Source organism: Anabrus simplex, chromosome 5, assembly GCF_040414725.1.
Source record: "Anabrus simplex isolate iqAnaSimp1 chromosome 5, ASM4041472v1, whole genome shotgun sequence".
Classification (NCBI taxonomy): domain Eukaryota; kingdom Metazoa; phylum Arthropoda; class Insecta; order Orthoptera; family Tettigoniidae; genus Anabrus; species Anabrus simplex.
In genome coordinates, this window is record NC_090269.1 from 119,723,346 (window position 1) to 119,867,524 (window position 144,179).

At 38.2% G+C, this 144,179-nt stretch overlaps 1 protein-coding gene across 1 annotated transcript; it reads left to right on the forward strand.

Annotated features, from left to right (window-relative positions):
• Positions 1-6,101: 6,101 nt before the first annotated feature.
• On the forward strand, positions 6,102-105,183 carry LOC136873837 (aldehyde dehydrogenase, dimeric NADP-preferring). Its single transcript, XM_067147106.2, has 12 exons — positions 6,102-6,317; positions 6,431-6,471; positions 19,397-19,540; positions 24,780-24,875; positions 31,096-31,317; positions 36,111-36,274; positions 56,936-57,166; positions 58,872-59,069; positions 77,827-77,942; positions 81,215-81,350; positions 86,988-87,144; positions 103,530-105,183. The coding sequence occupies exons 2-12, from the start codon at positions 6,454-6,456 to the stop codon at positions 103,581-103,583; spliced, it is 1,536 nt and encodes a 511-aa protein (XP_067003207.1). The 5' UTR covers positions 6,102-6,317; positions 6,431-6,453; the 3' UTR covers positions 103,584-105,183.
• Positions 105,184-144,179: the final 38,996 nt, after the last annotated feature.

Here is a 144,179-nt window from a genome sequence, read left to right on the forward strand (position 1 = left end):
ATTTATCCATTTCCGTATATACATTTCCATTTATATTTGAATTTAGCGCGATTTGTTCAGGTCAAGTCACTAGGAGCGCCATCGTCGAATTGTCTCCCATTTTAGTAAGGCGAAATCCGTAAGTGTCGCGTATTGTCTCTACTGTATTTGATATCGCATAGGAGCGGGGATCGGGTGATAGGTGTGTTATGGGCTTCTGTCCGTCACATCGCCACTGCTATCAACCATGCGTTAGTACTTCCTCATCTCATACTTCTGACTTAATTATACAGATAACAGAATTCTGGCATTTCATTCCCGTTTATCCTTGTAGGAAGACACTACAAGGCTGCTGTTATAGAAGCAATGTAGTTTTCTTTTTATTGGTAGATCTGCTAAAATGAAATGCAATCTTTCAGGTTTATTCTCTTTTGTTGGTTGCAATCGAATCCGTGATCATGGGTCGGACACCACCACTGATCTCCCGAGGAAGCTAATTAACCAGTGAAGGATGGGTACGGCCGCTGTAAAACTCAACATTTTTATTTAATAAATAATAATAATAATAATAATAATAATAATAATAATAATAATAATAATAATAATAATAATAATAATAATAATAATAATAATAATGGGGCGTGGCATCTGTATAGCCCTGGTAGTGACCTAATGAGGGTAAAATGAATGCCGAAGACGTTATAAACACCCAGTCCCCAAGCCAGGGGAAATACCAGTATGAGGTTGTTGATTCTGAAAACTGAACCACGGCCATCGGACTAAAGGCAAGCATTCTATCCATTTAGCCCACAAAGCCGGACTTTCATTTGCTAAACCTTAGGCTACCATCTCCACTGATCAGGGGTTGAGCATTGGCAGTAGCAGAGGCCAGGGCAGTAGCTTGTGCTGCAGTCTTGACAACACAGCAGGCTTCTCCGTTGGCTACTGGCTGCAGTTCGAAACGCTGATAGCTTCACGTTCACTAAACCAACCATCGAAAAGGGGCAACCTAAGTCTAGTGGTAACCCACGTCTTGATCCCAGCAAACGTCACTGTTTTGTGTCAGTTTCGATGTTAAACGTTGTTTATTGAAATACTCAAGATCAAGTACAGGAATTAAATAACAGACAATAGAGTGCATAATATAATGCACGTTGCTGGCAAGATTTACAGTATTACTTGTTTTACTTGAATGCCCGTGTGGCTCTTGAATTTTCTTAATGCTAGGTGTAGTAAACTAATACGGTATGTAGGAACTAGACTCTCGTAGCATTCGTACTATCCCATTCATCCGGGGGTTACACTTTGCTTTTACTCCGTCGACGGGCAGAAAACCTGGAGCTCTAATATGCGACCTATGATTGAGTATTCAATCAATTATGGAGCACCGACTTCTTCCCACCCTTCAAAAATCCGACTACCTCTGCCAGGTTTGAATCCACAGTCTTGGGATATGGAGACCGACACGGGCCGACTGTCTACAACTGATCTTCAAAGTGTTTTAGATTATCAAGTTCCGTAGGCCTACATAGCTCCATGTTAGCAAAGAGAATGAGTGCATGCTACGGTAGGTACGGTAGATATTGATAATTATTATGCTCAAGTATTTAAGAAACTTAAGAGTATTAAGTCATCTTTTTTATGTGTATGTGTATTATCTGAAGAGCCGGCCCCGTGGTCTAGGGGTAGCGTGCCTGCCTCTCGCCTGGAGGCCCCGGGTTCGATTCCTGGCCAGGTCAGGGATATTTTCTCTCGACCTGAGGGGGCTGGTTCGAGGTCCACTCAGCCTACGTGATTAGAATTGAGGGGCTATATGACGGTGAGATGACGGCCCCGGTCTCGAAAGCCCAGAATAACGACCGAGAGGATGCGTCGTGCTGACCACACAGCCCCTCATAATCTGCAGCCCTTCGGGCTGAGCAGCGGTCGCTGGGCAGGTCAGAGCTTTTTCAAGGGCGTTAAGTGCCGGGGGGGGGGAGGGGGAGGTATCTGAAGAGTCAATACAATTGTATGTAGCCAATTGAAGAATTAGTGAGACCGTTTAGCTTGGTATGGCGCACGAAAGTTTCTTGAAATCAAATATAACATCAGTTGGAACCGAAATGGTGTGTCTCAAGGCAGTGGGGGTCTTGTCAAGGATGTTCCATGTATGTTCCATACAATCACACTGCACTCTACCGACGTGTTCGTCAATTATTTTGTGTACTTTCCTGTTCATACCCTGACGAAGCGGTGTGGACAGGACGGCTGCGATCGCCGCGACATCTTTTTTATCTTCTGCTCTGTAATGGCGGTAAGGGACGTGACATTGAACAGCTGTTTTCTGGCCGTGTACTTTTAAAACTCATATGCCCTTGCTTTACACAACACATTATGATCTAAATTATGTACGCTTATCAAATTTTATATAAACCGTGTTCGGAAAACCTACAACCTGTTTTCCAGTCTTTGACCGGCTCAGGGATGTAATGGGGTCGCCATTTATTAATGACTGATAAATGCTATGAAATGATAATGGAGAGTGTTGCTGGAATGAAAGATGACAGGGAAAACCGGAGTATTCGGAGAAAAACCTGTCCCATCTCCGCTTTGTCCAACACAAATCTCACATGGCGTGACCGGGATTTGAACCACGGTATCCAGCGGTGATAGGCCGACGCGCTGCCGTCTGAGTCACGGGGTCTCCTCGGAATACGTAATTGTTCAAAATAAATTGTTTATACCTTGTTTTTAATTAGGCCTGTCGGTGTTGCACATATTTTGTGTGAGAAGATTAAGATAAATAGGACACAGCTATGTTACTCTCTTTGTACCAACAGAGTATTTAACAACATTAATTGAAATCAGCATACTGTACAGAAAAACGTCAATGTAAGCTATATGTACAGTGCCGGTATTAAATAACTTTCATTAAACTAAGAACACCGTACGGAAACACGTCCATGAAAGCTAGATGTACAGTATTTAATAATATAATTCATTGAAATAAATAAATAAATAAATAAATAAATAAATAAATAAATAAATAAATAAATAAATAAATAAATAAATAAATAAATAAATAAATAAATAAATGGCGCGTGGCCTCTGGAGAGGCCTGGTGCAGGTCTTCCGATCTGACATCTGGTAGGCGACCTGCGCGTCTGTGAGAATGAAACCCTACCTATCATGAATTCTAATGCTTAAGACGGCACACACACACACACACACACCCAGCCCCGAACCATCGGAATTAACCAATGAAGGTTAAAATCCCAACCCAATCGGGAATCGAACCCGGGACCCCTTGGACCAAAGGCCAGCACGCCAACCATTTAACCACGGAGCCGGACATTCATTGAAATCAGCACACTGTACAGAAACACGTCAATTTAAGCTGGACGTACGATGTTTAATAGCATTCATTGAAATAATGACACTGTGCAGGAAAATACCCCCTGTGGGTGGGGGCGGTAGAATTAACACCCACGGTATCTTCTGCCTCTCGTAAGAGGCAGATAAAAGGGCCACCAGTGGCTCTTAACTTGGGAGCCTGGGTTGGCGACCACGAGCTTCTTAGCCGAATCCTGATATTGCTTCCACCCACTTGTGCCAGGCTCCTCAGTTTTATCTATCGCACTTTTTTACAAGTTGCTTTACGTCGCACCGTCACAGATAGGTCTTGGTGGCGATGATGGGATAGGGAAGGGCTAGGATTGAGAAGGAAGCGGCCGTGGTCTTAATTAAGGTACAGCCCCATCATTTGTCTGGTGTGAAAATGGGAAACCACGCAAAACCATCTTTAGGGCTGCTGACAGTGGTGTTTGAACCCATTATCTCCCGAATACTGGATACTGGCCGCACTTAAGCGACTGCATCTGCCGAGCTCGGTCTGTATGGTAAATGACCCCCCTTGGTCAAGTCAAGTCTTTTTCAACCGGTACTGTGTTATGTTCGCGAAGCCTAGAAAGCCCTTAATGTTCCCGCCCTTCGTGGCCCGTGTCTTTTAGGACCGATAACTTCATTTTTCGAAGTGTCGGGTCCTTTTCATTTTTTTCACCTCTGATTAGTGTTAATAGAGGATAGTTGCCTAGTTGTACTTCCTCTTAAAACAACAACCACAACTACCACCTGTGCAGAGTAATTCCATTGTAGGCTATATGTACAGTACTGAATAACATTCATTAAAATCAGTGCGTCCGCCTCTGTGATGTACTGGTTAGTGTGATTAGCAGCTAATCATTAGCTGCCAACCCCGGAGGCCGGGTTCGACTCCCGACTCTGCCACGAAATTTGAAAAGTGGTACGAGGGCTGGAACGGGCCTCGTGATGTCATATGAGTAGAGGTGGGTTCGATTCCCACCTCAGCCATCCTCGAAGTGGTTTTCCGTGGCTTCTAATTTCTCCTCCAGGCAAATGCCGGGATAGTACCGAAATTAAGGCCACGGCCGCTTCCTTGTCTAACCCTTCCAATCTTCCCATCCCCCCGCAAGGCTTAGCACGTGAGGCCGCCTGGGCGAGGTACTTGTTATCCTCCCCAGTTTGTATCCCCCGACCCAGAGTCTGAAGCTCCAGGACACTGCCCTCGAGGGGGTAGAGGTGGGATCCCTCGCTGAGTCCGAGGGAAAAACCGACCCTGGAGGGTAAACAGATAAAGATGCAGAAGTAGAAGAAGAAATCAGTGCATTGTATTGAAAATGTCAATGTAGGCTATATGTACAGTATTTAATAACATTACCGAGCTCGATAGCTGCAGTCGTTTAAGTGCGGCCAGTATCCAGTAATCGAGAGATAGTGGGTTCGAGTCCCACTGTCGGCAGCCCTGAAGATGGTTTTCCGTGGTTTCCCATTTTCACACCAGGCAAATGCCGGGGCTGTACCTTAATTAAGGCCACGGTTGCTTCCTTCCACTTCCTAGGCCTCTCCTATCCCATTGTCGCCATAAGATCTATCTGTGTCGGTGCGACGTAAAACAAATAGCAAAAAAAAAAAAAATTAATAACATTAATGGAAATTAATACATTAATTCAAATCATCACACTGTACAGGAAATTATAAATGTAGTCTATCACAAATGAGTGGAAGCAATGCCAGCATTCGGCTGAGAGGCCCGTGATCACCAACCCAGGCTCCCAAGTTAAGAACCACTGGCGCTCCTTTTAGTGACTTCTTACGACAAGCAGGGGATACCGTGGGTGTTAATTCTACCTCGCCCACCCACAGGGGGTATTTTCCTGCAGAGTGTCATTATTTCAATGAATGTTATTAAACACCGTACATCCAGCTTAATTTGACGTGTTTCTGTACAGTGTGCTGATTTCATTGAATGTCCGGCTCCATGGTTAAATGGTTAGCAAGCTGGCCTTTGGTCCAAAGGGTCCCGGGGTTTAATTCCCGACCGGGTTGGGGATTTTAACTTTTATTGGTTAATTCCGATGGTTCGGGGTCTGGGTGTGTGTGTGTGTGTGTGCCGTCTTGAGTAATATAATTCATGATATGTAGGGCTCCATTCTAACATGCGCGCAGGTCGCCTATGAGACGTCAAATAGACAGACCTGCACCAGGCCTCTCCAGAGGCTACAAGCCATACATTATAGCCTACATTGATAATTTTCTGTACAGTATGTCAATTTCAATTAATGTTATTAAATACTCTATTGGTACAAAGAGAGTAACATTAGTTGTATCCTATTTATCCTAATCTACTCTTCTTACACAAAATATGTGCAGCACCGGTAGGCCTAACGGTATAAACAATATATTTTGTACAATTAAGTATTCCGAACACGAACATGATTACCATATATCATTTTGACCAATTTTGTTATATAAAGTAAGGACGTATGTTATTACACGTCTTAATCACGGTGAGTTTTATAATTTCACGGCTAGAAAACAGCTGATCATAGAAACGCCCCATTCCGGTTCCGCCATTGCACAGCAGAAGATCAAAAGATTCGCCGCAAGATATCGCGGTGATCGCAGCCCACACCAAAGAGGATAGAATAGAAGCCCACATCGCTTTGTCATGTCCTGCTATCAATCTTCCTTGTTTTACAACCAAACAGCTTATTACAGCCATTAGTCAAAAACCACGTGCTGGTGCTACTCGTGCTAGTACGGTATCTTCTTTGATGCTAGTCTTTGATCACGACTCTGAGAAAAAATGACGAATTTTCCATATTTAAAAAAAGCACTTGTTGATAAGCGTTTCCTTGAACTGATATCCTCCAGTCATCTAATAAATGAGAAGTGAATGCCTATCTCTGAGGTGTAGATAAAGACAGATTACATCCTGCTTTCCACCTCCTGTGATCGGTGCAACAGTATAATTCACCTGATCATTCAAATCCAGGAAGGTAAATAAACGAATGTACTTTACTAAATCATGTACCCTTGTAGGGGTTCCTTATTAAAGTAAACGAGTGATATTTCTAATAGCTATCCTTTCTTTACTCTTCTTTATTTTCAGATTGATTTCCCGGCTTTAAGAGAATGGCGAATTACGCTGATGTAAGTATTGTTACAGTAATGAAAGATGTGTCAAATTTTCGGTCGCATAGTTTACAGATTACTCTCCTGCTCCTTCAGAGACCTTGAATCCAGTATGACATTTTAAGCACTGGTTACCGGACGGAATTCATACTGAGGATTATTAAATAAATTGACCTTCCCGGAAACTTTTTTTTTTTTTGCATACCGGTACAGTATGTCTTGTTTTCTCGTAGCAGGGTTGACTGGGGGTAATTTGGGCATTAAAATACCAATTTTAAAGTTTAGAGACCCATATCTTGTTACCGTGATAATAGTTTGTAATCATCATCTAATGACAATGCAGTTTTGCAGTTTTTTCCGATTTTTAAATCAAAATCTTTAAATCTATTTTGATGTAGAGAAGATTGGAATGTAGGCCTATTATCAGTGAACTGTCCGGTTCTTTGATCCGCGAGTTCGATTCTCGGCCGAGTTGCAGATTTCAACTCTAAATGGTTCATTCCCGTAACTTGTGGACTGGGTGTTTATAGAGTTCCCAACATCCCTACAACTCTCACACCACACACGACACTGTCCTCTACTACAATAGCTCAGATTCCTACACACGGTATATGCCGCCCACCCTCGTTGGGGGGTCTGCCTTACAACGACTGTATCAGGCTAGAAATAGCAACACAAAGTTATTACTGTATTAACTTATATCAGTGCAGTTACAACCCTGGCTTTACCATTATCTATGTTTGTTCACAACTTAGTTATTTTCTGTTTTATATCTCCTCCCCCCCCTCCCCCCCCCAAATTCCTCCAGCTTCCTCTCTTCAGTTGAATTATTATGTCAGTTTGTCACATTAGGTACCTATAATAAGCAGATTTTTGGAATAGGAGTAATCACAGTTTAACTTTATTAAACATATAAGGCAGAAGCAATATTCCAGAAGTTTTATTAGTCGTTGAATATGCATACTGGTATCAATCAATCAGTCACCACTGATGTGCATTTAGGGCAGTCGCCAAGGTGGCAGATTCCCTATCTGTTGTTTTCCTAGCCTTTTCTTAAATGATTGCAAAGAAGTTGGAAATTTATTGAACATCTCCCTTGGTAAGTTATTCTAATCCCTAACCCCCCCTTCCTATAATCAAATATTTGCCCCAATTTGTCTTCTTGAATTCCAGCTTTATCTTCATGTTGTGATCTTTCCTGCTTTCAAAGACATCACTCAAACTTATCTGTCTACTAACGTCATTCCATACCACTTAGTCGAGCAGCTCGTCTCCTTTCACCAGCCCAAACTTTGCAACAGTTTTGGAACGCTGCTCTTTTGTCGTAAATCACCCAGAACAAATTGAGCTGCTTTTCTTTAGATTTTTTCCAGTTCTTGAATCAAGTAATCCTGGTGAAGGTCCCATACATTGGAACCATAGTCTAGTTGGGGTTTTACCAGAAACTTACATGCACTTTCCTTTACATCCTTACTACAACCTTTAAATACCATCATAACCACGTGCAGAAATCTGTACCCTTTATTTACAGTCCCATTTATGTTATTACCCCAATGAAGACCTTTTCTTAGATTAATAAGGTACTTACAGTGATTCCCAAAAGGAACTTTCACCCCATCATCAATGCAGTAATTAAAACCGAGAGGACTTTTCCTATTTATGAAATTCACAACCTGACTTTTAACCCCGTTTATCGTCATACGATTGCCTACTGTCCATCTCACAACATTATCAAGGTCATTTTGCAGTTTCTTACAATCGTGTAAGTTATTTATTAGGCCTACTCTATACAGAATAACATCATCTGCAAAAAGTCTTATCTCTGATTCCACTTCTTTACTCATATCATTTATATACATATTTAAGATAACATAAAGGTTCAGTAATACTGCATTGAGGAATTCCCCCTCTTAATTATTACAGATAAAGCTTTGCCTACTCTAATTCTCTTAGTGGGGCCTATATTAAACATCTATTCCCCTCTAAAACACATTGCACCATCACATATTAGGCAAACATAAAATTATCAAGACACCCTGTTCCAGACACGAACGCAGGATACAAAATGACCACAAGGCAGAACTTGCATCGTCGGTAAACAAGCAGATCTTATGTACAACATACAACAATTCAAACATTGACATGATGAATACAGTTGGCCATAGTAACCTTCCGTGTGGGTGGCCATGTAAATGCGGCCGCCGAGTTTTGGATAGGCGGTCTCCCCGCTCTGACTATAGGACTGAAAATCCCTACTAAAATGTTTAAATATTGGCTGTGTAATGCCTGATCTAATACCCTGTGCGTGCTTAAGTTACAAGGAAGAAATAATGACATTTCATCATGAATCAATCGAAATGTCTTTTGTTTAGAAACCCAGTCTCAGTGTAAAATAGTTTGCTGCCATGTCTTGCTTCACACAAAAAATAATCGTCTTCCTCTTCCTGAAGATGAGCTAAAAGGGCCTCAACCTGAGCTTGGGTGTGTCCCGTCACATAAATCTACTGCCCTCTTTGTAGTTTAGAAACTGCAAACGTCTTCACATATAGGCTAAAATTCCCATTCTCATTGCCTTTTTTGGCTTCAATTCTCGTTGCATATATACTCGTACTAGCTGATGTATCCTTGCTTCGCTACGGGATTCTAAGAAAGACTTTCTTTGTGGTTTTCCTAACTACAGTTAGTTAACTTAGGCCATTACAAAAACATCAGTAGGAATGTAGGGATTAAAAGCAATGTTACCATATAAAATACTCGCTCAAATGAAAGACCGCACATTTTCTCACTTTTAACGAACAGTACTACGATGCCGATCTAACAGTCCAAAGTTCCAGAGCTGGTATGACCAGACCATAGACAGCCGTGTCATTGCGCCGTTAAATATGCACACTGCCCATTCCAATCAGTGCCTCAGAGTAGGGATTGAATAGCTCTAAAGCTATGATGAACCAGTTTGTTATGTACCAGTAGTATCAGAAAATGTATGAACCAGAGGAATGGCATGCTTAAGAAGAAAGTTATCTAACTCCCCAGCTACTTTCCGCCAATATTCAGGCAGGCTTTTATTCTCGGTATGACCGGGCGAGTTAGCAACAAAAATCCAAATTCATGAGTATCCCTGTTATCATAGCCGGTACGGTAAAAATGTATACGACATAAATGATCGGAAATTTAATACTATATAATTTTAGTAATGTAGTATTTGTCGATAGGACCACTAATAACACAAATATTCGAGAATTAAATTTTAGGCATTCCCCTGAACTACCATTTCACTCAACGTGAATAAAATGATTTATTATTATTATAGCCTAGATGATAGCGACTTATTCCCCAAATTTGCATACTGATTTTCATTAAGATAGGACCACTAATAACATAAATATTTGAGAATTAAATTTTAGGGCTTCCCCTAAACTACCATTTTTCTCTCCGTGAGTAAAATTATTTATGGCCTAGATTGTAGCGACTTATTACCTGAATTTGCCTACCAATTTTCGTTAAAATACGATCATTGATAACATAAATATTTCAGAATTAAATTCAGGCCTTCCCCTAAACTACCATTTCACTCAGCATGAATACAATTATCTGTGATTTAAATTATAGCGACTTATTCTCCGACTTTCCATACCAATTTTCATTAAGATACGACCATTAATAGCATAAATGTTTGAGAATTAAATTTTAGGCCTTCCCCTAAACTACCATTTCATTCAGCGTGAATAAAATTATTTACATCCTAGATTGTAGCGACTTATTCCCTAACTTTGCATACCGATTTTCATTAAATTCTCTTTAGCCGTTTTCTCGTGATGCGTGTACAGACAGACAGACAGACAGACAGAAATTGCGGAAAATGGAAAAGTGCATTTCCTTGTTACTGTGGACACGACTGATACAGAAAAACCACCCTTTTTAAATTCTGAGCAATGTACAGACAAAACTCTTATTTTATATATATAGATTTAACTCGTTATTCTGCTCAGTTCACTGAGGCATCAAATATCATAACAGATCGCGTGGTGCACATCAAATCTCTTCCCACCAGAGTCCTGGCTTCAAAGCTTGCAACATCCCTGGATAACGTTATTTCTTTACTCAAAACGGCTTAATTCCTTCTTTACAGCTGATCTTTTTTTTGTATAGTTAGGTTAAAGGCTAATATATCCTACTTGTAGCACTTAATTCTTCCTGTAAAAATGATTTTACATGTAATCTCCTTACTGCTAGGGGGGGGGGGGGGGGGGGACGACGACTAAGTCTTGTTTGCCTGCAGAGCGAATGCCTTGCTATAAGGGTGAACATAACTTCTAACGTCGTTCTCAGATTTTCTTCACATATTTCATATTCTTATAATTATTATACCACTTAACAAACCCGCATACACTTTACATTCCAATTCCAATGTTCAAAACACGCTTGTAACATTGTAACATGTCCTTACAAAAGATCTTAAGTAAATCGCTGTACTGGTAATGTTTCCCTCCAAGCGTAAACATTACAATAACAACTCTATTAATACGAAGAGCTAAATATTCCCAGAAACTACAGCACTCACAATCCCAAAATTACGTTACATTATTCGAAAATATATTTGGTGTAATACGCAAAGAAAACAACTCCCATAAAATAACACAAATAAAAAACTACTGAGACTGCTCCTAACATTACATTTATGACCTACATTGTAGGCACATTTTAATCTAAACCCTTTCACTTACTGTTACAATAGTGATTAAAATTTTAATTCATCACGTGACATGCCCATGCAATAGAATGTGATTTTGTACTCAGCCTTCCCGTTTTGGTGTGTCTCCATTCCGTCTCCAGGAGGTCCATGTTGGATCTTAGCCATATCCTCCAAGTTGGCTTTCATGAAGTCCTAGGTCCAGCACCCGTTCATACCACGAAAGTCCATGGTTCTGGTTCCTTCAGTATCTACTCCTAATGCTGTGAAGAAACATATACACTTTTTTTTTTTTTTTTAACGTCACCATACAACTTGTACCTTCTGATACTGGGACTTCTCCCGACACACTGTTCTAAACTCAGGGACTTAGCTAAGAGTCTCATGCATTCTTACATGTTTCACTTCACTAAATTGTGTGGCTTGGTGTACTTACATTTATTCATTCTGTATTGCTCGCAGTTCACGATTTTGTCTATCTACTACCTTCTTCACAGTCGATTATTATCTATACTAATATATAAAAATGAAATTGTGTGTGTCTGTGTGTTACTCAATCATGCAAGAACTACTGGTCTGATATACACTACATGAAATTTTGCATCAATATAGCTTATTTACATGGTTAACATATAGGCTACCTTTGATCTTGATATTTTGCACTATTTAAATATGGCGACCATTTTAGTGACGTCACTACACCCTTTGGTTTCAAACTTTCATAATTCCATTTAAAATAAAAAGTTCGCTAAGAAATAGCAAACTTTTGATGGCATATACGAGGTTTAAAATTTAATTTCATATACAAAAGGTCCTTATTATTTTTTATGTATCTCCAACGTTTAGCAAGTAAAACCTAAATTTGTGCTATAAAACACGGGCTCCGTGCCGCACCTCCCCTATCCCCTCCTCGCGTACCTGCCAGTATGGTTGCTTCTTCGGAGGAACTAATTGCAAGGGTATTTCCAGTTGCTGACAAACATTCGTCTGGTGAATGGCTGTGTAAAAGAGCCATACTTGCTCCTAAGAATGACACCGTAAATACCATAAACAGTGAGATATTAATGGCTATTCCTGGCGAAGCAACAGAGTATCTGTCTATAGATACCGTTTTGGAAGAAGATGAAGCAGTCAGTATCTAGTAGAATTTCTAAACACTTTAGAGCTTCGAGGTGTCCCTCTCCACAAACTTCAGTTGAAAGTGGGAGTACCTATAATGTTGTTGAGAAATTTGGAAGCTCCACGACTCTGCAGTGGTACCAGACTCATAGTAAAAGTGTGAAACAAAACGTCGTAGAAACCGTCATTCTCACTGGATGTGCAAAAGGAGATACGGTTCTCATGTCGAGGATTCCTATCATCCCAACCAACTTACCGTTCACCTTTAAACGACTGCAGTTTCCACTTAAGCTGGCCTTTGCAATGACCATCAACAAAGCACAAGGCCAAACTCTTCAAGTCGCCGGCTTGCATTTACAACATCAATGTTTTTCCCACGGACAGCTTTAAGTGGCGTGTCCACGAGTATCGAGCAGCAAGAATTTGTATTATCGGCACACTTTATCTTGGTGCATTTACACTCTAGTACTGAATCGGTCGACCTCGGCAATCTTCGAGATTTGCACTGGCAACCTTTGAAACACAAACTATGAATCGCTTAAGCATCGTTGTGCGACATCTGACGTACACTTTACGTACTAGTACTGTTGTTGTTTACACAGCAAAGTCAAACTATAGAATTCATGCTAGGAACAAAATTCGCATCGAGAAATGTTATATAATGTGTATGTGACACAGTTATTGGCTTAAGATAATAACGGTTTAGAAACTTCATATCGATCATATTCTCGATTCAATTCAGATTTCATTTTCATTCAGTTGGCAGCACTATCGGAACTGGGACAGCTCCCTCCTTACTCCTCACCCCCGTACACAAATGCACCAAGATAAAGTGTGCTGATAATATATGTACATGCCAGAAAACAAAGCTGTAAATATTGTTTACAAAAACGTTTTGTGAAGTCATCACAGACTCTAGGTTAAGATAAAATGTAAATATCACTTTGTAAATATGTACATATATGGCCTCTATGTGTGCTGGCCTCCCTGTGCCAAGACTAAACAGCCATTTAATTCAAATTCATGACATGGTGGACTTACAGGCAATCACATACACATTATAGTTATTTTTAATCCAATCAGCCTTTTATTTTACTCTTCAGTATTATTTTAACTGTCACCTTCACATTGTGATTTATTTTTGTCCCATTGCGAAGCACGGGTACTTCAGCTAGTTATCAATAATAATAATAATAATAATAATAATAATAATAATAATAATAATAATAATAATAATAATAATAATAAACACTCAGACTGCTCCTAACATTACATTTGTGACCTACATTCTAGGCACATTTTAATCTAAACTCTTTCACTTACCATTACAATATTGATTAAAATTTTAATCAAATGTTTTTAGTCACCTTGAAAAGTTAGTCAAATATCTGTTTCATGCACACAGCTTCCTTACTGGGCACTAGTTAATGAATGTACAGTATATCATTAAAATGATATTTATTTCTCAAAATATTCATGAAGGAAAACGTTTCCAAGACATCCACATATGTTAGTCACGCTTGAGGTAAAATAGTCAGTTGTCTGCAGAAAGGCTGAGGTCCTTATATGACATTGGTGAAAAAATGGCATAACACTGGTCTATTCCCCCACCACGAATATGGATAACCCCTATCCACAGGGTGTTACGAATGAAATGGTGCAGTGATCAGGTATCCAATATTATTAGATGCAGATTTTTGTCTGTAAAGAATCCAATTGTAAATTACTGAATTATGAGCATAGCATCATTTTCTTCTCAAGGTAAACCCCCGGCCTGGAGTGGCTGTCAGACGATAGCCAGATGCCTTCACGAAAAGTTCCACTGTTATGTAACACACAAATACCTATTCTCATCATTTGTAGTACAAAAAGTAGGTCAATGGTCCTTATAAATTTATATATTAATATCCTGAATTTCTGACTTCATATCCCAGGTCGTAGTAATGAAATAATTGAAATGCAAGTAACAAAATCCCAGTTGGTTCTACTGTTTCACAATGGGATTGAAGAGGTCACCCACTAAAGATGATACACCCTCTTCGCTGTCTGAGGGCTTGTGGCTGGATTAAACCATGCCTTCTCCATAGGGGATCCCTGATTTGCTCCATTATTTCTTTTTCTTGATCTCAGAAATTGGTTGGGTGATGCTTGGTAACACCCCTTGCTTCAAATACTCAGGAATTTCCTTTGACAATGAAATAAACTCTTCCATATATCTTCTATTCTTTAGTTCATGCCCCTCATGCAGAATCCACGTAGAGTAAGGATAGGAAGAGTGAGGTGGAACAAGCCTCATGAATGGGAGAAAAGTGGGGAGGAGGAAGTAGATTCTGCAGCCATCAGGGTAGATAAGGGAGCTTAGGAGGGAAGGAGATCTTATGAGGTGGGTGAAACTATGGAGTTTGTATATTGGAAACTGGGAATGAGATTTGTAGATCCCAATGGGTAGTTAGGTCATAGGGATTTGTGCTCAGATGGCCTTTACCATTTGAACTGCAAGGGATTTTAAGGAGATACATTCAGGGAAGCATTGTGGACTAGGAAGCCGTGATGAGGATAGCAGGGAGCTAGAAGTCAAGTAAGGATGACATTACGTTGTTAATGTCAATGCAAACTGTAGAGGTATTGTAAGGAAAGGAATATAATGAAGTAATTTCATGGATAATTATTTACCAGATACGGTATTGTAATTAGAGTTGAATCTCGGCTAAGAAGTGTTGTTATTGATGCAGAAATTTTTCTCGGAACTGGAGTGTTAATAATAGAGACATTGTAGTTGTGATAGGAGGAGGAGAATTCATAATGGGGAAAGAAGAATTTGTAAGCTGTAAAAAAAGTTACAAAAAATCTTTGGCCCCAGCTACTATGTGCAGACATTTTAATTTGATGCCATCTGGCTCCCTGCTCGTCAATTTTTAATTGGTCTGTTTTACAGTGTGGTTACTAGATTGCAGAGTAAACTGACATAAGGATGAGAAATGTGAAATTTTAGGTGTAAAGTTCATCTCTAAAGGCAACATAATGTTTTCGGAGTGCGCAGACCTGGAAGGAGTGATGCTGATGCAGAATTATTTGGTAAGATAATCAGTTATGTGGGAAATAACACAGAAAGGAATATGATAGTAGCAGGTCATATCAATTTACCAAATGTTAACAGGGAAGCTAATAGAATAACAGAAAAACATGATCAACAAGTGATATATACCTAGGTTGATCTGGGGACAGCCGAATCAGAAAGTAATGGAATCAACTAGAGGGAAGAATATTCTAGACATGTTGCTGATAAAACCAGGTGAGCTTTATTGAGAAACTGAGTAGGTAGGTGGTATAAGTGGTCACAAAGCTGCTTTTGCCGTAGTTAAATGTGAATGTGATAGAAAGGAAGGTTCTAAAATGAGGAAAATTAGGTGGTAACGTGTGGTTGATAAGACTGGCATTAGGAAGTGTCTAAAAAATAATTATGATTGGTGGTAAAAGATGAACTACTAAACTAAGCGGGTTGTTTCGAGCTGTCAGTAGAGAGATGACGTGGCATGACATCGGTAGGCGAATAAGCTTGAGTGGAGCTTTTAAAGTTAGGGAAGATCATAGTATGAAAATAAAGTTGGAATTCAAGAAGACAAATTGGGGCAAATATTCATTTATAGAAAGAAGAATTAGGCTAGGTATTGGAATAACTTACTAAGTGAAACTCCTCTCCTGAAAAATCATGGATTCGTTCTCGGCCATCGATTTGAGAGTCTCAGTATCAGAATGTTCCAAAATAATTTCTACCGTGCGGTTAGGGGCGCGCAGCTGTGAGTTTGCATCTGAGAGATGGTGGCAGCCGTGAAGATGATTTTCTGTGATTTCCCATTTTCAGACCAGCAAATGTTGGTTGGGGCTGTACCTTACTTAAGGTTATGGTCACTTCCTTCCCAATCCTAGCCCTTTCCTATTCAGTAGTCGCTGTAAGACCTGTCTGTATCAGTGGGACGTAAAACAAATAGCAAAAAATAATGAAAATGAAGATCCACAGTCTGTTTCCAGACATTCAACTGGGTCAGGAATGGAATGAATGAAGGCCCCATCTAGCGGCGAGGATAGGAATTGTGCTGGCTGCCGAAGCCTGTCGCACTCCTCTGGGGCAATGATTAATGACTGACAGATGAAATGAAATGATATTGGAGAGTGTTGCTGGAAGGAATGATGACAGGGAAAACCGGAGTACCCGGAGAAAATCCTGTCCTGCCTCCTCTTTGTCCAGCACAAATTTCACATGGAGTGACCGGGATTTGAACCACGAAACCCAAGGGTGAGAGGCCAGCGTGCTGCAGCCTGAGCCACGAAGGCTCAGCAAAAAATAATAAAAATAATAAATGAAGGATTTGACAGTGAGAGGCCAGTTTGGGAAAAGTGGACACAGTATGATAACCAGTTCATAAAATACAAACACTAACTATGAAGAAAAGTCAACTTTATTGGCTTTATCAAGTTAAGTATATGCAAACTTAAACTTCATCTACTGGTAGGGAAACATGTGAACAATATTTCCATAAGAATAATATCTCACTTCCTGTCCTGAAGAAGGAAGTGGGCAGTAATTGTTTCACTTATTCATCAGGGAACTATGAAAACAATTAGAAACATATGAAGTGCGCATATACATATGAGAGAGGAAGAAGTACAAGACAAACAGGATACAAGAAAAATGCAGTGAATAAAGTGCCCTGCTTGAAAGCAAGAGGAATGTATTATTAACAAGAAACTAGTTACGCATTATTATGTTACTTACAATATAGGAAATGAACAAGTAAGATTCTATTGACTCAATGAAAGTGAAGCCCAGGTTCTTGTTTCCTCATATGAAAGCTTTTTACTAGATTATTTTGAAGAAGTCTTATTCTTGTAATAATATTTCTAGTTTGATGTAATTTTTCTAAAGCAAAATAATGTGCTTGGCAAAGTACTTCTCTGCCTGCCTGTCTATTAAACAGAAAGTAACGATATATCAAAAATATTTGAAAACAGGCCATCCACAGATGGACCATTCCTCTTTCAATGTTATGTTTCAGGACCTCCTGAAAATGATCCTGTACTTTTTTAAATTTCCTCTTGTCTCCTTTATTCTTTCCATCTTTCCCACTTTCATCCCTGGTACCACTACCCAATGGTCTCCATCAAATGCTTCTCATTATGTTATGTCCATGCTCAATAACCATACAATTTTCTTTTTTGACCAAAAAGTAATCAATTGTTGTCTTTATCTTTCACTCACCCCAGCCATATCTTGTAATCTTTCTACTAACCATGTGTTGCATCTATCAAGCCATTTCTTTCACAAAAATTTACCAATTTTTCTCCATTTTATTTTCCATATCTGTAAGGTATTGCCTGCTGCCATTTCATGATGGATACAGTACTTTTGTATCCATCTCTTGGCACAGGCCAGAGTGAAGTGTAGCTTCCACCAAAGTCCCAGTCTCATCCATGGCTGTGACAATATGGAAGCTGCTGGGGTATGGGTGGTGCTGAGTAATGACATTCAGAGCACGACTAGTGCGTCTGAGTGTTATGAAAGGTGTTGCTCATAGGGTCAGTCGTGCTGCAGTAGCACTTTCTGACCCAGTGAGAAAAGCAATGGCAAACTACCTCACTCCTCGTCTTGCCTAGTACGCCTCATTTTGGTGCTGCCATTGGATTTTGCGGTTTCGTTATAACTGCATAACCTTTGGTGGTGCTATTTGAGGATCCAACCAGCCTTTGGGCTGATGACCTAACAGACAGACATCTGTAAGGTCCAATTACTTCTTCCTTCCCTAGTCTTTCAGTTCCCACTTGTGCATTTAAGTCACCCTTCACTATCACCTTCAAACAATATTCAGAAATATTATTGTAACATTATTTCACTCTGGCGGTTATGCATGTTATATGTGATAATGACAAGAAGATTGAGGCTGTGAAGTGTGCTTCAGTAAAAGAGAACAGTGTTGCATGGGTAATTTTATTAGAACTTATTCTAATTGTGTCAGGTATTCCAAGCAGTTTTGTGTTTGAATCAATTGCTGCTTTCATTGTCATAGTTTAAATGAAAGGATGTGACCATAACCTTAATTAAGGTATAGCCCCAGCCAGCATTTGCCTGGTCTGAAAGGTATGCTGAAAACGATATAAGGAATTTCCTTTTATGAAGGTTGGAACTTTAATGGTGACAACTATTTACTTATAACTGATACAAAAGAGATACATGCTACCAAGTTTTATTTTTCCTTGGTCTAATTCATTTATTAACATTTTTAAACCAGTCGTCTGATAGGCAAGCAGGTATTGCTGCTTCAGGCCACTAGTCCGATCTTAAACCCCTGGCCAAATCCTAAATTGAGCCTGTGTGCCACCGACCCCACTGAAACTTGCAAAGGCGCATTGAACAGGAAGAAAATTTATTAATTAACTATCATCAATTCTAATGAAATCAGTTTAAATTTTAAATGATTAACCTTTGACTTCAACCAGTTGTCATTTTTTCACTTTAATCAGTTGACATTTTTCATTAATTTTCCCAACTCATCTGTACAGTCTTACTCTGTCAGTGATTCTCAGTCAAATACGCAAACAGTGGCACTAAACAATCAGTAGTGGACATTTATCAACATGGCCGATAATAAAATGTAACTTACATAAAATTGTAAAATTTAAAACAAAAATAACTTCATTTTTAAAATGTTGCATTTGTACAGTTCTTATTAATATATTTTTCTGCATATTCCACATTATTTCCTATACATAGGTGAAGTAAATTAAGTGTGTAAAAACCCAATCTTCATTGAACATTTTTATTTAACAGCATATGGTCATTGAACACCATTGTCTTTTAAGGTTCAAAATGAAGGACATCCAATATGTACTTCCATGATTCTCTACTGACAAATAGTGTTGTCGCCACGTCTAAATTCATCATCTCTTTGCATGAAATTATTGAATGCAGAATCTAATGCTCATTTTCTATGATTCAGTTTTTCGTCCACAAAGAATAGTTGGGTCTTTACAAATCACTATGACTTGTAAAACTACTCTTTCAGTGTGTTATGATGAGCATATTCGTACATTCTTCTCAGTTTTTGTTGAACTGAATTGCTTAATATATTATTTTTACAGATTGTGAACACTGCTCGTAATGCCTTCCAGACTGGTCGAACTAAACAACTGGACTTTCGTATGAAACAACTAAAGCAGCTTTACCAGCTGTATGAAGATAATGAAAATGCCATACTGTCTGCTTTGGCCACTGATCTTCATAAGGTTTTTATATTCAATTTTAAGAGCATGCAAATATTAATGTTACAAAACAAAAGGTGTATTTTATGCCTACAGTAATTGTTCCTCTCTTTATAGCCTCTTACATCATCTAGGGGGTACATATAATGTATCCGTTGACTCCACCACAGGGGAATTTAACCCTTACCCCTTGAATTAAAGTTCTCTGTGTTTTCTCTACTACTCATATTTTAAATGTGAATTTCTATCTTATATGACCTGTATTCATGTTTAATGATTTTGGAGATAGCTCTTGCTCTTAAATGATGTATTTAGACCTATAAACGTTACAGCAAGATGTACTGAAGGAAATAAAAAACAATATGTACAATTTAAGACATATTATTTTACATTTATTATTATTATTACTATTGTTATCGCATACCGATTAGTTTCATTAGTAATTTCACTGAACAAATTATCGGATTTTTTTTTTTAAAAATCTCTAATTCAGTCTCTGGTTTCATACCTTGCAGTGGTTTGTAGCCTGAAACGATTACGGTACAGAAGCCGACCATTGCCAGTTCACTTGTAGGCGCTATCAAATGCTATTAGATATATTCTAGGAAGGAGTAGAGGTGCAAAAATACTGGGGTTTTGTACAATTATCTGACATACAACAATGAACAGTACACCGTATATGACTAAGAGAGCATATGGCGACCACGTTTGTTTACTATCAGTCTTTCTTTTGTATGCGTGAGTGGACTGGACACAGCTGATGGCTACAGTGCAATCTAAACAATGGATTTTTGACTGACTGTCAAGTAGTATCTGCATTTTACAAAGTTACATGCTGAACCAAAGGATGATAGTACAGTATAGCATCGTGTATTTTGTCGTCTAGGAGACGGCAGGCAAAAATATCTCAAGGATAATTTAATAAAACCACCTATTCAATGCATACCACATTTACTGTGGTTTGAATCTACATGAATTTATATAAATTTATCAGGTACACGTTTGACCCTTTTTTGGGCATCTTCAGCCTGTAGACAATCTTCAGGTCAAGGTCCCGGACCTTATTTAACCATATATAATATGAAATATGAACGTTAATGTTACACAGTAATAACCTCTTAAAATTTTTTTTTTTTTTTTTTTTTTTTTTGCTAGGGGCTTTACGTCGCACCGACACAGATAGGTCTTATGGCGACGGTGGGATAGGAAAGGCCTAGGAGTTGGAAGGAATCGGCCGTGGCCTTAATTAAGGTACAGCCCCAGCATTTGCCTGGTGTGAAAATGGGAAACCACGGAAAACCATTTTCAGGGCTGCCGATAGTGGGATTCGAACCTACTATCTCCCGGATGCAAGCTCACAGCCGCACGCCTCTACGCGCACGGCCAACTCGCCCGGTCCTCTTAAAATTAACATGCCACAACAATATTTTAAAAAATGTGAACAGTACATAAATGTGAGTGACATAAATTAATGGTATTTTAACACAATTAAAACTTGTCAGTCCTATTCTAATTTTAAAAATATGTCCAAAATTAAAATGGATCTTCTTCATCTAACATGAGAACCATTACGATAACAATGGTCTTAGGTAAACAGTATATTCATCCGGGGGCTCATTTGACAATTAAGCAACAGCCCAAAATCAAGAAGCAGCCTAAGATTGTATTCTTCACAATTCATTCACAACACATTTGACAGGAAACCAAGATGCTTATATTTCCTTTCACAACAAAAATTTAATGTAGTTTTAAACAGTCTTATCCAGCCTACATAAAACAATTGGTTTTAAGTCTCCATTTGTGATTGACAACACATTTCAACATTGGTTTCGTCAAGATTATGTAAATGATATATGTGAGTCAAATGAGCCCCCAGATGAATATACTCTTTACCTAAGACCATTGTTATCCTCATGGTCCTCATGTTAGATGAAGGAGATCCAGTTTAGTTTTGGACATTTTAAAAAATTAGACAGAATGGGACTGACAAGTTTTAATTGTGTAAAAATACCATTAATTTGTCACTCACATTTATGCCTTGTTCACATTTAAAAAAATAATGTTGTGGCATGTTAATTTTAAGAGGTTATTACTGTGTAACATTACCGTTCATATTTCATACTATATATGGTTAAATAAGGTCCTGGACCTTGACCTTAAGGTTGTCTACAGGCTGAAGATGCCCAAGAAAGGATAAAACATGTACCTGATAAGTCAACATAAATTCATGTAGATTCAAACCACATTAAACGTGGTATGTATTGAATAGGTGATTTTATTAAATTATCCTTGAGAGATTTTTGCCTAACGTCATTTTCAATACGGAACAATTATAAGAGTTGTTACTTGTAAGAGACGGCAGACGAGCGGTGGACGATACAATGTTATGTCGGACCTTGCCCGACAAGCGACTGTAAAGGGAAAAATGTAGAGTTTGAGGGATGTTCCACCATTCAACACATTACAACAATTTATTCAATTATCAGAAGACCGGTTTCGACTCCACGGAGTCATCAGTTCTTGGTGAAAATTAAATTAAGGGGAAACTGATAACAATCGTCATAATGAAAAATCCATGCACCTATAGGTGGTTGCTTGGAAATACATCATTGAGTTGATAGATATTACCTAGAAATGTAACATACACTTGGCAAGGAGAACTTGGAGCTTAGAAAGTTCCCAGTTCTGGTTCTAACAGTCTTGTGTTCATAGAACACAGAACACTGGAATTACATGTACTGGATTGAAAATATATACAAAACACAATAAGGACACCAAAGTCCTTATTGTGTTTTAAAGTCCTTATTGTGTTTTGTATTTATTTTCAATCCAGTACGTGTAATTCCAGTGTTCCGTGTTCTATGAACACAAGACTGTTAGAGCCAGAACTGGGAACTTTCTAAGCCCCAAGTTCTCCTTGCCAAGTGTATGTTGCATTTCTAGGTAATATCTATCAACTCAATGATGTATTTCCAAGCAACCACTTATAGGTGCATGGATTTTTCATTATGAAATTGTTATCAGTTTCCCCTTAATTTAATTTTCACCAAGAACTGATGATGACTCCATGGAGTCGAAACCGATCTTCTTATAATTGAATAAATTGTTGTAATGTGTTGAATGGTGAACATCCCCCAAACTCTACAATATTGGTTAAACGTCAACACGGAAATGAAGATCATAACTTACGTAAAGGGAATATCGTAATATCGGGGCTCTCCCGACAGATGAGGGGTAAGGGTTAAGAGTTCCAATAATTAGTCATATGAATTAGTACATTTGCTTGTATCTGCATATGCCTATCTAATTTATACATTTGTCTGGTTCCATGGTCATTAAGTCATATGAATGAGTAGATTTGCTTATATATGCTGTATCTAATTTATACCTTTGCTTGGTTCCATGGTCATTTAGATTCATGAGCAAAAAATCATGTGAGTACATTTTCTCCACTACATGGAAAAGTATAGAATCATGGATATGTTTTTGAGCTTAGAAGATGTGAGGGCGAGTATAGATTCTTTGGTTGTGTGTTCGACAAAAAGAAAGACTCTTCCTGCTCTTCTTTACAAGCAGTTGCCATGTGACAAACGAGGAGAAAGGAATAGAAACCATAGTTCCAAAATTTGGAAACGTTAACACAGCTCGAATATTGCTTGGTTGTGTAAGTATCTGAAGGTGTTGGGGTCCTGGGTTCAATTCCCGGCAGGGTTGGGAATTTTAACTATAATTGGTTAATTTTGCTGGCACGGGGGCTGGGTGTATGTGTTCTCTTCATCATCATTTCATCCTCTTCACGACGTGCAGGTCGTCTATGGGCATCGAATCAAAAGACCTTGTCCTCGGATACTCCCAGCACTAAAAGCCATATGCCATTTCATTTCGGCGAAAACGCACAACCCAAAGCAGGTACAGCAGGCATTTGTTACACACTCTGTAGCTGCAGAAATGTCTTGAAGACCATTTATCTTCAACTTCTACTCCCAAACTGGTTAAACTTCAGGCACCGAGCTTGATAGCTGCAGTCGCTTAGTGCGGCCAGTATCCAATATTCGGGAGATAGTAGGTTCAATCCCCACTGTCGGCAGCCCTGAAGATGGTTTTCTGTGGTTTCCCATTTTCACACCAGGCAAATGCTGGGGCTGTACCTTAATTAAGGCCACGGTTGCTTCTTTCCCATTCCTAGGCCTTTCCTATCCCATCGTCGCCATAAGACCTATCTGGGTCGATGCAACGTACAGGAACTAGCAAAAAAAAAAAAAAAAAAAAAAAACTTCAGGCAAGAAAAATCTCTCTACTCGCTGAACACACTATAAGGAATTTCCTTTGGAACTTTAATAGTGGCAAAAGAGATATGTTACCAAATTTTACTGTCCTTCAGCATCGTGTACAAACTGTTTCCAGCAACGTGGAAGTCATAGGATACTTTTAGCAGCGCCTGTTGTGTTGATAGTTCAAATGGAGTGGTCTACTGTATGATGAATCTTTGGAACAGTTCCGAAGCGAATGCAGTTGAATATGCCAGAGGTGGTACAGCACGGCAGTGTCATCAAGGTCTTCAAGAGGCTTAATTATAAGCTATAAATTTCATTTTTGTTCCATATTGAAGTGCAATTATAAGAAATAAATTGACAAGAGGGTAATATTATTTGGCTTTTACTCACCGTACCATTGTTCTGTAAGGCAATGCAGATCCCCGCAACCCTCTTGAAGATATTGATGACACTCGTGCTGTACGACCTCTGCCTCATTCAGTTGCATTCGCTTCAGAACTGTTCTAGAGGTTCATCAGGCAGCTATCAACACAGGCACTGCTAAACGTATCCTATGATTTCCACATTGCGGCAATGGGTTGTACACAGTACTTGTGACTACTTTGAAGGACAGGTAAAACTCAGTAACATGGATCTCTTTTACATCAGTTGTAATTAAAAAGTTGCCACTATTAAAATTCCAACCTTTGTACCTAAAATATTGCACCATTTATGTTTCACTCTTCACTTTACAAGCCTCCTCTTTCCATCCTGCTTAGTAGACATTATTGTATTGGGATATTACTTTTCCCACCATATCTTCCCTTCTATTCCAAGTCTTGGCTGCCTGTTATCGAAATAATGTCTGTTAAATGTAGATTTCTATAAACCTATTAATAAATTGTGTGAATATATATTGTGTTAAAGTGAAGTTTGTAGATTGACTAATTTTTCTTTGTAGATATTTGTTTTTGTTAAGATTAATAAGAAAAGGCATCTTCTTTTCGTAGAACAAGTATGAATCTGTTCTGGCAGAGCTGCTGTTTTTGAAGAATGATGTGAAGACCTTTCTGATGCATTTGAAAGAATGGGCTGCTCCAGAGAAAGTAGGTACCATATTGATTTTTATTCATAGAAGAATATGATGAATAATACTTTGCAAAAATGAAAATCAGTGTATTCATAAAATATAATTACCTTCATGCTGTGTATTTTATTCTTTCCACTTGCAAGTTGAGAATTTTTATTTCAGCCCACTCGCATACATTTTTGGTATAATGATGTTACACTACAACCAAGCTGTATAGATCGATTGCCAAGAATTACCAAAATATCACTACCCCCGTATTTCTCTGAATCCAAGACAACGTTTTCTCTCAGAATCTCATGTGAAAAATCAAGGATCATCTTGTATTCGCGACCTAACAGTAATAAACACTACTAGCAGCTACCACGGTACCCATGCTGCTTCTTCCCCCTCCACGCAGACAGAACTCGTTGATTATCAACATCCACCTTTTTATTATACATCGCTGGCCACGGCAACTGGTTGTACAGTGCCTCTGTGTAATGTCACTGGATCTCAGGAAATAGTGAAGAGAGAATGACATTCTATTAGCCTGTACAAAAACGTTTCTCAAATCTGCTGAATGTTATCAAAAAATGCAAGCCTTCGAACTCTTAGAAAGGCCACGGCTACTCGGTAGCAGAGTTATAACGCATCTACTGTAGTTGATGCTTAGTAAAATTAAGTTTTATAGATAGTAGGAATATTTTTGTGTTGGATCGTCGTATTGTATAGATAGGTGGAACAGGTATTGCTGGCAAATTTTCAATGGATTCTCGTTGATATTATGATGCCAGTTTTAAGTTAATGGTTATTAACTTTTCAAGCGGTAATGACGGCATAAATCGTCATAGCCACATGGCTTCCTAAGTGGCCATGACGGAATATTCCATCATCGCATTGTAAATGCCTTTTGGCGATGGGTATGATGACTTATTCCGTTGTAGGATCCGAGATAGCTTTCTTTTGAGCGTGTATGTTAGTTTCAAGCTCTGTTTACAGCAGCATTCTCCTAAAACCACATGACCAGGCAAAATACTTTCGTTTCGTGCTCACGGCAGCCAGCTAGTACCGGCTGTCAGGCTGCTGAGAGTGGTAGATAGTGCATTATGGCAGGTGCAAGCGGAGCTTGGAAACGTCTGCGAGAAGAAGCACGGTTTGATTTATTACACTGTAACAATTCGGAGAGTGATGTGTCATCTGATAGTAAGACTAATGTTGAAATGTCAAGAGATTGCGAGTGCAATGGTGAAAGCGACTCAAGTGAATGTAAGTTACAGATGAGAAAGGTTCCACCTTATCAATACAAATTTATTTATACAAATATCTACAGTACCGGTTTCGACTCTTTACATGTAGTCATCCTCAGCTGTACACCGTTACCTTCACATAAATCAAATTAATTGATTTGCCTTGTCCATAATAATAGTCATAATGATAGGATATATCTTACTTCTAATTGAGCATACTGCAGGGTAAATTCGACTATGTACAATCTAAAATGGGTAGGTGAATCTTTTAGGCCTAAATTCATGTAAATGGGCTGTTATTAAAAGTACAATTACGTAAACACTTTTTTAAAAATATATGTGATACATGTAAAATGTTGTCTTAAAATATACAGTTCAAGTAAAATCCGTTATAATAAATATATAGGAAACATTTTGTTGGAATGAGTTTTTCGTCTTGCGTACGTTGATTTTCTTCAATATAATGTGAAAATCGTATAAATGGACTATTGTTAAAAGTACAGTTACATAAACACTCTTAAAAATATATATAGTACATGTAGAATGTCATCTTAAAATGTGCAGATTAATGTAAGATCCGTTACAATAAATAGGAAACAATTTTTTAGAGTAAGTTTCTGGTCTTGTATTTGTTGATTTTCTTCAATGTGATATGGAGAAAGTCTATGCTTTTTTGTAAGTGGTGCTCTTCTTTCTGTTGTATATTATGCTTATTCATTAGTTTATGGTTGACTTATCAATCATTAATAACAAGTCTGATGTGTTGTCTGAGGTAGATGTGTGCAGCTGCAGTTGAATATGGCTGGAGTATTGAATGTAATTTCTTTTCTGTGAGTGTCAAATGCAGGAGGGTGGGTCTTCTCCGGTCTATAAATGGCGATATGTGTCTGTAGACCGGAGAAGACCCACCTTCCTGCATAAATGGCAATATGTGTCTGTAGTCCGGAGAAGACCCACCTTCCTGCATTTGACACTCACAGAAAAGAAATTACATTCAATACTCCAGCCATATTCAACCACAGCTGCACACATCTACCTCAGACAACACATCAGACTTGTTATTAATGATTGATAAGTCAACCATAAACTAATGAATAAGCATAATATACAACAGAAAGAAGAGCACCACTTACAAAAAAGCATAGACTTTCTCCATATCACATTGAAGAAATCAACGAATACAAGACCGGAAACTTACTCTAAAAAATTGTTTCCTATTTATTGTAACGGATCTTACATTAATTTGCACATTTTAAGATGACATTCTACATGTACTATGTTACATAAACACTCTTAGTGTTTATGTAACTGTACTTTTAACAATAGTCCATTTATACGATTTTCACATTATATTGAAGAAAATCAACGTACGCAAGACGAAAAACTCATTCCAACAAAATGTTTCCTATATATTTATTATAACGGATTTTACTTGAACTGTATATTTTAAGACAACATTTTACACGTATCACATATATTTTTAAAAAAGTGTTTACGTAATTGTACTTTTAATAACAGCCCATTTACATGAATTTAGGCCTAAAAGATTCACCTACCCATTTTAAATTGTACATAGTCGAATTTACCCTGCAGTATGCTCAATTAGAAGTAAGATATATCCTATCATTATGACTATTATTATGGACAAGGCAAATCAACTAATTTGATTTATGTGAAGGTAACGGTGTACAGCAGAGGATGACTACATGTAAAGAGTCGAAACCGGTACTGTAGATATTTGTATAAATAAATTTGTATTGATAAGGTGGAACCTTTCTCGTCTGTAACTTACGATAACGGTCAATACGGAAAATGAAACTGATAAATCAAGATCAAGTGAATGTGACGGTAGCACTAGCGGCTGGTGACCTACCTGTTAGGCCCCTTTAAACGACAAACATCATCATCATCATCATCATCATCATCATCATCATCATCATCATCAAAAAGAGACTTTGGAATGCATCATTTGTTAGATGTACGTGGAAGTACGATTTTCATTTTTGGGCACAATGTCCACTGAACACAGTTTGTAGCCTTTTCAGTTTGTAAACAGGCTTCCCCGTGAGGAAAAATTGTCCATCCAGTTGGTGTACAATATAGTGACAATTTGGATGTAAAAGCGCTATTGTGTAACAGAAAACGTTCAAGATCTCGCAGTGGTCACCTGAACAACAGGAGCTGTTGACCACTACTTGCAGGAGCCGAGATGGCTCTGTACCTTCCTGACAGCAACTGGGAGGGTTGTATCTACTCAGTCATTCCAAAATTATCTCCATAATTCTGAGTCCCCTGGTGAGTATCCACATAAACCTCCCAACATAATGGCACTAGATGCAGATGGGTAAGGTAAAGCAAGGCATCATGGCATATTGTCTTCTTCACTGATGAGTGTAATATTTGACATCTAATAATCATTGGAAAAGAGCATGGAAAGAGTAAAGTAATGCCACAGGAATCAAATACACCATATCACACGTACATCAGGAAGGTGGATCTGTCATGCTCTGGGCCACCATTATTATGCATGTTGGATGCTACTCATCATCCTAAAGGGCACTATGACAAGTGTACGTTATTGAGACTGAATTCTCCAGCCCTTTGTCTGGCCATACCATCAACATATCAGACATACCCAAATAAATCAGATAGAATGGTGTGTGGTGTCTGCTGGCATGAATCCTATTAAACATGCCTGGGACCAGCTGAAACAAGCAATGTGAAGATAGGGGAACACACGTCTCACCCTGGACGACCTCCAGGAGGCTGTTGTCAAAGAGTGGGACAAGGTAATAGAACAGCGCCAACTACCAGGTGGGCAACTTGCCATGAATAATCGAAGCGTGCCTCGATGCACAAGGTTGTGCGACACCTTACTAAGGCGGAGGTTGTGATATCCTGGTTTGATAGATTGATGCAAATAATATGTTGTGTTTTTCATAGGTTTATGTATATTCCTCAAAGCAGTCATGTTATCCATTACAGAAAGTGTGTATGTTCCTTTCATACAGCTGTTTAGCATGTGGTATTTCGGAAAAGACCACCGAGCTCGATAGCTGCAGTCGCTTAAGTGCGGCCAGTATCCAGTATTCGGGAGATAGTAGGTTCGAACCCCACTGTCGGCAGCCCTGAAGATGGTTTTCCGTGGTTTCCCATTTTCACACCAGGCAAATGCTGGGGCTGTACCTTAATTAAGGCCACGGCCGTTTCCTTCCCAGTCCTAGCCCTTTCCTGTCCCATCGTCGCCATAAGACATATCTGTGTCGGTGCGACGTAAAGCAAAAAAAAAGACCAAGGTGTTCGAGGCATATTTTTTCACATCTCTTTCAGAAACCTATAACTTAGTCTGTAATAAAGGTTTCTTCAAGATTCTTTTTTTCAAAATCTTGAGAAAACAACCCTTTTTCTTATGACATGTAAACGGGGGCAGTGTGAGTAAAATTAATATTTTAAAATAAACAATATTTTATATATACACTAAATATGCTTTTTAAATGTTGAAATATCTGTAGCTTTGAAAGTAAGCAAAATTTATTCATTGCAAATGTGTTATTTATGTTACATACTTTATTTTCCGTATTATGACAAACATTTTGGAGTTCGGATTGAAATTAATTAACAAAATATTGTTATTGTCAACTTGATAAGTCTAAAAAACCAGCACAGCAGTAAGCACACATTGTTTGCCTACACTTTGTAGATACAAATTCAGAACCTCTGAATAACACCAATGTGGCCGATATGACCTTAGATATTAGGCCCCTTTAAACAACAATCATCATCATCATCATCATCATCATCATCACACCAGTACACACCTATAATATAACACACTGAAACTGGCCCAATAATGTTTTAAAATGTTTCCAGTTGTTTTCCACACTTACAAAACTTATTTACAAGTATGTTTTGCGATGTCCAGTTAGCATGGTCATCACTTTCATCTGAACTTGAACTGTCTGAGTCACTCAGGACACGTCTGTCAGCGTTATTAGTCATGCATGACGCAACTTCAGCACTACTATCACTGTCTTGGTACTCACTGTGAACAGCACTCTTGTGTTATAATCCAGATGTCGAAGGCTGATTTGGATCGAAACATGGGTTTAAATCACTGTCATCAGAGAAATGTGATAAATCATCTAACAAGTCATCGTCAGAGTTCTTGTCGAGTTCTGTCTCCAATTCACTACTTGTCATACGTTTACGGGAAGCACTCATTATTTACAAAGGCGATGGCTGTATTACTCAAAACGGAAATCAACACTCAAAATAATTATCCACTTGGAAAGAAGATACCGTAAAGAATCAGACAAACAAACAAATGATAAAACTGAGGAGTGCGCTAGGTTTTGCTGCCACTCGTGGTTTATATTGAAACAGCAGACTGCACAGCTCGGCGATAAGGTTAGCGCGGGCTAGCACTCTGCATTAGATGTGCTGGTTTCTACTTGTTGGTGTTTATTTTGTGCTTTGACTCTCATACTCAATCAGACTTTAATCTAACAGTCCCAGAAGATCTTCAGGACACTTAATATAGCTATCCTTTTATTCCATTGAAGAAATATCGCCAACTGGTCTTTTTAGCCAGTGTGTGACCATTGACGGTATATCGTCAGCTGGTCCTATACGGGTTAAACAATGTAGTACCATGCCTCGCAATCCAAGTGGTGCAAAAATTATTTTATGGTGTGTATATTCAGTTTTGTAGACTTGCCAAACTATAGAAAAATGTATTGAAACAGTCTGTAAGGAAAATATGGTCTGATATGTTGGATTTAACCTTTTAGCATATAATTTTTGTGATTGACATTTCTCAAAATTATCTGACTGTAGAATTCTTGGGTATATTTTCTAACCAGTAAAACTAGCCTTCATACCACTGGTTATTTAAACCAAAACTTGCCCATTTTTATTTTGGATGTATTTATTTGCCTTATAAGTTGACATTAAAGTTATCCGTGAAAAAAACTGATTGCGTGATGTATTGTTAATTTTTTTACATTCCAGCCTCCAAAGGGATTTGTCAACATGATGGATGAAGTGCTGATCTACAAGGAACCCTATGGTGTAGCTTTGGTCATTGGAGCCTGGAATTATCCTTTCTTTTTGTCCTTCAAACCAATGGCTGGTGCAATTGCTGCAGGCAACTGTGTTATTCTGAAACCATCAGAAGTTTCCCCTGCATCAGCTAAATTGATTGCAGAACTTGTGCCTAAATATTTGGATAAGGTATGTTTCTTTAAGTTATGGAAGATGCCTTATTGATATTCTTCCTTATTTTTCCTCCTGGCCCTTTCCCAACTGCTAGGGTTGGCACTACATATGGATTAAACTGGATGTTTTTCCTCACTCCAACCCTGTGTGGAGGGAAGTATTCACTATTGCATATTTCTGTGGTGGTTGGTAGTGTGGTTTGTTGTATGTGAATAAGGATATATATTAAGACAAACACAGACACACATATCTCAGGCGAGATAAATTAACCAAATGTGACCCAAATCTCTGCCCTGGCCAGGAATCTATCCAGGCACCCTCTGAACCAGTGGCCACTACTTGAAATAGATTTTCAACATATTATCCACTGTGCTGACCACTCATCCAAAGTACCAGACTGCAGATATCTTATTGAAGGTAAGGTAAGGGTTATTCTGCCCGAAGGCAGGTCCGAACCTCCGCAGAGGTGCTCCTGAGCCGGAGTTTACGTGCAGTAGGGTGGCCAGTTCCTTTCCGCTCCTCCATTCCCTTACCCCCCACCAACAGCGCGTGGCAACCCATCCAACTCCTGACCACACCCAATGTTGCTTAACTTCGGAGATCTCACGGGATCCGGTGTTTCAACACGGCTACGGCCGTTGGCTTCTTATTGAAGATTGTGTATTATTTTGTGTAGTCTCAAGTAATTTAATGTTAGCTGGACTGTTGATAGAATTCAGAGATTTTCATCGCTTGCTTACTAGGACTAATTTTGTTTTCCTGTTTTGAAATTGGGAAAAGACCTTTAACATAGTTGCTCTTAAAGTTCAACCTCAGTTATATGGTCCTTATTATGCTTGTCACTTACATTCAATGATATATGAAAAATCCATTATTTATATCTTGTTCAGTTATATAACACCATTTTAGTATATGTCATGGTGTCTGTTTTTGTCTCCATGTGCATTGTGGCGTATTGACAATCGAACACAAGGACAGCAAAACAAATGATGGCAAAACACCGCAAACACATAATGGTGATTGCAAGCAATACCACAAAAAAACCTAGAGGCCATCCCAGTGCGAAATCACGCCAACAACTTAGGGTAGGCCTCGACCAAAACACAAAGAACAGGCTGGGAAGCGATGGAATCTGGGCAAACCAAATTCAAAAGAACCTCAACAGAGGGTGGATCTTGGAATAAAGGATAGAACAATTCATGACAAATACTATGAAACACCATAAACAAATGTAATGAACGAAGAATTTAAATTTTTTAGATAGTAACACAAATTAATAATTTCATTAAATGAAGAAAACAAACAGAAAATAATGCTGAATGAATCAATAAGGTTAAAAAGAAATTAATTCATACACTGAAACAATTAAAAGGAAGGGATTTAAAATAAACTTATATGATAATCTGGATAGTTTTAAAATACCTAATACAAGTTTCCAGACTGAAAATTATTTTTTAAATTCATAGTTAATACCTTCAGAATTTTTAAATGAATTTTATAGCCTAATTCATAGAGCTTTTAACGTCCTTTTATCTGATGCAAATCAAAGGAAAGAACTCAACACAGTCTACTTTATTGCGAGAAAAAGCGGTTTTGGCAGGCATTTCATAGACAGGATTGTCAGTAAAATTGTTAACAAGTCTACCTCAACTCTGCTCAGAGAGTAAAAAAAGAAAGTAGATAACTATGCCACCTTCACTTACAACAGTTGAAATATTTACAAAATCACAAATATTCTTAAGAAACATAATATCAACATTGCTTTTAAAACAATCAGTAACAATGCTAATCTTTTCTATAAACAGTACAAGTCAATAACATCAGTAATAAATACCACAAATCAGATGTATACATGTTGAATTGTGACCAATGTCCAGTGTTACACTGGTCAGACTGGAAGAAGCTTTTCAATTAGATATAAAGAACATATCATCACCTCCAGGCACAACAAAAAATTCCGCCATGAGTACTCACATAACAGAGCCCAATTATTCCTTGACTTCCATAGAGCAAGACTTAAAAATTTACTTCAATAGTAAGTGCAATTTACCATTTTCATTCTAGGCATACTCAATTACTCACAATTTCACATGTGTTTCATATCTTTGTCTTAATTTTAATACATCTTCATTAATATAGACCAAAAATGCAACCCTACTCACAATTTAAATGAAATCTTGGAAACTGTGAATGTGCTTTTTGAGGCATTACTGAACAGTTTCTCTTTGAACAAGCCTCACAGCATACCTTTACACACTCGCTCCCCACCCACTGGATTGAACCCTCCCCTACTCTCCCTTCAAACTAGTTTTCATCACACACGGCCTCCACAGTTCACCTCCAGTCAGCCGTCAACATAAACGTACGTGGGCAGGCAAGGATGTAAGTAGTCAGATGTGTCGCATATTATTCCATTTTCACTTGTAATTATAAGATGCTTCAAACTTGCGTACTTTTAACGTAGTTAATAGCCACCGTTTTCATTCTAGGGATACTCAACTATACACGATTTTTCCATCTATGAAATCACAAATATTCTGCCTGCCTTATAACTAAGAATTGTTAACAACATCATCATGCCAACAAGAAGAACTCAGTTTTATTTTATTGGAACAATCACATGTGTTTCATATCTTTGTCTTAATTTTATTAGAACCAATCATTTGTGCTCCAGAACATTCTCCAAACATAAGTTTTTAATGGACGTATTCGGTAATCCAAGTCATATTTTAATACAACATCATCACGCCAAGAAGAACTCGATTACCATATTTTACTGAACTATCACATGTGTTCAATGTCTTCGTTCTTCATTTTAATAGAACCAAATATTGTGCTCCATTCTCCAAACATATTTTTTTAACATGAATTTTAATCGACATATTTGGTAATCCAAATCATTTTAATGTGTTTTTGTCCTTGTTTATTGTTCTTATTCTTACAATCATTCGGCTGATGATGTGTATAAGATAGACGAAATATATACCGGTATTTGTTAATTGTTAATTAAATAAATAAATAAAACAATCTTTAAGTATTGTAAAGGTGGAACATTTTACAATACCTTTTAAATAAGTATAGACCACAGCTTTAGTTTTTCTTCTTTAAGTTTAAACACACATACATATTTACCAAACTTCGTAGCATATCACGTGAGAATTTCGAAGTAAACCCTTTTTAATTTCTTCAAATATTATTTCAACCAACGAAGCTTAAATTTCAGGTAGTTCTATTTAGTACCAAAGGTACTAACGACGTATCACGTTTGCACAGCATAGTTAATAATGCAATCCGACATATTTTAATTTTGTGTGTACTCCGTGCGCCAAGATGGTTATAGTAGACAAGATACCTTCTCTAAAATATGAGGTTTTCAAAACTTATCGATGAAGTGGTTTATAAATAATCCTTATAGGCACCCTTTTTAAATAGCTGCACAACTCACAGTAGGTTTTAAAACAATAGAACTTAAATTACACTGTAATAATAACCTAGTTGAAGAATAAATAAAAAAATAAAATACATTTCAAATCGTGAGAAAAATTCCTCATGTACTAAAATGTCATAGTTGGTAATAATTATAATAATGTCCCTTAAATTATAACGCCGTAGCATGTATATGTGTTTATGTTCTGTCATCTTACAAAAGTCTAAGTACATTTCCATCAAACTCATATACTACAAAGGAAGCTACGAAGGAGGATAGAAACATTAAAAAAAAAAGGGATAAACACAATAGCAGGTCAGGGTGAAAAATTAAGCAACACAGAGGAAAGACGAGAACAAACATAAAAACATCGAAGGACTATAACAAACTTTGCTTTATCTTTCAGTTACAGAGCGATACTTCTTAGAATTATTTTTATTTACTTGAGAGAGTCTTTTGAAGCAATTAACTTATCAATACCGTATTTGAGCCATGTAATTGGTGTAGTGTTATTAAGTTTACAAAATGCATACCGGTATATTGTATTGTAACAGTGGTATCAACATTGAGTGAAGCTTCCTGAATTCATGTATTGTTACTTGAGTTTAATTCTTGAAGTTTTCAACAGACGGGTTCCATAATACACACTTAACTAAGCATAGTGTGACATAAGCCTAATAATGCCAGAGGTACCATAAAGCATTAATATTTCCTATGACAGTTAACATGGGATAAACATTATGGTACTAGTTTTACTTCAGTACCCTGCAAAGTCTAGTTTTGCCTGAAAATGAGTCCATACCAGAATGTAGTTCCTTTACGATGCTTTACATCAAATACCATGCAAACCAACTTAATTTCTGTTGGGAAGTCCATGTAAATTAATGCGGAAAAAATAAGGTGTTGCAAAAGTTTAGGACCTGTGGTATTTTGTTACTCAGCCAGTGACAGGGAATTTGGTTGCTTGACTTTACAGAAAAAGAAACATGACACTATATATAAGGCTGAAGAGTGGATTAATCTACTTTAAGCTAGATGTTTCAGACAGCACTGCTTATTTTTTTGTAAATCAGAGCATGATTAAGGGTAATTGAATACAGAGGTCTGATTGTGACTGCATTAATAAATAAGGTTATTGGCTTTACATCCCTCTGACTACTTTGACAGTTTTTGGAGACACTAAGGTGCCAGAATTTAGTCCCGCAGGAGTTCTTTTATGTGTCAGTAAATCTACCAACAGAAGGCTGCTGAGTTCATGTGAATTTATTCTAAACTATTTCAATTTCTTTTTTCCTGGCAAATTTTCATTGTTAAGTATAATTGTGCAACTGGTTTAGACTTTTGTCCTTTATTGTGATATATATTGTTTTCATTCTTGTAGGAATGCTATCAGGTTGTTTTGGGTGGTGTACCAGAAACTACTGAGCTGTTAAAAGAAAGATTTGATTATATATTTTATACTGGCTCCACGACTGTTGGGAAAATAGTGAGAGCAGCTGCAAATGAGCATCTCACACCTGTCACTCTGGAACTTGGAGGCAAGAGGTAAGCGATCTGTAACTTTGTAATGTTACCCTTTTAAACCATTACTATTAGATTTTTCATCTATGAATGTAGGAATTTGTAGACAAGGAGCCTTTTATATCTTACGAATTTGTTACAGACAACTGTTACTTTTCTTTCCTTTTTCTCTGGTTTTTGTCCTATACAGTGGAACCTCGATTTTCTGTTTTTGGAGGGACCCTGGGGAAAAAAGTATAATGCAAGACAACGGAAAATCCAGGAACGAATTAAAACCATCAACAATTTGGCTAAACATCACAAAAATGAAATGTGTATAATTATAATCTCACAAACACTCCTAAACCAAACCATACCAAACTACATCTCTAATGGGCCTTCACCTACAAAGCAACCACTACCAAGCCCGAAGGCCTGCAGATTACGAGGTGACACATGGCCAGTGTAACGAATCCTCTTGGCCGTTATTCCTTGCTCTTCAAGATAGGGTTGCCGTCTCACCATTAGATAGTTCCTCAATTAAAGGTATCACATAGGCTGAGTAGACCGGGAACAAGCCCTCATATCCAGGTATAAATGGCTGACCTGCCCGGGAATCGAACCCGGGGCCTCCGGGTGACAGGCAGGCAAGCTAAACCATGGGGCCAGCTTTGAACATTCATTACACGAGTTAAAAATCTTGATACTTTATGTTCAGTTTTACCGGGGAAACTTTGTCACATTTCCGTGATAACTTCTTTCATGTCAGCGAATTTGATCAGCCAAACTCATTGAAAAATCTAATAACGCCAAGTCAAACCAAACAACAATCGATCACAAGTAGTTTTAATTCTATGATTTATAGTTCAGTTAATATGAGTTTCGACTTGACGTTTGAGCGCTGCTTTTTGGCGGAGAGTTAATTAATCAATAGCCAATCATAGGCAGCCGATCGCTCCGATAGAGCGCGTTAGATTCCAGTTCCGATTAGCAGTGTTGTTGATCTGTTGTTTACTGTAATCACGTGCTGTCAGCTGTGTCTTGTATTCTGCTCAGTTCTTTTGGTGGTCTTTGTGAATCTTTGTGCTAGGTTGTTCGTTTATGTTTCGTAGTGTAGAGTTTATAAATTTATTGTTTAATAGTATAGCGCATTATATTGTAGTAAATGGTGTGTAACAAGGTACAATAGTGATCTAGTTTATATAGTAGCTTAGTTTAATATTTCATTTGGTAGTTATATAATAGGTTAATTTTAGGCCCGTGTATGAATTTGATATTCTGTCATGTCAACGCCTACTCTAAGGATGAAACTCCCAAGAGAAGAAAGCACTTTGGACGCAGTATTCCACTAGGGAGCCAGGTCCGGGAAATTGTTTACAATGTTAGGGAGTATTTTGGGAAGGAGAAGGATAACGGCGTGCCTCCCTTGCCTGTTGCGAAAGCAGTTCAGAGAACATCTGACGTGACCAAAATTAACAGGGGCACAGTTATGAGCATAGGGAAGGAGAAGTACTCTGCCGAGGACTAGACAGCGGGGCTGTCCAAACTTGAAACTCCAGGGTAGAAAAAGAATAAGAATGTGATTCGTCGGCATATTTACGCCTATGAGGGGGATCTTATGCATCTTGTGCCTAGTGCCCAGTTTATGTGGTGGATAAAGTAGGCAGGAGGCATGGGCATAAAGTTGTTCACCTTCCACCATACCATTGCCATTTTAATGCCATAGGACTGATTTGGGCCCAAGTGAAGGATTATATAGGTGAGAATAACAGACTCTTCACAGTTTCGGAAGTTGAAAGACTTATTTTCAAAGCCGTAGGCCATATAAGTACGGAGGACTGGAACAACATTGTGAGACATGCGCAATCCGAGATGATTAAAGCTTGGGAGAAAGAAAGTCTCACAGACGATTATGTTGAAGACTTCATTATCTCGTTAGGGTCAGGTAAGAATGAAACCTCAATAGACGATGACAATGCTGATAGTGACTCAGAAATGAGTGGTGTGTTCCCTTTGTAGGATTATTTCCTTCCTTAGGGGAAATAGAATCTAACAGCAGTGCAAGCTCTTCTACGTGGTGAGTAGAAATTTAGTTTTACTTTCTCACATTTTATTTGTTTGAGCATTGACATATTTTTATCTTGTAGCCTTATCCTAAATGTGTTGTGTATTATTGTTCACCTTATGTGAATTACGTAGGCTGCTGATTTCAAGTTTGGATGGCCCCGCTGTCTAGTCCTCGGCAGAGTACTTCTCCTTCCCTATGCTGATTATGGAAATATTCCAGTGTATACATTTCCATTTGTGTTGTGTATCGTAAATCAGATCCTTGTATTCGTAGTAGTTTGGCACCACCCCCTAACTTCCGTTTAACTGTCAAGTCGAAACTCATAAAAAACTGAACTATAATAAAATAAAGCACATTAGATACAAAAGCACCCATAATGATGACAAAACCCCCTCTTTTTATTTTATCTTCCATTGTAATTTGGTCACCGGTATGCAGTTCATAGTAAGTTTATGGAAATGTTGTACTGCGTAAATTAGGCCTATGTTGACTTTTAAAGGTTATGCATACCTGCCAAGTATTCCGGTATTTCCGTAAAATGTACAGATTTTGAGTGTGTTTTACGGTTGTACGGATAAAAACTTTATTGTACGGATTTTGAATATCCGCGCTTGGTTTTGCTTTCTGCGCTCAAATCGGATTTGTTTGACTTTCGATAGTAGCTGGTAATACGAGATACAGTGTTTGAAATTCAACCGGTAAATGTATCGATAATCACATTATCGCCATGCTTTTGTCACCTGTTCTATCTCAACTGCTACTTCATTCAATGAGATTTTCCCAAACAAGTAGCAGGCTGCGATTTTGAAGAAACGAAATCCGTGAAAAGTAGCAGGCTGTGAATTTATATAAAACAAATTTAGTAACTGCGCCGTGCTTCGTAGCGGCTGAAAGGCTTTGTCTGTGTGCGTGTGTAACATTGGCGGTAGTTCTGAAACTCGTGGAATTGTGTGACGAATTTCTAATTAATTTAGTAATGTTGGTAATGAGTTCAACTAAGAAACGATATTATCAGTCTTTTCAGGAGGCATATTCTACTTAATTTACTTGTTTTATACAATCACAGAGAGTGTTCCCAGTGTTAAGTGAAAACAGATGAGCGCTCATCAATATGTAACTTTGTGTAAGTATTTAATTTCAGGGGTGATCATAACATATACAGTAAAACCTCAATGCATAATTTTTCAGAGGGCAGGGGGGAAATTACGATGCATGCAGGAAAACTATAAATGTGGGCAACATAAAAAATAGAGGGAAAGCAAAATAATAAAATACGGGTACTGTATTGGGACATTTTTCGTTATGTAAATTATTTATTATTATTCTTATTGTTGTTATTGTTATTATTAAAATAACAACAATAACAGCGTGTGGCCTCCGGGAGCCAGGTGCAGATTAATTCTGATGTTTAATTTGGCAAACAAACAGCCCCGAACTGTTGGAATTAAGCAAGGAAAGTTAAAATCCTCGACCCAATCGAGACCCCTTGACCAAAGGCCAACACGTGCTAACCATTTAGCTCATACTATACATACCAGTATCAAAATATTTCAACTATGATACAGGCCTACGAGATGAAAAAAAAGAAGCGTGACTCTTACGCCGTTTCGTTTCACATTTCTACACATTTTGTAATAATTGAAAACCTGTAAGTTCAGTTCTCTTATTGTAAATTATGGCGATAACCTGTAAGATTCCGTAGACCCTTTGTGAACGATAGGTTAGATACCCAACACGGCGCGGCTCCCGCAGCTCAGCTCAGACGATGTCACAGAGGTTAGAAATTCAACGCAGCGCATCTCAAATGATGTTGCAGCAGCTTGTGCGAAGCTGCCAACTTAGGAACTAGTTACAAGACTAAGACTAGGCTGTGAGAAAGGATTATTGGTCTGGCTTGGTTAGGTCCAGCTTTTCAAGACTATTGTGCAGAGGGCAACAAAGTGGTCAATAGGTCTCTAGCATCCCATACACTCCACAAGGTACGACGCGATTAATCACCCTGTGACTAATTAAAGCGTATCCAACGCACTGTGTGATTTCTCATTTTCAATGAAGTTGGCAGCCCTAGCCAGCCTATACCAACACAGAAAATGGTGACAAATTTGAGTCTGTCTACGTTTTAATTCTTTTAAATAAGAATACTTCTAGTGGTCGGTTAGTGGGCCGAGGAGAAGCGTTGGCACCAGGAGGCTCGTAGTGAGGTTGCACGTGAATGACCCGCGCACAGCACTCCAGCCTACAAGATCCTTGTTCGAGACCAGCAACTCCGAATCGTACATACATTCTCGCGTAACAAGTTGCCGCTATTATATGCTAAGAGTATTGAGCATTCCCTCTAAATTCAAAAACTTTTGCATACATTTTTCGTATGTATGATCAACCAAAGCGGGAAAATTGTGATCGAGGATCTCGATATTTCGAGAAACGATAGATGTGGGGAAACTTAACATGGTTTATATGGAACATTTTTGGGACCGAATAAATTCAACAATGAATACGGGAAAATGACAGTTCCGGGAACGATGCATCGGGGTTCTTTTGTATTTGATTTGTATTAGTATTGTTTATAATCTCTCCCCCCCTTCTGCCGTCCTTTTTCATTATGTCTCAAGACTTAAGAATGCGCGTGTTGTTAAAAATGTTCCACTTAAGGATCTTCCTGATTTCTCTTTTTGAAAGTTGGCAGGTATGTCACTGTCAGTAAAAAGTATAAGCGGCATTACTAAGGTTTGGATGTTAACAAAAAGTCCTATTTCTTTCCTGAGCTCATTTTACATGAAATCTGAAAATTAACTATGAATGATGGGTCCCTGACACAGTTTAAGGCAATTTTATGTTGCATATATACTCATATTTTGACCATTTTTATTGTTTTGGCCATATTTTGGTCATTTTAGTGATGTAAGGTCACATTTGGTTATATTTTGAGCACTTATGTTGTTTAAATTGAGGATCGTTTTTAACAAAGTACAAGTTATCTGCATCGAGTTTCAAACTAAGGATTTCAAAATACTGTAGTAGACATATTTTTCTTTCTTTTTCCGAAACAGACAGGTAGCAAGTTTAGAAGACGTGATTCCGAGAACGTGATGCTCTACAAACGTACGCCGACAAATACCAAAAAGCATGATCATACTTCATTTTCTTTCGTACTTCTTTAGGAGAACAGAGTGAGACCTGTGCCTGAGGGCTATGCTGCTGAGTGAATTTATAAAGTTTTAACATAGGCATACCTACAGTAGCTCTGTCAGTTTGCAAGATTAAATGTGACTGCTGTATTATCGCTAATCACTTTTTGGCATGTTCAGTGTTAGTAATAATTGAATACTTGCTACCTATCCCTAAAAATACTTAAGTCATATTTTTTAGGCCATATTTAGCTAATTTTTAGAGCATATTTGCTTGCATATTTTGTACTCATACCAGCTGACTTTCCCGATTTAGGCAGGAGACTCCCGATTTTCGACAATTTTTTGTGCCTCCCGATTATTCTGTTATTTCTCCTGATTTTAGCTTTTGGTTAACTTCAAACATTTGTTTTCATATCCTGCCATTTCAGCTTTGTACGCCAGTGGACGGAAGTTCTTCCCCAATTGGCCGCTTTCAGATGAAATATTGACGTTTATTATTACGAGAAATGCGCACGAGTGTGCGATGTTTATTGAAATCTGTATCTCGCGACGCGTATATCGATTGTCAATCTCTTGTATTTGCGTGTTATGTTCGTGTTCATTCACATCAGTGTAGTTGATTCTAGAGAATAGTCGCTATATGTCTTTTCACGAGAGTTTAATCCTGATGTAAACATGGTGTATCCACGCCTCCGCCAGAGAAAGAGCTGTGATTCGCTGAGCGTGTAGTACCGACCTCCACCCGTTAACATCTTGTGTTCAGACGTACAGGGCTGTGCATCTCATGCGACAACAGTGCGAAGATCTGAACTTCTGAATAAACACATTTGTGTGCACTACCTAAAATAGACGAGGAACAGTTTTTGACAATATCATCATACTTCTCGACTCTTTGAGGTCGTTTACATTCCTTTCCCGGTGTTGTTAATTTCCTTGCCTTTCTAAACTGTGTCCGCACGTTATGAATCGAACTAGCCAACACACCTCACTACTCTGCACTTGGTTTCTCTACCTCTTTTATGACTAAACCTGGATTCTGTTCACTTAGTTTATTAAACACATTCACAATGCATTGCCTATGGTCACTTCTGAGCGGTTTTTCTCTTTTGTGCTTCCCTACACGCGATAGTTCTACCTCTTGCTCCATTTCTCTCACTATGAATACTGACTCACTAACTGCTGTTGCAAGATGCAACACCTTATCTCCACGCTGTACAGCTTGGGACTTTCCCCCACTACTAGAAGCCTTCCTGTATTACACCACACCTTGTGCCTTCATTTCTCGTTATTTAATCACTATTTTATAAAAAAGCTTGTATACCAGTATATATGACAACTACACAACAACTCTCTAAATGTAGTAAACTAAAATAAAATTAATGCGACGTACTAATTTTCTTTGAGCTCGCATAGTCGAGTGAGTGCGACGGTTGCTTTTCCAATCAACTATGTCTACGTCCACATGCAAAGGCAAGGTGCTGTGCCTATTTTACATCAGGATTAAACTCTCGTGAAAAGACATATAGATTTGGAGTCTATTTTAGTAATTTAGTGACATAATTTCAAAGATAGCGATTAGTGACTTTTCTAGAGATTGTAGGAGCCATTTGGAGACAATTCTGGCGAATTTTAATTTATTACTTGATAAAAATATCATTGCGCTTAGCATAATCATGTGGGCGCATGATGCAGTACATTAATCTATGAATTTGCTGAGTAATGGCATCTACACTAGTGTCCAAAAGTTAAGCATAATCACTAAACAAGGCCAAACTGCCTGATAGGAATGTCAGATGGATTGCTGAACAAACGGAAGCTGAATCACACACCATATGTCACACAACTTGTCCGAGAAAACAGTGTCAGAAAGGTTCTGATAGCTAAGGTACACCTTTGACAAAACTTGGCAATGTCTTCCACAACAAAATATGCTGTTAATAGGGTGTATGGTTACCCCAAATGGCCACACATGCTTCGCAGCGACGTGGCATATTCTCTATCAGATGTTCCAAGAGCTCTTGTGGCAGTTGATCCCATTCCTCCGAAAGGGCAATGCAAAGGTCTTGGAGGGTCCTTGGCAGAGGCTGACGGGATGCAGTTCGCCTCCCCAATGCATCCCAGGCATGTTCTGTAGAATTCAGATCCGCAGACCTCGCTGGCCAGTCCATGTGATGAATGTCTTTCCCAGCCAGAAATTCATCCACCAGAGCAGTGCGGTGTGATAGGGCATTATCGTGCATTAAGAGGAAGTCTGGACCAACCGCACCTCTGAAGAGTCGAACATGTGGTCTCAGTACCTCATGCCTGTATCTCTGAGCATTAACAGTGTTCCTCCGACCACCCATGAAGGTGTGCAGGTCCGTATGGCCATTCAACATGATGCCACTCAACACCATGATGCTGCCCAACACCATGATGCCACCACCACCACCACCACCTCCACCACCACCACCACCACCACCACCACCACCACCACCACCACCATACTGGTCCCATTCCACGATGTTCCTGTGGTTGTATCGGCTACCCGGTTCTCTCCAGATTGCGATGGGAAGCGTTCTGCTAACTGAAGCGGGATTCAGCTGCGAAGAGCACATTCCTCTATTCATTCATGGTGCAGTTTCGATGTTGACGGCTCCACAGTAAACGGGCCCGTCTCTGTGCTGGAGTGAGCGGGACGCACATCACTGGACGTCGGGCAAACAGCCTTGCTATTCTGAGCCTCTGGTACACAGTTTGCCGGGAAATTGCAACCCCCGAGACGGCTACAAGCTCTGCCGACAATTGTCTTGCAGATGCACTCTGATTTTGTCAGGCGGTTAAGGCCAGATATCGGTCCTGCTGTGGGGTGGTTACCCTTGGTCGACCTGGTACTGGCCTACGACAAACATCTCCTGTGTCTCAAAATCGTCTCCAAAGCCTGGAAATGACACTTTGTGGCACATTGAAGGATACAGCGACTTTGGTCTCTGTCTGGCCTGCTTCCAGGCGGCCGAGTATTCTATCCTGCAAAACGGGGTCCAAATGGCGTCGTTGTGCCATTATGTTGCCACTTTCACCACTTTCACACTATATCAGGGCAAGCACGACTGAGGGAATATGGAGCACAGGCACTGGCTGTGTTTACCTTGCGGTTATGCCGCTAGTCAAAGCAGGGAGCATTCCTTTCCTATACAGAGCGAACACGTAAGGTTGGTCGTGCGATTTGCGGTCTATTTCCCATTTCCCTGCTTACTCGTAACTTATGCTTAACTTTTGGACACTAGTGTAAGTGCATGTCCATTTCACACGTGTGGAGTATGAGTCCATACTATTTTTGGAAGGCTTGTCAGAGACCATTCATCTCACTCACATACTTTCTGGGAGGTAATAGATATGTGTAATTTTTAGCCTTGTAGCCTCGAATAGCAACAGTCGGGTTTTGAGACAATAAGTATTATAATATATACCATAGTACTCCTGTATTGTGCAAGACATGTAGAAAAAGCATTTTTGACCAATCATATCTCCTGATTTTTTCCTTATTTTCATATCAAAATGTCCTGATTTATGATTTTGTATAGTTGGCAAGTATGTATATTTCTTTAGGTCATAAACTTCTGAACCCTAATCGTTACAGTTGGTTTTGTAGGTATTATTTATTTATCGTATGGTTTACAATCACATCACAATAAAAGTATTTTAATATTATTTTCACGCGTGAACACATTAAGTCAAAATGTCAGATTGGTATCTCTAATATAATTAATACCGTTTTGAGTAGCCATCAGGAACTCGGCTGAATCTCCTGAGAAGGCTGATAGAGGGCATTCTTGGATAATATGCTGAACAGTTTGTCTTTCAGCACCACAACTACACTCGGGAGATGGAATTTTCTTCCATTTATAAAGGGAGTGTGCACATATACCACATTTAGTTCTGATTCGGTTTAGAGTACACCAAATTTTTCTGGCGAGCTCAAAACCTGGTGGCTTAGATGTGATGCATGGCATAGCTTGCTGTTCTGGTGTTGCAGAGGTCTTCCATAATTGCTTCCAGCTGTCAATCATGTTGAAATTACTTTCAGCAAGCTTCCTTGCAGTATTCAATGGAGGGTGACGAGAGCGAAGTATCTTCCTGTTAATAACAGGGAGGTCAAGATGTACAGGAAGAGAAGAATTGTTGCACATATTATTGTACACCTTGGTAAGTGCTTGTTCTCTTCTCACGGATGGAGGTGGTATGTGACTTAATGATGGCAGCCAGTATGTTGGAGTACATCTGATTGTCCCTGATATTAAACGCATGGTTTGGTTGAGCTGAGTATCAACAAGCTTAACATGAGCGCTGTTTATCCAGATTGGAGCACAATATTCAGCCACGGGATAAACTAGTCCAAGGGCAGAAGTCCGAAGTGTAGAAGCTGTTGACCCCCACGTAGTGCCGCACAGTTTCTGCAGGTTATTATTTCTGGTTCTGAGTTTGGCGGCAGTTCTGCTAAGATGTTCTTTGAAACTAAGAGTCCTATCTAGAATGACCCCTAGAAATTTTGGATACTTGGTATGTGAGAGTAATCTGCCATCAAAGTGAACTTTCAGTTCTCTATTCGCTTGTTTATTGTTGAGATGGAACGAAGCAACTACTGTCTTTGCTGCGCTTGGCTGTAACCTCCAGTCACGAAAGTATCGTCCCATAGTAGATAGGTCTCTGGTTAGAATATCCTCGGTAACTTCGAAGTCTATATGGCTAACAGCAAGGGCCCAGTCATCTGCGTACCCAAACTTCCTAGATGTAGTCTCTGGCATATCTGCTATATATAAACAGAACAAAAGGGGAGCCAGCACAGAACCTTGTGGGAGACCATTATTAAGATACCTCAGTGAGCTCATACTATTGCCAATTTGAACCCGGAAGTTTCTGTTACTGAGCATGTTGTTAATAAGATTTCCAGTGTGCAGGCATGGAATGATTTGTAGAAGTTTGAGAATCAATCCTTGTCTCCACACAGTATCATATGCTGCTGTTAGATCAACGAAGGCAATTGAAGTTTTCTGGTGTTTCTGAAAATTAGCCTCTATGAATGTTGTCATAGAAAGGACCTGATCTGTACAGCTTCGGTGCGGGCGGAAGCCAGCTGGTTCAACAGGTAAGTTTTTGAAAATGATATGGCAAATATGGTTATAAATAATTCTTTCCAGAAGTTTATAGATCATGCTAAGCAGAGCAATAGGTCTATAGCTTTGAGGTTTGTTGTTAGGTTTGCCAGGTTTAAGAATAGCAATGATTTTTGCCCTCTTTAATTCATGGGGTATATTCCCTGATAGAAGAATGTCTGTGAAAAATTTAGCTAACTATATTCTTACATTTTTACCACAGTTGAGAAGGAACTCTGGATGAATACCATCGAAACCTGGAGCCTTTCCTGTTTTCATATCTTTCAGTGCTATTGTAACTTCTTCTGGAGTGAATGGAGTGGAATATTCGGAATTCGAGGTGCATATTTTCTTGAGCTCTCTTAATTTCTTCTTAACTTTGATCGTGTGTTGTTTATTTTGAGGAGCTCTTGAAGTGTTGACTATTTTGGACGCAATTTGATTTGGTGTAACAGCTCCGTTAGTACGGTGTGATGGTTTGCCTCCACCAAGCTTCCTAAGGAGAGACCAGGCCTTTCTACTTGATTTTTGGAAGTCCATGGATTCAACAGTCTCTGTCCATTTAGCACATCTTGCAGCATCAAGTTGGCATAGCAGTTCATCAGCTATTTCTCGGTCGTTACTTACACAGAATTCCTCATAAAGTTTCTCACATTTCTCAGTCCAGCCAGGAACATATTCCCTACGGTAGCCTCTTGGGACACATTTCTTTGCTGTACTTATGATAGCACCAACAAATCGCTTGTAATTGGACCTTATGGGAGGAATCTAACCGACGCATTTATCAAGATTTTCCGAGAACAGAGTCCAGTTAGCTTTCTTGAAGTTCCATCTAGGGTGTGGAAAGGACCTTATTATTGGGATACTATGGCCCATTTCCAGAAGAACTGGTCGATGTTGGCTGTGTGGAAAGTCTGCCATAACCTGTCTCGACATTGGCAAGGGTTGGAGATTATTATTGGAAGAGACAAAACACAGGTCGGGATTATGGTCTGTCTTCCAGGCTGCGGACCGAAATGTACATAGATCTTTGGCATCAAAAACAAGGTGAGGTTGTGTTGTTCAGTCCAATCAACCAAAGCTATTCCATTATCATCATTGCAAGAATATTTCCACACTTCATGATGGCTATTGAAATCACCCACATATATAGTAGGTGATAATGTTGGTGTCCCATATACTTCCTTGTTCTGCTTATCCCTGTACCTCTTTAGAGAACTTGTGCGATGGTAGACCTGATTGAATGGAGGCTTATATTACACAATGCATCACTATGATGACAGGAGCCAAAGACGTGACCTAAGGTTTCAATCTCTTTGTGATAATGGTGACAGCGGTTATTGTTCTTACTTCTTCCTGGGATGACTCTCACTGCTGTAACATTTCCAATCATCTTCATCTCATTTCTCCACTCTGAACAAGTCAGATCCTTATGATGGTAAATCCACTTAATATGTGTCTTCCTTAAACAATGTTATTGCTTTACCTGTCTAAATTCATAATCTTTCTCGGATCTAAGAAGTCTTTCTTCCCATTTGCTAGAGAACTTTCCATGCGTAGGTTGAGTTTCTGAGATGTATGGACTTTGCTAACTTCGCTATATGATATGGTTTGTGTAATTGTAAACTTACGTTCACTGTAGGTTAAAGTGTGTAGGTCTCCAGCCCTGAAGATGGTTTTATGTGGTGTCTCATCCTTACATTAGACAAAGGGGCTGTAACTTATTTAAGGCCATGAAGTCTATCTTCACAACCCTATTTTCCCATTCCATGGTCGCCAAAAGTCTACTTGTGCTAGTGCAACATTAAACAGGTAAAATCAAAACAAAAATTAAAAAGTGTATGAGTGTTGGCTTAACCCATTGATTTTCTACCCTTTGCATGCCCACGATTAGTATTTAAAATTTATGTAGATCACAGTTCATGAGAACTTCAATTTATTGGTTTATTACAGTTTTCATACGCAAACTTTGATTTGGAAAAATGAAAATCCACACCCTGTTTCCAGTCAATCGACCAGGTCAGGAATGGAATGAATTAAGCCCCATCTAGCCGCAAGGATCGGAATTGTGCTGGCTGCCGAAGCCTATTGCACTCCTCAGGGACAATGATTAATGACTGACAGGTAAAATAATATTGGAGAGTGTTGCTAGAATGAGCCGGCTCCATGGTGTAGGGGTAGCATGCCTGCCTCTTACCCGGAGGCCCCAGGTTCGATTCCCGGCCAGGTCAGGGATTTGTACCTGGAACTGAGGGCTGGTTCGAGACATAAAAGTTGGATTAAAGAAAAATTCCCTTAGTTAACTTGATACAAAGTATATTACAATAATCGTTGATAGCCATCAAGTGGCAACAAGTCAAAAATCATTTATCTTGGAATCTGTGGGGGCATTACACAAACACTACACTGCACATTTAAATAAGTTTGAACAGACTCGACTATTTGCGCCTTACTTAAACGTCCTGGTACATGAGATAAGCAACAGAGCAGTTCACATATGAAAGAAACTAAGATTAAAGTTGTTCCCATAAATCTGGGATACAAAATCTACACAAATGCTTATACAGGACTTTCTTATACCCCCAAAAGACACTGAAGCTAATATGATCCCGAGCTCATAATCAAAGACGAGGATAGAACTCGCAACCCCTAAAATGCATACGTGCTTCCCCTCTAGCAATGTACAATCGAATGACACAGACACAATAAAGAACAATAATAAACAAATCACAAATATTCCACAGGATCTGAAATAAACACACAAAAGGAAATACACTGGTCTTGTGGGGTTGGTGATGTAATCGCATTTCTGGGTCAAAATCAAATCAAAATCTCTTTATTTGCAAATGAGGTGTCTACCTCGGTGGCAAATGGTACACTAAAATACATTATTGTCAAGCACTAAATTTTAAATTAACAAGAGACGAAGAAATTTTTTCTAGAATACAATATTATACAATTTTCGCTAATAATTTGTTCTATTAAACACACACATCATCCTTAATAAATTTACAGTAGAACCTCGATAATTCGAAATCGGTTAATTCAAAATCCCACGTAATTCGAAGAAGCTCTCGTTCCCGAAAACATGAGATACAGTTTTGCATGTTATTTTAATTGTTTAATTCGAAATACGGATAATTCGTAATTCGAAGTACAATGTCGGCCCCATTACCGATATTCAGACTTTTAATTCGAAACTGCCTTTACATTTTAAAACAATAGTATGTTACAGAGTAATTTCAACTCGAAATTTATCCGCGTCATAATAGAACGCGTGTTTCCGAACGTGGAGTGGTAGCTTTCCGCACTTCCACTCACTTCGGTGGGTCTACAGCACGCTTCATGATTGCCAAGTTGAATGAAATCGGAATTATTTTGTATTCAACCTTTTAAGGAACGCCGTAACATCACGCAACAGGCAGTGTGCGGGAAAACAAAATGTGCGAACACTGGCGATGCCGACAGTTGACAAAAAAGCGTGGCTCATATAATAAATTCGTAGGCACCGAACAATACTATCATTGCCGATGAAACTGCATTGCTTTATTTTAATGCGAGCCCAAACGGTCTTATGGTTTTAAAGGAGAAAGTGCCAGCCGGAGAATCGTACAAGGGTCGGGGATGGGGTCATTGTAGTGCGTTGACATGGAAGCGAGAAACTTTATCCCCTCGTCATAGAAAAGTTCGATAAGCTACAATGTTTTAAGGGCGTCGGACACTTTCCATCCCAGTACAAAGCATCTAAAAATGCAAACAGTACAGATATCCAAAAAATAATGCATTTGCACGGTGGAAGCAGCATAATTTATCCTTGTCTTTGAATTGTGTGATTGTTTTTCTTTCGTTGCGTGAGGTTATGTTCGTCAGTGATTTATCCAAGTGCATTATTTGAACATTGTAAATTCACCTTGTTGGATACATTTCGGATTGAATTTATTAATGGGTCTTAGAATACTTTGTGACGCGGCAAGTGTTTACATTTCTGATGTACGGGAGAAATGCCATGGCGGGAAATCGTACCTCGTCATAGGAAAGTTTGATTTTAAGGGCATCGGGTACTTTCTGTGTAAATACAAGGCATCTAAAATGCATACAGTATAGTACTCCAATCTCCAATGAATAAAGCACTTGCACATGGGAGCCAGAATAGATTTTTCCTCGTCTTTGAATCGTGCTTTTTTTTTTTTTCTTTCGTTGCATGAGGTTATATTTGCCAGTGAGATATGAAAGTGCATTATTTGAATACTGTAAATGCACCTTTTTTTGGATACATTTTGGAAATAGTTCTTTTTTTATGGCATTTGAAAGGTATAAACTGTGAATCAAGGTTAACTGCATGCAGTAACGGGACTTAGAATATTTCGTAATGCGGCAAGGGTTGGTACTTCTGAATTGCGAATTGGCGGTTAATTCGAAATCACGTAATTCGAAGTCCGATTTTTGAGTCCCAACGACTTCGAATTAACGAGGTTTTACTGTATATTGTTTACAAAATTCTACTTATAATATCTTACAAACATAGTCAACTCATATACAGTATATGAAATTCTAATAATAATATACAACTGGTATAAGATTAAAATTAACATTGAATTTATTTACATATTTATATTTTACCCATTTTGGAACCTAAGTAGCATAACGACCTGCTGCGTCTTAACCAGAGCCCCTTTTGCCACCACTTTTCAGAGTTCCTGAAGGGCCTTCACAGCTACCGTAGCGGTCCCAGGGCCCTCGAAATCCTCACTGTACTTCACCCCTACAGGCAGTCCCCTACTTGGGCTGTCCAAACCTCATAGACCAGGGGATGGAATTAATTTAATCACACACATTTTTTATTTACAATATCCTGCACTGGTCGAATGCCCTCTAACATTTCATTTATTTTCTCTGTTGTTGTTTATTCTCTTCTTGAATATCTGTACAGATTTTGGAAAAGGATCAAACACTACCCCTGGTAAACTGTTCCACTCCTTCACGCCCTTCCCAATGAATGAAAATTTACCCCAATCGCTTCTGCTAAAATTCCTTCTAATTTTGTACTTGTGGTCAGTTCTACCAATATAATTATTTTCCAACTGAAGCCTCTCACGGATATCTCTCCATGCTTCTTCTCCTGTATAGGCTCTATATAATCCTATAAGTCTAGTTTTCTCCCTTCTCTTCCTTAAAGTTTCCCAACCAAGTTCCTTTAACATTTCTGATGCACTACTCTTTCTCCTGAAATCCCCTGTTACAAACCTTGCTGCTTTCCTCTGCACACCATCTAGTTCTTTTATTAGGTATTCTTGGTGAGGATCCCAAACAGTGTTTGCATATTCCAATAATGGGCGAACCATACTTAAGTAACTTTTTTCTTTTAATTCTTTGTTGCATCCTTTAAGTAGCCTCATTATGACATGTAACGACCTGTATGCTTTCCCAACAATGTCATCAACATGACCCTTCCAGTGCAAATTACTTTCAAATTTCACACCTAAGTATTTGCACTTGCCATCTTTAGGGATAACTACCTCATCCAAAGTATATTCAAATTCAGTTTTAAAGCTCCTGTTTGTAGATGTTGTAACAGTTGATTTGCCTCCATTAATCTTCATATTATTTTCTTCAACCCATTCTTGGATACTCTCAAGGTCCCTTTGTAATTCTGAGCAATCCTCAATGTTATTTTTTCCCTATAAACAATTATGTCATCTGCATACAATCTTATTTTCGATGTTATATTGTTCCCTAAATCATTTGCGTATATTAATAAAAGTAACGGACCGATTATACTACCCTATGCAATTCCCTTCCAAACTTTCTCTTCCTGTGATATATTATTTCCTACTTTGACTTTCTGAACCCTTGAATTTAGAAATGTTCTTATCCAACGTATAAACGTCCAATCCTATTCCCTCCAATTTCTTTAATAATATTCCATGTTCCACTCTATCAAAGGCTTTGGAAAGGTCTATGGCTATGCAATCTAACTGGCCTCCTGAATCCAACTGATCTGATATGTCCTGCTGAAATCCCACCAGTTGTGCCTCGCAAGAAAATTTCTTTCTAAATCCATACTGGCTCCTCATGAACCAATTTTTATCATCACATATCCCTCTGATGTAGTTTGCTATTAAACTTTCCAGTATTTTACAAACTATACTGGTCAGGCTGATTGGTCTGTAGTTCTGTGGTTTCCTTTTATCACCCTTTCCTTTATAAATTGGTTTATTATAGATTCCTTCCATTCCTTTGGTATTACACTATTATTTATGACATAGTCAAAGAGAAATTTTAAATAAGGCACTATATACCACCCCATTGTCTTTGATACCTCCCCAGTAATTTCATCACTTCCTTCTGCTTTTCCTTGCTGAAGCAGTTGAATTTCTCTGAAAATATCTTCATTTGTGAATGAGAAGCATCTTGTTTCCCTATGTGTCTCTCCCTCTCTATCTTCTGTTATGGTTTCCAAGTCCTGACAATCTTCTACTGAATCTCTGAATTCCCTACTAAAGAGGTTTGCTTTCTCAGTATCTGTTAAATAGTGTTCACCCCCTTCTCCCACCAGTGTAGGAATTTGGATTCCTTTTCCTTTTTGATTCCTAATATATGAATACAGCTTTTTCCATTTCCCTTTGTGGTCATTACCCTCTTGAATGCCATTCATATAATTCTCTTTTGCTTCCTTTTTCACTCTATTCAGTTCCCTCATTAGCTGTTTTCTAGTTTCTCTATTCTCCCTACCCTCTTTGATTTTCCTGTTTTTACTATTCTACATTTTTTTTTAAATTTTCTTATTTCCCTTGTATAATAAACAGGGTCTGATGTCATTTTACCCTTCTTAACAGGTACAAATCTCTTCTCTCCTTCCCAAATGATTCCTTTAAATTTAGCCCAAAGTGTATCCACATTACTCCCTTCACTTATCCAACAACTGAATTGTGATTTAAGGTAAGTCCCAAATTCATCAACTTTAGTTTTTCTGTACAATTTCTTGTCTTGTGTGACCCTCTTATTAAGCCTTTTTGGTACCAGTCCTACATCCATTATTACAGCCTTATGGTCACCTATTCCTTCAATTACCTCAGTTTTATCAACAATTTCCCATGGTTTAACCAAGAATACATCTAGTAAGTTATTGAGCTGAGTCGGTTCTTGTACTACTTGTGTAAATCCTCCCTCCCAAATTAACTTATTTGCCAGTTTCTGTTCATGGGCTTCACTTGCAGCTCCATTCCATTCAACTTCAGGCAAGTTTAGATCTCCCCCAATTATTACCATATCATTATTATTGTTTTTATGAGTATAATCTATTATTTTCTCAAATATTTCCATGTCTCTTTCCTCTCTTCCAGGCCTGTATGTTCCTATAATTCCCACCTCCTTCATATTATGACAAACTAATTTTATCCCTAATATTTCATCCCTTTCATCGGTAAACCATTCATGTGAACAATAAGTTTCCTTCACCAGAATAAACACCCCCCCTCCCTTTTTATCTCCTCGGTCTCTACGATAGACTGTGTACCCTTCTGGAAATACGTCTCTATTACCCACCCCTTCTCTCAACCACGATTCCACTCCTATCACCACATCAGTCTCATAAGACTCCATCAATGTACCGAATTTTAATTGTTTATTTACTACACTCTGACAGTTTACCAAGAGCAATCTCAGACCTCCTTCCTCCCTAAAACTTGACTGTTGCAATTGGGTAACGTTTGACTCATGAGTTGAGAACGTCCCTGGAACTCAGATCCTTGTACATAGATCTTGATTTGAGGGTCTGGGTTTTCTGGCAAGTTTCCCTGTATGTGCCAGTTTAGTGGTATGGGTTTTCTTAAGTACAGATTAGTTTGCAAATCTCTGTTGATAATTGTAGCAATTTGTCTACAGAGATTTGCTTTTCCATTACCATTCAGATGTAACCCATGCCTAGTGAACATTTGCCTGCCAAGACCTAAAGTATCTACTACATAGACATTTCTAAAACTCTTACATAATCTCTTGATTTTTATATTTACATCATGTACAGCTTTGTTCACACATGAGTCCTCTAAAAGGTCATACCTAGGTGGCACATTGACTACAATTACTTTTGAGTCAGGTAGTTTGGAAATCTTACCTCTGAGAGTCGTAATTAGTTCCTCACCTTCATTTGCAGCAATGTCATTTGTACCACTCACAATCACCACATAATTGTCCTTCTCTAACACAGGATCACAATTTGAAAGGACGTCTTCAGTTTTGGCACCTGGTTTTATTAGTCCTAAAACCTCAGTTTCTGGATTCTGCAACTCATCCTTGATGCCTTCTGCCATACTCCGCCCTTGACTGTCTGCGTAGAGATGAATCTTTGGCGATCTTGACTTTCGGTTGGTTTTCTTCTTCTGTAGGTTACCTCCACTGGATTTAAAATTATTTGGAAAACTTGGTGTGTCTTCTTCTGGAACTTGCTGCAGTAACTGAAATCTATTTTGGCACTGCAAAGAGTTTTTTCCCGGTTTTAAGTTATATGTAGTTTTTCCCATATGTTTAACATTAGGCCTAAAATGGCTACGCGTCACTTCCGTCCACGGCGATCTTTCTTCTCCAATGTCTTCTTTATCTTCCAGTTTCTTTATTCTGTCCTTTAAGCTTTCATTTTCATGTTTCAGAGCGCATAAGTCTTCTTGTAGCACTCCTAAAATCTTAATTATAGTTTCGTATGTCTCTCTTTCTTGTTGTTCTGCCTCACTATCAGTTTGTTTACATTCGGGACACAGCCACTCACTTTCTTCAATATCAGTCCTATTTACAATATTTGCACAAACGAAAATGGTACCATTTATCACACTTAAGACACAGAATCCCATTTTTAACTACTCTTCTGCATTTGCCACATTTTTCACTGCATCTTACACCATTATCTACTATGGATATCACAGACTCACACACAGTAGTCGCCATCGTCGTCTTACTGGGCGACGTTCATCGACCTTCCCTTACTTGGGGGAGTGGCAAGGTCGTCCTACACTCACTATTAAAAAAAAAAAAAAACATACGTCTGTCTGCAGATACACATAGCTACACGGCCAAGCCTCCCTTCTGGTTTTCGTCAAATGGAAAATGGGTCCCCTCTCAAACTAACAGTCCAAGACAGCTCTCAGCTGAACAAAATTTCATCCCTTCAATCGGGACAGACTGCTGGTGCTTTTGGGCTCTCAATAACACATAGTCAAAAGCATATCTCTCTGTTGAAACCATTTCTTCAGACTCGTAATTCAGTAATTGCTACCAGCTCACAATGCAGCCTCCCTCACGTCCGTCTTCTAAAGAAAGAAAGAAAGAAAGAAAGAAAGGAAGAAAGAAAGAAAAAGAATGAATGAATGCCATCTCCACTCAGTGCTCTCTTGTATAAGTTCTGACAGAGGCGCCACAAATGTCAAAAACATATTACATGTAAGGCTTTTCAGGCGTTTGCTCTATTAACCAGCATTTCGTCTTAAGGTCTGACTCTAGACTCGTCAGAGTGGGATGTGTCAGACCCTACCCACTGACGCTGGGGTGTATGCAAGTGAACTTATCAGAAGCCCTTATAAGAGGTACAGTCTGATAACTGCATATGGGAGATAAATCTCCACAATGGAATTATTGTCCGCCTAGCAATACAATCACTTCTCCTTTGTGTAGATGAGATCTTGGTTCACATGCTCATCCTTCTCTAAACAAATTAAGAAAGGCAATTTATTAGCACATCAGATCAGTTCAGAGCACTCAGTAAATTATAATAAAATTTTCTGTTATTTTAATTTCTTCGAATTCCGTTCACAGGAATAGTTATCGTCCTATTTTCATACCTTGCCAGGCCTGCTTTATACCACGTTTCTTCTTATAAGGGTGACATATATGTGAATCCCCAGACAGTATTCGAGTCGCTCTATCCTTTTCTCTGGCTTCTTTGTTGTCTCACTCATCTTGCCACGCCTGTTCTGCTTGCTTTGCCCCGTCCCCTCCTTGAGCTCCAACCTACCTTTCGCGCCTTTCCAATTTTGGCTCCCGCTACAGCGTTCCTGATGCGTTAAATATTATCTCTTTCACCATGAAATGATATGGTTCAGTATGTATATATATATACACACATACCTTAAGGATGGAGAGTTTTATTCTAAAATTAACAAAATAAAATATATTGTTCTGTACATGAATGTCACTGAAGGGAACCTATATTTTGAACTATGTTTTGTCTTATATTATTAGAAGAAAATGATATTACATATAATATAAATATCTTTTAAAACATTCTTCAATTAGTAGTTGCCCAAAACATAACTACACACATTTATGTCCACTGCTGTTATTTTGTGTTAAAGAAACTGACAGAATTGTATGATGTAATCTTTTGCAGCCCTGTGTATCTAGACAGCACTGTAGATATGGAAAAAGCTGCTAAACGAATTCTCTGGGGAAAATGTCTCAACGCTGGACAAACATGTGTTGCTCCTGACTACATTCTGTGTACAGAACAAGCGCAGGATGAATTTATTTCCAAGGCCAAGAATGTTCTGGAACAATGGTATGGAGAATCATCAAAGAATTCTCCAGACTTGGGTCGCATTGTGAGTGACAGACATTTCCAGTAAGTTTATTGTTTTTTTTTTTTTAAGTACTACTCTTCAGCTGTGCATGTTAAATAGAATTTTGCTAAAAATGCTGAGTACCTTCAGAACTTGATTCAAGTTCTCTTGGGGCTGACTGAGATTGTCTCTCAGGATAGTTGTAATATTTTCTGTTAAGTTCCATTTTAAACTTTAATCTTGTGTCAAAATGCATTTCAGTATTATGTACAAATACAGATGTTTCTTCAGCACTGAGTTATTCTAAAAAAAAGAAAAAAGAAGCCATCACAAGAGAAGTACCTCACGAATGAGCCACCTCTTTCTGTAGATAATGTTCAGAAAATAATGTGCTTTTCTCCATTTTTTAAAGTGATGAAAGCTTTTATAAAGAAATAACAACAAAATTTTTCAGCTGTTAGTTGGGAGCTTGATATAAATATTCATTTGAAGGCAGTTGAACATATGTATGTGATTTGAAACGTGTGTTTTATGTAGTGTAGAGTCCCATTAATCCCAACTAATTGTGTTTGGGTCCATTTAGAATTACAGATTTTTTGGAATATCGGAAATTGCTTCTGAAATGCAGTATTGCATAGAAAATACCAAGGTTATATGTAATGTATTGACATTAGGTGTGCGTGTGAGCATAGGAGTCAGTATCGGGTTGCCAGTATGGTTGGCTGAAACGTTGGAAGTAATGCCATGGAAAACTAGCAGCACCCCAGTTACTGAATTGAATGAGAAATGCCTGTTGCTTTGCCTCAGTCTCACTTAGCTGCTGTCATTGTCTTAGCTCTCAGCTCTCTACTTAACAATGAGTATGTTTTCAGTAAAGCTTTTGTATCATGTTTAAACCTTTTAAGTGATCATGAAATGGCAAGCAAATGAAATAAATCATGTATGCTAAAAGAAAAACTTGGAACTATCTCTTGAGTTCAGTATTGGAAAAGCTACAATACTTTATTGGAAGAAGTACTGTGTTAAATTGAACAGTTGGATGATTGTTTTAGTGGAAGCCATTTCTGTTCAGTTTTGACTTAGTTAATCTGTAACTTTGAAATTTTTCCATGTCAAAACTAAGAAAATCAACCAAGCAAGTGGCTGCGCTTTTTGGGTCACATACATTAGCTATCAGCTTGCCTTCAGGATATAGTGGGTTCGAACCACACTGTCAGAAGCCCTGAAGATGGTTTTTCATGGTTTCCCTTTTTCATACCAGGCATATGGGGCTGTACCATAATTAAGGCATTAGTCGCTTCCTTCCCACTCCTAGCCTTTTCCTATCCCATCATCGCCATAAGACCTGTCTGTGTCGGTGCAATGTAAAACAAAATTGTAAAAAAAACTAAAATAACAAAACAATTTTCCTTACTCTTCGTAAAACATCAGATACTTTTCCAGTTTCCAACCTTCAATTTGCAATAAGAAACTTTTAACTACAACAGGATGCTTAATACTTCTGTCAGGACCTAATCCAGAACATGACTAGTATTGATTGCAATGTTATTCATAGAAAACTTGAGTGTGTCATGAGTTTAAGCTGATTCTAATTAATCATGTTTATCTAGATTGTTAGATCCAGTTATGTGAGTATTTTCAATCTCAAATGTGTTACAGAACATACTGAAAGTCATTATGCCATTTATTAAGTCCTCTTTGATACTGTGAAGCTGTGCACCTGTATTATGTTGTACCTATTTTTATACATACTTCTCTTTTCTTAAGGCGATTGGTGAAGCTAATGAGTTCTGGCAAAGTAGCAGTTGGTGGAGAAACTGATCCTTCACAAAAATACATAAGCCCAACTATCTTAGTGGATGTAAAGCCTTCAGATCCCATCATGCAAGAAGAAATATTTGGACCATTACTCCCAATTATCACCATAAAGGATGCAAATGAAGCTATAAAATTTATTAATAGCAGGTAAGAAAATGAAGGTTGTAAATTTGTGTTTTAAAATATTACTAAAGTACTTTTATCACTGTACTGATCACGGGGTCTTTGGAGGTTTATAAACTGGACTAGTCCAGAATAAACAATTTTACTTGATAACTAGAAAATAACTCGATTGAGCCAGTTTATTAATTTTTATTTCTGCTAATTTTTGTAGTTTGTACATGTATGGTTTCAGATTGATGTATTTAGTTGAGCTACAGGATTTCTTTTATTTTATATAGGCCTAGAGTGGGTAATTTTAAATTACTTACCAGGTGAGTCGGCCTTGTGGTTAGGGGTGCGCGGCTGTAAGCTTGCATCCAGGAGATAGTTAGTTTGAATCCCATTGTCCGCAGCCCTGAAGATGGTTTTCTATGATTTGCCTTTTTCACACCAGGCAAATGTTGGGGCTGTACCTTAATCATACCTGCCAACTTTCCCGATTTAGGCGGGAGACTCCCGATTTTTGACAGTTTTTCCTGCCTCCCGATTATTTTATTATTTCTCCCAATTTTAGCTTATTTTTTGGTGAACTTCAAACGTTTGTTTTCAAATCCCGCCATTTCAGCTTGTTTACGCGAGTGGCCGGAAGTCCTTTGCTCATTGGGTGCCTTCAAATGAAATATCTACATTTATTATTGCGAGAAATCTGCGCAAATGTACAGTGTTTATTGAAACCTGTATATCACGCCGCGTATATTGATCGTCAATGTCTCGTTCTGACGTGCTATGTTCTTGTTTGTTCATACCAGTCTAGTCGATTCTAGAGATTAGTCGCTAGATATTGAGTCTTTTTTAGTAATTTAGTGATAGAATTTCAATGATAATGACTAGTGACTTTCCTAGAGATTTTAGGAGCCATTTGGAGACAATTCTGACTAATTTTAATTTATCTCAATATAAATAAAATAAGAGTGTCTGTACATTGCTCAGAATTTGTAATGAATGATATTTCTGTACCGGCCTTGACCACAGTAACAAGGAAAAATGCACGTTTTAATTTTCTGTAATGTCTGCCTGCCTGTCTGTATGTATGTATGTACGTACGCACGCACATCACGAGAAAATGGCTGAAGAGAATTTAACAAAAATGGATATAGAAAGTCGGGGAATAAGTCGCTACAATCTAGGCCATAAATAATTGTGTTTACATTGAGTGAAATAGTAGTATAGTGTAGGGGAAGGCCTAAAATTTAACTCTCACGTATTTATGTTATTATTGGCCTTATTGATAAATACTACATAATTAAAGTTATATATTATTAAATTCCCTAACATTTATGTCTTATACATTTTTACCTTACCGGCTATGATAGAGATATTCATGAATTTGGATATTTGTTGCTAAGTCTATATCAGCGCCGAGGTACGAGAAAATGGGTGTTCAGAATTTAATGAAAATCGATTTGTAAAATCAGGGAATAAGGAACTTCAGTCTACGCTATAAATAATTTTATTCACTGTGTTCGAAATGATAGTTTAGGGGAAGGTGCCAAAATTTAATTTTTAATTGCCTATCTAAGTGGTCATATCGAAAGTACTACATAATCAAAGTTATAGAGAGTACAATTTCTTATTATTTATGTCTTATTCAGTTTTACCGTACCATCTGTACTAATATGTGAAGATGATTATAAGATTGAGAAAAAAATCATGAAGGAACAATTGCTTGAATAATAACACAAGAGGGAGTCATAAAAGAAAGGACGACTCACTTTACATTAGATGCTCTAATATCATAGAGTCGGAAGAAAACTAAATGTGAAGGCTTGCAATATAGACGCCTCATAAAATTGATCAACAATAACATTACATTGACCAATGTTTGTTGGGTGTTGCTTTGTGTATTCTTCTGCCATTTATCTCTGATAGATGGGATTACTGCTGCGTATCTAGTATAACAGCCTGTCTGAATATTGGCGGGAAGTAGCTGGGGAGTTAGATCTCTCTCTTCTTTAGCATGCCATTCCTCTGGTTCATAAATTTTCTAATACTACTAGTACGTAACACACTGGATCATAATAGTATTCCAGCTATACGATCCCTGCTCTTAGGCAATGATTGGAATGAGCAGTGTGCACATTTAAATGGAATAACCATGAATCTACTTCATTGGCGTAGCAGGGGGGAGAGGTAATACTACCACGTGGCGTGTTCCAAGTGGCGGATAGGGGGTCCTAATAGCTTGCCGGTGGACTTGAGCGAAATAAAATAGCTCTCGCAGACCAAACACACACCCCCTGTGAGTGGGGGACACAGGCGAAGAATATACTCACGGTATCTCCTGCCTGTCGTAAGAGGCAATTAAAAGGGGCGACCTAGGGATGTTTGAATTAGAACCATGAGACTACTTATAATTAGTACCACCACACTGGGTCGCTTTTACTTGCGTGTATTACCACTGTGTTAGGTACACAGTAGCTTTGTGATTAGTAGCGATAGTGTGTGAATCAGGATGAGTTTTACAGTACCTATGATTAGTACCACTGTTATGAGAGACATCATGGGTCTGCCTTGCCTATGATTAATAGCCACTATGTGAGGAACACCACGTTTTGAATTCTGGTCAATGGATGATTTTGGACTTTTAAATTGTCATTACATTTCGTCTCATTTTGTACCATTAGAGGCCGATGACCTAGATGTTAGGTCCCGTTAAACAACAAGCATCATCTTAAATGGAATAATGACACAGGAGTGTTCGCGGCAGTCTGCGGCCTGGTCATTCTAGCTTTGGAACTTTGAACTGTTAGATTGACACTGTGGTACTTTTCTTTAAAAGTGAGAAAATGTGCTGTTTTTCATTTTAGCGAATATTTCATATGACAGCATTACTTTTAATCGTGACATTTGTACTGACGTCATTGTAATGACCTATATTGACTTGTTGGGAAAACTATAAGGACAGTCTTTCTGAGAATTCCGTAGCGAAGCACAGGTACAACAGCTAGTTACTTGATACAAATAGCATTGCTCTTTGCATAATTGCACAGATGCTTGATGCAATATAATCTATGCATTTGCTAAGTAATGGCATTTAAGTGCAAGACCGATTCATACGTGTGGAGCATGAGTTCATACCATTTTTGGGAGGCTTATCAGAGACTGATCATCTTATTCACATACTTCCTGTGAGGTAATAAAGATGTGTAATTTTTAGCCGTGTAGCCTCGTTATACCAACAGTCAGGCTTTGAGAGAATAAGTGTTATAAGTATATCATAGTATTGTATTCAGTAAGACATGTAGAATAAGCAGTTTTGATCAATTGTATCTCCTGATTTTTCCTGAATTTCATATCAAAATCCCCTGATTTTTGGTTTTGTAAAGTTGGCAGGAATGCTTAATTAAGGCCATGGCCGCTTCCTTCCAACTCCTAGGCCTTTTCAATTCCATAGTCGCCATAAGTCCTATCTGTGTCAGTGTGATGTAAAGCCACTAGCAAAAAAAAAAAAATAATTGAATTAAGTGAAATTATTAGTCACATTAGGGTGTATATATAGATGGTTTTACTAGTTGACAAAAGGGGGCATAATTAGTGCAGTGACTTAGCTGCTGGCTTTCTGTCTGGACGGCCAAGGTTCTAATCTCAGTCGATCCTGGGTTGAAATTTTTACTTGCAGTATCACTTGGTATCAGGTCTTGAACCTCTGACCAGTCATGGTTCCAGCAGTGTAGAAATATCTGGGACAAGCTCAAGGAAGTAAGTTTTTACCAGTTGACAAATGTTTCTTCAGAACCTTTCCTGTTTCACTGAGTACGTTTTTCTGTCGTTTTCTTCATCATCATGAGCAGTTTTCAGTCTGGCTGGATTTGTTGTTGATTTTGAGACATAATGTTATGAAAATTTAATGTTACATTGGCAGCTCTAACTGTCACTGCTTTATTTCCAAACTGTGGCATACCAACAATGGAAGAAGTGGGCAATCAAACCACAGAAGTGACAACACTGCAGCCCAAGTCTTTGATTGTCAGCACAACCACCAAAGAGATAAGAGGTGCCTTCCCAGCGCGGATTCATGCCAGCTACGGAGAGAAGGCCCTCGATAAAACACAAACAGAGGAAAGGGAAGCGATGGACTCTGGGCAAGGGCCAATAGGTCCACGGCCATAACAGAGGCTGGAAGAGGTTAACAGGGTAGAACAATTCACTATAATAACAATTCACTATCACACCTTAAGGACCAAATTTTAATATAAATTAAGAAAAGCAAAGGGGTAGGTGGACTAACAGTAAGACTAGAATACATAATTGACAGAGAACCAAGTACCTATTTATCAAGTAGGTCTCCGAGAAACTATTCAAATACATGACCATTAGCTTAAGGTCCCCAAACACACTGGAAACAACAAGGCTTAGAGTTTAAAAGAAAATTATATCAACAATGTTAACTTCTAGCTCGGTATTAAAATGAAATTTAGAATAACGAGTACTCTTGAAGTTCATAAGTAAGGTGCACCATTCCTGGGAACGGCCGTCCCTAAATGTACCTAATTAACAAACTAGTTCTTAGTTACATTACTTACAATTATTAAAATACTTCCAAATTATTTTTCAAAAAAACAATAAATTGCCAACAGGCCCTACGACCACACATACTCAGTGTCAAAGATACCTTAGTGAACACAGAAGGGCTTTAAGGTAACAACTATCCGCGTTCCCAAATCAGAACGGCAATGTCCAGAAGTAACATAAGATAGGCTCAAATAAAATTAAGGAAGAGCCCACTTCAAAAGAGAATCAATAAATGATAGAAAGAAATCAATAATAAGGAAACACAATAACACTGAAACAATTTAAAACTCATCTTGTGACCCACTTCATCACACCAACGGCATAAGATCATAACACAACAACGTACGCCAGCACATTCCAAGTATTGTTGCAAACTCTGGCTATACGCCGCGATAACGCAAGCTAATCAAACCGTTATCTAATCAACAAAAGAAAGAAGCTTTCCACAACAATGCCGTTAACGGTGGACAGCCCCGGAAACCAAAACCACGAATACGAAGCTATGACAATAAGAGATGAAATGAAATGTCGTATGGCCTTTAGTGCCGAGATATCCCAGGACGGGTTCGGCTCGCCAGGGGCAGGTCTTTCCATTTGACTCCCGTAGGCGACCTGCGCGTCGTGATGAGGATGAAATGATGATGAAGACAACACATACACCCAGCCCCCCTGCCATTGGAATTAACCAATTAAGGTTAAAATCCCCAACCCAGCCGGGAATCGAACCCGGGCCCCTCAGAACCGAAGGCCAGTACGCTGACCGTTCAGCCAACGAGTCAGACACTATAAGAGATAATAATAATTAAAATAATAATAATAAAAATATTCATAATTAAAATTTAAGAAAATCAAGGAAGGCACAGATAACTAGAAAAAATTAACTAGAATCACTCTTCAGTATTCAGCTTGGTACAGAATTACAAATCATTACATTTACAATGAACTATTACGAAGTGATTTCCCTTAAGGTGGTCAGCCTTCCGAACAGATCCCTCAATTTGTAAAAAAAAAACAAAAAAACCCCACTTCATTTTCAGTTTTTACACAGACGTGAAACTTCTGACAACATTATTCCACTCTTCAAGATAAGTAACAACCAACCCAGTTAGATTGCAGATAATCAAGATCGCGCACCAACAGTTACCACAACCTTTCCAACAATTTTAAGTTACGCGGTTCAATTAGTGAATTTCCACCTAATTAAATAGTAGGCATATTGAATGGACACGTTGAATTTCACATTAGAGAATAATTTCCAGCACAGGAATGTTCGCATCTTTAACAATTACCAAATACGATGCCGAAAGTCACTCTCAGGTGCAATGTAGTAAAAATATCTCGTGTCGTTCCGACATTTTGAATATCTCAATACCGGAGTTCCAATGTAACGATGCACTTCAGGCATCCACAGATGAGAGGTAATTCATACAGGTTCTGACTTACCGAGGTGATGACGATGATGCATAAGGTAAATCCTTCACATAACTTACTATAGGAAATAGCAGTAATGCCTTGGGAACGGGCACGCACAGCACTAGAAGTGACGATCACATAGAACACAAATTAAAATACATTTTGGTCCAAATAGTTGAAATTTCCACCCACCACACAAGTTTTACAGATTAAGAAGCACTAAATAATCAGCTAGGGTGGTTCGAAGATAGACACTGCCTATTTACAGGCCATAGTTACAGGAGCCAACTCTACCAGCATCTTGCCTGTTGGAGAGTCACTTCACAACAACCCGTTTCATGCGGCAGGCACAAGAGTGCGCTTCATAAACAGTTGAAAGTCGAGCAGCGAAACTCGCCAATACTCAGATCGTAAATAACAATGTACCACTAACATCCAATAACGAAGTGATTGTCCGCCGTTATATATAAATTAGTCCAATCAGGTCTTTAATATGTATGACAATTAGCTATTTATGTCCAATTGCTGTGTTGTATTTCCTGGTGCCAAGTTAAATGATGGTTTCCGTTCTGCTTTTAAATTCCGCACCAGTAGTTTTTCGGTGTAGCGGTAATTTTACATAGTCCCCAAATTATACCACTTCAAAACAGTGCTTACTTTCTACTGTAATTCAATCAAGATTTTTGGCATAGATTCTTGTGAGTAGCCAGCCCAGTAATGTAGAAATAGCATCTCTGTTTCTAGTTTTTTTTGAGGCTCAGGGTTCAGTTCCTAGCTCAGGGGTTTTTCGCCTTGATCACAGAATAGAAACTGGGTCCACTCAACCTTGTGAGAAGTTGTCTGATTTTATTGACAGTGAACCCATTTGAGGAAGTCAAGCAATGCAGCTGAGAGTTGTCACACTCGCCACATGCCATTACAATATCTGTTTGAGCTGCAGTCATTTTGGCTGGATCAAGCTCTTCATATACATTGTATACTTCATGTGTTTGGCTTAGTGTAATTATTTAGCTATAAATGTAAAAATGTTATTATTACTTATAATCGTTTCTGTTACCGACCTTAGTTGAAGTAGAGGGGAAGAAGTGGCAGGGCTGAGACATCTGGACAAATGACCACACAACAACTTTTAAATTTAGAATATATTTCCAAAATGATATTTTCTTTCCTTTTCTTTTCAAAGTAACAACAATAAAATTTACAATGAATTAAATATTATAAGGGTAAAGCTTGAGAGCTTGATACTTAACAAGGGAGAAGGAGCTACCGTCTTACAAGACTTGTCAGTCCTAGATACATAACAGATATATTGTCTTTGGAATAAATTTTAGCGAGAATACCTCGTCTTAGACACCATCATTGATACAGAAAATCTTGGGTGTGGAATTCATAGATTCAGTAGAAGATTGTCAGAAGTTGGGACCCAAAACAGAAGATAGAGAGGGAAGATACATTAAAATTCCTATTAAGCACATGTAATTAAGGCATGTATACAAAGATTTTGTATTTTATGATATTCTAATAGAGTAAGTTTTAAGTTTGTGAAAAATGGTCTAATAGTTCTTAAGTCATTATTTACGTATATAACAATTATTCGAGATTCAGATTTGGCTGATGATGCTCTGTAAAGGAGCGAAACATGTCCCACATATAACTTTTTAACCAATGAAGATATTTTAAATGTGACAACATTATAAACTATTGAACAGGTGGATTCATAATAAAACTTTGTTATTTTATACATACCACTTAGTCGAGCAGCTCTTCTTCTTTCTCTCAATTCCTCCCAACCCAAACTTTGCAACATTTTTGTAACGCTACTCTTTTGTCGGAAATCACCCAGAACAAATCGAGCTGCTTTTCTTTGGATTTTTTCCAATTCTTGAATCAGGTAATCCTGTTGAGGGTCCCATACACTGGAACCATACTCTAGTTGGGATCTTACCAGAGATTTATATGCCCTCTCCTTTACATTCTTACTACAACCCCTAAACACCCTCATAAACACGTGCAGAGATCTGTACCCTTTATTTACAATCCCATTTATGTGATTACCCCAATGAAGATCTTTCCTTATATTAACACCTAGATACTTATAATGATCCCCAAAAGGAACTTTCACCCCATCAACGCAGTAATAAAAACTGAGAGGACTTTTCCTATTTGTGAAACTCACAACCTGACTTTTAACCCCGTTTATCAACATACCATTGCCTGCAGTCCATCTCACAACATTTTCGAGGTCACGCTGCAGTTGCTCACAATCTTGTAACTTATTTATTACTCTATAGAGAATAACATCATCCGCAAAAAGCCTTACCTCCGATTCCACTCCTTTACTCATATCATTTATATATATAAGAAAACATAAAGGTCCGATAATACTGCCTTGAGGAATTCCCCTCTTAATTATTACAGGGTCAGATAAAGCTTCACCTACTCTAATTCTCTGAGATCTATTTTCTAGAAATATAGCATCCCATTCAGTCATTCTTTTGTCTAGTCCAATTGCACTCATTTTTGCTAGTAGTCTCCCATGATCCACCCTATCAAATGCTTTAGACAGGTCAATCGCGATACAGTCCATTTGACCTCCAGAATCCAAGATATCTGCTATATCTTGCTGAAATCCTACAAGTTGAGCTTCAGTGGAATAACCTTTCCTAAAACCGAACTGTCTTCTGTCGAACCATTTATTAATTTCACAAACATGTCTAATATAATCAGAAAGAATGCCTTCCCAAAGCTTACATACAATGTACGTCAAACTTACTGGCCTGTAATTTTCAGCTTTATGTCTATCACCCTTTCCTTTATACACAGGGCGTACTATAGCACCTCTCCATTCATCTGGTATAGCTCCTCTGACCAAACAATAATCAAATAAGTACTTCAGATATAGTACTGTATCCCAACCCATTGTCTTTAGTATATCCCCAGAAACCTGATCAATTCCAGCCGCTTTTCTAGTTTTCAACTTTTGTATCTTATTGTAAATGTCATTGTTATCATATGTAAATTTTAATACTTCTTTGGCCTTAGTCTCCTCCTCTATCTGGACATTATTCTTGTAACCAACAATCTTTACATACTGCTGACTGAATACTTCTGCCTTTTGAAGATCCTCACATACACACTCTCCTTGTTCATTAATTATTCCTGGAATGTCCTTCTTGGAACCTGTTTCTGCCTTAAAATACCTATACATACCCTTCCATTTTTCACTAAAATTTGTATGACTGCCAGTTATGCTTGCCATCATGTTATCCTTAGCTGCCTTCTTTGCTAGATTCAATTTTCTAGTAAGTTCCTTCAATTTCTCCTTACTTCCACAGCCATTTCTAACTCTATTTCTTTCCAGTCTTAGTCTCTCTATTTCTCTATTATAATAAAGTGGGTCTTTACCATTCCTTACCATCCTTAAAGGTACAAACCTGTTTTCGCATTCCTCAACAATTTCTTTAAACCCATCCCAGAGTCTGTTTGCATTTTTATTTACCGTTTTCCACCGATCATAGTTACTTTTTAGAAACTGCCTCATGCCTGCTTTATCAGCCGTATGGTACTGCTTAATAGCCCTACTTTTAAGACCTTCCTTTCTATCACATTTATTTTTAACTACCGCAAAAACAGCTTCATAATCACTAATACCATCTATTACTTCAGTTTCCCTATAGAGCTCATCTGGTTTTATCAGCACCACATCCAGGATATTTTTCCCTCTGGTTGGTTCCATCACTTTCTGAATCAGCTGTCCTTCCCATATTAACTTATTTGCTTCCTGTTGTTCGCATTTCCTTCCCAATTGACATCTGGCAAATTCAGATCTCCTGCTACAATCACATTTCTTTCCATGTCGTTTCCCACATAGCCAACTATCCTATCAAATAATTCCGAATCCACGTCAGTGCTACCCTTTCCCGGTCTGTACACTCCAAATATATCAAGTTGCCTATTATCTTTAGAAATGAGCCTTACACATAGAATTTCATGTGTCTCATCTTTAACTTTTTCGTAGCTTGCAAATTCTTCTTACACCAGAATGAATACTCCCCCTCCCACCATTCCTATCCTATCTCTACGATACACACTCCAGTGCCGTGAGAAAATTTCTGCATCCATTATATCATTTCTCAGCCATGATTCAACTCCTATTACAATATCTGGTAAATATATACGGTATCTATTAAATTACTTAGTTCTATTCCTTTCTTTACAATACTTCTACAGTTCAACACTAACAATTTTATGTCATCCCTACTTGATTTCCAGTTCCCTGTTCCCTTATCACTGCTCCCTAGACCACACCGTTTCCCTGAATGTACCTCCCTATTACCCTTCCAAACAAATTTCCTAACTTATACGTACCACTGCGGTTTAAGTGAAGGCCATCTGAGCGCTGATCCCTATCTCCTACCCACCCATTAGGATCTAGAAATGATTTAGGAAACAATATAACATCAAAAATGAGATTGTATGCAGATGATATAATTGTTTATAGGGAAATTAATAAAATAGAGTATTGTACAGAATTTCAAAGGGACCTTGACAGTATCCAACAATGGGTTGAAGAGAATAATATGAAAATTAATGGAGGCAGATTAATTCTCACATCATTTACAAGCAGGAGCTTAAAAACTGAATTTAAATATACTTTGGACGAGGTAATTGTCTCAAAAGTTGGCAAGTGCAAATACTTAGGTGTGAGATTTGAAAGTGATTTGCACTGGAAGGGTCATGTTGATGACATTGTTGGGAAAGCATACAGATCGTTACATCTCATAATGAGGCTACTTAAAGGATGCAACAAAGAATTAAAAGAGAAAAGTTTTTAAAGTGTGGTTCATCCATTATTGGAATATGCAAACAATGTTTGACATCCTCACTAAATAGATGGTGTGCAGAGGAAAGCAGCAAGATTTGTAATGGCAGATTTCAGGAGAAAAAGTAGTGTATCAGAAATGTTAGAGAAACTTGGGTGGGAAGCTTTAAGTAAGAGAAGGGAGAAAACTAGACTTATAGGATTATATAGATCCTATACAGGAGAGGAAGCATGGGAGGAAATCCGTGAGAGGCTTCAGTTGGAAAATAATTATATTTGTGGCAGCAGTAGGTGAGCGTGGCCACAAAATAATAATAATAAAACCAGTAATAATAATAAAAATGAACTCTGAAAACATCAATGTAGCGGCAGATTTCACATCTAGGCTGGGAAATACAATGGTTGACTTATAAACATAACTTACAGGTCTAATGACGACAACTAAAGGAGGATTGTGGCACGTGATAGGAACCCTAATAAGGCCATAGGATCGTATCTCGTTGTGGCGAAAGGGAAACTCACATCAATCACCCTTTAGCTCACATGTATTAAAATTAACAAAGCTACAAATTCAAATAAACCAAAACAATGACAAGCCAAAAACAAACACAACTAAAGGATATTTGAATAAATTTGTGAATCACAAGGTTAAACATAAGGTTGTTGCTGAATCACAGTTAGTTGCCAAAAACAAGATACAGTGACTGCCTGTCGAAAACATAATCATTCAGAAAGGTGAAAATGGTGAATATGGGAATCTAGAGCAAACTCCAACACGTTGAATTTAAATCATTAAAAGTTACATTAAACGAGAAAATACTGAAACACTAAAAGAAATTAAATAAAATCAAACATAATAGAGAAAGCATAGAAATAGCACTTACCAAGATAGGGTGGGGACACCTGGAGGGTAGCCCTCGAGCGCAAGCGCTCACGAGGACGGTCAGATAGAAAAGACGCGGACAACACACATCACACACGCGAAGCCGGCAGAAGGCTGGAAATGGCCAGATCACAAGTAACCAGTAGGACACTGAATTTCTCTAGATTTGTGTTTTCGCCAATTGGAAACATCGTTATTCTGACCAATCCAAATGCTTTACCATATATGGCCAATTCCTAAACCACTGATGCAAGCAGAATTGCATCACCTACTTGCTACATATGCCAGTACCTGTTGGTTCAAAATTATGTGCTGCACGCGTTTTACCCAAACAGTATTACAATTTTCTTCCAATTACATTTAAAAATATTTCTTCAAGATCCAGAATGTCTTTTCTTCACGCTTCTTGAAATCAATTTAAATGATACACAACTTCTTCAAAATTCAATAAGACACAACTTCATGAAATTTAAATATAAAAATCACTTCGAAAATAATTCTTGCGATGTAAATAATTTCTTGATCTGTTCAGAAAAATAAAATGGTAAAATTCTTGCGATGTAAATAATTTCTTGATCTGTTCAGAAAAATAAAATGGTAAAACAACATATTAAGCTATTCTATAATTGATCGTCTTCAAAGTTCATGAGTCCCAAAGTTTATTCTTGAGTTTTCTTAAAATAAAAGGTGAATAGTTTACATTTCCAAACTAAATAATATAATTTTATGAAACACAATGCTTATTTCCAGTTCTCCTTCCTACCACAGGTGTCAATATTAGCAGGGCTGATCACAAGTATAAAATTAGATGGGATTTTAGCAGAAATGATTGGGTTAAATTTTCATTCATTGGGAAGGGCGTGAAGGAGTGGAACAGTTTACCTGGGGAAGTGTTTGATCCTTTTCCAAAATCTGTACAGATATTCAAGAAAAGAAATGTTACAGGGCATTCGACCTGTGTAGGTTATTGTAATAAAGTATTTTTGTGAATAAATTAATTCTTTTTTGTTGTTGTTGTTATTTTGCTTTACGTCACACCGACACAGATAGGTCTTATGGTGACGATGGGACGGGAAAGTGCTAGGAATGGGAAGGAAGCAGCCGTGGCCTTAATTAAGGTACAGCACCAGCATTTGCCTGGTGTGAAAATGGGAAACCACGGAAAACCATCTTCAGGACTGCCGACAGTGGGATTCGAACCCACTATCTCATGGATGCGAGCTCACAGCTGCGCACTCCTAACCGCACAGTCAACTCGCCCGGTAAATTAATTCCATCCCCTTGTCTATGGAGACTGGACAGCTGAGGGGACTGCCTGTAGGAGTGAAGTATAGGGGGGACTTCGAGAGCCCCGGGACCGCTGCAGTATCTGTGAAGGCCCTTCAGGAACTCTGAAAAGCAGTGGCCAAAGAGGCTCCAGTTAAGACGCAGCAGGTCGTTATGCATGTTAGATACCAAAATGGGTTAAAAAAAAAAAAGCTATGTTCATTTAAATGATATAGCAATGTTGTATAGTTTTTTTTTAAGTGATTCCACGTACTGTATATGAGTTGATTATGTGTGTAAGTACAGAAGATATTATGAGTAGAATTTTGTAAATAATATAAATTTATTAAGGATGAGCTGTGTGTTTAATAGAAAAAATGTTAATGTAAATTGTATAATACTGTATTTTAGGAAAATCTCTTCTTTTCTTTTTTAACTTAAAAGGTAGTTTTTGAGAATAATGTATTTTTGTGTATCATTTGCCTCCAAGTATTTTGATTTGATTTAATCTCTGGTATTGAGAATCTTTCGTTTTCAACCCAAGAAGTTGAAGTTTCCTTACCAATTCAAAAATATATGGTACAGGAGGTAGAACTCCTAAATTTTATTATCAATGGCCAGATGGGCCACGAATTCACATTTATATTTAGTTCCAATAGAAACGTTAAACAACTTAGCATGACACATACTGCCCTTATCACAGTGAAAAGCAATAACAAAAGAGAGATCAGAATGATCTAGAACACAAGAGCAGAAGCTCATACTATATGGCCAAAGAATGATCAAAACAAAAGGTTAGATAAAAATGGCCAGAAACAAAATATGGTGGGATGCTGAACCACTCAAGCAATCCCGTGACATGACTTGCCATTAAACCTAATGGGGCAAAAGGCACGGTTATAAAGAGGTTAAGCCATACTACTTAGTGCCTAAGATGAAAAGAAATTTAAGGCCGAAGTGTGAAAGGAAATATATTTAGAATTTAGAAAAGCTTAGTCACCAAAGTGAGTAAGGGAAACAAAGGTACACACTCGTACATCCTAATCACATCATGCCATTAGGGTAATTACTCTCCATCTGCAGACAGCCTAGAAACCTACATATTAAAAAGTAACAGGATATAAAAACCTACATTAAAACTAAGGTAATCATGGCACACCCTAACTGTTACATGCTAGAGGTGAACACTGGTATCATCTCATCACTATATACAGAATAGTTCACCAGATAGAGAATGGAGTCTAGCCGCCTACCTTACACGCTGCCCCAGCCTCATCTGTAGTCCCCTTGTGAGAAGAATGTTGCTTATTCTCACACAATACAAGATTCAGAAAGATACGTAAGGTTCAAGTTAACAGTATTTATAGGGATGAGCTGGGTGCTGATTGGTTGGTTTGAACTGACCTGGCAGTAGTAGCAACTTAGAAACATATGACAAAAGTTCACTGGTGCCAACGTGCAAATTGGCATGGCATAACACTCTACTAGTGCTTACACATTCCAAGTATACACACTCGTACATCCTAATTACATCATACCTATTCGGGTAATTATACTCCATCTGCAGACAGCCTAGAAACCTACATCCTTTATTACACGTAACAAATCCTTGATTTTAGTTCTGGCACATTTAATTTATCTTATTTCTTTATTTATTTAACCAAAGTCCATTCATTTCGAACCAACTTAGATTGTATTTAAGGGTTTATAAATTTTATAGTTTTGTGTCAATACATTTTTTGACAAGTAAAAGAAGTTTGGTGTGATAAAATTGCAATACCCCAGCATCTTTGTAATTCACCTCAATTCCCAATGAAATATTCAAACCTTTCATCATCATCATCATCATCATCATCATCATCATCATCATCATCATCATCATCATCATCATCATTTCCCCTTATCCAGCTCCTGCCAGGAGCTTCCTAAGTTGCTACTACTGCCAGGTCAGTTCAAACCTACGAATCAGCACCCAGCTCATCCCTATAAATACTGTTAACTTGAACCTTATGTATGGTACTTCTCCATCTTCCTCTTTCCTTCCATCATTCCTCTTCCACGATCTTGTCCGTCTAAATTTCGTCTTCTTATGCTGCTCGTCACTAATTCAATCCGTCTTGTTGTAGGTCTTCCTCTTGCTCTTTTGCCCTCGCACTTTGCCTCCAGCATCTGTCTTGGAATTCTGTTCTCCTCCATCCTCTTTACATGTCCAAACCACCTTATTTATTCTTTTCAACTCTCTTATTTAGCTTTCCTATCCCAACTTCGTTCGTAACATCTTAATTTCTCACTCTGCCTTTCCTATCATACTTCTTAGGAATTTCATCTCACTGGCTTGAATTCTACTCTCTTGCCTGCTAGTCAAAGTCCAAGTCTCAGCTGCGTAAGTCAGTATGGGTACATAGTACATTTTGTACATTATCTTGTTACTTTTCCTTGGTACTTCTTTGCTCCAAACAAGTTTTCTTACACTTTGGTAGAATGCATTACCCTGCTGTACCCTCCTGCTAATCTCCAAGTCCACCCTAGCATTTTGCATTAATTCACTTCCTAGGTATTTAAAGCTGTCCACAATTTCCAGACACTGACTTCCAGTTTCATAGTGCCCTTTCCTTGCCTTTCCCCTCTTGACATCACCTTGGTCTTGTTTTTCTTTGTACTGATTTTCATGCCATACTTCCCAATTTTCTCATTCAGTACATCTAGTTGTTGTTGCACTTCTTTGCTGTCCTTTCTCCAGATCACATCATCATCTGCAAATAGCAGTATCTTCATATCTTTATCTCCATAGGCTTCCTTTGTTTCGTTTACAATTTTGTCCATGACCATTATAAACAAAAGAGGTGACAGAACACTCCCCTGTCCAAGTCCAGTCTTATTCCTAAACCATTCTGTCTTTCCAACTGGGTCAGTACTCTGCTAGCACAGTTGTTGTACATTGCTAGCACCATTTCTAACATTTCTCTTCTGAGTCTCTTTTTAACCATGGTTTCCCATACCTTCTCTCTGGGTACACTATCATATGCCTTTTCTATATCAATGAAAGTCGTCCTTTCCATATTCCCAGTTCTTTTCCATCAGCTCTCTCATCCTAAGATTGGGTCCACTCTAGATCTTCCACTCCTGAAGCCATATTGTTCCTCATGTAACTGTCCTTCAATCTTTCTTTTTATTCTTCTTTCTAATATCCTTTCCAGTATTTTAACTACCTGTGATATAAGTGTGATTCCTCTATAGTTGCCACAAACGTTCTTGTCCCCTTTCTTAAACACTGGTATTATTATCCCTTTTTTCCAGTCTTATGGTACACATTTGTGTTTCCACACACACTTTAGTAGCCGGTACAAGCATTGCATGCCAACAGGTCCAGCAGCCTTTATAATTTCCACACTGATTTCATCCATCCATGTTGTTTTTCCCATCTTCATCTTTTGCACCGCTAACTCCACCTCCCGCATTGTTATATCATCCTCTGTTGTTGAGTCCTCACACTGTATTGCTTCTACTCGTATCTCTCCTAGTGTTCTATTTTCAGTCCAATCCAGCCTAATACGTCTGAAGTAAAGTAGTGCCTAGTAAACGTGTGTGATTTAAGGAATTTTTCAGTATCATATTTATGTTCCAAATGGGACATATTGACCCTGACCATGTAAACTTTGAATAGATGTCCCAAGGATGATTTTCTCTTAATATCGGGTTTCTTAATCCAGCCTAATTCTGTCGAGTGCCAGTGATTTTGGTCGTTCTAGAAATGTTTTATCATGGTTTCTCCTCTTCACTTCGTGGTTGATACTGGGATTGTATCTAACATAATGACCATGACTGCTTCCTTCATATTCCTAGCCTCAAATTACATATACAGATACTAGTATATACACCACATTAGCTCAAGTTACTAAATTTCCCACATATTCTTTCTCTAAGTGAGTTCTTGAGCACTGTCCAAGCCACTTACTGTACATTAATGAAAACAAGAGAGTGAATGGCGGATGGGTTTCACATTAGAAGTGTTTTTTTGCCCATGAATTAAACAGAAATAACTTGGTTTTCATAAAAAATAAAGTTCCTAGAAGGAAACTGTAATTTAATTGCAAACATTCAAGCTCTTTAGGTTTTTTAAATCGTGAAACTACCAGCGTTTCGCCCCAGTGTATCAGTGGCCTCATCAGGTGGATTGCAACACCTTTCCAAGATGCTGGCGGCTAGTGCGCCGTTGAGACACCACTGCAAACCTCTTGTGTAGGACAATGCAGTGACGGTGCACTAAGGTGTACTTGGTTTTTATTAAATATCTGGTGTTTATTAAATATCTACATGTAGATAGGTACACTGTAACAATATGGGATCCCAAAATAGGAAAAAGAAACAGAGGACATCCACTACAGAGGTGGTCTCAAGAATTCAGAGAAGTGCTCAAGGACAGCAAGAGACAGAGTGAAGTGGAAAGAATCATTCTTAGTCTTAAAGTGATTGGAATAGGGACGAATAATAATTTGTGAACATAAAATACTGGTCAGAACTTTCTGAAGGTTAAGATTATTGGAATAAGGACAAAGGATAATAATTAATGATTAATAGCTTGGCACCTACCACAATAGGAGAAACAAACTCGCAGGGACTAGCTCACCCAGTGAGTTCAGCAGAGCTATCCCTACTGGATAGTAGGAGGCCCTTGCCCTCAAGGGCTTTATAAATTAGCATACCTGCCAACTTTCCCGATTTAGGGGGGAGACTCCCGATTTTCGACATTTTTTCCCGCCTTCTGATTTTTCTCTTATTTGCCCGATTTTGGCTTATTTTTTGGTGAACTTCAAACATTTGTTTTCAAATCTCGCAATTTCAGCTTTGTACGCCAATGGCTGGAAGTCCTTTGCTCATTGGCCGCTTTCAAATGAAATATCGACGTTTATTAATACAAGAAATGCATGCAGATGTGGGATGTTTATTGAAACCTATATATCGCGACGCGTATATCGATTGTCAATTTCTCGTTCTTGCATGCTATGTTCGTAATAGTTGGTCCGTTATTGGACATTATACATTTTCCAGCTAACTCATTCCTGGTTGTCAGCGTTTTGCCCCAGTGTGCCAAGTTGGGCTCCTCAGTTGGTAAATGGCACACCCACCAAGACACATGGCTAGTGCTCATTCGGAACAAATATTTCAGGTTCCCTGTGGAAATCAACATCCTTATCATTCTATGTTCATGTTCGTTCACATGAGTCTAGTCGATTCTAGAGACTAGTCGCTACATTTTGAGTCTTTTGTAGTAGTTTAGGGACAGAATTTCAAAGATAGCAACTTTTTTAGATAGGAGCTATTTTGAGACAATTCTGGCAACTTTTAATTTATTAGCTACTTGATAAAAATGGCATTGCACTTCGCATAATCGCGCAGGCACATGATGTAATATATTAATCTATGCATTTGCTAAGTAATGGCATCTAAGTGCATGACTGATTCACACATGTGGAACATGAGTTCATACTATTTTCGGAAGACTTATCACAGACCGATCATCTCACTCACATACTTCCTGTGAGGTAATAGAGATGTGTAATTTTCAGCCTTGTAGCCTCATATAGCTACAGTCGGGTTTTGAGACAATACATAGTACTTCTGTATTGTGTACGACAATGAATAAGCCGTTTTGACCAGTTGTATCTCTTGATTTCTCCTGATTTTCATATCAAAATGTCTTGATTTTTAGTTTTGTAAAGTTGGCAGGTATGAATTGGAAATTGTAAAATGAGAGTGAGGGAATGGCCTTCCTTTTATATGCTATTACTTCTTTTGTGCACATGCAGTTGAAATGGATTTTCAAACTAATCTCTTATTTTGTACAGGGAAAAGCCACTTGCTTTCTATATCTTTACTGAGAATGCCAAAGAGAGGAAGTTGCTGATAGACAGTGTGTCTTGTGGAGGAATTTGTTGCAACGACACAATAATGCACCTTGCTGGTATGTTATTGATCTTTGTTTCTGTCTTTTTAGTTATAGTGTATATGTGACCCGTTTCACGGAAAGGTACCCAAAGTCGGCAATGTAAATTTTACAGCAGGGCTGAACAAAAGTGTCTGGGGTGTGAAAATTGCATTTCTATGTGTTGACTTCTAATGCTACCTATGGGTCTTGTTAACAAACTAAGTTATGCAGCAGTTCGACTCTTTGCCACTCGATGTAATGAGTATAATTGGTAAGAAAATCAGTGAAAGCTGTAAATTCATTTTTCTCGAAATACAGTTTTTTTAAAAATAGGAACATTCAATAATTAGTATCTTCTGAGGTATTTCACCTAGAAAAGCTCAGTACCTTATGCCAATTTTAAAACCACAAGATCATACAAATGAAAAACCTGACTTTATATCTCTTTCCGCACAATGGGTCACCTCAGTACCTTACGCCAATTTTAAAACCACAAGATCACATAAATAAAAAACCTGACTTTATACCTCTTTCCACACAATGGGTCACATATTTAGAGCAACCATGTGCACTTAATGAAAACTGTGTGTACAGAAGGATGGATGTCATAATCAACACTTGACCTATAGGCTGTATATCTGTCATACAATATTGTGTTGATTGCCCAAGTCTGATTTAGGGCTTTGGTAAAATCTTTTGTATAAGGTAAATAATTTCAGTTATGAAAAATATTTAGAAGATGATGTAACTAATGACTGATCAGTAAGTAATAACTTTGTGCAATAAGAACAGGTAGGAACTTCAAAAAAATAGTACAGTAGAATAGAATTGGAACAGATAGTGAAACAGACAGAGCAGTTGAAGTTGGCATCAAAGTAAAGTAAAGTAGGGGAGAGTTGAAAAGGTTATAAGTTAAAAAGGAAGAGTGAGTGGAAGTATTCAAGAAGAGAACTAAAAGAGCTCTTGTAGCGTTTGAGATTGATAGACTGTTTTTGTTTCATGTGGACTTAGAAGGGTAAGCATTGTTACGAATACAACACAGTCTCTTTTATTGGACTAATTTAATCTAGAATAATCCAATCAGTGGCTGGAGAATGAAGTAAAGAAATTAGAACTCGTATTTCTGGTTATTGGACACTGATATCTGCCCTCAGATATAATTTTTGGACTCATTGAGAAAGACCGGAAGAAAATGACGACTACAATAAGTCCAGATGAATATCGTGAGGTGTTCAAAATTTACGGCACAGTGAAAGTGATTGGACAAACCTGGGAATCACTGAAGTGGAAAGAATAATCACATGTTTATTTGAAATTAGCTAGTCAACTTCATTTCAAGATTTCACAGTGTAAGAAAATTGTACTCATTAGCACGGAAAGAGGCAATTTTGTAGTTAAAAGTGAGGTAGGCTACTATTTGAACACAGGTATTGAGCACAAGATCACAAAGGCAGGACAGGCAAGTCTAATGTTAATGAGTCATTTACCTGTTGACATTGGCATGAATGTAAACCCACAGAAACTTAAAGATGCTGACAAATTACTAGGTAAGCACTTTGGAAACGAGTGAAAATTAATCACCTCCCTTAAATGGCATGTCGAAGCCATTAATAATAACAGTTGTAGTGAAAATGTTCAAACTGTTAATGATTATGAATGTGATTGTTTTGAAGACCTGTGTGAGGACTAGAGTTTCTTTGCTCAGAAATACAGTGAAGCAAGAACTGAAATGAATCTTAAAATTGTTAACAAATTATAAGTATAACCTTATTTCTCTCATATTTTTATTATACTTCTTTTAAACAGATGTTTACTTTCGTGTCATCCTGCAACTTTGTTGCAAAATATTGGGATAGTTTGTTTCAAAAGTGGTCAATTACAGGGATGTTTGTATCAAAAATGGACAAAAGCCAATCTTAGTTTCAAAAATGGACATCGTCATATTTGAAAGTGTTTTACATTGTCTTAGAATGAAATTCTTAAGTGTTGACCATGGTTTTCTTGTTCATAGAGCTGGCAATATGCCACACAAAAATTTTCACACTCATTTCAGGAGGTTAACATAAAGAAACAAAAATGTGGCTATACTGAAAAATTAACAAAATGGCTTTTGTCCATGTTTGATACTAGGCACCTCAAACACTGTAGATCCACATTTAATATTCTCCTTGGACGAGGCCTGGTTCTACCTCCATGGTTGTGTATGTACACAAAACAGTTGTTACTGGAGTACTGTTAAACCCAGCTTTGTGCATGAAGTGCCCCTTCATGATGCAAAAATTGGTGTATGGTGTGCCATCAGTAGTGAAAGAATCATAGGGCCATCATGCAAATACCATACTAACCCTGTTTTTCAGAGAATTAACCAACAGGGGGCATGATTTTAGCATTTTTTTCAACAGATCTCTGCCTCTGCTCACACTGCAAATATTTCCATGAGCGAACTTCACAATGTGTTTCTACAGAATCAAGTTATTAGTAGGGATTTATGGCTCTCCTTGGTCCCCCATTTTATCTGGCTGTGATTATTATTTCTGGGGTAATTTAATAATCCTCTATACAAGACGAACCCGCATACCATACAAGAAATGAAATATAATATTTGTCTGGAAATTGCCAGGATTGCGATGGGATAGGAAAAGGCTAGGAGTGGGAAGAAAGTGGCCGTGGTCTGGTGTGAAAATGGGAAACCACGGAAAACCATCTTCATGGCTACAGACAGTGGAGTTCAAACCCACTGTTTCCCGAATGCAAGCTCATAGCTGCGCACCCCTAACCGCACGGCCAACTCGCTCAGTGTGTGGAGAATGAAGGCAAGCAGTTTATAATTTGGTAAGTAATGAACTTCTTAAAATTGTTTGTGTTACTGTTGTATGGTTTACCATCCCACTGCTGACCTCAACCCGCACATGGCAAATGAGCGTGCGCTTGTCCACAGTAAAAACTCAGCGCTTGGAGTAAAGCATATTTGATCACCCTGTGCTAGAAGCCAAGCGTAATGTATAGCTTGCTTGTTGGATAGCGAGACTTGATAAATGCTAACAACTAAATAGAATCTGTTATCTGATTTTCAATAAATTTATTTTATAGTAGTGTTCTTGGAATCTTATAATAGACTTATTGATAAGAAACTTTTAACATTGTCCGCATTTATTAGACCTACAGTGTTCAGTAGCTACATGTTACCATCTTGTGTATCTACAGTTAATATAAAGCTATATTTTAGAGGGCAAAGATGACATTATTTACACCCTGATTTGTAAAATTTGATGATGCTGATAATATTCTGATTTGTATTTTATTTTCAGTTGAATCTCTACCATTTGGTGGTGTGGGCCACAGTGGAATTGGAGCATATAACGGATATTATTCTTTTGATACCTTCACACATAAGAAGAGCTGTTTGGTTAAAGATTTCAGTGTCTTGGGTGAAAAGCTAGGATCGTAAGTTTTTAATTTAATACTTTAGTCCGCTTATACACTGACTGGCAAAAAACAAAAGGGGGAACACTTTAATTTCTTATGTAAGATCTCCTCCTCTGCGAACTATGTGACCTTGCCGCGGTGGGGAGGCTTGCGTGTCTCAATGATGCAGATAGCCGAGCCGCAGGTGCAACCATATCGGATGGGTATCTGTTGAGAGACCAGACTAACGAATGGTTCATCGAAAGGAGGGTAGCAGTCTTTCGGTAGTTGCAAGGGCGGCAGTCTAGATGATTGACTGATACGGCCTTGTAATAATACTCAACATGGCTTAGCTGTGTTGATACTGCTACACGGCTGAAAGCAACGGGAAACTACAGCCGTAACTACCTCCCGAGGACATGCAGCTCTCTCTGTATGAATGATGTACTGATGATGGCTTCCTCCCGAGTAAAATATTCCGGAGGTAAACTAGTCGCCCATTCGGATCTCCGGGTGGGGACTACACGAGAGGGGGCGACATTCTGGATACTAACATTCTGCGAGTCGGAGCGTGGAATGTTAGAAGTTTGAATCGTTGTGGTAGGTTAGAGAATATGAAAAGGGAGATGGATAGACTAAAGTTAGATGTAGGTGGTATAATTGAAGTACGTTGGCAGGAAGAACAAGATTTTTGGTGAGGCGACTACCGAATTATCAACACAAAATCAAACAGGGGAAATGCAGGAGTTGGTTTAATAGTGAATAAGAAAATAGGGCAGCGGGTAAGCTACTATGACCAGCATAGTGAAAGAATTATTGTCATCAAGATACGACACCAAGCCAATGCCCACCACAATAGTGCAGGTCTATATGCCTACTAGTTCAGCGGATGATGAAGAAATCGAAAGAATATATGAGGAGATAGAAGATTTAATACAATATGTAAAAGGTGACGAGAATCTAATTGTGATGGGAGACTGGAATGCAGTGGTAGGCCAAGGAAGAGAAGGTAGTACAGTAGGAGAATTTGGATTGGGACAAAGGAACAAAAGAGGAAGTCGACTGGTTGAATTCTGCACTGATCATAATTTAGTCCTTGCTAATACTTGGTTCAAACACCACAAACGACGGCTGTATACGTGGATGAGACCTGGAGACACTGGAAGGTATCAAATAGACTTCATTATGATTAGGCAGAGATTCAGAAACCAGATGTTGGATTGCAAAACTTTCCCAGGAGCAGACGTGGACTCTGACCACAACTTGTTGGTTATGAAATGCCATCTGAAGTTGAAGAAATTGAAGAAAGGAAAAAATGCAAAAAGATGGGATCTAGACAAGTTGAAAGAAAAGAGTGTGAGGGATTGTTTCAAGGAACATATTGCACAAGGGCTAAATGAAAAGGCTGAAGGAAACACTATAGAGGAAGAGTAGAGAGTCATGAAAAATGAAGTCAGTAGGGCTGCTGAAGAAATGTTAGGAAGGAAGAAAAGATCAACTAAGAATCAGTGGATAACTCAGGATATACTAGACCTGATTGATGAACGACGAAAATACAAGAATGCTAGAAATGAAGAGGGCAGAAAAGAATACAGGCAATTAAAGAATCAAGTGGATAGAAAGTGCAAGGTAGCTAAGGAAGAATGGCTGAAGGAGAAGTGCAAGGATGTCGAAGGCTGTATGGTCCTGGGAAAGGTAGATGCTGCATACAGGAAAATCAAGGAAACCTTTGGAGAAAGAATATCTAGGTGTATGAATATTAAGAGTTCAGATGGAAAGCTACTTCTAGGGAAAGAAGACAAAGCAGAAAGATGGCAGGAGCATATACAACAGTTGTATCAAGGTAAAGATGTAGATAATTTGGTTCTGGAACATGAAGAGGCTGTTCATGCTGATGAAATGGGAGACCCAATTTTGAGGTCAGAGTTTGACAGAGCTGTGAGTGACCTAAATAGGAACAAGGCACCTGGAATTGATGACATTCCCTCTGAATTACTGACTGCCTTAGGAGAAACCAGCATGGCAAGGTTATTTCATTTAGTGTGCAAGATGTATGAGACAGGAGAAGTCCCATCCGATTTTCGGCAAAATGTTGTTATACCTATTCCCAAGAAAGCCGGTGCTGACAGGTGTGAAAACTACTGCACCATTAGTTTAGTATATCATGCCTGCAAAATTTTAACACGTATTATTTACAGAAGAATGGAAAAACAAGTTGAAGCTGAGTTGGGAGAAGATCAGTTTGGCTTCAGAAGAAATGTAGGAACATGTGAAGCAATCCTGACTTTACGTCTGATCTTAGAGGATTGAATCAAGAAGGACAAGCCCACGTACATGGCATTCGTAGATCTAGAAAAGGCATTCGATAATGTTGATTGGACCAAGCTATTTATGATTCTGAAGATGATAGGGATCAGATACCGAGAACAAAGAATTATCTACAATTTGTATAAAAATCAGTCTGCAGTGATAAGAATCGAGGGCTTTGAAAAAGAAGCAGCAATCCAGAAAGGAGTGAGGCAAGGCTGCAGTTTGTCCCCTCTCCTTTTCAATGTTTACATAGAACAGGCAGTAAAGTAAATCAAAGAGAAATTTGGAAAGGGAATCACAGTCCAAGGAGAGGAAATCAAAACCATGAGATTTGTCGATGATATTGTTATTTTATCTGAGACTGCAGAAGATCTCGAGAAGTTGCTGAATGGTATGGATGAAATCTTGGGTAAGGAGTACAAGATGAAAATAAATAAGTCCAAAACCAAAGTAATGGAGTGCAGTCGAATGAAGGCAGGTGATGTAGGAAATATTAGATTGGGAAATGAAGTCTTAAAGGAAGTAGATGAATATTGTTACTTGGGTAGTAAAATAACTAACGATGGCAGAAGTAAGGAGGACATAAAATGCAGACTACCACAAGCAAGGAAGAGCTTTCTTAAGAAAAGAAATTTGCTCACTTCAAACATTGATATCGGAATTAGAAAGATGTTTTTGAAGACTTTCGTGTGGAGCGTGGCATTGTATGGAAGTGAAACATGGACGATAACTAGCTCAGAAAGAAAGAGAATAGAAGCTTTTGAAATGTGGTGTTACAGAAGAATGCTGAAGGTGAGATGGATAGATCGAATCACGAATGAAGAGATACTGAATCGAATTGGTGAGAGGAGATCGATTTGGGTAAATTTTACAAGAAGAAGGGATAGAATGATAGGACACATCTTAAGACACCCAGGACTTGTTCAGTTGGTTTTTGAAGGAAGTGTAGGTGGTAAGAATGGTAGGGGCAGATTAGAGCAGATGTAGGATGCAATAGTTACGTAGAAATGAAAAGGTTAGCACAGGATAGGTTGGCATGGAAGGCTGCATCAAACCAGTCTATGGACTGATGACTCAAACAACAACATGTAAGATCTTAATTTATTCCACTAAAATATAAAGGTTTTCCAACATTCATTTAAATTTTAAAAAGCTAGATGTTTGGCTGCAAAAAATACCAAAATATGTTGTACAACTTGCATTAACTCACAGTTTTCCTTACATTTGCAGTTGTAGAAATTTTTCAGTAAGTTTTCTTTTCAGTTGATTTTTGTCAGTTGTTATTAAATTTATAGCCAAACAAAACAAAATTTTTGTACTGCACTTCTTGAGACACTGGTCACTAAAAATGGGTATTTCTACCCCCTAGCTTCTATGACGGCCTGTAAACACTTAGGCATATTGTTCAAAGTTGTTGGATGGCCCCTGCTAGGATGAGATCGCAGTTGCCCAGCATTGATGCTCTCATTTGTTTCAAGGTGTTAAACAGCTAGTTTTTTGTAAGATTTGAATGAAGATTGAAAAACCGAATACATTTCAGAATAAAAATCATTATTGTTCGTATTGAAGATACTGAATGTAGGATGCTAAATGGATGCTAATAGGTGACAAAATAAACCATTTAGCATCCTACATACATTTCAGAAGAATAAATTAAGCTTTTACATAAGAAACTAGTGTTGTACTTTTTTTTTTGCTGGTCTGTGTAGTTATCCTTATAGATTATAGCTTTTATTTACTTCAAAATGCAGTTCCTCAACGAGGTATTTGGTATTCTGTCTAAAGAGTAGGCTCTGTTTACATAATATACGAAGGTCGATCAAATATAAACAGGATTTTTGTTCCTGGACATCAACAGTTGGTAGGACTGGCCCCGCATTTCTGCTATCTTAGGGAGGACCGTTAGGAGTGGGGAGAGCGTGCTGTTAGATATTTGCCGCCGTTTTGTCACTAACGCTCACGATGTCAGAGCAGCAGGTGCACCCCTACACTGCGCTGCGCATAATTATAAAATTTCTTGCTCGTGAAGGAGTTAGAGCGGCAAAAATTTGCCAGAGATTGACTACACAGTTTAGTGATCAAACATTGTCAAGGATGTGTGTGTTTGCTTGGCATAAAAAATTCAAAGAAGGACAAGAACATGTGGAAAATCAGCAACACGATCACCGTCCTTGGATCAGCATTACAGACGAAAACATTTGTGTGGTTAAAGACATTATTGACAACTATCGACGGGTGACAGTATCAGAAATTGCAGAACAAGCCTGAATCAGTTATGGAAGATGTCAAGCAATCATCACAAATAACCTACAGTTCCATAAAGTGTGTTCCAGATGGGTCCCTCGCCTTTTGACCAAAAATCTGAAGTTGAGACATTTGGAGGTCTGTCAGAGGCTTACAGCAAGGTTTGCGGAAGAAGGTGATACATTTTGAATCGGATCGTCACCTGCGATGAAACATGGGTCCACTACTACACTCCCAAATCCAAACAAGCCAGTAAGAAGTGGCGGAGGAAAGGGGAGGCAGCACCAGTGAAAGCCAAGACTCGACTGTCAGCTGGCAAGTTTCTTGCAACCATTTTTTTTTTGATTGTCGAGGGATTTTGCTGATTGATTCTTTTGCATGATCGTCGCACAATCAATGCTGCTTACTATTGCGAGCTGTTGAACAAGGCGAGGGTTGCATACCGCTGCAAAAGACGAGACTAACCGATTTAACAGGTTATGCTCTTCCACGACAATGCGCGGCATCATACTGCAACTCGAACTGTCTCCAAGCTACAGGAAATGCATTTGTTTGGACTGCTTAAAGTGGCTCTAGGAGGGCAACGATTTGAAGATGACGAGAGTGTGGAAGACTTCGTGTGCAACTGGCTGGTGACACGACCCTATTCTTTTTATGATGAGGGCATCAAAAAGCTGCCCATATGCTGGGACAAATGCTTTTCCAAAGCAGGAAACTATGTGGAAAAGTAAATTGTAATTTCCTTGTGATTTTCAATAAATGAATTTCAATAAAAAATATAGTGCAAGTAAAAAATAAGCCCAAAAGCCTATACAGATCATGTGTAAATAAAATCCTGTTTATATTTGATCCCCATCGTATATATATATATATTTTTGTAGTAAAATATATTTTTCAACACAGAAGTTTAAATTGTCATAGATTAACTAAAAGAGACATGTATTCAAACATTTTAACTTACAGTGCTCTTTTCCTTTGTAACTACTGCATACTTTCGTCATCTTGGTTTTGTCTGTGATAAATGTTAGTAGCAGAATACTGAGCTTAAATTTTAGCAAAGGAATATTGTGCATTGTAAGGATACTTACTATTGCTCTTGATATTCATTTATTTTCCTTTCAGGAGCAGGTATCCTCCTTACACCGAGAAGAAGACTAATTTCCTTACCATGCTGCTACTAAAGAGAAAAGGGTTGGGTTTAAGTAGGACCTATCTTACTCATACCCTGATATTCACTCTTGGTATTCTTGCTACCTTGGGCTTCCGTACCTTCTTGAAGGTAAATTTTCTCTACAGTTACAAATAGCTATAAAATGTTAGGACTTGTACAAAAGTTAAACAGTGATAATGGAGTGCATAACCATAGCTCGCTACGATGTTCTTTAAGCCTTAGCATCATGCCTGCTCGCTTGTTATAGGTATAAGTTTCAGATTTCTCCATTTGGCGCTGATAGCTGACTCCTGAATATTAACTTCAGCATGTCGTGTCTTGAAGCAGCAACTTCACACGCAGAACTTCGCGGCTTAAGAGTTTGCATTTTATTTCAGTTTTTTGAACACTTCCGTTGTTGCTCAAATTATAGGCCATATATCAAAATTTGTAGTAAAAATGTACATACCTGCCAAATTTCCAGATTTTTGACAGTTTTTCCCACTCCCTATTATTCTATTATTTCTCCCGATTTTAGCTTATTTTTTGGTGAACTTCAAACATTTGCTTTCAAATCCTGCCATTTCAGCTTTGTACGCCAGTGGCCAGGAGTTCTTCGCTCACTGCCACTTTCAAATGAAATATGGACGTTTATTAATACCAGAAATGTGCGCGAATGTGCGATGTTTATTGAAACCTGTTATCGCGACGGGTATATCGATTGTCGATCTCTCGTTCTCGCGTGCTATGTTCAGTGTTCGTTCTCTAGTCTATTCTAGAGACTAGTCACTAGATTTGAAGTTTTTTAAAAAAAATAATTGTGACAGAATTTCAAAGATAGCAACTAGTGACTTATCTAGAGATTTTAGGAGCCATTTGGAGACAATTCTGGCGAATTTTAATTCATCACTGGATAAAAGTAGCATTGCGCTTCGCATGATCGCGCGGGCGTGTGATGCATTTGCTAAGTAATGGCATCTAAGTGCATGACTGATTCACACGTGTGAAGCGTGAGTTCATACAATTTTTGGAAGGTTTATCAGAGACCGTTCATCTCACTCACATTCTACCTATATATAATTTTTAGTCTTGTAGCCCCATATAGCAACAGTTGAGTTTTGAGACAATAAGTGTTATAATATATACCATAACACTTCTGTATTGCGCAAGACGTGTAGAATAAGCAGTTTTGACCAATTGTATCTCCTGATTTTTCCTGATTTTCATATCAAAATCTCCTGTTTTTTGGTTTTGTAAAGTTGGCAGGTATGAATATATTTCTCACTCAAAAAGTCGACGAGCTTCACTGTATTTGTAGCCTGAATGTTGTACAAACTTCTTATTGTGTTCCCGTTATATCTTTCTCTCCATCAAAAATGGTTCTTTCAAGCAACTGTAACTTTAGATTCTTAACAACCGAGTGAGTTAGGTGTGTGTTTTGTGTCACATAGCCGTGAGCTTGCATTTGGGAGACTGTGGGTTCGAGCCCCACTATCACCAGCCATAAGATGGTTTTCTGTGGTTTCCCATTTCCACACTAGGCAAATGCTGGGTTTGTACCTTAATTAAGGCCACGGTTGTTTCCTTCCCAGTGTTAGCCCTGTCCTTTCCCATCAATGCCATAAAACCTGTTTGTGTCAGAGGGACGTAAAACAAATAGTAACCCAAAAAAATAAAACTCAAGGATATGATATGGGTCACAGAGGTGCCAACTATTATGGATTATCCATAATTATTAAGGATTTCACCTCACGATTACGACATTACGGTCAAAGGGGATATTATTACGAAAAAGCGACAATATCCCCAAAAAATAATTTTCTACAGGGAAAAAAAAGGAAATCAGGAAAAATCAATCCTTTCGATCATTACTGCTCAACCCTCTTCGTTTCAGTGCTTGTGAGTTGGCAATGATACTTCAGTCGTCACTTCCGTTTGCTACCCATGAGCGTTGAAAATTCATTGTGATTGAAAGAGCTCTTCTCCATTATAAAACCTTAGGTAATATTGTATTTGCAGTATTAAGTGTATCCGATAGTAACTCTCCCACAGAAAGGGTTTTCGTTGTTGAAAGAAAAAATTGGACAGAATTCAGATGTACGTTGAGCACATCTACACTGGAAACTCTTATGGTTCAGAAGGCAGAAATTCCATCACAGAGGGAAGGATGCTTTAAGAAAATCCACACTGAAAAGCAGCTGCTGGGTGCAAAACAAGCTACAAAAATGTTTTATAACAGAACTAACTGGTAATGTGCAAATTTTGTTGGGTTATATGAAATACTTCAGAGTAGATTGCTGTTGGAAATGACAAAGGGGATATCATTATCAAGAAGGTAGGAGATACACTTTGGATTTGACTAAAAATTTTCCAGGTGGGCAGGGGGTGTGTGTAGGGGATTACTGAAAACTTACTTCAAATGTTGGCACCTCTGCTGTCGGAAAGGACAAAGGGGATGTCATTATCAGAAAGGTAGGAGATATACTTTGGATTTGACTCAAAATTTTCTGGTGGGGGAGATTACTGAAAACTCACTTCAAAGGTTGGCACCTCTGGGGTCATAGGATAAAACTAGCGGCTGACTTGAACTTTCTGCATGAGGTACTATGCTCTTCATTTGCTTGCCTGTAGAAAATTATTTCATCATAGCTACCTGTTCATTGGTCTTACGGTTATCAGTTACGACGTGAAGTACAAAGAAACCACATCCTTCAACTTCTTTGATGACATGCTTGGTCAAGGTGTGAAGTTAACCTGATAATTTTTTCATAATGAAATATGCTATAGGTAGTCTGTATTTAGTAACCAGATCACAAATTAGGAAGCACAATAATCTGTTCACTAAAACTGGTCAGTTTTTACTCAGTGATGTGCCTTCTTGAATGTCTACATCGGAAGCTGGAATTCTTTAGTGCCTGAATGTGGCTTGAATTGTCGTCTTATCCAAAAAATAAGTCAGTTTTAGCACCATACAGGAGCTGCTGTTTGATTGACATTTCATCAGTAACTAGACTGCATAATGATTTGGTCTTATTAAGATTTTCAGCTTCTGCCGTGAGCTTAGCTCTAATTAGAGGCATAACTCCTGTTTCAAGACAGGTATTTCCTACAAAACGAGACAGAGTTCTTTTTCTCGGCAGTTTAATGATATAGTCTCTTGTGAGTTTAATCCTTTGGCGAGCAATAATGCCATAGCATGCACTATTTCAATGAAATTTGTGACCCTCTTGCTGTTAATATTCTCAAATTCAGTATTTCATCCAATAAAAATGAATGGTTGGAATTTTTGCTACAGTCTTCCAAAAGTAAGAACTCAACAATTTTGTGGTACTCATTATCTTCAAAATACAGTAGAAGTTCGTTATAGCGAGAATTCATAAGGGCAAAAAATTTACTCGTTATAGCGGATTGTCGTTATATCCGATTGTTGTATAAAATTTGGAAAATCCCCCATGAACATTCAAATCGGTATGAAACGGCAATCACTTTGTTCAAAACTTGCGTTTTCGCAGATGATATCCACACTACGGCTTACTTGTTTATTTTTCGTAATCCAATACTACGTGAAAGTGTATGTTTAATTTCGTTCTGAAAAAAATATAGTACCGTATTTCTCCGAACCCAAGATGAACCCCACTTTTTCCTTCAAAAAATTTAAATAAGGCTCAAAAAGAACTTTGTAAAATCATACGAATGCCTTGTTGTACAGTAGGCCTGCGCATTTTTAGACTATTTTTAGACGCGAACATTTGATTTTCGTCATGCCGTATTTCTTTCTTTTTACGGCTGCACAATTATTCTTTATTTCCGCGGGTTTAAGGACCATTAACTTAACATTGGCATCATAAAACCGAAGAGAACCCGTTGAAAATTTGCCGGCAATACCTATTCCGAATTCTCCGAATCCAAGATGAACCCCACTTTTTCCTTCAAAAAATACGCATGTAGAGAAATAACCTCCTCGCAAAAAGTTACACGTAAACAGCATTTCCGAAATTTAACTAGATGCGAGAGGATATGAAATATCCTCTGAAATCAGTGATGTACTCTGCCATATCTTGAGGTGTATCACATTCTTACTTGTACTCTGCCATATCTTGAGGTGTATCACATTCCTACTTACTTCCGTACATAACATTAAAATTAAGATATCGTTTACTTCAGTCTTTATTTTTAATGACTTAACAACTGCTATCATCCACATTATTTACGCATCTACAATACGACGATCCATCAGGAAATTATTCTTGCTGTCTATAAAACTCTTACTTTTAGTCAGCGTCAGATATAACCGGCTACCGCTACAAGCACGTCTCGCTTGCCGGGTTCGGCCAAATTCAGCAGGTAGCGATGTATAGGCCTAATCGCGGACGTTGAAAGTCAACAAACAAGTTTATTGCGCCACGGTATGGAAATTCCGCCCTGGCGTTTTTCGTGCACATATATCACAATTTTAATCTTAGACTTTTTAAAGCATCCTTGCTGCGGACCACTGAATGCATTTTTTGTACAGTACGCATTTTTTTTAGCACTTTTGTCTTCACGCTAACGCCAAATATTGGCTTTAGTTAGGTCTATGCCGTATTTTCTTGCGGCTGCACAATTATTCTACATTTCCAAGTGTTTAATAACCATTAACTTAAAATTGGCATCATAATATCGACTAGAACCCGTTGAATATTTGCCGGCAATACCCTTTCCACGTATCTTTACAATACGACTAACCATCACGAAAATATTCCTGCTGTCTATAAAACTTAATTTTACTAAGCGTCAAGTACAATAGAAGCGTTATAACTCTGCCACTGAGTAGCCATTTCTTTTCTAAGAATTCGAAGGGTCGCATGTTTTGATGCCATTCTGCAGATTTGAGAAAAACACAGGCACTGTACAACCGGTTGTCGTGGCTAGCGATGCATAGTAAAGAGGCGGTCGTTTATTGTCAACGAGTTCTGTGCGCGTGTGAAAAGAAGCGTGGTTACCGCGGTAGTTGCCAGTGGTATCCATTAACTTTCTGTTAGGCCGCGAATGCAACAACCCTTGAGTTTTCGCATGGAATTCTGAGGGATAAAAAAGTCTTGGATTCGGAGAAATACGGTATCACTCCAGAGACTTCTGTGGCAAACACCTCAGCTTTCTTCTTCAACTGTGTCACCTAACCTAACCGTATGTATCACGAAAACGTGTTTGAAACGCATGTAGAGAAATAACCTCCTCGCAAAAAATTTACATGTAAATAGCATTCCCGAAATTTAACTAGACGCGAGAAGATATGAAATATTAATTGAAATCAGTGATGTACTCTGCCATATCTTGAGGTGTATCACATTCTTAACAGTAGTTATTTCCGTATATAACATTAAAATTAAGATATAATTTACTTCAATCTTTATTTTTAACGAGTCAACAACTGCTATCGGCCATGTTATTTACACAATTATTACGAAAACCTGTTATCCTCTTTTATTTCGAATTTTCTTTAGAGAACAGCAGTCGAAGGGTATTACTAATCAACTCCAACATTGCCTTTGAATGTCAACGAGAGAGCTCGCAAATGCACAAAGTGAAAAAACTATACCGTACCGAAGATGATCGATCGCATTTTGTTGCAGATGTTCCAGCTTTCTTATTCAAACAGCGTCACGTATCCTAACTTAACCATACTATACGTATGATGAAAACACACTTCAAGTGCCAGTAGAGAAATGATAACCTCGCTATAAATTTTCATAACAGCCTTTCCGTAATTTAACCAGACGCGACAAAATATAAACTAACCTCTGAAATCAATTAAGCACTCTGCCATATCTCAAGGTGTATTCCATTCTTACTTAATTGCAGTATTTAGCCTCAAAATTAAGTGGTTGTTTAGTCAGCCTTAATTTTTAACAAGTTAACAACCGTTATCGGACACGTTATTTACGCATTTATTACGTAAACGTGTTATTCTCTTTCATTTCGAATTTTATTTAGAGAACAGCAGTCGAAGGGTATTACTTATCAACTCCAACATCGCCTTCGAATGACGACGAGAGAACTTGCTAGTGCACATAGCGAAGACACGATGTGCCGAAAGTAATCGATCGCATGCAATATCATTGCTGGGCTGCATAAATATCGGTAACGGAAAAAATTGGGTGCGCTTAATTGCTCGTAATAACGGATGCGTCAGTGATATGGTTCTCGCTGTAACCGAAGGACGATACACAGTTTAATATAAGAATCTTGAAGGGACAGAAAAAAAGTCGTCGCTATGACAGAGTTCTCGTTATATGCCGTACTTGCTATATCGGACTTCTACTGTACTCACACTTTATAGCTGATTCCTCGCGCTTTCTTAAAATGTCTCTGAGCTTGTTATTGGCCTGCTACAGTTTACACCTTAAGGCACCATTTTCCCTTTGTAATTTCTGTGACATCAAAATGGAAGCTCCCCCGTCTGCACAGCAACTGAATTGAAGTTCGGTTGGTCATTCCCTTTTAGGATTGCTTCATCATTTAGTGAACAAGAAGTAGGCTTGTAATTATTCTTGGGCAGACTACGCTTTTGTTTTCCGTTTCTTGCCAGCACATTTGGTTTAGTTAATTCCCATCTTGGTGTTGCAGTCGCTTTTTGGGGTAAATAGTTTGGGAAAATACTTGGCACACTACCTGTTTTCTGAAAAATATTCACTAAAATCTAAAAATGACTTACACTTCATGTTAGGGTCAAACTTATCTCGTGAAAACACTTTTAGCCATTTACTTTTAAATTAGGACAAGCTGTGTTTTAGCATTATAAGTTGTTATTATTAAGATGATAGGTTCTTCAGCTGAAGATGTCCCACTAAAAGGGTCGAAACCGGTACTGACATATTAGCATGTTCTAAGTACTTCATAATATAATAAATGTATTGATTAGATGGAAAGTTCCTGTCTTTATATTTGCGATTACTTTCACCATTAATACAGACAATGAAGTTAATAGATTATAACATTTATAATATATGGTAGCCACTTTAAATACAGATACCTGCCAGAAAAACTTGTTCATTTTGGCATCAGACAGAGCTGCTGTTTGATAGACATTTCATTGAATGGTCTATTTAAAAAAAAAATTGTAATTATTTAGCTTACCTTCAAAAGTAGAGGGAATATAGATTTTAAAACAGAAAGTCTCAAGTCTCGACAATTCTGTTTTTCGAACGCACAATCGACTGCAGTAAACATCAAATACATTGGCGCACACTGTCAGGAGGGCACGGCTATCAGAGCTCCTTGCAACAAGAAACAGAACAAATCTCATTCGCTAGCTCTTATAAGATTTGGCAAACTGTTGAGGCTGAAAGGACATCACAGCGGGCTATGGAATACCTAAGTACTGTAATGATAACTTGCAGGCCTCATGGTTTGGAGATATGAGCCTGCTTACTCAGAGGACTTGGGTTTAACTCCTAGTCTGTTCAGGGATTTTTACCCAGATCTGAGGATTGGTTAAAAATCCACTACTTTCTGATGTTGGGATAGCGGACCCGGTCTAGAAAACCAAGAATAACGGCTGAGATGATTTGGTGTGCTAACATCGCACAACCTCATAATCTGCAGGACCACAGGCTGAGCAGCGGTCACCTAGTAGGCCAAGGCCTATCTGGGCTGTAATACCATTTTGTTTGTTCTTTTTGTTTGTTTATAATAAAAATAATAATAGTAATAATTGTATGGCCCCAGTTACCATGTAAGGGCATTTCAATTTGACACCTTTTGGGCTGCCAGTGTATCAAATTTGACATTCTGTTTTACTCTGTCAGAGTAAACCAAATCTCTGTTGGATGATCAATGACTGAGTTTTTGTAATTTTATCAGGTGAACACTAGGTGTGTCACCAGAGATCTTCTACATACCAACATCGTATAACATAAAGTATCGAATGGATTCTTTGCTACTCTTCAAAACTCTGACTAGGTCTGCCAGGTTTGAATGCACGATCTAGGAATCTGGAGGTTGACGCTACCACTGATCCACTGAATCCATTGGAATGTGTTTATAGTCAAACCATTGATGATTAGTGTGCTGTGGGTGTAACATCTCCGTCTATTTGTTTTGTGTGCCGTTTCTACAGTATCCATCTCTGATAAGCACTTTTGTGACATTCTAAAAGTTTTTCCTCCGATGGTTAGATGGCTCTGCCATCTGGTTATTAGCGCACTCTTGGAGTCAAAACCCATTACTTGTCATTGAGAATATTTATACTTTTATGTTGTTCATATTTACTTTTCAAAAGTTGTCAAATCTACTTCTATTCTATGTGCCTATCACTTGCTAGAATGTAAAATAATTCACCAATTATACCCGTTTGAGATTATCCAATCCGTACTCTGGATGTAAAACATTTAGAATATTCTGCCATCTGCCTATATAAGCAGTGAATATTTTGGTCTCCTGGTCTGATATTGTTGCGGTGATTGTGTGTGCGTCTTGACAGAGGATAGAGAGGGTCTCCCTCGGGAGATAGGAGGTGGGCCTGAGGAAATTTCAACTAACAGTGTATGGCAGAACAACATAACTGAATGTTTTATGCTGCGTGTGAAATATAGGGAAGATTTTAGCAGTTTTCATTAGAATGTAATAGTTAGGGTTTCCGTTCTGATTTCATTGTAATGTAGGCTCTTGTGGGCAGTCTTAAGACTTAAGGGAGCAAGAGTGGTTACCCTCGTAATTCTCCCCTTCTAATTTGAATTGGGTGATGGAAGATTTTCTTTACTTATCTAAATTTGACTTGCTGTTTAGGCTTTTATGTTCTCCAACTTAGTCACCCGGTAGCATGGGCTTAATCTCTGTTTCTTTGCTTTAAGCCCACTTGGGATTTTTTTGATAATCGTAAACTTTCGGGATTGCTTGATTTTCCGCCTCCTTTTGATTTTGTTATCGGCAAATTGTAATACTAGCTTTTCTCATGTTTTGTGGCCAAGTAGTATAGGCCTTATGGCTCCTTATGTGCTTTTTTATGAGGATGACCTTGCTATTAAGCAAACTATTAGGTACTGCTTTGAAATAACTGATTGGTCTTACTAAGGTGACCTCGAAAATTATTTCTATAGTCCACGATGGGGCAAATTTAGTAAACCCATGTTGTGTGTTTTACCGGATTGTGACCTGTGAATTGTAAATCTCCTTTGAGATGTGATCTCTTTTTCTGATACGAAACTTCTTAACTATTGAGGCTAGCCATCGTTTGAAATTTAACTTCAAGCCTTGCAAAACTGACTATGTTTGAAATGGGAGTTTCTTCCCCTACTGATTATGCCTTTTAAAGTCTACTGTGCTCACTCCTGTACTTGTTCTAGAGTTATCGAGCTCTTTTGTTGTGTATTTGGAGCTGAAGAGCTCTATATATGTCAAATTGTAATTTTCAAAATTGTAAATATTTACTGAGCACCAATGCTCTTCTGGTTATTGTTTAAGATTTCGGCTATCTCTTATATCTTGTTAACTTGTAGTTGTTGTGTTAAATCTTTTAAACCATGAGAAAAGATAGAAATACAATTTTCTCATATTTGTTAGTGTAACTTATACTCTGTTTTGTGCACTATCCATCTATTCACCCCACACATTTCCTTACTTCTGCTGATCAAGGAAAACTCTGGAACAGTTAGGATTGTTATAGGGTTTCCGTGACTCACAGAGGAATAAGAAGCGCCTGGGATGAATGGCTGGACAGGGGATTACTTAAGAGCAACTTAAACTGTAACAAATTTGGAAATTTTATTTCTTTCCTTTCTTAAAATTCAGAGAGAGAAATTTAATAGTATAGCAAAAATTAGTTGAAAATATTAACAACGACCTCGTCGGCTACAACAATGCCTTGAGAAGTTCTAAATCAGGTACGAAATAATTTGGGAGAAACTCCCAGTTGTTAAATTACATACAAAAGAGCATCATTGCTCCTGACAGGTACAATATTGTGAAAGGGCATAGTTGCTCCAAACAGGTGCAATTTATAGGGTCTCAGCTACAAGATACAAGAGGCTAGCCTCAATCAGGCAATCAGTTGCTTTTGACACTCTTAGTTACATATGGCAACCCGTAGAATGACCCCACTTCAAAGTGTCCATACACGGTTGAGATCTATTACAAGGTTGCACATTTAGTTTAAGTACTGTTCCCAAAGGGAACTGAAATGTAGACATATTTACTCTAAGAACTATAAGAAATAAACAGGGATAATTACTCATACTACGAGGCCTTAAGAATAAAAAAAAGAAAAGGTTACACACAACAGGCCATTAACAAAAGGCAAGGAGGCGAAATACCAGCACTCCTTAAAGAACATTCTGGAAGAGACGAGAACCTAAGTGGGCTTAAGGCCCAAGGACACAGAGGCTAATCCCATACTAAAAAGGGTGACTAAAGGAGGGGAATTTAAAAGCCGAGGCAAGATTTCCAAACTTTCTATTCTATGTGCCTATCACTTGCTAGAATGTAAAATAATTCACCAATTATACCCGTTTGAGATTATCCAATCCGTACTCTGGATGTAAAACATTTAGAATATTCTGCCATCTGCCTATATAAGCGGTGAATATTTTGGTCTCCTGGTCTGATATTGTTGCGGTGATTGTGATTTTGTCAGCCATCTCAAGAGCTGAAGGGAAGACAACTGACGGTCACCACTCGTGCTCCCTTACATTAAATATTTCCCCAGTAGGGAATAGAAATAAGAGTCCGAAGACTGCACAGGTGGCCCTACATTTCAACTCCAGAAAGAAAAGATTACGTGTTAGATATTAAGAAAATGGCTGAAACCTTCCCCTTGAACTACCTGCAGGCACGATTACATGTTTAGGTAAATTCTGTCATTACCTTGTGGCACTAAATCTTCTTCAAGCTGGCCACGTCCAGCCCCCTAGCCCTCCCTGGCCTCCATCAAGTCGCAAACTCAAGAACTGGAACAATTCAGGCAAGACGGCCCTGAAGTACCCTCCTTAAATAGTTCTGTAGAGGAATGTTCCAGACTAATTTAAAATATAATATGCTGATAGGCTGAATTTCCATACACACCTCCAGGTTTGATTGGCTTGAGAATGTATTTACAAGCATTTGATAGGCAGGTTACAATAGAGAAGGAACCAACTGAAGCGTTGACAACCTCGGTACATTAACAAAACAATCCTCAGAAGAAGAAAAAATGTTTCCAACTACCCAAAACAAAATTTCTTCAGCAATTAGTTTTTAGTCCACCAGATATTAAAAAATAGATGGCAGAGCCATCACACCATCAAAGTTTTTGAAAGGTTTTTAAATGTTCTTGTTCACGGACATAGATGGCCATAGAGAAGGTGTGCAGTTCAAGTAGCTGGGGAAGGCGTACCGCTGTTACAAGGATAACTGTTCTCCATTTCACATTAATGTATACTTAACTCTGTTTGAAATAATGATAAATTATTTCTGTCTCTCTCCCTTTCTTTCTCTATCTATCTAAATACAGGATACGTTTAAATTGAGCCCTTCCACTTCAACTGATTATTGATGAACCAATAACACTTTGATGATAAGCGACCGCCTAGCCAAAGTGCCAACGTTTCGCCCCAGAAACCAGGAATGAGTTAGCTGGAAAATATATATGTCCAATAACAGACCATTTGTATTGGTATTATAAATTTACTAATTTGGGACAAATATTTCAGGTTCCCTATGGGAATCAACATCTACATCATCTGATGGCCAGGCATTGGCACTGCCAGTGGCTCCAAGTAGCCTACACAGTGGTCTCCACACTATGCACTCGCCATGCGTTTTGGTAGGTGTGCTATTTACCAACTAATGAGCCCAACTTAGCACACTGGGGCGAAATGCTGGCAACCAGGAATGAGTTAGCTGGAAAATTTATAATGTCCAATAACAGCCCATTTATATTGGTATTATTAAAATGCCTTCATGTCAGAAAAAATTGTATCGTGTTTCCATATCCCTGTTGGATAGTTTTTATTTGTATATTCAGTAGTACGTTTTCTTACTTAACACATTCATTTTTGTTGTCCCCTGCAGAAACGTCTTAACGAGGTTTTACTGTATATAGGTTTGGGACTGTGGGACTGGTTTCGATCTGAGTTGGGATCATCATCAGCCTTGTAAGTCAACCTAGAAATGAAATTGGTGTAGTACATAATAAGATGTATTTACATTGTGATGTTTACTGTTCGCCAACTTTGAACATGCTAGCATATCCAAAATATAGTAATACAAAATACAATGTTGAACTATCAGTTATGTTTGGCTATTAAACATGGAATGAAAATACATTGGTAATGTGTACAATTAGGGATGCTATTTGACAGTTAGATATAGTTAAATGCTGTTACATTGTTTGTGGGTCCCTCCAACATATCATAGAACTTTGATTTTCCATTTCTGTCGAAACATGAAATGTAACACTTAAAACACTATAACATACGTGTGAAAAGATATTAATGACAGAAAGAAATATTTTGTTCTACAAGAACATCCTTAGTTTCCATCAAATTATTTTTAACCATGTGTACTATATTTTTAACGTTGTGTAAACTTGTCAGTGATTGTGAATGGGTGATATTATGAAGAAATTATAAGATTGTTGGATGTCCATTAGTGACATTTTAACCAGTTCTAGTTTCAAGTCTGGTATCTCTAGTGCCCAAACCGGAACTGATTTCAGGTTACTAGCCTCAATTGTTTCTACCAGTGTGTGAGATATTGTATGGAACGAAGATGTGCCAATGAAATTCAAGAAGGTTTTATACTTATCCTATCACAAACCTGTACTGACCTATGCTTCAGCAGCCTGGACGTTGACTAAGTGGAACTAAAGTAAGATACAAGCAGCTGAAATGAGGTTCTTGAGGAGCATACAGAGAAAGACAAGACGAGATAGAATACGAAGTGAGGAAATAAGGAGAAATGTGGGAGTGTGTAAACTTCAAGAAGAGATTGATATAGCAAAGCTAAAATTGTTTGGACACATGATGAGAATGCCAGGAGAGAGAATACCAAAGAGAACATTCGTGGATACAGAGACTGCAAAGAGGCCTAGAGGACGACCTAGAATGAGATGGAGGAGTTCTGTTTTGGACTGTATTGCATATAGAGGTGTCGATAGCAATAAAGTACTAGAAGAGGAGTGTTGGGAAGATCGAGTAAGGCGGAGGGCTTTGGTACACTCATCTACCCAGAAAGAATCTGGAAAAGAGAATGGATGAAGAAGAAGAAGAAGAGCCTCAATTGTGGCTTGTGTCTGTAGGGGAGGTAGGTGAAGGCAGAGTGGAGACAACTCTGTTCAGTGCAGAAAGAGATAGAGAGAAGTGGTACGTGGCTATAGTCTGTTTGTCTTTACGTGGATTAGAAAATGAATGCATGATAATGATTTGTGGAAGAAATTGACGTGCAGCAATGAATTGAAGTGTACCTGCAAAACAGAATTAAGTACAGATAGATACAGTGAAACCTCATTAGTGCGTTCCTCATTAACACGTTTTTCTGCTTAGCACGTCGTAATTTCAAAGTCTCGTCATATTAAATCTATATAAAAATAGCTCATTTATCGCGTCATGCATTTTCGTTATTACCGCATTGTATGGTCACATTTTTCCTAGCGCTGAAAATGTTATTTGTCATCCCTTGCGAAAGAAACGTGGTTTCCAACTGGGATAAGAGCTGTCGCCACACTGGCGTGATTACAGGAAAAGACCTTGAATTCCTAACTTCACAGGATAAGTCGCACCTTCGGGGAGTAAGCCGTTAACCTCAGGAATGTTCAGTTTTGCTTGCCGGTTAGATTGCTGAATAATAACACTAGCGAATATTGGTCATGTGATACGGTAGTCTATATTTGGATTAGGAACATAATTGTGTGAAGTTGACTAGGTGGTGCATATTTGCCTTGTGGTAGTCTAATTATGGATATGGAAAAAGTTGTAAAATTCCTTACTGGTGAAGACAAAATTAAAATCTGTCCGAAAGTGGACTGGCATCTCGTCTTAACGCGCGCACCTTCGAGTTTCAACTCGATCACTGGAGTTGCTTGACGTTTATTCAAAATGGCAGTCAAGTCATTTCCCCTCGGTCGTACATGGTCGGGTGTAACCTCCAATTCATAGTCTAAGAGTGTAACCAGAAACTAATGTTTAATAACCCATTGTTCCAAAATAAATGGCTTCTACTAATATTTGTTTTAAAACGAGTGTGATCTGCAATAATTATTTTATATTTTTATTGGCCCCTGTGCACACGTTTTCATATTTGTTTGATATTTTCACACCTTTCAGTAATTGTAATTTTCATAAGTCTCAGTGGAAAAGGTTTTCATATTTGTTCCCTCATGTTTTTCACCACTTTTAATACTTACTTCTCATCTTTAAAAATGGTAAATATAGTTTTCACTGTATCCGCGGATACACGACGTAAAATACCCTCATGTCGGAAAAAATCGTGTCTAGTGTTTCCATATTCCTGTTGGATAGATTTTAATCTGAAATTCTGGAGTACCTTTTCTCAATTAATATGTTCTTTTTTGGTGTCCCCTGCAGAAACGTCTTAATGAGGTTTTATTGTACACTCATGTTCATAAAAAACAGTACACCTTGAAAGACTAGAAATAGGAAGTTTATATTCACAGGACATGTTCATTAGTATGTTCTGCAGAAATGATTAGTAGTTTAGTAACCTAGGTTCAGCATGTATTCTGTTGCATAGTAGGTACTGGGTCCTGCATGGGCACTGATAATTTGTTCCATGCGTGATGGCATCGATGCATATAAAGCGCGAATGGCTTGAGGTATAGCATCCATACTGCATTCACCTGGTTCCACAGTTCATCTTTGATGGTTGGCATTGGGTCACAGTGCTGCACCCATCGTTTCACCATATCCCCCACATTTTCGATTGGCGACCAGTCCGGCGATCGGGCGGGCCAGGGCAACATTCCGATATCCTGTGCGGCAATATGTGGTCGCGCATTATCAAAGGCTATGGCTACGGGCTGCAGGATGTCAATCAAGTAGGTCAAATTGGTCACAGTGCCCTGGACACGCGCCAACTGTGATTTGTGTTTGTACCCAATAGCACCCCACACCATAAGGCCTCGAGTTGGCGCTGTATGTCTTGTGCGAATGCAGTCAATGTGATGCCTCTCCCTCTGTCTGCGGCAAACCAAAATGCGGCCATCATTTTCAAACAAACAGAACCTAGATTTGTCCGAAAACACTATCTGCTGCCATTCCTGTCCCCAGTGACGTCATTCCATACACTATTGCAGTGTAGAATGTTTATACACGTTAGTCAAAGGTAGGAAGAGATGTGGATGACGCGCCGGTAACCCAGACCGTAATAAATGGCGATGTACTGTCACTCCTTATAGTATACGATGTGTTACACTGTTGCGCAAGAACCGAGGAGGACACAGATCTGTCCTGCAATGCCATTGGGATGAGGTGTCTTATCTTCTCGGGTGGGATATGGTCTGGGTGGTGCGATCAGACCCATCTCATCATATTCTGCAGCCTTCTCTGGACCATTCTATACACACCTGTTGCACTGCCGACACACTTCGTCCCACACGAGCAGCAATTTCCCAGATGGATGCATCACGTTCTCTTGTGCCAATAATGCACCCTCTTTCAGACTCACTTATTTGATGGTACGGTTCTCCCATACGTCTGCAAGGCATCCTGCATGTCTGCTCAAGTTGCACTGATCCATCACCTTCAGTTTATAGTGACAGTGAGAGCCGCAGGCACATTTTACCAGTCGGTGGTTGTGCACCGAGATATTAATGTGGACCTTGAGCCTTAGGGCCAACACGGTTCATTTCTTCAGAACATACCAATGCACATGTCCTGTGAATATGAACTTCCTATCTCTAGTCTCTCAAGGTGTTCCGGTTTTTGTGAATGTGAGTGTATCTTTAAACCTCCAGGGATCTTCAATAACCAATATTTTAGATGTTTAGATAATCTCTAACTCAGAATACAAGACCATGTATCTTCCACTGAGAAGGCCGTGCGACCACATTATTCTCTGTTGACATCGCAGAAAATTATGCTGCATTGTAACAACTACAGAGATAGTAACTAACAATTAACTAGATTCCCAGTTGGAGGATATGTTTAAGAACAGCTTAACAACGCAGATATTAGAGGTCTGCTTGTTTACATAGGTACTAGCGAAAATACAAAGTTTAATATTTGGCGTGTAGTGTGATGCTCATGTGGCTGGACAAAATGAGAGTTACATGCGCCTATCAAAACTCAACCCTCAGAATGCTGTGGAGTGTTTGAAGTGGTGAAAATAATGCAAGAATGCAGATCCCACATAAGCATGAAAATGCAAGGAAGATAATGATTTCTATTTTCTTTGCCAAAAGTCAGATGTTCTAATATACAAATTTAAAACAGAGAGTTATTCCTATTTTGATTTATTGTTGTGATTTAGAACTACTGTATATAGTTGTAAATATATTTAAATCAGATATATCTGTTTACTATCTGTTTTTAATTCTGTTTCAGAGCGGGTACTTTAGGATTCTGACTGATTCTTGGAATTGGCCAAATACTTCATGATGACACTGGAAATGATCAGAAATTGTAGTTTTCAGTGAAAACTATAGTTTCCTCTTTTTTAAATAACAATATGTACACATCTTCAGATACAGAATATTGTGTTATGGTTTTATTATTGACATGTATACTTGTTATTGATTTGGAATTTTGTTTATTTTATAATTTTAGTTGTTGTTGTTGTTGTTTTTTGCATGGGGCTGGAATGATACCAAAGTTCAGAAAGAAAAGGATATTTACTGCACTTCAGTTTGTGTTGTTTTAGTTTTTTGCATAGAGACATTAAGTGACTATCATTACTAGGTAAGAATAAACATAATTGATACCTTGCTAGTTTTGAAATGACTTTTTGGCATAATTTTAATGTTACGTATGAACTCTCTGGATGAAGCTGTACGCATAAACTGGCTTCTGTGGTGGGGTCACGTGAGGCGAATGGAAGAGGATAGGTTACCTAGGAAAATAATGGACTCTGTTATAGAGGGTAAGAGGGATAGGGGGAGACCAAGACGACGATGCTTAGCCTCACTTTCAAACGGTTCAGAGATAAGAGATATAGAACTAAATGAGGCCACAGAACTAGTTACAAATAGAGGATTGTGTCAGCGATTAGTAAATTCACAGAGGCTTGAAGACTGAATGCTGAAAGGCATAAGTCTATAATGGAGATGTATGTATGTACGTATGTGTATATAATTTTTAGTTTAGTTAGTGAAATTTAACATTTGAAAATATGCCATTTACTTTCTTAAAATTCTCATCGCTAAACTTCAACCTCTTGGGGAAAGTACACCTTTTGCATTTGCCGAAAAGAGGCTCAGGGACACTTGAAAGAATACCTGTTTTTAACATATTGGAGGCAGCAGTATTTGAATGTGCTACTCTCCAGAAATCGCAGGATTTTTAATGGTTTTTGAAATTTTTTCAATGCTAGGTTAAGCCATGATTATAACAACTTTTGGATTATTTAGAAAGATCACACTTTCTTCTACACAAAAATACATTTTAAATATTATAGTACTGCAGCAATTTTTAAATATAAATTTATGAAGATAATAAGTTTTACAAACAAAAAAAAATTGACGCAGCTATGGATGCCAGTTCGGTTAATATTTCGAAATCTGCCTAATATTGTGGACATATCTACTGAAACACACTAATACAGTTTCTAACCTAATTGGTCAGTTTGCATCGGTATCCCCATTTACAACCAGGAATTTGCTTTCCCACTGTTCGTTGTTTGATGACAGGGTTGCATCGAGTTGCTGCAGGTACACGAGAAACACCCACATTTTTAGGAAGCATTATAAAGTAGTATTACAGAACCACTTCAGAAAGCGGTATAAAACTTTGTTACACTTCACACCAATTTGAAATTAGCCCATTATCTACATTTACTTGCCTGAAGCGCCAGAATCGTCATGTTTACTTAGTGTGTAATTATTATCCTCACCCTCATTTTCAGAACTCGTGTCTTCCATAAGAACATCCATTATGGATTCATTGTCGAAATTTCCTACACTTGAATTAGACATGCTAAATATTCACAAGAATTACACAAACAAGCCTGCCTCTCGAACACACTCTTCCTGTCCGCATGTACCGTACGGCTCATTTCACAGCTGAGAGTCATTGATGACGCAGCCCCAGGTTATGTAGGAACGTGGCTGTGTTATCAGCCTTGAAGAAAGAGCTCCCGACTTAAGTTCATAACTAGTACATTTTATGCTTATAGAAGCATTCAACAGTATCCTAGTGAAGTCACAGCTCGCTGAACCAGCAGCTACTATTTTTTAGCAACAGTGAAAACGTGCCCATGGATTCTCCGAGCTCCGTCAGCAGCAATGAAATAGTGCGTCCAGTTTCTACGAGTGGCGTCTCCAATGTGTTCATTTTAAGAACATCCCCAGTAGTTATGTATACTGGTGGATAAGTTTGATGTCACTGGATTTACTGAGCTGAGTGACTCAGGCGGTTGAGGCATTGGTCTTGGCTCAGTCCGGTGGTATTTGAAGGTGCTCAAATACGTTAGCCTCGTGTTGGCATATTTACTGGCACATAAAAGAACTCCTGCGTGACAAAATTCCAGCACCTTGGCATCTCTTAAAACATGAAAGTAGTTAGTGGGACGTAAATTAAATGACATTAACATTTAATGTACCTCATCCAGCAGTGGTGAAGCTACTGGTCATGGTTCTGCTGCAGTCTGACTGAAAAAGTTATCTTCATCATCACTTAATTTTTCCCCAATTCTGTTTCCATGCCATGTATTGGGTCAATGTATAAGTGCGTGCGATCCTTATATTTTATACTTTTTTTTTTTTTTTTTACTGTCACTGTCACACGCTGTAACTCACAATCACTCAGTGATGTATACACCTCCACTCTCTATTACCTTCTGCCAACGTTCAGGTAGCAGTTGATTTCCTAGCCTGTAGAAGTGTTTTGGTTTTGACTGGAAGAAATCTGTTAGCCATTGGTCAAGAGAAGCTTCGTCAGGAAACACTTGCCCCTGAATGTGGTTAGAAAGAGAGCGGAAAAGATGGAAATCTGAGGCGGCAAGGTCAGAGTAATATGGAGGATGAGGAAGAGGTTCTCAGCCAAGTTCGGCAATCACACCTTTGGTCAATTGTGCTGTATGCGGACGAGCATTATCATGGAGCAATAAGAGTGGTTGTCTTTGTCTTCTGTTGTCAATAGCAACTGCAAGCCGTCTTAGCTGGTCACTATACACAGCAGAGGTAATCGTTACATCTTTTTTGGAAGACACTCAACATGATTTTCTGTGGATGGGCACTATCCTGGGTACAGGGAGTCGCTTTTATTGATGGGCTGAGCCACTCTTTCCTCTTCATGTTGACATACAGGCACCATTTCTCGTCACCGGTGACAATGTTCGAAAAGAATGCTTCGTATCTATCGCAAGCCATCCGGTGCCAGGCAAACAATGATGAACAGATGTTTACTCGTTGATTTTTGTTACTGTCGCTTAGCACATATGGTACCTGTATACCCAATTTCTGTACCTTACCCATCAAATGCAAATGGCGTACAATAGTTGACTGACCACATTCAAAGACTTGCGCAATTTCCTGTGTTGTTTGATGAAGATTCTCATGAAGCAACTCATTCGAGCAATTTTCTTCAAACTCTGAAGGTCTTCCAGAACATGGATCATCAGACAAGTCAAACTGTCCTGTTCAAAAGCAGGAAAACCATTTATGTGCTGTTCTTCCAGCAATTGCTTCATTTCCATACACTTCACAAATTGTTCTCGCAGCTCCTGCTGCACTGGATCTTTGGTTAAACTCAAAGAATAAAATCTGTCTGAAATCTCACTTTTCTCAACTTGACATTCCATATCCGTTTGTCTGAAATATACACAAATAATATGTTCACAATCAAGAAAACCTGTGTTTTACAACACACAAACTCCAAACTCGGTTAAAACAACGGAATTACGATAAGCAATAAGCGTTGTTGCAAACCCAAAAGAATACCGCACGAACTTGTGCATCGACCCAATATATCGATTATTGAAATGTAACAATTACAATTTTATTTCAAGAAGTAAATTATGACTAAAAATTACATTTTGTAAAAAGTAATGATTACAAGTAAAAATTAATAAAAATGTATTAATTACAAGTAATATGATTACTCAATTACTTCTCAACTCTCCACCTAACATATTAGTGATGACCTCTTTCTTGCTTTTCCTAGCCCTAGACCAAGTTAATTACAAATACGCACACCAGTACAGGCACATGTACATAGGTTATTAGAAAAGACTTTATGCATCTCATATGTCATGCCACATAAAAATTTTCCCAGTGCACCAATGTGCTTTAATTTTAAACTGGATAAAGGTTGTTTGGAACAAAATATCATCTTGGAAATTGAAAAGGAGTAATTTTGTACATAATATTGATATAGTTTTTTATTTACTGCTGAAGTTTCATTGTTGCTCCCAAGCAAACTTGTTGTAAATATTTCTAATTTTTTCTTAGTATATTAATTAGACAGGATATACATAGAATCAGGTGCTATGCCTTCAGCTTGTCACTGTTGTTAATAAAATGTGTAGTAAATACTACGTAAATAATAAATGGTATTAACAACTATATGTTGTTCTTGATTTAACTTTTTAATGGCAACATGGCATCAGTTTCAGCATTCTCTTACTCCTGCACTAAGCAGCAAAATAGAGAATTTTGGGCTGGCAAAAGGATTCTATGCCTCTTCTTTTTACGGGTGGTCTCTGAACATCTTGCCAAAGATTATGTAGTTGCCAACATATATGATGTGGAAGCTTTGAATGTTCGCATCTTTAAAATAATTAATTATTTTGTCTGTGATCTAGAGAATGTGTGATGTATACTTGATCCTGCTAGACAGTATATATCTCTTATTAAGGAGTTTTAATGACCATATGTCCTCAGTTGTTTCCTTTAATACTACAGATTAGTTTTTTTTTTTTTTTTTTTTTTTTTTGATACTTGTCTGCATCAGCTAATCATGGCATTTTTAAGTCTAAATGTTTGGTATATAGTGGTTTTCATCTTTTCTTTGAAGCTACAGCATGCCCCTTACTGTACAATCCTGAATCATATAAAGACTGATGGGAAATGGGAGCAATATTTTACTTGTATTTACTGCACATACATTGTAAAGGGAGGCTGTTTGTTTTATTTAAACCTGTAGGGTGTGAATTACTAATACAAGTAATTGTTCCAGTGATTGTTAGTATACATTGTGTATATATAAACACATATTATTTGAATAGCCACATGAAAAATAAAACTGAATTTTTGTTATGTAATTTCATTTGGGGTATCATGATGCAAATGTATACATGTATATAAGTGAAACGTAGAAATAGAGAGAAATACTTCTTATATAATGCAACCCCATTGAGAGTTTAGAAATAGAGAGAAATACTACTTATATAATGCAACCCCATTGAGTTTTTTTTTCTCCTGTGTTCATCTTCTGCCACCTGTATAAATAATTTTTTCTCTCTTCTAATTTTTATTGTTGTTATTCCGCTCTTTCCTTATTCTAATCTTCCAAAATTAAGACAGTGTAGATTCTCCACCTCCTAAAACTGTGAAGCTGAAACAAGCTTGTAAGGGGGACTGAGAGATATAAGAAGGATTAGGATTAATAAGGAGAGAGCTCATCAGTTTAAAGATGACATTTTATTAAGGTATCCAGTTTATACATATTATGTATGTAGCATATGTTAATTGTAATAAATATGCATTTTATCCCAATTTACACGTTTCATTATTTAATTTCTTATAATCTTTTGACATTATCTCTGTATATTTCCATTACCTACTAATATTATTACTTCATATACAGTGCCTTTCCCGTACTATCTATTTATTTATCATTGCTTTACTGTTTACGAATGATTATTCATAGATCACTTTCATATCTCCAGAAATATGACTTATATCCTACTCCTCATGTCACTTAGGCTTTCAACATTCTATGTTTACAAGTGAACATCTCCAGCACAAATTATCGATCTCATTCAGGAAACGTACCATGAATACACATGTAGAGTCATTCATGGGGGCCATATATCTGAGCCTATATCTGTACTTTCAGGAATTTGTCAAGAGTGTATCCTGTCGCCAACTATGTTCTTGGTTGTGATTGATGCAGTAATGCGGAACGTGACTCGAAGTGTGAAACATGGTATCCAATGGGTTTTAGTCAGTAGGCTTGAAGATCTAGAATTTGCTGACAACTTGTTTCTCCTGTCTGAGGCACATGGGGAAATGCAAGCAAAGCTTGAAGATTTGGTAGAAGAAGGGAAAAAGGTGGGACTAATGATCAACTCAAAGAAGACCAAGGCCCTAAGGATTAACACCAACAAATTAGATCCATTTGTCTTCATTGGTGAATCTATTGAGGATGTGGATAGCTTCACTTACTTGGGCAGTGTAGTTGCCAAAGATGGGGGAGCTGCACAAAATGTCTCGCACCACATTCAAAAAGCAAATGGTGCCTTTGTTCGGCTATATCCAGTGTGGAAGAACAAGAGAATATCTATCAGGACCAAACTCCGCTTCCGAAATAATGTCAAGTTTGTTCTGTTATATGGGTCCGAGGCTTGGAAAGTGACTGGAGTAATCACATCCAAGTTGCAGACCTTTGCTAACCACTATTAGCAAAGGATTCTTAACATTTACTGGATGGAAGTAATCTCCAACCATGAACTCTGGAGTAGGGCGGGAGAGAATGAGATGACCATACAGATAAAGCAGCGGAAATGGAGATGGATCGGGCATACACTGAGGAAGGGGAACGAAGCAATTGAGAGAGAGGCGCTGGACTGGAACCCGCAAGGTAAAAGGAAGAGAGGGAGATCAGTTCACATGGAAGCGATGGAAGAAGGCAAGACCTGGAGTGAGGTAAAGAGGCTGGCTATCAACAGGACCAGATAGAGATGCTTTGTTGATGTCCTATGTTTCATGAGGAACAACAGGAATTAAGTAAGTAAGTAAACATCTCGTACTAAGTTCAAAGTATTTGCATAAATGGCAGTGCTAAATAGCATCGGATTTCACAGTAAGCAGACCACATTAGCTCATAGCATTCGCTCCTTCCAGACCCCTTGTTTTTGTGTTGGTTCTGTTCTAATCATGTTGGCCGTTATCACATTTATCTGTGATGCAGGCTTCCAGTTCCAGCATAAACCCACATGCTTGGAAGTTCCATTACTGAAAATTTTGAAAGCTGGACAGATTCCTATAGTTGTTGGACAAGGTATTGTCCTTTAGATATTGCTCTAAAGAGAATGAGCCTAGTCTCCCAATACCAGCATTCACCCGTGTGTCCCTGAATAGGATCAGAGGGATTATGGTCATCAGACACTCTCACTTGTGATATGCACATATTAATGTTACAGTTCACACTGGTTATGAAGAAAGTATTGAAGTGTGAGAAATATGGATATGCAACCAAGGGGGAAAAAAAGTGAAACACTACATATTTCAGACAAAATTTAATTTTAGTCCATTTGAAACCTGGTAAAAGTAAAATACAATACAATACAACAATATGGCAATGTATTTTAAATTAAATAACCCATTTGAAAAGTTTCAGCTCAATAATTGAGAAGGATTATTGACCACGACAACTGTCCACCAATATGAATTTGGAAATGTCAAAACCTGGAGCTCTGCAGCGTTTCGTATACAGTCCATTTGTCCACATGTTTTCAACACATTTCTATTGCCTCAGTAATGGGTATTACCACCTCTAGCTGCAGTTACAGCTGTGATTCAAACAGGCATGCTGAGGATGCAATCTCGAATGTTCTCTTATGCTATGAGCTCCCATTCTGCCTGGAGTGCAGCCCGAAGTTGAGCAAGTGTATCTGGGAAATGACACCTAGTACATCTCCCAAGCATAACACAGACATGCTCTATCGGGTTTAGGTTGGGACTACAACCAAGCTACACCATGCGCTCAATTTCGACTTAGTCCAGGTAAGAGGAGGACTCGCATACACAAATAGCAAAGTTTGGGCGAGCATTGTCATGCATCAGGATAATGTTCTTGGCAGTGAGAGTTGGAAAAGCACGACGTTTTCCATTAAAATCTCGATGTATTGTTGGGCTGTCAGATTTCGATTCTCGACAAGCACAAGCTCTGTGTGCGCATCGGTTGTTATCCCAGCCCAGACCATCACTGAGCCTCCATTAAACGGTATCCTGGCTGAGAAAGTACAGGGTGAATAATGTTCCCCAGACCTTCTCCATACTCTCTCCATTCTATCTGGTGTCCTCAAACAGAATCTGGATTCATCCGTAAACAGCACTGAGCTCCACTGGTCCACAGTCCAGTTTCGATGGGCGTTGGTGAATCATATCTGAGAGGCACGGTCCTCACGTGTAAGCAGAGGTGCGGTTGCGGGCCTCTTGGACTTTTAATCCGCTTCATATAACCTCCTCCTTACTGTCCTTTCGCTGACGTTCGTGCCCCTTGCTGCAAACGATTTCTGGCCTTCACAGCTGTTGAGTGTTGATCACAAAGAACTTGCATTACAAGAAAGCAATTATCACTCTGAGTAGTGCTTCTCCTATGACAAAAACCGAGCCTCCTGCTGTAGATATTATCCTGTCTGTACCTTTTAACAGTTCTGTACATGTTAAAACAACACATGCCTATAACATCTGCTACATACCATATAATGCACCCATCCTCCACTACTGCTCTTGCTGCATTTTCAGGTGAAAGAGCCTTATTACCTCACTTAGAAGCAAGACGAACGGTTGTAGACAAGCTGTTATGCCCACAGAAATATGCAGCATGAGAATTCACACCAATAAACCTTAAAACATTTATTAATTGCTACTGTATGAAAACAGAAATGAAAACTTCTATAAAATGTTGCAACATCAAAAGGACTAAATAATGATTACACAAAAATAAAGAAAGCAAGATATTATTTAATAAAAAAAACTACACTACAATTCTAAACTGCGCTGTGCAGGTCTTGCCTTCTTTTTCGAGCCTTTTAACACATAGCTGACCGGATGCTTGAGCTTGTCACATACCCTGTGGACCAGATATTTTTCTGCTGAGCATACTAGAGTGCACATGATTATAAAAATGTACATAAATATTAAACTAGTCAAGATTTTATCTTTAAAGTTGCAAATATCTTAATTGAAATATCGAAAAATAAATCTTCGAGCGTTGTTGATTGAGAATCAGGTTCGTAGAATTGCAGTAGAGTTGTTGGCTCCAAGTGATTGCGTGATATTTTCGATATTTCAATTAATCCACGCTTCATTAATATCAAACAATTTGTACAATCCAAATGTATGTCAGATTATTATGACTATGTCTCGTTCTACAAATAACTAATGTGTACTTTTTTAGACGAACACTAGTATTCATTCCATATACATACAATACTATGACAAGTTGATTATTGAATTTTATTTGCATTTAAGCATCGCTTTCTCCACAAACTAGATTTTATGACTGTTTTATCTTGTATTAAAGCTTGTATTATACTTTAATGAGAAACCCAGTTCAGGGCCCTGACTTAGCTTTAGATTAAGTATGGCTGAAGATGCTTACAAAGCCTAAGCAAAACATGTCCCATTTTAACATATATGGAATATTGGTATCTTAAACTTAAAGATTGTAAAGTATTGGACTGGTGATTTTTAAATAAATTTGTTTGAAACTTTTACATTCTGTACTCCAATACGGCTATCATAATGAGACTCATAACGTGTAATAAATGGTATGTTCCGGAGCTGTCAGAGGAGAGATGGCGTGGGAGGACATCAGTAGACGAATAAGTTTGAGTGGTGTCTTTAAAAGTAGGAAAGATCACAATATGAAGATAAAGTTGGAATTCAAGAGGATAAATTGGGGCAAATATTCGTTTATAGGAAGGGGAGTTAGGGATTGGAATAACTTACCAAGGGAAATGTTCAATAATTTTCCAATTTCTTTGTGATCATTTAAGAAAAGGCTAGGAAAACAACAGATAGGGAATCTGCCACCTGGGCGACTGCCCTAAATGCAGATCAGTAGTGATTGATTGATTGATTGATTGATTGATTGATTGATTGATTGATTGATTGATTGATTGATTGATTGCCTCAAAGTTAACTATGTAATTGTATATAGTGGTGTAAATACTGTAACATTTATTAGTAAATCTTACATAATTTGTATCATGGTATAATTTTTTATATATATGGATATCACCGGGCGAGTTGGCCATGTGGTTAGGGGCGCGCAGCTGTGAGCTTGCATCCGGGAGATAGTGGGTTCAAACCCCACTGTCAGCAGCCCTGAAGATGGTTTTCCGTGGTTTGCCATTTTCACACCAGGCAAATGCTGGGGCTGTACCTTAATTAAGGCCACGGCCGCTTCCTTCTCATTCCTAGGCCTTTCCTATCCCACCGTAGCCATTTTTTTAAATAGCGATATATGGATAAACAATAAATAATTAAATTGTACATTATGCAACAAGCCTATAATGGCAATAATTAAGACTCAAGTATGTTTATAAAATGAGCTAAGCGAGTTTTATAATTTCCATACAAGTGTCTTAATTACCATTATAGGTGAGTTGTCCGGCTCCATGGCTAAATGGTTAGCGTGCTGGCCTTTGGTCACGGAGGTCCCGGGTTCGATTCCCGGCAGGGTCGGAAATTTTAACCATCATTGGTTAATTTCACTGGCACTGGGGCTGGGTGTATGTGTCGTCTTCATCATCATTTCATCCTCATCACGATGCGCAGGTCACCTACGGGTGTCAAATCAAAAGACCTGCACCTGGCGAGCCGAACATGTCCTCGGACACTCCCGGCACTAAAAGCCATACGCCATTTCATTTCATTTTCATAGGTGAGTTTCAAATGACTGTTTATGCTCGACAATAATTATAACTATTTTTTAAATATTCATAAATTTCTGTTGGGATGTCGCTTGACAGTTGAGTTCACTGAACAGAGCGCATGCACTGGGTTATTGATTTTCCGTGAGTGGATCAGAGACCTTGACAATGTCATATGTTTTCAAAGCTTTAATAGACGATCATCATAACCTAGTTTTATTTCAAATACAAATTATTTATTATACAGTTGGTGAAGTGAATTTGCAGGAATGTGTCGTGTGGTTATGGAATATTGGAATTAGAAGGTGCATTGACGTTAATATGTGTGTCCGATATGTTTGATTTTGGAAACAAGTGCAAAGCTAGTGCGTTGAGTGCAGGTGCGATGCTATCCTTACATAATTGGTTAAACAGTTGTATCATAATGAACATCTGAACTCTGATTGGTGGAGAACCTGTATCATAATGAAAATCTGAACTCTGATTGGTGGGGAACCTGTATCATAATGAAACTTGAACTATAATGAGTCTCATTAAGATTCAGTTTTCTGGCATATAATATTTCCATTTTGGCATCGTCGAGCATAAAGAAATAAACAGTTAAAATCAGAGTATAAAAATGCTCTCCATTCATTTACTGTGTTTCCAAACGGTCAAGACTTACCAGTAAACATGATATGGGGTTCACTCAGTCTGCCAGAGAGCTGTTTAAAGCATATGTTGTGGGTTGTGTTCAGAAATATTGCTGAAAATTGTCTATGTTCCTATTTTTTAAGCCATTTCCAGTCCAACAAGTTTTTGTTCTTCTCACAGATATTAAGTGACTATAAATATATTGACATTTTAACTACAGTTCAGTAGCCCTTGTCAAAACGAAATGGTATGGGCTGAGTTGGTGCCCAGTCTTTTATAGCAATTGTTGTTCCCAGGATTTCTGTAGTATGACCCACTGTGCTTATTCTTCTTTCGTCTAGTGGTGAGTGAATGTTGACAAACTGTGCTAATCTGTAGCCTCTCTTCTTTGCCTTCTCTTTTCTTGATCATGAAATGAAATTGGAGAAAACCACAGTTCTGGCCACTACCCTGTATCATGTGAATTTTGATGGAGAAGCTATATAGACAAAATATCATAATTGTTTCAACAGGAAAGAAGAGGGGCTACAGATTAGCAGAGTTTGGTGACCGTTATTTGCCACTAGACAATGGATGAAGGACTGCACTGGGTCACACTATGCAAGTCCTGGAAATATCAATCTGAGAGTGAGCCAAGCAGATTCCGGTATCACCACCTAGCCTTCTCATTGCTATAAAAGTCTAAACACCTACCCAGCCCATGTCAGTTCATCTTGACAAGGGCTTCTGAACAGTAGCTGAAGCATCGACATATATGGTAGGCCTGTATAGTGAACATATTTCTTTGTAAAGGAAGGTCTAAAAGGTACAAAGTTAACTATGTAATTGTATATAGTGGTGTAAATATTGTAACATTTATTAGTAAATCTTACATCTTTGGTATCACTTTTGATGTCAACATGTCTTGAGATCCTACAAGATCAAAACCTGTCATTTGACAGTCATTGTCCAATCCATATTGACACCTAGATTTTTGCATGGGAGATTCCATTAATAAATATTTCAAGTGAAAAGAAAAGAACCAAGGTTTTGATAAGAAAAAGTTATTGAATGAATTGCAGTGTAAATTCTATTAAATGCATACCTTTATTGTAAAGAATTTGCAGTACAAGTTTTATTAAGTGCATAGCTTCATAATAATCATGGTTGTACCATTCACTAGTGCATACTAAACAGTGCCTCTCACCTTTGTATAGCAGTGTATCTCAAAAACAACTCAAATCCAAAACATCATTTTTTATTATATTGGTACTGCACATGATTTGCCAGTTCCAAGTTCATGCAATAGAGACTTCTTCCTTGTAAGGCATATTCCATAAAAGCTGAGGAATCAAAATCAGAATATTCCAGTCCATGGACAATGACAATTTACCACATTTGTTGCAAAGTACCATACCTTATTTTCTGTGGTTACCTTCAAATTGTACCTCTGAACAATTACATTGACTCACACAACTACAGCTACCACATTACTCCACTAATATACCTAGGTATGTTGTCAGACTATATTCAGTTTAGTATTAGTACATTGATATGATGACCACGATGACTTTTATCAAAATTAACAATAACATTACAATGAACACTGTGCAAGCAAGGAGCATAGGCTACTGATCATGGAAGCCATCTGTTCACAAGTTGAAATTCATGCTGTTGGCATGGTTGTTGTATTGCCCACATTGACTTCAATTTTCTAATTCCATGCACAGTCTCCCTGTTGTGTTTCCTTGATTTCCTGTAAGAGAGTGATGTTAGATTACTTCATGGCCATTTTTTCAAGGTTAACTGTATCACAAATACAAATAGAACTGTATCACTCAGAAGGGGATGTCAGGCCATGCCATGAGCTATTGGATAAATGCTAGTTTCACTGATCATTCCTCTGTGGATTGACTAAGAATATCATAAGTTGTCAATCATAGTGCATGCCAGTGCTCTCTATATATTTTTTAGAATTATTACCTTCTCCTAGAACAGTGGTGAATTTCCCATACATGCGGTTGATGTGTTACATATCGTATCAATGCAAATTATATGAACTACCTCAATCAATCACTACTGATCTTCATTTAGGGCAGTCGCCCTGGTGGCAGATTTCCTATCTGTTGTTTTCCTAGCCTTTTCTTAAATGATTGCAAAGAAATTGGAAATTTATTAAACATCTTCCTTGCTTAAGTTATTCCAATTCCTAACTCCCCTTCCTATAAATGAATGAAGGCTCCAATCACAACTCAAACTTTTTCGTCTACTGATGTCATTCCATGCCATCTCTCCTCTGACAGCTCGGAACATACCACTTGTATACCAATATAAATGGTCCGTTATTGGACATTATAAATTTTTCAGCTAACTCATTCCTGGTTGCCAGCGTTTCACCCAAGTGTACTAAGTTGGGCTCATCAGTTGGTAAATAGCACACCCACCAAGACACATGGCTAGTGCATACCGTGGAGGCCACTGCGCAGGCTACTCGGAGTCTCCAGCAGTGCCAATGCACTATGAGAGACTTTGTCTCATTACCAAAAATTGATGCCTGCCTGGCCATCAGATGATATAGATGTTGATTTACTCATTCGGGACAAATATTTCAGGTTCCCTATGGGAAAAATCAACATCTATATCACATACCACTCAAATAATAAAGTTTAATTATTCCACCTATTCAGTACATAAAAAGAGAATGTTAATAAAGAATTAAATCTGTAAATAAAACTATAGGGACATGTTTCGCCCTTTAATTAAGGTCATCTTCAGCCTAATCTCAATCTGAAAGTTAATTAATCAGGTACCTGATTGTAATTAAAATACCTATGATTATGAAGATGATGTTGGAAATGTGTTTCAAATGATGAGCGAAATGGTTGACAATAGTTTTGGTATTCTTAAAATGAAACCTTAATAAAGTCTAATATACAAATAGTCGTAAATTTATGAATGTCCTTGTTTAAAAATTGGTAATGTTCCTATAGTTTTATTTACAGATTTAATTCTTTATTAACATTCTCTTTTTATGTATTGAATAGGTGGAATAATTAAACTATTATTTATTTGACTTTATTGTACATTTCAATACGGACTAAAATATGAGAATTATAACATGTAACATACCACTCAGTCGAGCAGCTCGTCTCCTTTCTCCCAAATCCTCCCAGCCCAAACTTTGCAACATGTTTGTAATTCTACTCTTTTGTCGGAAATCACCCAGAACAAATCGAGCTGCTTTTCTTTGGATTTTTTCCAGTTCTTGAATGAAGTAACCCTGGTGAGGGTCCCATACACTGGAACCATACTCTACATCCCTTGTATTTTCAACAAAAAAAATATTAATTGTTCATATTTTAATGGAAGTTATTTGTATGAAATTCAAACACACAGTTATCAATACTCAGAGACGGATGAAATTAGGGTTGCTGGCTAGTGACTGCTACTAATAGCCGAACTATTCCAGAGATGGCAGCACGAGCATTGGACCCTTGTTATTTGTTGATCTCTTTTATGGGGTTAGAATGCGGAATGAACAACCACATTCGTCAAGAGGGCGGTGCAAAGTGGAGTCCTGTAAGTTATTGTGTGTGGCCAGAATTTATTTGCTGTTTCGTGAAATACTGGAGTTCTTACTCGTGAATGGTTCTTTTCTTGTGCTATAAATGATGATGTATGACAAATGTGTGTTGTTGTAATATAAATTATTCAATCGAAACCGACTTTCAACCTATTAGGTCGTGTTACGTACATTTAGTACGTGTTGAAGAGATGTTAATTACAGAACAAAAATGGCCAACCAGACACCAGTGGGATTACGTACTAAATGTACGTAACACAACCTAATAGGTTGAAAGTCGGTTTCGATTACAATGCGGTCATGAAAATTCAATATTCATAAATTATTCAGTTTCGTGTGCTTGTAGTGTAAATATCAAATAAAGAAAAGCGAGAATGATGCAATTTTGAAATGACATCACACCAAACAGAGAGTAGTTCAGCAGGCACGGATGTAGGAGCACCAGAGTCACGTGTTTCTACCGCGCAATCCGAATTGAATTTTGACCATTGTGTAATTGAACGATTCTTAAGAAAACCATTTAGTATACTTTCTTTTATGAAGAAAAGCAGAATTATACATGAAGGACAGCCGCATCCAACTCTGAATGTAACTACACAACGTAAGTCGTACGTTCATCATTTTAACAGAAATATTTATGAAACACACCATTGGATTAGTGGATGTGAGATCTTAAATAAACTTTTCTGTTGGCCTTGTTTGTTGTTTTCTCTTGAAAAAGTGTTCGGAATGACAATCTGTTTGCATTGATGTTTGCAATTTTTTTTTTCAATTATATCCTCTAAACCAAAAGTCACGAGTCGCCCCTGTCCTAGAATGTTGTTATTCATGACTATAGATCATTCCATGTTAAGGAAACAGTACTGCTCTTATGGACCTACAAGAAGTGAACACACCCCCTCGTAGATGCCCATAATTCCTGACAATTAAGGAATGTTATAATGCAATTTATATTGTATTGTGAGAGAAAGAGGAAGGACAAGGCATTTTTTTTGGCCCATGAGTTATTAAACTAACTATTTGACATTCTCTTATTTCCTAAATACATTCACAGGGAGAAAGCACAAAAGCAGGAACAGCCATTGCTTTGTTGCCTTCTTTCATTTTCCTTCCGAGTTGCTCTGGTACATGTAATCTGTTATGCTGTGAATCACCAACAGCTTATCACGGTTGAAGAGAAGGCATCTGTGTTTATTTATACGTGTTCTAATATTCTCATACTGTACAGCAGTTGTTACTGAAGATTTTGATGCTGTGGTGTGCAGCAATACATTACAGCATGACTTGTACCGGTACAGAAATTCACTTCGATTTCTATCTGTGGTTGGTTTTGTTATTTAGCTGTGGTTTTTTAAACACATTTATTTTTAAAACTTATTTTACCATTTCTTTCCACAGGTACATTCAATTTACACTATTATTTTTGTGGAGTACCCACCATTGCCTTGGCAAATTTAAATGCAATTAACTGCATCCCCCACTCCCGAGCTTATAAAAAATATCTGTTGTTATTTTCTCCCCCGGTTTGCCTTGAACTTCAATACGTAAGTTTTGTATATGCAGCAGTTTTTTCCTGTTACTGTATAAACCTAAATAAGAGCCTGTACCCTAGATTTCATAAAAAAATATTTTCAGCTTAGTCTCTTTTCTCTTTTATCTTGAACTTAAATATTGAATTTCAAAAATGTATGCACCACCGTTTTCCCATTATACCCTAGAAAACAAAATAACCTTCCTCTAAACCCTCTGTCCCCTTAAGTTCATAAAAATAATATTGCAGATTAGTTTCTTCCTCATTTTATCTTGAAATTAAATACAGAGTTTCACAAATTTTTGTGCCACAGTTTACCCATATTGCTGTGAAAACCCTCCATCCCATAGAGTTAATAAAAATAATTTTTTGCTTAGTCTCTTCCCCCTTATATTTTTAACTTAAATATTGACTTCCACAAATTTATGTGCCAACATTTTTCCATATTGCTGTGAAAAACAGAATGAGAACCTTTAAAACCCCCATACCCTTGAGCTTAATTTCTTCCTCCTTTTATCTTGAACTTAAGTAGGCCTACCAAGTTTCACTAATTTTTGTTCCACGCTTTCTCATATTCCTGTAAAAGCCAAAATGATCACCCTATAAACCTTAGTCTCCTTGAGCTCCTAAAAATATTCAGCTTAGTTTCTTCCTCCTTTTATTTTGAACTTAATTACTGAGTTTCACAAATTTATGTGGCACCGTTTTCCCATATTGCTATGAAAAACAAAATGAGCCCCCTCTAACGCCCCCCCCTCCCCTTGAGTTCCTAAAAATAATTTTCAGCTTAGTTTCTTGCCCCTTTTATCTTGAAACTAAATGCCGAGTTTCACCAATATACAGGGTGTATCGGTGATGTTAAAAAGTCTCAGGGATCAAATGAATCAATTTGAGGTATGGAACTGTAGTCCGGAAATGTTCGAGTCAAAAGTTATTAATAATCCAAGTTGTTTAACATACGACCGTTCTTAACAGATCCCAGGGTGTCAGAATTTTGTCCTGCAGTAGTTCTTTAACGTGCCGATATCCGACAACTTGGGGTTGTCACCATTAAACATCCTTAAATGCCACCGACCTCAGTCGGGTTTGAACCTGTTAACTTAGGATTAGTTGACCAACACAATAGCAGGTCAGTTTGCGAAGAGGGAACAACAGAAATAAGAAAAAAATGAAATGGCCCATGGCTTTTAGTGCTGGGAGTGTCCGAGGACATGTTCGGCTTGCCAGGTCAAGATCTTTTGATTTGAAGCCCTTAGGCGACCTGAGCGTCGTGACGAGGATGAAATGATGATGAAGAAGACATGTACACCCAGCCCCCGTGCCAGAGAAACTAACCAATGATTGTTAAAATTCCCGACCCTGCCGGGAATCAAACCCAGGACCTCTGTGACCAAAGGCCAGCATGCTAACCATTTAGCCATGGAGCCGGACACAGAAATAAGAGATGTGGATAAATACAGAAACACAAAAAGACAGTAGAAACTAAAGGAACAACCTCCTTAAAAATGGCTCCATTTATTCATGCATTTGAAATTCCTGTACCAAACAGGCACTTCATAGAAGGTGTCAGTCTAATTAGTGGACTTTTTATATGTTTTTAAATGCCCATGGATTTTTTGATTTGCCGATGAGCACTAGTTTGAGCTTATAACTGTCTGTTGCATTGCTGTATGCCAAGATTGTAACTTTCTCCTTACTTCTTTTATAGTTTGGGCCTGATTTTTCTTCCCTTGGAGCAAGTGTATTTGAAGGCAGCATTTGAAAATTCATACTTGACTCATCAGTCATCACTCATCATAACTAGAACTGTGCAAAATGACGTGTAGACTCGCTCAAACTCATTCACAAGAAATGGGTCCTGCTCGGTAATGACTCATTCATAGCTTCCTGCTTGAGCACTCTGTTCAGTGAGTGGTTGGAAGGACCAGGCTTCGAAAGGCACTCAGCTTCACAAATTAGTCTACTGAACTCTTTATGCTTTCTGATCACATTGAGCGGAAATGAGTCTGGACAGACCGAGCAGCTCGAAAATTCTTGTACAGCATATACCGTATTTGCTCGCATATAACTCACCACCGTGTATATCTTGCACCCCATTTTTAATATTTGAAATTGCAAGATAAAAATCCTTTCACATAACTAGCATTAATTGTCTTAAAGACATACAGTGCATATACAAAATAAAGTTTGGGTATTCTGTGGACGTGCCTACATCAAATATCGGGACTGTACCAATTGTTGTTACAGTACTTTGTACGTGACTAGAGGCATGATTTTTTCGCATTAATTTTTGAACAATTTCGCGAGAAGGATACTAATTTTCGCGTCATTTCACGAAATAGATATTGCCGTATCGCTTTAATGAAATTCTAAAATTAATCGTTAAAGGTTTCATTACTATCACTGATCGTTGATTGTGGAGGTTTAATTGATAGACTGTACATACCTGGTACATACTTTTGAAGTCATTTCCGGACTGCAGGGTTGTCTACCTTCTCCAGCGGGATGTTGGCTTTGAGTAGCATCGCTGTTGTTTCATGAATAAATTCTATTTTTTTCATTCTTAGCTTTCTTTTGCATATCTAATGAGAATTCTATTGTTGCCTGCCGTTTCACTGTTGGAGTGCTAAATTTACGTTCTGAATGGTCCTTATTTTTAAAACAATGTTTTGAGACAGTATCTTTTTCTCACACTCGATACGAACATTACAAAATTTACATATTAAAATATTGCTTTCCGAAAGGTATAAACCTTCACTCGCAAACTGTTTAGGTCTCCTGTGCACCGTAACGCTTGTCGGGCGACCCATCTTCGCTACTGTCTGTGATCACTTTCTTAATTTTACCTGACCACGAAGACGAAATACACCAGTCAATTGTGCTGCTTGTAGACGTCATTAGGATTTCCAGGATTGCACAGTGCCGTGAGGAGACAGGCTTGGGTGGAATTGCCAGCCACCACAAGAACAACATTCCTAACATTTCGTTTGGCAAGAAGACTGGAACCAACCCCTTTTCTTTGATGCCATCTCTTAAAGAGATTTACCAGAACATTAATGATAACATATTTCTTTCCTGTTGATGACTTTGTTCGCTCTTCCTTTTCTTTTCATACATAATCTTGGAAATTCGTTATTCACTACAGATTTCGCTGTAATATTGTGCTTATCGTGAAGTAATTGAATTTCGCTTTAAAATGGCCTTATCACTTTAATTCGCAAACATAATATCAATATTTTCTTAACCAGAAACATATGATTTGTAAAGATTTCACAAAATTGCTTCAAATAATTTTTGTCGCGTTTATCGTTAATGCGAAAAAATCATGCCTCCATACATGACAGTACAAGAAGGAGCTGCATTTCTTTCTCTACTTGCAGAATGGTTGAGGCTAGCTGTTGTAACAAAAATACCTAACTTGCAAACCCCCGCCCCAAGGCTGCATTCCTAGCCAGTCAGTCACACTCAGCCATCCCTCTCACTCTTCCGTCTTCATCAATATGCTTATCGCTACCTGTCTGGCAGAGCTGATCACGTGAACTAGGAGGGTTTCCTTGTACAGGCAGTCAAGTGATCACAGTATTAGGTATCGTCCATCTGTTGTATTGTCGACAAGTTCCAGTATTCTGTCTTCACTTTTCATTCTTGTTTCTCAGTTAAGTTTTCTAGTAGGTCGATCTTTAAGTTATGGAGAAATGTGGGAGTTATATGGCTGGGTTTAAACTCAAAGTGATAAAATATGCTGAAGAACATAATAACAGAGCTGCCAGTCGAGAATTCAGTGTGCCTGAGTTTAATGCTTGCTACTGGCGTAAACAGAAAGCTGCAGTAGAAACCACCAACCAAACACGTAAGGCATTCAGAGGGCTGAAAACTGTTAACTTTGGGCTGGAATTGAAGGTCATCGGCTCCTAATGGAACGAGATGGACGGCATGATATATGATAGTTAAAATTTTAAAATGTATCCACTGACTAGAGTAAAAAAGAAATGGTGATGAAGAAAAATGAGTATGAGATTAAAACAATCATTGGATCTAATTTGCAATACTTTATTTTCTAATAAAATAAGAGAAAATACAGGAAACAAAGTAATAAGGCATTGCCTTGAAGTACAGGTATAAATATATATATATAATTTACATTAGTCATTAAAAAAAACACATTAAAATATGCAACACAAACTAAAATGAACGCACGATAAAAACGACCATTATCCCTCATAAAGCAGATGACGAGGTCTGCTGACTGCTCATCATCTTGCAGGATGAGGGAGATGGTACGTGAGAGTTTTAGACTACGGCGCAGATCGACCAGGTCCACGCACTTCGTAAGGATATGTACCACAGTAAGATGATCGCTGCAAGTACACACCAGAGGGGGTTCTCTTTTCAATAGATAGGAGTGAGTCAGGATATCATGGCCAATCCAAAGACGACATAATACCACTGCTTCCCTCCGCGAAGCCCGAAGGGAAGTCCTCCATACCTTTGTTGTACCTTTTATTGCTCTCAGCTTATTTGGAAGAGTAGTGGCCTGCCACTCGATCTCCCAATGGGACATAAGATGTCTCAGCTGAGAGCGAATATCACTTGCTGGAACCTTGTACGGCAACGGGGGCAGTGTAACTGCCTTCTTGGCAGCCTGATCTGCTAACTCGTTTCCCTCTACACCCATGTGGCTTGGGAGCCACAGAAACATGATTCTGGTGCCGGCATCCAAACACCCGGCCAGCAGGTCCTCGATCCACTGCACCAGAGGGTGCCGAGGGAAACCGGTATTAACAGACTGCAGCAAACTCAAGGAGTCAGTATACACAAGAAAGTGTCGGCACTCATCGGACAGTGCGTACCGCAGAGCTTCACAGATAGCATAGAGCTCTGCTAGCAGGAAAAGAAATCCAAATTCAAACATTTAGAAAAGGTTGCAGTAAGACCAACGGCAAGGGATTCCTAGAGAAAGCATAAGAAACCCTACCTATCATACTGTACATGAAAATGATCCAACTGCGGCACAACTGCCCAAACACACAGGGAATAAGTTCATACTACAGTACTTTGCGATAGAAGAGCAAGTGGAAGGTTATTTGTTTTATTAGTTCCATTTTTCTTGCTTAACCCTTTAACTGCCAACGTCCTATTGATCGGACGTTCGAGGTTCAGTCTAAAAATGCCAACGTCCGATTGATCGGATGTTCTGGAAAAAATACTTTCCAAGTTATTATTTGTTTTAATAATGTATAATACATGTTTTGGACTAGTATTGGATTAAATGACTATATACAACAAGTTTGGTTGAGGAACTTGCTGCCGAGTGGCTTGGTGGCTAAGCGGCAAATCAGCTCCTGCGGGCGGGTAACAAACCCTTTACTATTTTACCGGAAAAAAAAAAAGGAACGCAACTGTTCCATATTGAGAAAGATTAGTACTAGTCAAGGTGGTAAATGGAAAAAAACCCAGATACATTTGTAAACAGTGTAAGAAGGGTGTACACCATTTATGCCTCCCTAAGCACATTTGCTAGAACACGTCATAAACATGTGTAAATATTAGTAAATAATTTCTTGTATCATATTTTAAGGCAAAAAGTGAATTTCTGAGTGTTAAGTCTTTGTGAAATAGACATTAGTAATAATTTTTTACTTAAAACAAACCAGGAACTGCAGCATTTGCATATAATATAAGATTAGAAAATTTCACATTAATGTAATAATAATAAAAATATTGTAACTGTAATATTGTACATAAGGCTCTATTTTTTAGATGTAGCATAGGAAACACCACCTCTTTAAAATAATGCAGCTTTTGATAGTAAAAATAATTTTTTCTTACCAGTTTTTGATCATGAAATACTATTTTTTTTCAAAGAAAGGAAATACACTGACTGACAGAGCAAATGCAACACCAAGAAGGAGTGGTCAGAACTTTATGCCAATTGCAGGGTAGACTGACGTCACTGAGGTATGCTCATGATGTGAAATGCGCCGCTGTGCTGCGCACGTAGCGAACGATAAATGGGACACGGCGTTGGCGAATGGCCCACTTCGTACCGTGATTTCTCAGCCGACAGTCATTGTAGAACGTGTTGTCGTGTGCCACAGGACACGTGTATAGCTAAGAATGGCAGGCCGCCGTCAACGGAGGCATTTCCAGCAGACAGACGACTTTACGAGGGGTATGGTGATCGGGCTGAGAAGGGCAGGTTGGTCGCTTCGTCAAATCGCAGCCGATACCCATAGGGATGTGTCCACGGTGTAGCGCCTGTGGCAAAGATGGTTGGCTCAGGGACATGTGGCACGTGCGAGGGGTCCAGGCGCAGCCCGAGTGATGTCAGCACGCGAGGATTGGCGCATCCGCCGCCAAGCGGTTGCAGCCCCGCACGCCACGTCAACCGCCATTCTTCAGCATGTGCAAGACACCCTGGCTGTTCCAATATCGACCAGAACAATTTCCCGTCGATTGGTTGAAGGAGGCCTGCACTCCCGGCGTCCACTCAGAAGACTACCATTGACTCCACAGCATAGACGTGCATGCCTGGCATGGTGCCGGGCTAGAGCGACTTGGATGAGGGAATGGCGGAACGTCGTGTTCTCCGATGAGTCACGCTTCTGTTCTGTCAGTGATAGTCACCGCAGACGAGTGTGGCGTCGGCGTGGAGAAAGTTCAAATCCGGCAGTAACTGTGGAGCGCCCTACCGCTAGACAACGCGGCATCATGATTTGGGGCGCTATTGCGTATGATTCCACGTCACCTCTAGTGCGTATTCAAGGCACGTTAAATGCCCACCGCTACGTGCAGCATGTGCTGCGGCCGGTGTCCCGTACCTTCAGGGGCTGCCTAATGCTCTGTTTAAGCAGGATAATGCCCGCCCACACACTGCTCGCATCTCCCAACAGGCTCTACGAGGTGTACAGATGCTTCCGTGGCCAGCGTACTCTCCGGATCTCTCACCAATCGAACACGTGTGGGATCTCATTGGACGCCGTTTGCAAACTCTGCCCCAGCCTCGTACGGACGACCAACTGTGGCAAATGGTTGACAGAGAATGGAGAACCATCCCTCAGGACACCATCCGCACTCTTATTGACTCTGTACCTCGACGTGTTTCTGCGTGCATCGCCGCTCGCGGTGGTCCTACATCCTACTGAGTCGATGCCGTGCGCATTGTGTAACCTGCATATCGGTTTGAAATAAACATCAATTATTCGTCCGTGCTGTCTCTGTTTTTTCCCCAACTTTCATCCCTTTCGAACCACTCCTCCTTGGTGTTGCATTTGCTCTGTCAGTCAGTGTACTTGTTTGAATTATCACTTCATAAAATAAACATTTATAAAATAAAGGTGCATTAATTTACATCAATAAAATGCCAAAGAATTATCTTCGAAACAAAAAAATGCCTATCCAATTTAGATAAATTGAACAGAAGTTATTACGAATAATTTACTGCAATTCCACGCCATTCCAGTTCCAGGCCTTGGCGGTATAGGACATGGACACCGTGTACGAGGCTGGCGGTCAAACGGTTAAATCTGTATCTTCAGAGGTATTTAAAGTAACTTATTGATTGGTTTATTTGCATTGCTTAAATCTGCTTCTGCCAGAGTCTGTGGTTGCTGTGTGTTTGAACTGGTAAAACGGCTGCGTGGATTTACAGTTACTGCATTTTTTTTCAAACGTACATTTTTTTAATGAAACAGTTATTACATATATTTTATTTTAATTCATCAGATGCAAATTATTTATTAAATCAACAAAATAATATAAACAGGACTATAATCATATCTATCTCCAATCAATCAATCACTCAATCAATCAATCAATCAATACTGATCTGCATTTAGGGCAGTCGCCCAGGTGGCAGATTCCCCATCTGTTGCTTTCCTAGCCTTTTCCTAAATGATTTCAAAGAAATTGGAAATTTATTGAACATCTCCCTTGGTAAGTTATTCCAATCCCTAACCCCCCTTCCTATAAATGAATATTTGCCCCAGTTTGTCCTCTTGAATTCCAACTTTATCTTCATATTGTGATCTTTCCTACTTTTATAAACGCCATTCAAACTTATTCGTCTACTAATGTCTTTACACGCCATTTCTCCGCTGACAGCTCGGAACATACCACTTAGTCGAGCAGCTCTTCTTCTTTTTCTCAATTCTTCCCAACCCAAACATTGCAACATTTTTGTAACACTAATCTTTTGTTGGAAATCACCCAAAACAAATTGAGCTGCTTTTCTTTGGATTTTTTCCAGTTCTTGAATCAGTTAATCCTGGTGAGGTTCCCATGCACTGGAACCATACTCTAGTTGGGGTCTTACCAGAGACTTATATGCCCTCTCCTTTACATCCTTACTACAACCCCTAAACATCCGCATAACCATGTTCAGAGATCTGTACCCTTTATTTACAATCCCATTTATGTGATTACCCCAATGAAGATCTTTCCTTATATTAACACCTAGATACTTATAATGATCCCCAAAAGGAACTTTCACCCCATCAACGCAGTAATTAAAACTGAGAGGACTTTTCCTATTTGTGAAACTCACAACCTGACTTTTAACCCCGTTTATCAACATATCATTGCCTGCTGTCCAATTCACAACATTTTCGAGGTCACATTGCAGTTGGTCACAATCTTGTCTCTTATTTATCACTCTATAGAGAATAACATCATCCGCAAAAAGCCTTACCTCCAATTCCACTCCTTTACTCATATCATTTATATATATAAGAAAACATAAAGGTCCGATAATACTGCCTTGAGGAATTCCTCTCTTAATTATTACAGGGTCAGATAAAGCTTCACCTACTCTAATTCTCTGAGATCTATTTTCTAGAAATATAGCAACCCATTCAGTCACTCTTTTTTCTAGTCTCATTGCACTCATTTTTGCCAGTAGTCTCCCATGTTCCACCCTGTCAAATGCTTTAGACAGGTCAATCGCGATACAGTCCATTTGACCTCCAGAATCCAAGATATCTGCTATATCTTGCTGGAATCCTACAAGTTGAGCTTCAGTGGAATAACCTTTCCTAAAACCGAACTGCCTTCTATCGAACCAGTTATTAATTTCACAAACATGTCTAATATAATCAGAAAGAATGCCATCCCAAAGCTTACATACAATGCATATCAAACTTACTGGCCTGTAATTTTCAGCTTTATGTCTATCCCCCTTTCCTTTATACACAGGGGCTACTATAGCAACTCTCCAATCATTTGGTATAGCTCCTCCGACCGAACAATAATCAAATAAGTACTTCAGATATGGTACTATATCCCAACCCATTGTCTTTAGTATATCCCCAGAAATCTGATCAATTCCAGCCGCTTTTCTAGTTTTCAACTTTTGTATCTTATTGTAAATGTCATTGTTATCATATGTAAATTTTATTACTTCTTTGGCCTTAGTCTCCTCCTCTATCTGGACATTATCCTTGTAACCAACAATCTTTACATACTGCTGACTGAATACTTCTGCCTTTTGAAGATCCTCACATACACACTCCCCTTGTTCATTAATTATTCCTGGAATGTCCTTCTTGGAACCTGTTTCTGCCTTAAAATACCTATACATACCCTTCCATTTTTCACTAAAATTCGTATGACTGGCAGTTATGCTTGCCATCATGTTATCCTTAGCTGCCTTCTTTGCTAGATTCAATTTTCTAGTAAGCTCCTTCAATTTCTCCTTACTTCCACAGCCATTTCTAACTCTATTTCTTTCCAGTCTGCACCTCCTTCTTAGTCTCTTTATTTCTCTATTATAATAAGGTGGGTCTTTACCATTCCTTACCACCCTTAATGGTACAAACCTGTTTTTGCATTTCTCAACAATTTCTTTAAACCCATCCCAGAGTCTGTTTAATGAAGGAGTAGTTATCCACAAGTATCTCATTAGATGCATCAGTTACCTTGGTTGCAGATTAATCATCTCAAAACAAAATAGCAATAATTGGAGATTCATATAATATAGACAAATTTTAGAAATGTGTAAGAATCTTTCCATCCATTTCATGAGTAATACATAATAGTGGTATACTATCAATATTTTAAAGAAAATAGTGAAGTACTTTCTTACATACAACCACCAAACACCAATGTAACCATAGAATAGAACAACCAAAAAAGCATTTTTCATACTTCTGTTCAATGCTGACAATCATACAAATCACAAAGTTCCTATCGCTTGCTAAAAAAACATTCCTCATTATTTCTGGAGAATTCTGCAGCTTCAACGGTATCAAACGAATAGCTTTTATGTTTTATGGCCTATATTCCATCACAGTATGAGAGGGTTTGAGAATTTATATGTTATTTTATTAAGGATTCCAATTTTTCTTAAAATAATGGGTGAAATTTGGTGATAGGTTAGGCAAAGGAAATTCTAAGATGGGCAATATTACAAGAATGTAATAGCCATTACTCTGATACAACTCAGTGCTATTACACCAAACATGTTTTAGGTCTAATGATGACATTTCATGAGACATTGTTGTTTTAAGGACATAGCTATACCCAAATCAGTGACAAACTTAAGATATTTCAATCCATTTGGAGTCTTAAATAATAGTTAAGACTTGGGTAGGAAGGAACCTTTTCATTGTTACATTTGGAATATCAAATTAATTATAGGCATAGTATATGAGACCCTGGTGTTGCTACTTCATAATTTTAAATAACTGATAAAAACAAATTTGCATATAAGGTATGCATTTCTATATTTATGATTATTCATGTAATGAGTATACATTATGCAGTAGATAAACTACTTCAGAAAGTTATCCTATGTTTCCAAAATTAGGAACTCTGATAGTTGTAAATTTCTGGATTTGTCATTTGCAGATGCTGAAACTCAGATATCTTCAACAAGCATCAGAGAGTATAGGTTACCCCTATAGGGTGCATTCTGGTGTAACATTAAATAGACTGTGCTACATTCTTACAGTTTTCAGTGTTTTCGAAAAATTGAAAAATTATTTTTATAACAAATTTTTCTCTTTCTTACATGTGTAAGTAATTTACTTAAAAAGAATGTCATAAACAAAACTTCAGTATAAAGAGACTTACCTCGTATTGACCAGACATTCCACCAAGAGGACAATAATAGCTGCTACATTTCCGAAGGCTAAGATGACAAATGCAAAACTGAGACCTTCTAGCGGTACAGACTCAAAGGTAGCTTGTGGACAATTCAGATTGAGCGGGGCTTTTACAATACTGTTCAGCTTTGAAACAATACCCGTTTCAGTCAGCTTGATTGTTCTGTAATTGACATAAAATGCTTGGATTAAAAAAGTATTTCACAACATGGAAAACTAGATATCATGAAACAATTTGAATTTATGCCATGTGATATGCTTTAAATCCTACAAATTCTTGCTTTCATAGTGGACATCATTTTAGAAGTAAGTGCATGTATTTTGTTTGATTCATTTCAGAGATTAAGGACATTTACTTATTTATCTCATTGGGAGCCAAGAAGAGATGAGTAGAAGAACTGGGGTCGATGAAGTGAGACTATCTATATGAAGATGTGGAGATTGTCCTTTTGTGTTTTCATTGTGCTTGTCTTACAGGACAAAATTCCAGCACCCCATCAACTACAAAAACTATAAAAAGTTAGTTAGGGGGACATGAAACCAAAAGTATTATTTATTAGTATCTTCTGCAGTGAAATGGGTGTAGCTTCTTAGCATTGCATGAGCACTGGACCAAACTGACAAATGTTCCTGTTGAAGTTCTAGCAATGTCAGGTGATGTCGTATTCAATCCAAGGTCCAAGAAAGTGAGATGATAGCTTATGCTTGTCACAGAATATCTCAGCTTTGAGATTGATTGATTGATTGATTGATTGATTGATTGATTGATTGATTGATTGATTTGTCAAGCAAGTATTCTAAGATAACATTCTAAAAGAATTTAATTGTATAAAGTCCACCTGTTCAATACAAGTTTGCCATTTGATAAATGGTCTGTGTGTGGACTGTGGAGGTCAACACTGACCCAACCTGATCTACACAAGCACAGAGCTGGAGGAAAGAGGAAATCCTAGCCATCCTTGTATTTTCCATGAAGAGATTTTATGGATTTTATACTTCACTCCATTTCCAGCCACATGACAAATAGATAAAATTTGACTGTCTTCACAACTTTAAATTATTCCTCCAGCCAACCAATAGTTGTGATAAATACAGTTGGATCCACACCTGTTACAACTTGATTCATCCAAGATTGAAGCTATGAACATTTTAAACATAGACTGCTATTGCCCTTGTTGATTGTATTTTATCTTAAGTTGTGTATGTATGACTGTTCTTGTATATGTCTTTCATCTTTGTGTTATTTTAGCTCATGATGACCTCTAGGGTAGGTCGAAACATGTCCTATGTAGCTTTTTAGACAGACCATTCATCAAATGGCAAACATGTATTGAACAGGTGGACTTTATACAATTAAATTATTTTAGAATTTTATCTTAGATATTTGAAGTCAATACGTAACTGGAATGAAGTACGTTACTTGTCTTCTTCTCAATCCTAAGATTGGTTGGCAGCAATTCGTCTTCTCCACTCTTCTCTGTAATCCGCTAATCTCTTCATTTCCACATATGAGCCTGGTCCTACATCATCTGTGATCTGTCTTGCATATTGCAGTCTAGGTCTTCCTCTTTTACCTTGAATCATTCCTTCTATGACATTAACTATGAAACCATTGTGCCGATAGAGATGGCCAATTAATTGGTATCTTCTCTTTCTTATTGTTGCTAAAAAGGATCTTTTTTCATCTATTTGTCGAAGAACTTCATTTGTGAGTTTTGCTGTCCATGAGATCTTTTCCATCCTCCTCCAGCACCACATCTCAAATGCTTCCAGACGTTTCTTATCACATGCACTAATAGTCCACGTTTCTGAGCCATACAAGGCCACACTCCAGACATAGCACTTAATAAATGTCTTCTTAGTCTCCACATATACTTTCCTTGATGTAAGTAGTATCCTTTTCTTGTAATAAGCAATCTTTGCTTGGGCAATTCTGCTCTTTATATCGACTGAACTTTTGCCATCTGGAGTGATTTTACTTCCTAAATAGGGAAAGACATTTACTTGCCTTAGTGGTATATCACTAATTCTGATGTCGACTGCAATATGTTGGCAGTTGCATACCATAATTTCGGTCTTTTTTGTATTAATTTTCATATTATATTTATCTCTCAATATCTTATTCATTTTTATTAATGCACTTTGTAGTTTCTCTTCATTCTCCTCTATGACAGCTATGTCATCAGCAAATCTTATCATTTTGATTTCTACTCTATTTATCTTCATCCCTTCCATTTCCTCTTTACATTCCTCAATGCCTTTCTCAGTATACAGGTTGAACAACACTTGTGACAAATTACATCCCTGTTGTACTCCCTTCTTTATATAAGCCTCCCATACTTCACCATTTATGTTTACGATGCCTCTTTGGTTGTTATAGTTTATATACTATTCGTCGATCTCTAAAATCTAGACCAACACTAGTCATAATCTTCATTAACATATTCCAGATCACATTATCAAAATCTTTTTCTAAATCAATGAATGCAATAAATAAAGGTTTTCTTACGTCTAGCATTTTGTCTATAACCTGTCGTAACGTTAGAATAGCTTCTCGTGTGCCTCTATTTCGTCTGAATCCAAACTGATCTTCAGCCAAATGTGGTTCAATTTTATTGCTTATTCGGTTATATATTATTCTTGTCAATATTTTTGACATGTGCGACAATAGACTCAAGGTGTGATGTTCTTCACATTTTAGAGTTCCAGGTTTCTTTGGTATAGGGATTATGAGAGAGTTTTTAAAATCTTCTGGAATTTCTCCGGTTTCATATATTTCCGTGATCAGTTTAAAAATATAGCCGTGTGTTTCATCATCCAGTCTCTGTATCATTTCTCCAGTTAGTTCATCATATCCTGGCACTTTATTAGGTTTCAATTCTTTCACAGCCTTAAGGTATTCTTTTGTTAAAGAGGGTCAGTAGGATCTTCATATAATCTTTCTATATATCGCTTCCATCTTTCTCCCACTTCTTTACTCTCAGACTTGTAATGAGCAAGTATTCCATTAGTTGAAATGCAATTTTTGACAAATCCAGCTCTATTATGGTGGAACATTGAAGCAATGTTTGTTATATTGTTTATTTAAATATAAATGCTGTAGGACTGTGGAGCAGCATGGCTTCTGTGAACTTTTCAATATGGGTCATCCTCTCTCCCGAGATGATGATAAGTATAGAGGGCCCGAGCTCAGGGTTACAGATGAAGACCTTCATGACTTGTTAGGTGATGATGATAAATTTCATACTATGATTGAAGTGGCAGAGGTACAACATATTCCCAAACAGTGACTTTACTCCACTTAAGTGGCTACAAAGGATATCTATACTGCTATATTCCTGCTGGCAGTAGCTCTAAATTACTTTGTGAGGCTGTGAGACAAGCCAGCCATTGAAATACCAGTAAATCATTCAATGCTGACTAAACTCATTCATTTCATCCACAGATTGTGTGTGTGGTGGGGGATAATGATATGTTTCATTGTATAAATACTCATCTCTTTCTGTTTACTTGGCAGGATGCTGAAACAGGATTGGTACAATTATTTGTGTCATGTATACTATGAAAATTTGTAAATTTCCTACTTACCCCCAGTTAAACATTTCCTGATATTCAGAATTTTTTGGTACTGTCATTGATAATGGAACTGTAGCATGAGGGAGGTCAAATGAACCAAGTTTGCAACGTTGTTCTGTAGAAAGTGGAGCTGTCATGAGTCTGATCAGAAAGTCTGCTGTGCTGTAGCAAGTAAATCCTTTGAGTACATAATTCATACTTTGAGTCAGGGCAAGCCTCTTTCTACTTCTTCCCATCTGCTTAATAGCAGGATTAGATGGGTTCTGCAAACATACAAATGATTATTGGAAAATCAAGTTATTACTATACTGAAGTTCATACTTTATTGTAGATAATTAACTGTAGTTTGGACACAGAGTTCTTGATGATAGGAAATATTAGATATGACTGAATCTCTAAAGTTTAAAGATTTCTTTGAAATCATTTAAGAAAAGGGTAGGAAAACAACAGATGGGGAATCTGCCACCTGGGCGACTGCCCTAAATGCAGATCAGTAGTGATTGATAGTCAGCCTTGATCTACTCCTACCGTTCTTACTGCCTATACTTCCCTCAGAACTAACTGAACATGTCCTGGGTGTCACAAGTTGTGTCCTACCAACCTCTCTCTTCTTCTCGTTAAATTTTGCCAAGTCATTCTCCTCTTACTAGCTTGATTCAGTATCTGATCCTTCTTATTTTCATCACATTGAAACTTATTTTTGAATGATAAACAAGCAAAAAAGTAACAAGAAATATGTCAAAGAAAAAGGTACTATTTTATTCCTACCTATTCTTATAGAAAAGACCCTGGGAAATTTACTTTCTAATAACTTTTTTAGTATACAGAATACACTTACCATAAAATAGAAGTCGAGGTATGGGTAGTCATCAATGTAGAGTTGATATTTGAATTGAACCAAGTCTTGCATTGAAGAGATTGGATTATCTTTAGTTGATAAGAGTGATATCACCTGTCCTGAATAATTAGAATACAGCAGGAGAAGTGGTATGAGTAATGCAAGGGTGATTATGCGAGCTGACCATGCATGTGGTGTCCGTGCTGAACCTGTTTTCAAAAGAATAATAAAGATTGTTGAGAGATTAGTTTTTCGATTACTAAATGTTCAAAATGATCTGATCATGTTCTGGTTTTGATAGTTGTCTCTGTACTGTGGAAAAACTTTTCATGATGGAAGGATGTTCTGATCTTAGGAACAATGGTGTCAATTATTCTGTTTGTAAAGTACAATATAATTTGAATTAACTACTCTGAACATAGTATCCAGTTCCAGTACTAGTTTATTCTGGGTATACCTTCCACATTGGCCACAGCTACAGTACAGTTTCAAAGCAGATACCCAATACAGGCAACACTGAATAACTCAGACCCTGATATGTCAGACTTTGGATAGCTCGGACAATGTTTTCCAAAAAAAATCTGGCAGACTAAAATGTTACAGGTAATGCAAGAGGCTGGTGGAGATCTCACAATGCAGAGCTACTATCCCTTTCATCCCACCATTTGCACGAAACACACACAGCATGCCATGCCAGCGCCAATGTGTCTCGGCCATTGATCTCAGCCAGTCAAGTGGAGCTCGTGCGTAACAATGGCATCGGCCAAAAGAAAGTGTGATTCTTTAAGTGTTGTAGAGAAACTGAAACTTTTTGAAAAGTTAGAGTCCAGTGCTTCTGTGACAAATATGTGTAAAGAATACAGCATAAGTGCAAAATATCTTCATAGGTTGACTCCCCGAACAAACAGCATTAAAAAAAGAATACAGCATAGCTTTGGACATAAGAAAGAACAAGGATAAGCTAAAGATGTTTGCTGTGCAATGTGATGTTGAAACAACAGTTTCCAGTAGAAAACAACTGAAGTTACCTGATGACACAAATCTGTAAAATTTTGTATATAAATGGTACATGCAACGGCGGTCTAGTAGTGTTGCAGTCTGTGGTGTAGAGCTTCAGGCAGCAGCTGAGAGACTTGCTAAGTATATGAACATTCAATTTCAAGCTAGCAATGACTGGCTCTAGCTCTTCTGTAACTGTCATGGTATTGTAACAAGAGAGTGTTTGGTGAAGCGCTAAGTTGCAATTTACAAATTTCATTATATAGTGTACCAGTAAAAGAGCCCGACTTTAAGATTTATTTTCAACGAAAGTATGGAATAGTTCTCAGGGCTAAACTGGATGAATATTAGCCAGGGCTTGGTACAGGAGGCAGGGTCCTATCTACAAGAAAAGTTTGAATCTGATTTGATAAGAGTTTATTCATGTAATGCATATTAAATTGCAGATCACCTCAGGGCAGATAGGGGTTGTCTTCCACATTGTCCTTTAAATGGCCCGGGTCTCCAGCTCACCAGGCCGTACCGGCTGGAACACGTTCCAGAAGATGCCCAAGTACTCCGTCAAGATGCGGACGTGATGATCTCCGCTGGTTCCTGACGATGTTGAGGGTAATCACATTACCCAAGTACAATGAGTTGATGCCCACAAAACTCCGAAAATGTGTTCTTCTTCACTCGCAGAATTGATAAGTCAAAGTTCATGAAAACCTTAAATAAGTTTTCACACCATTAGTAAAATCACTAGTCAATGTTTATAAAGACTTTCAAGAATTCACTCTTTAACACTCATGGAAATGACAAGTCCGTGTTCATGAAGACTTTCAATGATGTTATTGTTCATCAATGGCAAAATTTACAAGTCTTTAAGTAATCACTGGCAAGAATCACAAGTTTATGTTCATGGAAACTTCGAACAAATTTAGAGTTCATCACTCGTGAATATTCCAAGTCCTTGAATAATCACTGGCGAAAAGTTAGAGTCCAACACTGCTAAATATGACAAGTCCTTGAATAATCACTGGCGAGAAGTTAGAGTCCAACACTGGTAAATATGACAAGTCTTTGAATAATTACTGGCGAAAAGTTAGAGTCCATCACTGCTAAATATGACAAGTCTTTGAATAATCACTGGCGAAAAGTTAGAGTCCAACACTGGTAAATATTACAAGTCTTACTGGTGAAAAATTAGAGTCCAACACTGGTAAATATTACAAGTCTTTGAATAATCACTGGTGAAAATCACAAGTCTACGCTCATGAAAATTTTGAATAATGTTAGAGTTCATCACTCGTAAATATCACAAGTCTTTGAATAATTACTGGCAAAAATTTAAAGTCCATCACTGGTAAATATTACAAGTCTTATTTATAAAGACTTAGAAGAATTCAGAGTTCCTCAACACTCATAAATATTACAAGTCCCATTTATAAAGACTTAGAAGAATTCAGAGTTCTTCAACACTCGTAAATATTACAAGTCCCATTTATAAAGACTTAGAAGAATTCAGAGTTTTTCAACACTCGTAAATATTACAAGTCCCATTTATAAGGACTTAGAAGAATTCAGCACTCGTAAATAAGGACTTCGAGGAAATTCAGAGTTCCTCAGTGAGACTATAACCACACGAAGATAGCTTCCAACGATAATGGCAGCGAGTAGAGCCACGCTGACTACTCGACTGTCACTGACTGACTGAGATATCAGGCTATATTGAGCCCTCCTTATATTTGGTTTGGGGACATCTACGTCACATATGCCGTGAAGCTGGTTATCTCCTAAATCCCTCGATGGTTTTTCTTGAAATTCAAGCATTGCGACGTTTATGTAATTCCCTTTAAAATGACATGTTGATCAAGTTGCTACCACAATTATTATAGGAGTTTTAAATTTTTTCTCCATCAAATGTTCTGGAAGGTGTGACGCTTGAATCTGGAACATACGAGTTCAGGCTAGCTGCACGTGGCATGACAGGCAGGTGATCTAACTAGCCCCTGCGGCTACGTCACGCATACAGCTGTTCTCAGCTTGCTCGCTCGTCCTGCTGAATGTAAACAAACCAGGCTTGCACGGAATAATACGCGTGGTGATAAAATACGATCAACTCTCAAAAAATATGCATGTACAGGTCGTAACCGGTACAATAGGTCCATATTGATACAGCTTAATTAAGAACTAATATTTGTTTTTATGATCCACCCAGTCAATACACTTCACTTTACAAGTGAGAACACACGTAACCTTAAAAATATTTTATTCATTCTTTGGTACATGTTTACTTAAGACTTCTTCAGCCATATCATTTCAAAAATTATTTGATCTAATTAAATTGCAGAATTGTTACTGTCCAATAATTCTGTATTTTAATTAGATAAAATAATCTTTGAGATGCTTTGGCTGAAGAAGTCTTATATAAAACTTAACTGATAGGAAGCAATAAAGGGCCCATCTACAATGTTAAACATGGTGTCCCACAAGGGTCAGTGCTGGGACCATTACTGTTTTTAATATTTATTAATGATATAGGTTATCATGAGTTTACTGGTAAGATATTCCTGTTTGGAGATGATATATTTATATTTTATGACAGCAGTTGTGAACAAACGAGTGTGGAGTATATGCAAAAAGATCTGGACATACTAACATCATGGCTGAACAACAATAACCTAGTTATAAGCACCTCAAAAACAAAATACATGATATTTCATAAACCAACACAAATTATCAATACCTGTAATGTAGTAAAAATTGGCAATGAGCCCATTGAAAGAGTAAAGCAGTTTTCATATTTAGGCCTGGCTTTAGACAATAACTTAAGTTGGAATGAGCATATCTTAAATGTAAGGAAAAAAATTATTAGTGTAATTGGAGTACTAAAAATATTGAAAGACTATGGAATAAACAACCAACACTTAAGAAACATATATACACACCTTATGTACATGAATATAATATGGGGAAATTGTACACAGGAAGCTATAAAGGGACTAGAAGTACTCCAAAAGAGAGCTTTAAAAATTATGTATGGATATGATTTTCTAAAACCATCTGTGGAAGTTTTTCAGGAAACAAACATATTACCAGTACAATGCCAGATTAAATATTCTCAAGCTTTATTTATGTTCAGGTATAAAAATAATATAATTTCTGTTAATACAGAACTACGATACAGCAAGGACATTCACACCCATAACACAAGATCAGCAAACCAGTTTTACAAAGATTCCACTAACACTACCAAATATGGTGTTAAAAGCATTTCTTATTCAGCAAGCACAGCCTTTAACAATCTACCTCCCAAATTAAAACAAATCAATAAGTTGTACAGATTTAAGAAAGAAGTACGCAGGTACTTCCTTGAACAGTATGTTGGAGAATAAATCGATAACCACTGTGTACCTATTTTTCCACCTAAGTTTAGTTTGTTTTTAATATCTTCTTTTTCCATGTAAAATAATGATATTATGATGTAAATTAATAATTGTAAATATTCCTTGTTATATATGTAGGCCTATGCCTTATCTGTTAAATGAAACTTGAAGCTGCCAAGCTGTGATTGTAAAGGGCAGTGCCTCCTTGAGCCACTAGCTCACTGGGACATTCTGTACCCAATAAATAAAGTCTAAAAGTCTAAAGTCTAAAAAACGAAACATAAAATATTTTAAGATTAAGTGTGTTCTCACTTGTGAAGTGTAAAGTGAAGTGTATTGATTGGGTGGATCATTAAACCAAATATTAGTTCTTAATGAAGCGCTAAGCGCCGATAAAGCTAGTGTTGGGCCATTTAGAACATGACTTGACACACTGAAAAATGAAATGGCGTATGGCTTTTAGCGCCAGGAGTGTCTGAGGACAAGTTCGGCTCGCCAGATGCAGATCTTTTGATTTGACTCCCATAGGCGACCTGCGCATCGTGATGAGGATGAAATGATGATGAAGAGGAGACATACACCCAGCCCCTGTGTCAGCAAAATTAACCAATTTTGGTGAAAATTCCCAACCCCACCAGGAATCAAACCTGGGACTCCTGTGACCAAAGGCCACCACGCTAACCATTTAGCCATGGAGCCGGACTACTTGACACGCTAATCAAGGAAGAAGGATTTTTTTTTTTTGCTAGGGGCTTTACATCGCACCGACACAGAAAGGTCTTATGGTGACGATGGGATAGGAAAAGCCTAGGAGTTGGAAGGAAGTGGCCGTGGCCTTAATTAAGGTACAGCCCCAGCATTTGCCTGGTGTGAAAATGGGAAACCACGGAAAACCATTTTCAGGGCTGCCGATAGTGGGATTCGAACCTACTATCTCCCGGATGCAAGCTCACAGCCGCGCGCCTCTACGCGCACGGCCAACTCGCCCGGTGGAAGTTAGCTGGAAAATTTATAATGTCCAATAACGGACCATTTATATTGGAAGAAGGATTAACACATACTCAAATATACAATGCTGACAAGACCGAGTTGTTTTGACATTCACTACCTGAAAACATGCAAGCTTATAAGTATGAGGGCACTGTACCAGGTCGAAAGCTAAACCGAAGCAAAACTTTCAGCCTTCTTGTTTGCAAATGCAGATAGAAGTCATTGCCTTAAATCAGTTATAGTCGGCAAATCTCACTGGCCTGGTGTGTTTAAGAGCATCATAGATACAGCATCGTAGATACTCTTCCTGTGCATTATACAAATTCAAAAAAAATATGTGGTTTATCCAAGAAATCACAATGGACTGTTTTCCAAAAAGTTTGTTCCTGAAGTGCGATGATTCCAAATCGAAGATCTAAAGATGTCCCCTAATGACGTTTGGCTTGGTTTTGGTTTGTAGCACATCCAACTGTGAAGATGTGTAGCAGCAATGGAAAAAAATAAGTGGCTAGCATTGCCTCTGAATACCACCTCCCTTATCCAATCAATGGACCAAGGTGTTATTTTGGTATGCAAAAGATTGTACAAAAGGAAGTTTCTCGATGAAGTAATGGTAGTACTAGAGGAACCTCAGGACAAAGAAAAAGACACACAAGGGCAAAGAACACTGCAGAACATTTGCACTTACAGCATCAAGTCAACAATTTTTAACTAGGTTTCTGCTTCGAGTAAAAAATTATACGCTTGTCAACTGCTGGAATAAACTTCTTTTCGATACAGCACACGTACAGTGTAATTTGGAGGGTTGTGAGGTCACTGATTATCTTCAGGCATGGTTAGTGGCCAGTGAAACAGGGCCCACTCTAAAAGACATTCACTAGTGGTTACATAGAGAAGATGGAGGCCCAAGCTACCAGATCCAGACAGAAGAAGAGATTACTCGTGATTTCCTGTCTCTTACCACCAAGGACGAGAGTATGGACGAGGAGGAAGAAGAATAACCCTTGTCCAAGCTGACTCTATCAAGTGCTTATGAAGCTCTGGACATACTTATTAGTGTTTTACATTCGACTTCAGATCCTGAACTAGAGCCAGTCTATAGACACTTTCGGACTGCACATGAGATAATTGTTTGCAGGCAACATAAAAACTTTTCACAAAAAGAAGCCTGACAGCTTTTTCAAACATATCAATATTGTAGCAGACCAATCACCATCATACTCTATAATAGTCCTACCAAATCAGACGATGGTTAATGTACTTAGTGCAGAAAGCTAGTACTGTTTTATAGTTCCTGTATACCTACCAGTGTTACTTGGTTTCTGTATTACGGTATCTGATATGTATTGATAACCTTGTTTCATTAAAGTTCAGTATAATATTACTACAACCGAGCTCGATAGCTGCAGTCGCTTAAGTACAGCCAGTATCCAGTATTCGGGATAGTGGGTTCAAACCCCACTGTCGGCAGCCCTGAAGATGGTTTTCCCAGGTTTCCCATTTTCACACCAGGAAAATGCTGGGGCTGTACCTTAATTAAGACCACGGCCACTTTCTTCCCATTGCTAGCACTTCCCTGTCCCATCGTCGCCATAAGACCTATCTGTGTCGGTGCGATGTAAAGCAACTTGCAAAAAAAGATATTACTACTGTATAGGTTATTTACGGTGTTAATTTTCATTTCTTAGGCACAAGTTATTCCCCTTCGATAACTTGGACAGATCTCCGCCCACTTTAGTCTGAGTTATTGAGAGTTAACTGTACCTCAATACCATCAATTTCGGAGAGACCTTCTCATACATAGCAAATTAATGGAGTAATTATCATGATGTTTTAAGTCATTAAAATAGAACCAATTGGTAATATGATATCATAAGATCAGCTATTACAGAAGAACCTCTTCTTGAATCACCAGTCTTGTAGGAAGACAAAGGGAACTGAAGATACCATTAAATATTTGGGAGTAACGTTTAAAGATGAAATGATGAAATCGGTCTTGATACAGAAAATATTATATCACTTAGCCAAGACTTCGAAAACTTGACATCAACACTAATGCTACATCTGGATCAGAATCTAAAAAACAGTATTTATGCCGAGAAATTATATACCTCCTTACAGAGAGCACCATTCCTCCAGCTACCACCAGCTTTTTAAAGGATATAGACAAGATTATTTGAAGTTCTGTTAACCTTCCAGTACTAATAATAATAATGTTATTGGCTTTACGTCCCACTAACTACTTTTTTAGGTTTTTGGAGACTCCAAGGTGCTGGAATTTTGTCCCATAGGGATTTCTTTACGTACCAGTAAATCTACCGACACAAGGCTGACGTATTTGAGCACCTTCAAATACCGCCGGACTGAACCAGGATCGAAACTGCCAAGTTGGAGTAAGAAGGCCAGCACCTCAACCATCTGAGCTACTCAGCCCAGCAACCTTCTAGCACTAACATGACAAATCCTAGCATTGGCCTTTGAGTTCAAAGTTCTAAACATGCATATTTCTTATGTTTTAAAGCAAGTAAATCATTATTAAATGGAAACCACACTACAAACAGCAATTTCTAAGCCTTGCATTGTTACTGTTAACAATAAAGGGATGAAGAAATTCATGCACCATTGTTGGGAGATTCACACAGAGAAATAAACACCATATGATTAACCCTATGTTGTGTGCGTGGCTGCACTCAGTGCGGCAAATTTGTTTGTTTTCACTTTGTTGATGAAAGTAGGCATTTCCCGCTTTGGAAGCCAAGGTATGCTATGTTCATTATATGATGAATAGGTTTCAATTCAACTGATCACTTATCTGCCTTTTAAGAAATACCGTAAAGCGGCGTAACTTCGGCCATACAGGGTAACTTCGGCCACTGACGAATAGCAACAATTATTTTCTCCTGCCTCCTATATTGAAAAAATGAGCCACTTGTAACAACTAAAATGTACGTACAATAGAATGCTCTATCAACACTCGGTATTCCAGAGAACATCGGCGGGCTCATTTTTGAGTCAATCAATTTTTTTCGCAGCTCCGACTATTGTCTTGTCTGGTAACAGCAGAAAACAAACTGTTCTCTAGCTCCAGCATTCAATTCTCTATTCCAGTGATTTATGGGGTCAAAATGTAAGTATGTCTGGTAAGTGATCAACCCAATTTGATGCATTTTATTTAAATAGGTTTTTCAGGAAATAGTTTTGTGATATAAACTGTCCTCTTCCGGGGTAACTTCGGCCATGCCAAGAACATACAGGAAAGTAATACGCGGCGGCGGGTATTGTAATTACAATCCTGTTTACTTCAAGAATGCTTCAGAAGGGATTAATAAAGCCACAATAACAATACACAGGGAAGTTTATCCCAACAGGGCGGGGAAAGACGGATCCCATTTTCAATGATAAATAGACAGACATCAGTTGACATGGATGATGCACATGATGCCTCTGTGGATCAGCGGTAGAGTGTCGGCCTCCGGATCCCAAGATAGCGGGTTCAAACCTGGCAGAGGTAGTCGGATTTTTGAAGGGCGGAAAAAAGTCCATTCGACACTCCATGTCGTACGATGTCGGCATGTAAAAGATCTCTGGTGACACATTTGGTGTTTACCCGACA

Coding starts and splice junctions, on each gene's coding strand:
- LOC136873837 (XM_067147106.2), top strand. Junction 19,541..24,779: donor TGGCCACTGATCTTCATAAG/GTTTTTATATTC, acceptor TTCTTTTCGTAG/AACAAGTATGAATCTGTTCT. Junction 57,167..58,871: donor GTGAGTGACAGACATTTCCA/GTAAGTTTATTG, acceptor TCTTTTCTTAAG/GCGATTGGTGAAGCTAATGA.